The sequence below is a fragment of the Triturus cristatus genome, chromosome 3_2, assembly GCF_964204655.1.
Source record: "Triturus cristatus chromosome 3_2, aTriCri1.1, whole genome shotgun sequence".
Lineage (NCBI taxonomy): Eukaryota > Metazoa > Chordata > Amphibia > Caudata > Salamandridae > Triturus > Triturus cristatus.
In genome coordinates this window covers 1069062625-1069206803 of record NC_140584.1, presented here as the reverse complement: position 1 = coordinate 1069206803, position 144179 = coordinate 1069062625, and positions in this window count along the sequence as shown.

Below are 144179 nucleotides of genomic sequence, written 5' to 3'. Positions count from 1 at the left end.
GGAAAAAAAATTATAACATGTAATAATACATTTTTCACAACACAGCATACTTTCCACATGTAATTTTTTGGCCTTTTTTACTGTTCTCAGAATATATTAAACTTCACTAAAAATAGTGATTTCAATCGTACTCATCACTTAACAGCGGGCAAAAAAAACACAGTCTCAAAGATTGTTAAAAAAAAAACAACATGCTATTCTCCCCCAAATAAAACAAGATACAGATCACAGATAAATAAAATGCACACAGCTAACAACATTTTTTAACTTTGACTTACAAAAACTGTAAATGATGTCGCTTTAAAATATTCACCGAATTTAAAGATGAATTTTTGGAGGATGCACCACGCCCACAACGTTTTCCTTCAGTGATGTGGAAATGTTCTACTTTTCTCGAGGGGCAAACAAAGACCAATGCCTCCTTTGTCACACACAAGATTTTCAAAAGAGTTCTGTTACGAGGGGATCCTAACAAAAAATACTCGTGCGGCACAGCAAGTATGATGAAACACCTAAGAACCCTTCATCCAAACAATCTTGCACGAGAAGAGTGCAAACAGATGAGAAACACTCCTGTTCTGTATCTGTAAAAAAGAATCACAAATAAATGTGTATTAATAACTTTCAAATTTATACTATTCCATTACTGTACAAACACATTTTATATAAATACTGACTAAGAAACTATAGCCCTGAACCACAAGTGTGACGATGGTTAAAACACTACATGCATAGTGCATACTACTTTGAAGCAGTTCATGCCCTAAAGCCTACCTCACTAAAACACTACATGCTAACTGACTAAATGATTACAGTACTATAAGGAGACACACTGGGTGAGTGACAGGGTGTTTGCTAGAAGTGTATGAATACTAACTAGGGAATTGAAGGTGTGAAACACAACTGTGTAGGTGATTAGAGGACTGCATCCATACTGCATAGGCATTTAAAGCAGTCCATGTGCTAAGGCCTGGCTCACTGCATGACTACTTGGGTACTGACTGAATGATTAGAGTACAGCAAGGAGAGTGCCAAGGTGAATTTATAAGTGGTAGGCTTTTCGCACAGGGAATGGATTAGTACTTGGTACTGAATGGGTCACTAGAGGAGTGCAAAGGCAGTGACAGGATGTTTGCTGGACTGTATGGATACTGACTAGGGAATTGAAAGTGTCAAAGACAAGTGTCTAGGTGGTTAGAAGACTGCAAACATAGTGGATAGGGGTTTGAAGCAGTCCATGTGCTAAGGCCTGGCTCAGTGCGTGAATACTTAGGCACTGACTGAATGATTAGAGTACTGCAAAGATAGTATCTTGGTGAATTTATAAGTGTTTGAGTTTTCGCACAGTGAATGGATTAGTACATGATGCTGAATGGGTCACTAGAGGACTGCAAAGGGAGTTACAGGGTGTTTCCTGGAAGTGTATGGATACTGACTAGCGAATTGAAAATGTGAAAGACAAATGTATAGTATGTTAGAAGACTGCATGCATACTGCATAGACATTTGAAACAATCTATGTGATAATATATGGTTCACAACATGAGGACTTGGAAACTGACTAAATCATCAGACTACTACTAGGTTAGTGCCTGGGTAAAACTTTTAAATTTTCAGTTCTGGCTCAGTGAATAGAATAGTACATGGTACTGCACTTTAGTGTTAAACCATGACTCATTTTATCAATGCATAAGCAAAGAATAGCTTCTAAAGCTACTAAAACTTGACAACATGACCGATTTTAAAACAGTTATCTGTCATCAAATACACTATGTTACCAAATGCTTCTCTCACAATCCTTACCCAAATGTACACAGACTCACAATGTGATTTTGGACAAGCAACACTATCCCTAGCAGTTTACCAAAACTCATTCACTAGTCTAGAAGAGATAATGGTACTGCACACAATCTACATATTTAAGTACAGCAAATTAGTGTCAACGCATGACTCATTTAATCAACGCATAAGTAAAGACTGGCTTCTAATCCTACTAAAACTAAACACAACATGACAGGTTAAAACAGTTATCTGTCAGCAAATACACAATGTTACCAAATGCTTCTCTCACAGTGGTTCCCAAATACACACTAACTCACAGTGTGATTCTAGACAAGCACCACTATCCCTAGGAGTTTACCAAAACTCATTCACTACAGTGCAAGTGGTAAGGGAACTGCACACAATCTACATATTTCAGTACTGCACTTTAGTGTCAAAGCAAGAATCATTTTATCAATGCATAACCAAAGACTGGCTTCTAATGCTCCTAAAACTTGACAACATGACAGGTTTTAAAAGAGTTATCTGCTAAAAAAACACGATGTCACCAAATGCTTCTCTCACAGTGGTTCCCAATTGCACACAGACTCAGAGTGTGATTCTAGACAACAACCACTATACCTAGGACTTTACCAAAAATCAGTCACTACTGTGGAACTGATAAGGGAACTACACACAATCTACATATTTCAGGACTGCACTTTTCTGTCAAAGCCTGACTCATTTAATAAAAGCATAAGCAAAAACTGGCTTCTAATTCTACTAAAACTTGACAACATAACAGGTTTAAAAAAAGTTATCTGTCAGCAAATACACGATGTTACCAAATGCTTCTCTCACAGTGATCCCAAATACACACTAACTCACAGTGTGATTCTAGACAAGCACCACTATCCCTAGGAGTTTACCAAAACTCATTAACTACAGTGCAAGTGGTAAGAGAACTGCACACAATCTACATATTTCAGGACTGCACTTTTGTGTCAAAGCCTGACTCATTAAATCAAAGCATAAGCAAAAACTGCCTTCTAATGCTACTAAAACTTGACAACAAGACAGGTTTTAAAACATTTATCTGTCAGCATATACACAATGTTACCAAATGCTTCTCTCACAGTGGTTACCAAATGCACACATACTCACTGTGTGATTCTAGACAAACAACACTATCCCTTGCACTATACCAAAACACATTTCTTCATCTAGAAGAAGTACTACATTTTAGTATAGAAACATAACATAACGCATTTCACAAATTCATAAACAATGACTGGTTTCTAATTCAACCAAAATATAAAAACAGCACAGTTATCTGTCTGCAAACACATGAAAAATACAAATGCGTATCACAGAATGGTTTCTACATGCACACACTGTCAATAAGATTGTAGAGAAAATAAAGTACTTCCTACACTTTAGAAGGAGAAATACACAATTAAATAACTCATCTTTCAAGTAGATTAAGAAGTATATCAGTCACTCACCATATTTTCTTTTACAGAATCGCTGCACTGTGCACCTCTCAGCAAAAGCAAAGAATGGAAAAGTTTCCCTTTCATTTTCCACACATATACATGTAAACATCAAATCACAATCCTTCACACATAAACTCAAAAGGAAACACACATTTCTATTGGTTAAACATTTCAACCCTTCCTGAAATGCATTTCAACCCTTCCCCCAATCTGCCTTCTGCCTGTTACCATAGAAACAGGTCATGGAACACTGCACTGAGCACACAGGTCAGAAGTTCAGCACACAATGTTGCTAAACAAGAGAGGAAGTGTGCTTCACTTTTCAACATATCAGCTTATCATATATAATGTTCCTTACAATCTGTTTTTGTTAACCAATAATAATCATACCTTTAATATACACCCTACCTTTCAGTGTACAAAGTAGTCATACAACCAATGATTTCTTGTCTTTTTAAAACAAAAAAATTCCGTGGATCCGTGCACCCAACGTTGTGGGACCCCCCTTTTTTCTCGGCCCCCGCTTAACGAATCACCACAAAACTTTAAGGGTAGGAGCTGAGCGGACCTGGACAAAAGTTTGGAAAATTTCGCAAGGATTCGTCAAGCGGCGTCAGACTTATTGGGAATAGAATGTTGTGGATTTCCTATGGAAAATAGGTCCTAACTATAACTATCTACTGGCGACCGCCAGTAGATAATATATATATACACACACACACATATATATACGTATATATATATATATATATATATATATATATATATATATATATATATATATATACATCTCTCTTAATTAATGTTATTTTCTATAAGGGTGGGCGGAATTTGAGAAAGTGCCTTTCGCAAAATATCGCGAAACGGCAAAAAATCTCGCGAAACGGCAAAAAAATTCACGTGATCGCGGAGATTTTGTGCTGATTAATGGGTTACTGAATTTGACCTTCAACTCGGGCACCTGCTTTATTTATATCTGTAAGACTTACAGATATAAATAAAGCAGGTGCCCGAGCTGAAGGTCAAATACTATAAGTGCTTCCTGTTGGGGTTTAATTTTTGTGACAGGAGCATCGTGCCAGAATGACTCCTGCCCTGCATATTTATCCAAGAAGATGCCACCATTTTGTGCAATACCTCTACTCAACTGGAGTACTTTCTACTGGCTAATCAGTACGTGCTACCTCGTTGGATAAATGTATAGTGCTTTTCCTACACTACAGCTGCGTAAAGGGCCAGAAGAGTTGTCTCCAGCGACCATGTGTGTCTGTAACTTTGCCACTGCGCCGATGGACGCCGGGGTCCCTCGAGTGAGCTGTCCATCATAGTGGGGAAAGGGCGGGAAGATGCTGCACACCACCAGTGTGTGGGGCGGGGCTTCTATGCAGTTCACATGCCTCTTGTTTATAAAGGGTCAGAGACCGACCAGAGCAGCAGATGAGGAAACAGAACCTCCTGGTGTCAGGAACTACACAGGCATTGCGCTCGAGAAACCCATGGATGCACAGACCTCCATCAATGATTACAGCAAATTGCTGACGGAAGATATGGGGAGAAAGCACACCTGTCTAGCCTCCTCTGTGTGCTGAATAATGCGTTACTGAAAATGACCTTCAACTCGGGCACCTGCTTTATTTATATCTGTAAGACTTACAGATACATTATAAATAAAGTAGGTGCCCGAGTTGAAGGTCAAATACTATTATTGCTTCCTATTGGGGTTTAATTTTTGTGATAGGAGCATCGTGCCAGAATGAATCCTGCCCTGCATATTTATTCAAGAAGATGCCACCGTTTTGTGCAATACCTCTACTCAACTGTAAGTGTGTGTGACAATTTCCGGTCCCTCACGCATCGCGGAAGTTTCGACATTCTCGCGTTCCACGCGGAACGCGAAAATGTCGAATTTTCGCAATTTCCATGAGCGGAACGGAAATTGTCACCCACCCTTAATTTTGTATGGGGTGTTGTGCAGTACCTGTTAGTGGCAATGGGTGCTGCTGGGCGTACTCCAAGGCTGAGCTGGAGTACAAGTATTACTGTTTGGGTCTGTTTTAAGTTAAATACCTTTAGAAGGGCAGTTTTTTAATACCAATGGGCTTGCTATTTTGTAGGTGGGTGTCCGTGTCCCTCCCCAAACCCATATTTATACCACCCCAACCTCATTTTTACCTCTCCTCAAAATATTTTACCAAAAAAGTGACTTCCTTGTTCTAGTTGTGTCTGGAATGTTTCAAGGTGATCCGTCAAGTGGGATCCAAGGAAAAGGGTGAAACAAGCCCTGGCAAACAGCTGGGCTGTACACCCTCTCTCCCTGGGGGTGGCAGCCAAGCCCTTTGCCAGGGCCGATTTTGGTTCCCAGTGCGTCCCTGTCCACACGCCAACAGGAATGCAGTGATTGGCTGGCCGCCAATCTGAGTAGAAAGTTGTGGCTGACATTTTAGACATCGGGGAGCACTCCCCAGCAGCAAATTTAAAGATGAAATGAGGTAGGAGGGGGCATAGTAAAGGTACCTTGACCACCTTGTTGCAAATTAGGGGTCTGGGAGGGACCATTGATGGAGAAGAAAAGGCTCCGAAAGTTTTTTTTTCACCTGCAAGGATTCACAAATCCCTGGTTATGCTCGGCCCGCCCCCCATGTAACTTCTCGATGGATTTGTGAAATCACCAGAAAAATATTTAAAAATATATATACTCACACCCACCCAGATACTCATGGACCTACTCACAGACCCACTCAGACTCTCACACACCCACTCAGAGACTCATGTACCCACTCACAGACCCACTCAGGCACTTATACAGCCACCCACAGACCAACTCATTAATGCACCCACTCACAGACCCACTTAAACAGAAATGCACCCACTTTAACACCCACTTAGAGGCTTATGTACATACAGACCCACCCAGACACTCACACACCGACTCACAGATCCAGTCAGACACTTTCACAACCACTCACAGACAGTCAGACACTTGCATACCTAATCAAAAAACCGCACTCAGACACTATCATACCCACTGGCAGACCCACTCATTCATTCTCACACCCACTCAGCAGAACCATTGACATACTCTCACACCCACTCACAGAACCCTTCAGGCACATTTACACACAGTGTCATACCCACTAACAAACTCACTCAGATGTTTGCAGAGCTACTCACAGAGTCACTGATAGACTCTTCCGCACCACACAAAAACCCCCTCAGACATTCATGAGGCCACTCACAGAGCCACTAACAAACTGACACATCCAGTCAGATACACACAGTTAGTCACACAGTTGGAAACCCTTTATGTGTTTCTGTGCATTGAATGTGTGCATTTGCTTTGCAGAATTTGAGCAGTCAAAACATTTGAAAAAAAAGAGATTTAAAAAGAAAATGCTGTTTGAGAAATGGGTGGTTCTTAGAAGAGCCTTTGTGTTTATTGTGTGTAGATAATAACAACACATAATACAGGATGCAGTCTTTCAAGTTGTTAAGGAACATCCTGTTGCTTTCTCTTGTTGAATAAACTCAATCACTTCTATATATACCCTCCATGTCAAAGCGTAAATTGTTGTGATAGATGGAGCCCATATTGTGGTCTTTGAGGTAAGCATAAACAGTTTTATTGACATGCTTCCTGGCTTTGCCTATCTGTGAACAGAATTTGCTTGATCACTTCCCTTTCTGCCTTTGGCTAATATTAGAATGTGCCTGGGCAGTGTGAGGGAACAGTGCCATTAATTGACCAAAGATATTCTTCATTTGGATTTCCAGTCCTACCCCAGTAAGTCTGCCAGTGCACAAACATGAGGTCTGGATGTGGCCAATGCACAATGCTTTCAACCAAAGGCAGCAATTCATGTCACTTTAGCCCTCTCTGACCAAATGAAGTAATGTCTGCATTAGGCAGACCCATGTGCTTATCAATGCCACTCTTTCTAGCACACTCTCTGGCCCAAAATACAAAGCTATGACCCACAATCCACACTCTAAAAATGTTGAAGACAAGAAGGAGTAACACAAAGGAGAAAGCTGGAGCTGAATAAGACAGTTTTCAAAATGAAGTTAAAATGAAGAGGATCTGTTTTAAAAGAAGAACATATTTGATGGGATGGTATAAATATGTATGTTCCTTAAAATTAGTTCGTTATTTTGAAAGAAAAGTAAGTAGATCTGTGATTGGGTCCAGACATTTGTTTGAAAAAAATATACTAGTTTGCATATGCTTGCATTTCCAAACGGTCAAGCACTCCTGCTACACTTTAATTTGAAGCTAGGATGCTGCTTATAAAATGTGTTGTGAACTTTTTGCCTCCTGATACAAGAGAGTTTTTCAAAAGGGTTCACTATGGAAACTGAGCTAAAACAGATTGAGGGGAAGGGTTCTAATTAGACTGAACTTTCAAAGTTGAAAGCAGATTGGTTTAGACACTTTCCTTACAATAAATATCAGTACATCAGTATAGTGAAAAAGAAGTGTGAACGATTACCAACACTGTTTTTTTAGTACTGAAAGTGGTATACCCATATTGTACTTTAGATACGGCACTGGAAAGATTTTACATGATACTGATTTAAAATTTGAAGACCAGTAAAGAAATTTGATAGGTATGTCAATAACGGAGTACTTTTAAAAAGGATATATAATGACTGAGTTATGAGTGCATGTGAAGTGAAAGAACTTGTGAAGCTTAAATACATATCCAGTAACATAACCAAGGAGGCACTGATATACTCAGTTACATATGTAGTAAAGTATTGACGCAAATAGTTGTCCACTTCTACAGTAACTGTTATGTGCATGTATACAGTCAGTTATACATCCATTTGGGCAATAAAATATTTCTAAGAAATCTAGTTAGATACTGGGCCTGGGTAGAGTTCGTAGAGCCGTGCTACGCAGAGTGCTGCATAGTGCCAAAAGACTCTGCCTTGCTATGTGGAGATCCATGAGTGGCAGAGTCTGGTATGTTGCACTATTCACGCTGATTTTTAGCACCAGGACTTTCTCCCGTCCTGTAAAATCAGCATGAATGGCATCATGTGGAGCGCCAGAGGGTTCTGCATCTTTCGGCCACTTGAGTCGATTTTCTACACGAGCAGCAGCTTCCTCAACATGAGCGGCAGCTACCTCAACTCAAGTGGCAGCTTTCTCAATGCTTGCAGTAGTGATCTGCTGCGACCGCCCATGCTCAGAAATCTCACCAAGAGGTGGTCTACCATGCAATTTCTCTCACTTGCCAACTTAACATTGCAGAGCTTCATGAGAGAAAAAATTCCGCTCTGAGTCGCTTCACAGAGTTTTTCGTAATTCCGCACTTCACGTGGAGTGGGCAAAACTCTGTGTACTCCGCCGGCAGAGCAGGATTCTTCACCCACCTTTATTAAATACCAAAACAGTCAGTTGGAATTAGGAGAGTTAAAAGTTTATCAGTGGGACATATTCGTAAAGTGAATGTTCTTGATCCCTAAATATGATTTCATTCAGTTATCCCCAAATGGTATATCTAATTTATTGGTAAGTCTGTAGCTCAATGCACTACCTGTGGTTCAGGTTTGTAAATTAAATAATACTACTGCAATTGTAGTACTGATTGTGCTACCCAAAGAATGAGTCTTTCAAATATGTGGTAGGCCTTCTACTACAGAACCTATATGTGCATTTTACACTGCTATTTTAAATTGCCAATTATAACGACCTGCAAAAACTTAAAGTTTGCTTTCAATACATATAAATCACTCCTGAGGTAACCTCTAGGTACTCAATAGGGCAGGGTGGTAGGTGCTTAAAAGGTAAAACATGCAATTTGAATTTTTAGACAGTTAGAAATACATTTATATACCAATATCCCGGCACAGCAATTAAGATTATTGCAACCAGTGCAAAATCAGGCAGCCAGACTAATCTACCACCAGCCCAAATGGCACCACATAACCCTGTTTATAAAACAATTTACACTGACTACCGGTAGATGAACGCAGCACTTTTAAGCTGGGCTGCATCATTTTTTAAGCTCTTCTTGGCAACAGCCCAGAGTTTGTTTCTTCTCGGGTGCAGCATTAAGTCCCCACTCGGGAGCTTAGATCCTCCCACCAGAATCTTCTTGTCATTCCTTCCTTCTAACGCAAGAAAGTTGGGGTACTACGTTTTTCAGGCCTGGCCTCCCGATTCTGGAAGTTTCTCCTTCTGGACATTAGATCACATTCCTCTTACGCCCAGTTTAGGAAACTTTTGAAGACCTGGCTTTTTCGTCAGGCACATGATTGAGCCACTCAAGCAGTAGTACCCTTCAGACCCCAGCACCATGAAAACGTTTGGTGTCCGTGCGCTCTACAAGATCCTTTAACGTAACATAACATACCCAGTTACACTTCCAGTCAGCTGCCTGTGCAATGGCTGACATACCAATTTGCAAAACCATAGAGTAAGTCATGAAGTGACAGAGGCACTTACACATTCAGTCAGACTCCCACATAGCAGTTATTTATCCAGCAGTTACAGAACCAGTTACACATCGAGTTACACTAAAGAGCCAGTAAGCAATCAAGATACTCACATACAGAGTCATTGACTTACTTAGAAAGGTAATCATAGAGTGAATAAATAATTTAGACAGCCAGCGACACACCCCCATAGTGCGACTCACATACCTATTTACTAAAGGATAGATCCACTCACACACCCAGTCAGTCGGAGACAAAGACTCTTGCACATTTACTCTCACACGGTCACATCACTTATGCATCCAGCAGAGCCAGCAGCACACACTTTTACAGACCCTAATACACCCTAACACAACCGGTAAGCAGTCCATATAGCTGCTTAGATACAGATTTCCAGGCTTATAGAGTTACTGAGATAGGCAGTCATATACTGACATAGTTACGTATACATCCAGTGACAGACCTACAGAGAAACTCATACACTCGCTGAGATATGTACTCAAGTACTGACACTACTTGTCACCCATCTAGACAAGAAATCTATACATCTTGTATGCAACTGGCTCTCTCAGTAACTGTATAGGTCTGTAGATTGTTGTACTACATACAAGTGACCCGTATGGTAGGCTGTAGGTAGTCTATAGAACAGGCTGCTATGTGCTTAAAAGGTAATATATGTAATTTGAAGTTTTAGTGAGTTACCTGTGCATTTACAGACCTATATATCCAGTTAAACTTCCAGTCTCCCACTCATACTGCAACTCACAAACCTATTTACAAAAGGATAGAGTCACTCACACACCAAGTCAGACAGAGTCAGAGGGACTTACACATCCACTCACTCACCTATACAACAGTTATGTATCCATCACTAACAGAGCCACTTGCACACAGTTACACAGCCCAAGAGTCACTAACACAGTCAGGAAACAATCCTTACAGGCAGTTACATACACATTTACAGACCCACAGAGATATTAAGAGAGACAGTCACACAGTGACATCATTACTTAAACATCCATTGACATGCCACAGAGGGACTGTTACACTCACTCAGAAATGTACCCAGGTACTCTTATAACCAAGTCAGACATCCAGACAAGTCACCCTTTAAACATGTCACAGGCCTGGTACTGCAGAGCCTGTGTGTGCAGTTTTGCTACCAGTCTGTCTTGGCATTTAAAGCCCCTAGCCAAGCCTTAAAGTCCCCTTTTATTACATATCAGTGACCCTACAGGTAGGCTTTGGTAGGCCACAGGGCAGGGTGGTATGTGCTTAAAAGGTACGATATGTACTTTGAAGTTTCAGTGAGTTACATACGCACTTACAGACCCGTACGCCCAGTTGCACATCCAGTCGCCCACTCATACTGCGACACACATACCAATTTACAAAAGAATAGAGTCACTCACACACCCAGTCAGACAGTGACAGAGGTAATTACACATTCACTTGCACTCCCAATAAGCATTTATGTATCCAGCAGTAAGAGAGCGAATTGTACACACAGTTACATACCCCAACACTTACTAACACAGCCAGTAAATAATCCATACAGCCACTTACATACACCTTTAAAGACCCATACGCTTACTGAGATAGCCAGTCAAATGCTGACATAGTTAGTTACATATCCAATGCACATCTATACAGGAACATATACACTCATTAAGATATGTACTCAAGAACTGACACTCCTAGACACCCATCCAGACAAATAGCCCTTTGAACATGTCTTGGGCATGCTTAAGCAAAGCCTGTGTGTGCTGTTTACTGTCATGTGGATTTTGCATTTTTAAAACCCCTTGCCAAGCCCTAAACTCACCTTGTACTACCTATATGTCACCCCTAAGGTAGGCCAAAGGGCAGGGTGGTTTGTGCTTAAAAGGTAAGACGTACTTTGAAGTTTCAGTGAGTTGCATGCACACTTAAAGACACATAAATCCAGTTATAAATCGAGCCTCCCACTAATACTGTGACTCGCATACCTATTTAGAAAAGCATAGAACCACTTACACAACCAGTCAGATAGTTACAGAGGTACTTGTGCATTCAGTCACATACCCACACAAAAGTTATGTATGCAGCAGTAAGAGAGCAAGTTGCACACAGAGTTACATACCCTAACACTCACTAACACAGCCAGTAAGCAATCCATACAGCCACTCACATACACATTTGCAGACCCATTGACTTACTGAGAGAGTCAGTCACATGCTCACATAGTTACTTACATATCCACTGACACACCCACACAGTGACTAATGCACTCATTTAGATATGTACTGAAGAACTGATACTAACAAGTCACCCATCCAGAAAAGTAGCTCTTTAAACGTGGCTGGAGCCTGCTACTACAGACCCTGTGTGTGCAGTTTTAACTTGCAGTTCAGATTGGCATTTAAAACCCCCTGACAAGCGTTAAACTCCCCTTGTACTACATATGTCACCCTCAGGGTAGGCTGTAAGTAGACCATAGGTAGGCTATAAGGAGAGTGACATATGCTTAAAATATAAGTGGTGTACTTTAAGTTTAGTGAGTTACATGCTCACTTACAGACCCACACACCCAGTTATATATCCAGTTTTTCACCCATACTGCAACTCATATACCTATGTATAAAATCATAAAGTCACTAACACACTGAGTCAGATAGCGAAATAGGCATGTATACATTCACTCACACACACACACACACAAACACAGCACTTATGTATCCAGCGGTAACAGAGGCAGTTGCACACACAGTTGCATACCCCAATACTCAATAAGGAAGCCGGTTAGCAAGGGTGCGACTTGCAGAGCCAAGATGGCAGACGTGTCTTAATGGTACCCCTCCACCCATCCCCATTATGCGTTACTTTTACCTCCCCGGGAGCGGCATCCACATACTGCTGAGGCCTTGCTATCCTGTCTAAATTCCCCCACCTGCATACCTGCAAAAATGTCGACTGAGGCAACCCGCCCACCACCTCTGTGGCTTGGTGAGGTTCCGTGAGAATCGTAATGACATTTTGGGTTTGTTCGAATATGGACGAGTTTGGTATCTACGAACCGCAAATGACGAGTTTAGTGGGTGTACGCGTTTTCGCTACGCTATTATGTATGGTTCGTCTCATTCGTGGGTGTGTCCATCTGAAACCCTCGGGTTCCATTTTAGATACGGCATCCATTTTGTCTCTTGCCCTCAAGTAGCCAGCGAACGGACACTGTCCGCTTCGTGACCCTGGGATTCCCAAACCTTTGCGGAGGACACGTGTTCCTTTAAGGGTGTCTTTATGATGAGGGGGATGACACTGCAAGGGCAGATGGCTCCGCTCGAGGCTCATCTTGCCGTGCTAGTCTATTGTTTCAGTCGTGCATGCATTAGGCACGGATCCTTTGATCCTGCAATCATGCTTCCGATATTGCTCCCTACATTCTTTTCCAATCTGTTGTTCATCCTTGTTTTTCCTTTGCATCTGTTTCCGTCCCTTCTCCTAATTCGTTTACAGTCAGAATGGAATGTGCTTAATGAGGAGATAACGTGTTTTCACAGTTGGGAACCGGCATTGCTGCTGTAATTATGTTCCGGGTTTCTGAAAACATGAATGCGACCCTTTTTGAAGTTTACTGTGGGAACTGAGTTGTAACCTTTTGTTCGCCATGTTGTTCAATGACAAAAATGTGTATAAAAGGAGCGATCCACTTTTGCAATTTGAAGCAGTCTCTCAGAACCTACACGTTGTGTACTTCTTGCGATTTCTGTATCCCTGCAGTAAATAAATACTGATCTTTGACGCCGTAGGAAGTGTCCCGTGTCTCTGTGTTTTGTACGCCGGAACAGGTAACCCACGAAGGTTTCAGGTGTTGTCCCCTGGCACCGCTGGGCCCTAGAATAGCCCAGTCCTTCAGTTGGCGCCCAACGTGGGGCGACATCAGCGGTACCGGTCCAAAGCCTGACGATCGTGAGGAACTTCGTGTGAAATCTCCGAGGGAAGGTGCACCCCGCTTCATCGATCCAGTTGTCGAAATAAGTGGTCCGAAGACTTTTCCCGCGAAGATTCCCGCCTCCTGACGGCTGCGACGGACTGATGCCCTGACTGTCGACCTGTTTTGGCGCCTGGCGTAGTCCTTTGTACGGCGAGACGATAGACGGGCCTTCCTGGTGACGCCATTGCTCTTTCAGTTAAGTATTTGTGGGTCGCTCCCAGAGTCCATGGTTTTGTAGTTCCTTTTTGGGACGGTTACTTTGCATTTTTTGTAACTTGGTTAAACTTGGTTGTTTGCATGGTTCCATTGCATTTGTGGTTCTTAGTTGTTGGTTCTTAGTTGTTGGGTTTTATTTGACAATTGCAATTGCCAAAAACCGAGGGTCTTGCATTTTTTGCGAGGACATCGTAATTCGATAGCCCTTGAAGTTTGTAAACTCGGTTAGTGTGCACGATGCCTGGCCGTAGTATTTTGTTTGGTTTCCTTAAATGTTGCAGCACGGATTCCCGGCTGGAGGATTCATGTCCGATACCTCCAGTTGGAACTCCAATTTATGAGCTCTATAGTCGCCACGGAGTAGGTCCTATTGTATATAATGAATATTGGATTCGTTACACTAAAAATGATGGTGTTCTTAGTTGGCCACCACATGGTAGTTTCGAAACTGCAATATTAGATAATCTTGAAGCTAAATTGTTTAAAAAGAAGGCTAGGCCGGCCATGTTTGATTCCTTTCGGTTATGGCGTAAAGAGGCCAAGCAGAAAGAAATCAAACAGATTAAGAAAAATAAGAGAGAAGGTATTATTACGGTAATGCGAAATGCAGAACAGTATCAGCGAGACAAAGACGAGAAGGAACAGGAAGTTTTTGCTAGACTGCATCATATGGCGGTGGATAAATGTTATCCGGTTCTACCGTCTAGTTCTGATAGGAAGGGAGAAGAAGCGGTAGAGGATCCATTATTGTCTTATCTATTGAAATCACCACCTCCCTATGCACAGGATACTGTGGTTCCTGTGATTCCTCCTGTTCTTCAACCTGTTGTTCTGGCGGCTGCTGGTCAGCCTGTCGTTCCTCCTGTTCTTCCGAATCCCCTTGTGCCCCAAATTGTCCCTACTCCTTTACCCGCTCTTCTTCCTACTGCTCCTTTGCCTGTACCTCATCAGCCTATTGTTACTACTACTCCTGCTATCTCGACTACTGCTACTGTTTCTACGTTTACTCCTAATGTTGTTGCTCCTGTACTTCTTTCGTCTTCCCCTTCTGTTCGTAGTCGTATACCTAATGCTGTTGCTAATCTCTATTCTCCACTTTCTGGACCAATACTCGGGTCCGATCTTTCTGATGTCTCTCAGAGGCGCAGTCAAATTCCTGGTGGTAGAGAATGTGAGACGTTAGTGAAAATGACGCGTAAATGGATTAGGCATCCTGCTAAGTACACTTCGTGTATAGTTTTCAATACGTTTTCTCAGTTTAATGAGCCCACACAAAGATTCGTGTTCGAGGAAATGTGTAAATCCTTGAGAGAAGAGTGGGATAATGATGAGGTAGACAATGTACCGCCCGAGATGACTGAACTTCAGAATCAGTTTTCGAATGGTATGATTGTGGGTGGTAATGTCCGACGTGCTTTAGAGCGTCTGTTATCTTTTCGATCTACAGTACAACCTCGAGCATTGTTTAAGGACGAAACTGAGGAGTGGATGGCACAACCTGGTCAGTATCCTATGCGAGAAGTTCCCCCAGTGTGGATGCCAGGTGATCCTGCTGCTAATGCTGCTATTCTACCACACTTTCAGAGAGTTTGGATACACCTCCCATGGAAGCGATCGGAAGTTTTGCAGGTGAAGCAAACTTTGCCTGACCCCCGCAAAAATCCGGCAGGTTATTATAAGGAGTTATCCCAATTAGTGGATGCTACTGTTATGAACCTCGCCGATATCGACATGTTGTTCGGTAATGTAGTACCTCAACCGATTTGGGCAAAAATCCGTCAAGAGAATCACGCAGCTGAGTTAGGCGGTGATTGGGCTGCTCTTGCGGCGGCTGACGGACGACAAGTTGGTGGGTCTAAACCTGAACAGATCATTGAGAATCTGCCCCAGAGGATAATTACACTTATGAAGACGCTTATGCCAGCAATAAGAGTTAACTGGGATAAACTGTCTGCGTGCAGACAAAAGAAGGGCGAGAGTGTCTCCGATTTCTTTACGAGACTTGAGGAGGCATTCATCGATCACAGTGGTCAGGATATGAGCACTGAGGGAGGTCAGCGACTGTTTGTTGATAAATTCGTATCGAATTTGTTGCCTGAACTAAGCAACAAATTGAAGAATTCTGAAAGTTCGTGGGCCGTTTCTACCACTGCTCAAATATTAGCCACGGCCCAATACTACGAAAATAGAGAGAAAGAAGAAAGCGAACATGCAGATAAGAAAACGAAGGATCTTAAAACTAAGGTCTTATTGCAGCAAGCGTATCCTCCGCGCTTGAATCAAAATGACTCGCAACAGCAAAATCGATTACAATCACAGTTTTCTAGGTCGCAGTCGCGTACTGACTCCTCTACACCTCGATCTATGCTGGGGTATAATTAATGCGCATATTGTAGGGGTGAGGGCCATCTGAAGTTTAATTGTCCAGTGCTGCGTGACCGAAACAATGGTGTTTCGGCTCGAGGAGGTCGTAGTGGTCCTCAACAAGCATCACGTGGTAGAGGTCGCGGTGTTACTCAGAATCAGAATGAGCGTTTTGCCACTTCATCAGACTCGCAAAATTGCTTTGATCGGCGCGATTCATCGTCTGGTAGATCTGCACAGTATCATGTGGACGACTATTATGTCGAGCATGATGTTGATGTTGACGGTAATTACTAGGACAGCCATAGACAAAGAGAGGGAGTAGTATCAGTTCCGGTTGATCAGAGAGGGCCTTACGTCGCAGTTGCCACATTGGGCGTAGTTGAGCCTTTTCTGTTGGACACTGGTGCAGCGAAAAGTTCCATCATGCATTCGAAACTCCCTGGCGCGCCTTTGTCTGGCTTAACGAATGTTTCCGTTGGATTCTCTGGCGCCCCCGTTAGCAATCCAGTTTTGAGCCCTTTGCCCCTTACAATTGGGTCTCGTGAGTTAGAAGCTCCTTTGCTTTTGACTACTGGCTGTGGTGAGAATCTTTTGGGCCTGGATTTGTTGAAACGGTTATATGCGACTTTGTACTGTTCTCCTGCGGGAGTGGAGCTTACGTTGGGTCAGAGAGTGATCTCTCCTATGTATTTGTCAACTGATCAGCTCCCACCGGAATTGAGTTCTCTTCCTGAGTCTTTGTGGGCAACAGGTCCCAATGACGTGGGCCTGCTGGAGATACCACCTTATGTTGTTCAATTGAAATCAAATGTGCAATTACCACGCATTCCCCAGTATCGTATCTCTCTTGATGGAGAACGAGCACTATTAGCGATCATTTACGATCTGATCGATAAAGATGTTATCGAAGAAACTCGGGGTAACGTGTGTAATAGTCCTGTGTTACCTATTTTGAAACGAACTGATCCATCCAAGCCTCCTGTGTATCGTTTTGTTATTGATTTAAGAGAGGTAAATAAAATTGTAATTCCACAGTTTCCCGTGGTGCCTGACATTACAGCTTTGCTGACTCTGATTCCCGCTTCTGCATCATGGTTCTCGGTAATCGATCTGAAGAATGCTTTCTTTAGCATTCCGATTGCTGAGGAAAGCAGAGATCTATTCGGTTTCTCATTAGGTGGTCGCAGCTTCAGGTTTAACCGCGCACCTCAGGGCTACTGTGAGAGTCCATCGATCTACAGCCAAGCTCTTAAGAGTCAACTTGATGCGTTTGTGTTACCGGCTGGTGCGGCCTTGATTCAGTACGTTGATGATCTGTTGGTAGCTGCTGACACTGAACCGATTTGCAAAACTGCTACAGTATCACTATTACAGCATCTATGTGACTTACATCACAAAGTGTCACCTTCTTAACTACAATATTGTTGTCAAGAAGTAACGTATCTAGGTCACTTATTGTCAAAGGAGGGAAGAAGGTTGACCCCAGAAAGAATTGCAGCGATCGCTCGAATGACTGTGCCAACAACTCAGAGAGATGTGCGTGCCTTTCTAGGTATCACGTCATACTGCAGACAGTGGATTCCGAACTTTTCACTGTTAGCGAAGCCATTGATAGCTCTCACGTGCAAGGATGTTTCGACTCCTTTGCCATGGACGGAAGAATGTCAGAAAAGTTTTTCTGAACTGCGTGATGCGTTGTGTTCGGCTCCTGTGTTAGGTACTCCTGATTACAGTAAACCGTTTACACTATACGTTCACGAGAGAGAAGGTTGTGCGTTGAGTGTTTTGACGCAACAATTTGGTGGTAAGCAGCGTCCATGTGCATATTTTTCCTCGACCTTAGACCCGGTAGCTAGAGCGTTGCCGAGTTGCTTGAGAGCGACAGCGGAAGCTGCGGTGTCTATTCGACAATCCGCAGGTCTGGTCATGGATAATATGCTCACAGTGATGGTTCCGCATGCAGTTGACACTCTCCTGAATCGTACAAAAACTCAACATCTGGCGAGTGCAAGGTTGTCCGGTTATGAGTTGACACTTTTGGCAAGTCATATACAGATCAAGCGTTGTAATGTGCTGAATCCGGCGACATTGTTGCCGACTAATATGGAATCAAATGATGTACCACCACATGATTGCTATTTACGAACTGAGGAAGAAACGAAGGGTCGTGTTGACCTGAAAAACACTCCATTGATAGACCCCGATGGCACTTTGTATGTTGATGGTTCATGTTTTAAGTTGCCGAATGGTGATGTGACGACTACGTATGCTGTAGTGACGTTGAGTACGGTTGTGGAAACTGCGAGATTGAGTCAGAATTCAGCGCAAGCGGCAGAGTTGATTGCGTTGACGAGAGCGTGTGTTTTGTCTAAGGGAAGGCGAGTGAATGTGTTTACTGATAGTCAATATGCGTTTGGCGTTGCACATAGCTTTGGTCGATTATGGAGAGAAAGAGGATTTATGACATCACATGGTACGAAGATCCAACACGGACAGCTCGTGAACGATCTTTTGGATGCACTTACATTGCCTAAACAGGTGGCAATCATTAAATGTAGTGCGCATCGAAAGGTTACGGATGATGTTGGTCGTGGTAATGCATTTGCGGATGAGATTGCTAAGGAAACGGCTAAGAATCTTGCGACCCGAATGTATGTTACGAGTTCAGTGAGGTGGCCGACGGAGACTGGTATGTGTGAGGACACTGTTGAGAGCGTGAAAGCAATTCAGAATGAGGCCACTGAAACTGAAAAGACCAAGTGGAAAGAAAGCACGGGAAGGTTAGACACGCATGGATGTTGGGTTGACTTGTCGGAATGTCAGAGGTGGATGTTACCGGATGCATATGTGCTAGCCGTTGTGACTATGGCTCACGGCTTGTCACATATTAGCGTGAAAGGTATTTGTAAGTTGTTGTCCCCTGTATTGAAGAATGATGGTATTGCTAAATGTGTTGAGAGAGTGGTTAAGAATTGTATGGTGTGTTTGATGCATAATCCTGGCAAGGGCACCCCCACTCCACCCGGCCATTTTGCTCCTCCTACATGTCCCTTCGAGGTTATCCAACTGGACTTCATCCATATGGAGAGATGCAATAACCTGAAGTACGTTTTAGTCGTGGTTTGTGCGTTCTCCAGATGGATCGAGGCCTATCCTCTTAAGGATAATACTGCCCTGTCCGCAGCGAAAGTCCTACTGAAGGAATACTTTCCTCGGTATGGAATGCCACGGATTGTGTGGTCAGATAACGGAAGTGAGTTCGTGGGAAGCGTAATGCAGAGTGTGTGTAAGGGCCTTGGAATTCGACAAAAATTCCATAGCGCCAATCATCCCCAGGCAGCGGGTTTGGTTGAAGGGTACAATGGTACTCTGAAACTGAAACTTGCGAAGATACAAGCTACGACTGGTCTGTCATGGCCTGATGCCTTGCCTCTGGCTCTCTTATCGACCAGGGCGACTGTGCACTCTCGAGTAGGGCTTAGCCCATATGAGATTGTGTTCGGCCGCCCTGCAAGCATATGGGGAGTCCCGAGGCCTAAGGCCTTTGATAGTCTTGAGTATCCAATGTTAATTGATTATCTTCATGATCTGACTGCTAAACTGAGGTTAATTCATCAACAGGTTTTTGAAGCTTTGCCGGCACAGACAGAGGGTCCTGGACATCGGCTCCAACCGGGTGACTGGGTTTTCACCCGCAATTTTGGCAGAAAACGTAACTTGGAGCCGAGATTTGTGGGTCCCTTCCAAGTATTGCTGGCTACAAGGACTGCAGTTCGGTTGGAGGGCAGAAAGAACTGGGTGAATGCCACCCATACCAAAAAGGTTCCGATCCCTTCACCAGCAGATAATTGGGTGAGAACTGGTATTGCGGCAACGGAAACCGAGACCCCTCTATGTTTCGTGCCGTTTAGTGATGCTCAACCTGTAGGAAACAATACATTGCAGCCAGACACATCTGTTGAGTCGTCAGTTTTGGAGAACTCAAGGTCTGAATTGTCATCTGATCGATTGAACACTGTTTCACAATTTGAACAATTATTTGAAGAGCAGACTCGACCTGGAAGAAGTCGATATTTTCTTCGTTCACATGACAAAGACTAATAACATATTGTCCTTTACTGTTGCCACGAACATTAAGAACAATTGCATCCTTTACTGATTTTCGAGTTCCTTTTGATGTGTACTTTTTACAGCTAAGAGATTTGTTTAGGAAAACCTATCATCCGGGTTGACCGTAGGGCCGTACGGGTACTTCCTTCTGTTTAGCAGGTTCCTGATACTAGGTCGGTTACCTTTTTGTCGATTCCTGGGAACTCCTGGGAATTGATAATCGCTACTCAGAACGAAGTGCGTCAAGGACGTTACGGACGGTTTTTAGAGGATGGCGTTCTCTGAGCTGTTGGAAGTAGAAAGGATGTCGGCGCAAAGATCAAAATTGCATAAGATTGTACGAACAAAATGCTTTTTGTTTCAGGTATTCCTGCTGTTTCTGACTGTTTCTATGCTATTGGTGGGTGGAGTGTATTTTGGAATACAGTCGTTATTGCCTTCCATTTCACCTACTTTTTCTCCTAAACTAAGTTCTATTACCACCGTTTCTCCACATTCCTCTGCCCCAACATGAACAGGTTAGACGTGCGGAATTCATGAATAACTCCTTCGTTCAACTCCTACATCAGCATCAGTTGGTGATGAATACTACCAACTGTTGGGTGTGTGGGTTAATGCCACATACCATGGATAGGGGTATTCCGTATTTGGTTCTTCCTTATAGCTCCCAGGGGTCAGCTCGAGCATTCCAAACTATGTTCCGTAGTGCACTAGATTCCTACCCCAGTCGAGAGCCACGTTCTGCAAACTTCGGTCCTGGTCCGTACTAGGCCTGGGCGGTAAATTCCGTTCCGTTCGCGGAATTTGCGGAATTTGGGTAATTTCGCGTTCCGCGGAGAACGCGAAATTGCCCAAAAATCTGCGTTCTGCGATTTCGTGAAATTTTTTGCTTGTTCGCGTTCTCAATATGCGTGTTCGCGAGATATTTCACCCCGAGCACGCAAACAGCGATCGCGAACAGGAAAAAAGTATCGCGAACAAGCAATTCCGCGTGTTCGCGGAATTTCTGCGCGTTCGCGGAGATTTTTTACCGTTTCGCGGAGATTTGCGTAACGCGATTACGCGAATTCCGCCCACCCCTAGTCCGTACCACAAGCCTTTGGCGATAGCGATTGCTGATTTAGATAGAGATATTTTTGATGCATCGCTTATTCCAGATGAAGAGGTGCAAGCATATAAAGATCTGAGTGAGGTTGAGTATAGTATGTCAGTGGGTGATAGACAGCTTAAGAGCTCGTCTCCAATATGGATCGTACCCCACCTCGGTAATTTCTGCTTGAAAGGTCTTGGTCGAAATCCAAGAGCCCAGCTTGGGGAGAGTGCTTGTACTGATACGTATGTTCTACCGATGCTCTCTTCCCCTGTTTTCCTGACTGCTAAGGGTACCTATTTCGTATGTTATGAACGTGCATATACATGGTTGCCCCGTGACTTCTCGGGTACCTGTTACATTGCGAATCTTTTGCCTCCGACTTTTACGGTTGCCTCAGACTATCACAAGACTAGAGTTGTGAGAGGTGTTATTAGCGAAGAGGACACTGCCGGTCAAGAAGCAGGAGATTTCTTTAAGGGTTGCTTGCCGTTTTGGGGACCTATGGTTAATAGTAGGAACCTGAGACAGTTGACCCGTGTGGTAGAATCGACTGCTAACATAACCGCAAGTGCTCTTGGTAATCTAACTGCAGAACTTCAGGCGGATAGACTCATGACGTTGCAGAACCGTATGGTTCTAGACGTTGTTCTTGCAGATAGAGGTGGTGTGTGCAAGGTGATCCATTCGAGCTGTTGCATTTTCATCCCTGACAACGCTCCAACTGTTTATCAAGCCATCTCGAAGTTACATAAGATCTCCGAGTCCATATACGTGGACGAAGGTGGTTGGACGCTTCTAGGATGGTTTTGGGGCCTGATATCAACTTGGGGTTGGAAGATTCTGATAATCATAGGGGTTGTTGTAACGTTGTTGTAACGTTTCTGTTCATGTGTTGTCTTTGTGTACAGTGTGGTCCTGCCTTATGTGGCCTCTGTGCTACAACGTGTATAAGACGGCCATCTGTTACCAAAGAGACATTGATGGATAGAATGATGTTCCAGCAACAACTGAACGATTTGATGAATATCGAAATCGATTCTGATCTTGACTAGTGCTTGCCTACATGAGGGCAAAAGGAGCGTCTGAGGTTCCGTGAGAATCGTAATGACATTTTGGGTTTGTTCGAATATGGACGAGTTTGGTATCTACGAACCGCAAATGACGAGTTTAGTGGGTGTACGCGTTTTCGCTAAGCTATTATGTATGGTTCGTCTCATTCGTGGGTGTGTCCATCTGAAACCCTCGGGTTCCATTTTAGATACGGCATCCATTTTGTCTCTTGCCCTCAAGTAGCCAGCGAACGGACACTGTCCGCTTCGTGACCCTGGGATTCCCAAACTTTTGCGGAGAACACGTGTTCCTTTGAGGGTGTCTTTATGATGAGGGGGATGACACTGCAAGGGCAGATGGCTCCGCTCGAGGCTCATCTTGCCGTGCTAGTCTATTGTTTCAGTCGTGCATGCATTAGGCACGGATCCTTTGATCCTGCAATCATGCTTCCGATATTGCTCCCTACATTCTTTTCCAATCTGTTGTTCATCCGTGTTTTTCCTTTGCATCTGTTTCCGTCCCTTCTCCTAATTCGTTTACAGTCAGAATGGAATGTGCTTAATGTGGGGATAACGTGTTTTCACAGTTGGGAACCGGCAATGCTGCTGTAATTATGTTCCGGGTTTCTGAAAACATGAATGCGACCCTTTTTGAAGTTTACTGTGGGAATTGAGTTGTAACCTTTTGTTCGCCATGTTGTTCAATGACGAAAATGTGTATAAAAGGAGCGATCCACTTTTGCAATTTGAAGCAGTCTCTCAGAACCTACACGTTGTGTACTTCTTGCGATTTCTGTATCCCTGCAGTAAATAAATACTGATCTTTGACGCCGTAGGAAGTGTCCCGTGTCTCTGTGTTTTGTACGCCGGAACAGGTAACCCACGAAGGTTTCAGGTGTTGTCCCCTGGCACCGCTGGGCCCTAGAATAGCCCAGTCCTTCAGTGGCAGCCTGCTAACTGCGGCACAGAGCGGAGGAGAGGTTGTGTGTCGCGGCTAGAGGCGGCTGACCTGCATCTCCATTGAAGTCTGACACCGCTGATGGCCGAAAGGAAGTGAAAGTTGGAGCCATTGTGGGGCCTCTCGGGCACTGGCTATGAAGCGTGTCCCGGACGTGATGGAAGCAGAGCGGCTGGACTGCACCTAAGGAGGCCCGCGGCCTGCAACTGGAGTCCGGGTGATCCGAGGAGCTATGAGGTAAGACTGTGCCAGGGTGCTGGGCCTTCCTCAACCAGCTCCTAGAATTGTATATGCTGCCGGGCTCTGTCTGTGTCCTGCCTCCTTACCCAAAGCTCTTTTCCCTGCCGGAATTACAAATCACCGAGCCTGCTGGGTCAGCTATCGGTGCCATGTGAGTAGCAGCCTAGGGTGAGGCCTACCACATAAGCCCATAAAAGCAAGGAACTGGATCCCCCCCCACCTGGACATTGAGAAATCTCATTCCCTATGATCGATACTTCACCTTTCTGACAGCCTATATTGAATCTCCATTCACTTTTCCCAACCAGAAACAATATGGCCTTACTCTTCGTTCTGTCGGTTATGGATGTGACTGACTGTCAGCACTTGGTGCCTTAGGCTGATTTGACTGCCACTGGTTGCTTTATTGTGTTTTTTTCCAGGCTGGCACTGTCTACAGTCCTCTTTGCTGACAACATGACTGAAGTGTCATTCCTTGACTCACCCCTATTGTTGTCCCTGTATGCTGTGAACTTTACTGCTGTTGAGGTCTTTACTGTGTTGCACTACAACCCATTATAATGTGACCACAAACAGACCTGTGCTCAATTGAATACCGTCCCCATCCTACTAACTGGTCGTGCCCAGGAGCTGAATTCACGGCTAACTGTGAAAAGTAATAGAGGTGTTGCTGAGATGGGCAGCACATGCACTACCAACTCCAGGGCCTCCTCACATTTATCATCAACTACGAGAGCTGATCAATTGGACTCTCTGAGCCAGACTTTCCCCCCCCCCTGGGATAGGTTTGATGCGATACTAGCACTAAATTGCTGGAGCAGCAGCTACAAGACTTTGGCATCAGGATCCAGAGCCTGGAATCTAGAGTGGCAGATGCAGAGGGTTGATTAAGGTGCACCTTATTGGTCTCCTGCAGGGGGTGGAGGGCCAGGACGCAGTTACATTTATTGAACGATGGATCAAGGAGATATTGCTGAAGTTATCCCTGTCATCTTACTTCACCATTGAGAGAGCAGCGACCTGTTCCGGGCTCCAGTCCTCGGCCATTCATTTTCAAAGTATTGCATTTCCGTAACAGAGACTCCATACTGTGTGAAACCAGGAAACTACAGGATGTCAGTCTGGAAGACACATGTGTAATGTTCTTTCCGGACTATACCTTAGGGGTACAATGCCAGCGCTGTTCTTTTCTAGCAGTGAAACAGCAACTTTGAAAACTGGATATAAAATATTCCTGACTCTTCCCTGCGAGGTTGCATGCAGTGACTGATGACAAAACAAGATACTTTGATACACCACAAGATGCTTGGAATTGGCTCGAGACCTCTGGACCATGTTCTGGTTCCCCGATGAGCGGTGGAGGAAGAGAGGAGAGATTCATGAGGAGCACACTTGGATCGCGTCGGTGGTGTGGGAAACGCCATCCTTCTAGCCTGTTGGCTGTGCTGAATTTGGAACAGATTATCATGGAGCGTAGGCGAGCTGCCCAGGAAGCCGCACGGATTTCTGATCCCGTTAATGGTTCTGACAGGGATGCAGCTTCTGCCTGATCGTCTGAATGAATGAATATTAGCTTTGTAAAGCGCGAACTTTGCCCAGGGGTGTCAAGGCACTACGGAAAGGGGCCAGGAGACAGATGTGCAAATATGTACAAGGCTTACAGAGTTGAAAGGGTGAAAATCCAGGTCCTCAAGGCTTTACAGAAGAGAGAATGAGTTTGGATGCAAGCCTAGACCGCTCCTTTCCTCCTTTACAGCGTACAGTGGCCTCTACTAATACATTGCTGGTAAGGGATTGGATACAGCAGTGGGGATTGGTAGACATATGGAGGTCACATAACCCCTTGATGCGAGATTACGCTTTTTACTTTGACCCACATAAATTACATGTTCGCATAGATAGGGTAGTGTGCACACCCAACCTACTAATTTCCATCACCTTTGCCGATTATTTGAGCTGCACTCATTCTGATCACAACGCTTAATATATAAATGTCACCTGGTACACTGGACCTTCCACAGTCTCCACTTGGCGCCTACAACCAGCCATGCAGAAAGACCCACAATTCCGTGATTCCTTGAATAATGCTCTTATTTAGTACTTTGATCAAAGTACAGACACAGCCTCAACGGCTCTGGTAAAATGGGATGCACTAAAACTAACATTAAGAGGCTGCTGTCTGGGTCTGGCTTGTGGCATGCAGATACAAGTAGAGGGCTAACTGTCCAAGATAGAACAAACCCTCCTGGCACTCGAAACACGCTCTGTCACTAAACCTTCACGTGTCGAACCTCGCGGATGTGAAGAAAACATATACAGATTTGCTCCAGGGATTGCAATGCCTGATTATCCAGCACACTCAGCCAGGGTGCATGCGACTGCAAATTGTTTGAGGTGCCTTCTCACCTGGCTGATTAGCCAAGAGTGGCCAGCGCAGCCAATCACTGTGCTGAGGTCTCCCAGTGGCATGTTGAAAAATGCAACATGAAATTCATGAGGAAATGGATTTCCAGTACAATTCACTATACCAGTCATTGTTAGGGATGCCTGTATCGGATATCGACTCCTTCTTGTCGGAGCTATTCTTTCCCACACTGACTTCAGATCAGTGTTTGAACCTTGATGTCCCCATTATTCCTGCTGAGGTCTGGACTGTGATGAGGACCCTTGCTACTGGAAAGGTGCCGGGCCCAGATGGCTTTCCATCTGAATTCTATAAAGCCTATGTGGATCTTCTGGCTCTACATCTTCAGAAGGTCTATGACAAGGTGCTCCTATCCGCCCACCTTCTTGATTCTCTTTGCAAAATTACGCTTGTTTCCTTACCAAAACCTGACAGAGATCCCGTACATCTGGGCTCTTTTTACCCACTGGTGTTACTAAATATGTACTATAAAATATTGGCCAGTGTGTTAGCAGAGAGGCTGGCTCCACTTGTACTCTGTTTGATACATATAGACCAGAATAGGTTTGTCCTGGCGCGTACTACCTTTTTTAATTTGCACTGTCTCTTCCGATTAATGTGATACAGCCCTCATACCTGGCCGCATTAGAATTAGACAAGGTGTTTGACACTGTTGAATAGCCTTATCTTTTTGAGGTCCTTCCGCGATACATCATTGGGCCCAGATTTATCGTCTTGGTGAAACTTCTATAGGATGAAATGACCTTAAAGGGCCGTACAGGAGGCCTTGTCTCTGCACCAATAAGAGTTTGTAAAGGCACTATACAGGGTGTTGTGTAGTTCCTAGGAATCCACAGGACCTGCGCGTATTGGATGACCTAAACTTAGGGCTTGGTGTCCAAACTGCTTCTGCACACCCCTGTACGGTATGTCAGACATTAGACCAGCTAGCTCTACAGTACCACTACCACCGCCCTGTATCTTACAGTGGTGTAGGTAGTTTCTGGCAACCACTGAACATGACAGCCCTGATTCCTCAGGCATCGTGGAAAACAGTACAATACTTTTCGCTCAGTTAATCGTGCTTACTTGTTCTCAGAAAACACACAAGAGGGCGATTTGGATGTTTCAATGAGTATTTATTGTGTAAAACATGTTTGCTGCAACAATCAGGAGACAGAAGCATACAAAAGAGATTGCAAGTACCAATATAGTAAATAGTAGATACATTTCTTCAATAGTGCTAATAAGATGAACATAAGCAGTTCAGAGAAAATCAGTAGCACTTGCATATTCCTAAAATGCGCGCCCTAAAAGATTTGCCTAAATGTACCTATCCTAGATCTGTATGTGTAGCATGTATATGTGTATATTTATATGTGTGTAGCCAAGAAACCCCTAGGGAAGAACTTACCCCTCAACTGATGGTTGTGAATGAAGCAAACCCATCTCTGCTTCGAGGATGACACCCCGCAGGGGATGTAAGACCGCTGAGTATCAAAGATTCAGCATGCAAGACCCTGTGTCCGCTTGGAAGGAATTCTCCTCTAATTTACAGGGGGAAAATAAGGGTCTTATATACTAGAGTGGTCACTCCAGGGTTTCTTCTAGAATCGATATGTTTTGAAAACAATCATAAGTGATTTTCCAAACAAATGCGATCATGCACAGCGGGCTGTTGGCCAAGGATGAAAAAAACTGTGACCCTTAAACCCTGTAATTATGCCATGCCTAAGGACATGTTTATGTACGTCAGGTACAGAGATTATGATAGAATACTAAGAGCCTGGTGTCGAAGAGACTGGAGCAAGCTACTAGGTAAAAGGTTACCTGTTCAGAACCGTTATTGTCGTGTGGATGGGACAATGTATGTAAAATGGGGTATACATTACAGGACTATTCTAAAGGACATGACAAGGGATGCTCCCTTTCTCCCCTCCTTTTCACCTTTGCCATAGAGCCATGAGCTCTAGCTATGTGTGCTTTCGCAGGGTCATGGGGCATACCAATGGCCGAGGAAGTGCACGAAATATCATTATACGCAGATGATCTTCTGCTGTATGTCAGGGATGTCTGCTCAGTCCCGGATGTCATGCCTGACCCCCTCACTCGTTTCACACATGCATCTGGACTGCATGTCAATTGGGAAAAGTCCTTTTTGTTTCCCTTCCTTCCCAACCTGCCTGACCCTGCACTCATAATTAATGGAGCTCCTGTTACCTAGCCACCCACTATGTTCCGTTATCTGGGCATTCGGATTTACCATACTGATTGAGACATGCTTGACGGTAATCTTACAAGGGCACTTATTTACTTAACATCGCTGATGTCTTTTTGGAAGAAACTTGCTCTCTCGGTTGATGGAATAGTTGCTCTCACAAAAGCATTGGCATAGCCAATAGGTCTCGCCTTTGGGACCTTATAAGTGTTTAGCCATAGCTAATGGCTCTGCCAATGTGTTTAAGCTATATTGTAGAGCAGTGCGACTGCTGTGCAGCAAGTTGAAAAGTTATAATAAAAAAGATTTATAAGCAATTTTTTTTTACTATATATAAACAAGAAGACATTATGAATAACTGAATGACTCTATTAAAAAAAGAATTAACATAAAAATATCTTGTAGTTTTTTTGTCCTGGCAACGCTGGCAACTTCTTCGTGCCTGTTCTAATGCTGATTTGGTATAGTTTGTTTTTGATATGGGGGGAGGGACATAAACAACGGGAGAGTGGAGGTTGGGAAATAGTACCTGAATTACAACACTAGCAGCAGATGGACACTAGGAGAGAATCAACAGATGCCAGATTCTGAAGGCAGACTGAGGTGACGCTGAGTGATGCTGAGGTGGTCGTGTGGTGGTGCGAAGGTGATGCTCAGGTGGTGCTGAATGATGCTCAGGTGGTTCTATGTGATGCTGAGGTGGTGGTGGTGTGCTAGTTCAGAGGTGATGCTGAGTGATACTGAGGTGATGCAGAGGTGGTGCTCAGTTTTGCTGTGGTGCTGAGTCAAGCAAAGGTGGTGCAGAGCTGCTGCTCAGGAGGTCTGAGCAATGCTGAGATGGTGCTGCACTGCTGCTGAAGTGGTGCTGCATTGGTGCTGAACTGCTGCTGAGGTGGAGCTGTGCTGGTGATGGTGCACTAATACAGAGGTGGTGCTGTGCTGATGCCAAGATGGTACTTTGCTGATGCTGACATGGTGCTGTGCTCATATTGAGGTGGTGCTGCACTAGTCCTAAGGGAGTCCCGCAATACTGCTGAGGGGGTGCTGCACTCGTGGAGGTGCACTTATGAGGAGGTGGTGATGTGCTGAATCTAAGATGGTGCTGTGCTGAGGTGGTGCTGTGCTGGTGGTGAGGTGCGTTGAGTGATGCTGTGGTGGTGCTGAGTCAGGCTGACATTGTGGTGCTGTGCTGGTGCTCAGGTGGTACCAAGTGATGCTGAGGTGGTGAAGAGTGATGTTGTGGTGGTGCTGGGTGATGCAGAAGTGGTGTTGCATTGTGATGAGTTGCTGATGAGGTGGAGCGGCATTGGTGCTGAGGTGGGGCTTCGCTGGTGGTGGTACAGTGATGCGGAGGTGGTGCTGTGCTGATGCTGAGATGGTGGTGTGCTGATGTTGAGATGCTGCAGTGCTGGTGTTGAGGTGGTGCAGCATTGGTGCTGAGGTGGTGCTGCGCTGGTGCTCCACTAGTGCTGCGCTAGTGCTGCGCTGGTGCTGAGATGGTGCTGAGCTGATGCTAGGATGGCGCTGTGGTGGTGGTGTACTGATGCTGAGGTGCTGCTGAGTGATGCTGAGGTGGTGGTGCTGCACTGGTACTCAAGTGGTGCTGAGTGATGCCGAGTTGGTGCTGTGCTGAGGTGATGCGCTGATGCAGTGGTGGTGCTGCACTGATGCTGAAGTGGTGCTGCAATGGTGCTGAGGTGGTGCTGTGCTGGTGGTGGTGCACTGATGCAGAGGTGGTGCTGTGTTGATGCTGAGATGGTGCTGTGCTGAGGTGGTGCTGTGCAGCTGATGCTGAGTGATACTAAGGTGCTGCTGAGTCAATCAATCAGGGCATTATAAGAGCGCTACTCACCCGTAAGGGTCTCAAGGCGCTGGGGAGGGGGGTCAGCAGGTCAGTTTAGCCGAAGAGGGTCTTGAGAGTGTTCCTGAAGGTGTTCAGGGAGGGAGCGTGTCTGATATCTGCTGGTAGCTCGTTCCAATTCTTGGCTGCGATGTGGGAGAAGGATCTTCTGCCTGCTTTGGCTCTGAGGATGTGTAATGTTTCGGCCAGTGTGAGGTTGGAAGATCGGAGGTTGCTTTTGGGTACATCGAAGTTGATTCTGTCGTTGAGGTATTTGGGTCCGTTGTTGTGTAGACATTTGTAGGCGTGGGTGAGGAGTTTGAAGGTGACTCTTTTTTCCACAGGGAGCCAGTGGAGCTTTTGCAGGTGTTTGCTGATGTGTTTGTGCCAGGGGATGCCGAAGACGAGTCTGTTGGCGGTGTTCTGTATAGTCTGGAGTTTGCGGAGTAGGGATTTGTTGATGGCGGCATAGAGTGGGTTTCCATAGTCCAGTCTGCTGGTGATGAGTGTGTGGGTGACTGTCTTCCTTGACCCTGGGGGAATCCATTTGAACGTCTTGCAGAGTATGTGGACGGTGTTGAAGCAGCTGGATGTGATGGTGTTGACTGAGTGGAGTATGATGCCGAGGTTCTTGGCGTGGTCTGAGGGGGTAGGCGGGCTTCCGAGGGAGGTAGGCCACCAGGTGTTGTGCCATGCTGACGGAGTGGTTCCAAGGATGAGGACGTCTGTCTTCTCAGCATTGAGTTTAAGGCAGCTGTTGGTCATCCAGACACCTACGTCTTGCATTCCTTTCTGGAAGTTGAGTTTGGCGGTGGTGGAGTCTCGGTGAGAACAAGGATGAGCTGGGTGTCGTAGGCATAGGATACGATATTGAGTCCGTGCTCTCGGACGATGGCTGCGTGGGGGGCTATGTAGACGCTGAAGAGAGTCGGGCTCAGTGATGACCCCTGTGGGACTCCGCAGGTGATTTCCGTAGGGGCGGAGAGGAAGGGTGGTAGTCTGATTCTCTGGCTTCTTCCGGTGAGGAACGATCGGATCCAGTCCAGGGCTGTTCCTTGTATGCTGGCGTTGTGCAGTCTGGCAACTAGTGTGCGGTGAGAGACGGTGTAGAAGGCCGCTGACAGGTCAAGTAGGATGATACTGAGGTGGTGCTAAGTCATACTGAGGTGGTGCTGAGTGATAAGAAGGTAGTTCTGAGTGATGTTGATGTAGTGCTGAGTGATGCTGGTAGTCAGGTGTGCTGAGCTGGTGATGTGCTGAGATGGTGCTTCAATGATGCTGAAGTGGTGCTGCGTTAGTTCTAAATTGCTGCTGAGGTGGAGCTGCGCTGGTGGAGGTGGTGCACTGATGCAGAGATGGTGCTATGCTCAGGTGGTGCTGTGCTGCTTACGGAGATGGTGCAGTGGTGGTGCTGCGCTGGGGCTAAGTTGGTGCTACACTTATGCTGAGATGGTGCTGAGTAATACTGAGGTGGTGGTGTACTTGTGAAGAAGTGGTGCTCAGGTGGTGCTCAGTGATACTGAGGTGGTGCTGAGTGATGCTGAGGTGTTGTTGAGTAATGCTTTGGTGGTGTTGAGTGATGCTTTGGTGGTGCTCAGATGGTTTTGACTGGTGCTGAGGTGGTGCTGAGTGATGCAGAGTTGGTGCTGCACTGGTGCTGAGGTGATGCTGCACTGGTGCAACTGTCCAAGGTGAATCCTGAATAGGTAGAGAGTTGGATCAATAGGGGAGAGACAAGAAAGCAGGAGAGGACAGGGAGTGCAAACTGAGCGAGAAATTATAGAAAGAAAAATAGGATGACAGAAGGGCGAGGAAGTATTAAGAATTAGATGGAAGGTGATGAAAGAGAGAGAAGCAAGTTAGACAGAACAAGAAATGAGGGAAGAAGAGTGAGTGCAGAGACTGAAAGAGAAAGAATACAAATATAAAGGAAGCAGAATGAGGAGGGAAATGGAAATGATGAGAGAAAAAGCAATTCCCAATGTATTCATACAACTGGCCTCTGTGTGACAGGATGATACAAGGTGTATGAAATGCACACGGACTTCTTACCTTGGGAGGCATCTCTCTCTTCAGTGACGTGCTATATATGCTAGTATTTCCCGGATCTACGGGGATGCATACCCCAGACCAACTATAATATGCTCCTCCACATGTCTCATTTTTATTACTCAGTCAGTTATTAACACCCTTGTACTTTTATTGTGCCTGGTATTAACTGTTTTATAGAAAAATCTTAATAAACTGCTCAAACAAAAAACAAAAACAGCCAGTAAGCAATCCATAAGGACATATAGACAATTACATACACATATACAGACCCATTAAGATACTAAGACAGCCAGTCATGTAGTGAGATAGTTACTTATATTATAGTGGCACACCCATAGAAAAACTGATACACTTATTTAGATATGCACTCAAGTAGTGAGACTTACATTCACCCATCCAGACAAGTTTTAAACATACTTGAGACCTGTTACTGCACAGCCTGTAAGTTTAGTTTAACTACCAGAGCAGGTAGGCAATTACTTACTTACTAAGCCTTAAATTTCCTTTTTCCTACATATAATTGTCCATTAGGACATATGGTAGGTTGGTATGTGCTTAGAAGGTAAGACTTGTAGTTTGAGATGGAGAAGGGCTGTTACGTTCAATAGCTCTGGAATGGAATGAAACACTAATATAATGAATTGTGTAGGAATGTAGTTACTTGAAGTATGGAATGTAAAATGTATACTGTATTTTGTTTTCAGACATCTACTTGTGTTCAAAGAGAGGAATTTTAGCTGACTAAAAAGGAACATAGGAGAAAAGCACAAACGAAACAGTACTACCTGTAAAAAACAGGAAACAAAAAGGAGATGATGGACAGAATGTAGTTGGGGAAAAACATCTGCTGGTGAGGGAACTAAGGAGGTTATTAAAACAGAATTAAGAAAAATGTTGAACATTATGTGACTAAAAAGGAAGCTTTAGCAACGTTTAAGAAATGAAAACCTGTAGCTTCAGGCCAAAACAGTGTTCCAATGAGTGTTTGGGAGAAAACTTTTGCGGCTCGCTGTTTTCCATAACTACTTCCCACTGGAGAAGGTACCTGGTATGATAACCGCCTTGTACAAATACCAGCAGCTTAGTACAGGTAAACCAGATTTTATTCAAAGGATACATATCTATCGATTTTTTAGGAGTGACTTATCTGGACTATAGTATGCTGTAAACCACATACAGAAGACAGAAGTTAATCTACATATACTCACTGCAAAGGAATTTGTTGACAAAGTCCATGGAAAGGATGAAAAGTTGGAAGTCAATTTGATTAATTTGATGACACGTCAATGTGAGACCAATGAATATTAGGATCGTCGTCATGGAGAACTGAAATGTATGTTGAGAAACCTAGGTGCACCTACTTGGTTTCTGACACTCAGATATGCAGAGTACACGTGGGATGATGTACTTGAGTTTTTGAGAGAAGAAAACTCAAACATTACGGACATCAATGTGAAGACAGCAGAGGAACTTTGCATTTTGGATCCTGTTATTGTTTGTAGATATTTTAACCACAGGTTTCAAGACATGCTGGCTTTCATCTGCAACAAAACAAATCCTCCTCTAGGCAAAGTAACATTCTTTTGGCATTAAATAGTAGCAAGTTAGAGCTGTTCCTAATATTCACATGCTGATATGAATAAAAGAATCAGCAAAATTTTGAACAGATAGAGCTAACTCTGTACTCTCTTTCATTGAACAGTATGTGACATGTACCATCCCAAAAGACAATCGTGAAAAAGGCCTGAGCCAACAAGTTCTGCACTTTCAAACACATAGATGTGACAAGTACTGCTGTTGAAAATACAGTTGTAAAGAAATATTTTACATAAGGTTTCGATTTGGATTTTCAAGACTTGTCATTCCAAAGGAAGAGGGAACAGCTTTTTATCTGCAGTCAGGCATACACTGGCATGAAAATCACTGATCAACACATACAACTTTAGAAGAACAGAGGCCTTTAAGCATATTATTAACAATAATCCTGTAATTCTGAAAATGTTGAATGCTAATATAGATATGCAATTTCCTGCAGACAAATCCATTGCTGTTGCTCATCATGTCACTTCTACATTACAAAATCAGAGTAGACAGAGATGAAGGAGATATGGGAAGAGATTTCTGCAGAAACAGCTCTACCCAAGAGATTTACAGCTTCAGCTTGAAAATGTGTTCATATTGGGAGATAGGCTCCAATGAGTGTTGTGACCGGTTGATCCCAGCTAGTTTGTACTCAAAGTCAAGGGGAATTGTTTGGGTAAGTCTAGGCCTGGCAAGCACAAAACAAAGCCTTTCCCGGAAATTCTGTGCCTAGCAGAGTTTGAGCCGAAAAGTACAGATACTTAGGGGAAGATTTACAAGCCCCTTGCATCACTTTTGCGTCACTTTTCCCATGTTCCCATGTTAAAAGTGACGCAAAAGTGGCGCAAGGGGATTGTAAATCCGCCCCTTACTATTTAAGGAGTCCACACCTTGAAAACTTGTGTCTTTAAGAAATACTTCAACATTATGGCTATAGTAAAAGAAAACGTAGATGAAGGGAAATATGCAGTAGCTGGACGCGATGGTTGTTTGGTTATACATACAAAAGGAAGTTTAATAAAACACAGAAAACCTCGGGCCTGATTACAATCTTGGCAGATGGGATACTCCATCACAAACATGATAGATATACCGCCTGCCATATTACAAGGTCCACTGGATATAATGGAATTGTAATTCAGTGGGCGGAATATCCGTCACGTGTTTGATGGAGTAACCCTGTCCGCCAAGATTGAAAACAGGCCCTTAGGTGGCAAACTCCTGATAAAAGAGAGTTTTTCTTTTTGGCACTCATGCAACTGTTCAAGCCTTGGTGTTCTGAGTCGGAGTTACACAGACACTTTGACTGCTACAAAGAATCTTTCAACGCTTTGAAATACAGCATTCAGTGTTCAGTCTTTCCCACTTACATGAAAATGTGAAATGATGAGATTGAACTGGAGGAAATAATTGCTGTAGAGAAAGCTAAGGACAGCTCACAAAGCAGCCAAAGTTCAGGACCTCTAAGTGAAGATCCTCGGGGACAACCAATTATTGAAAATGAAGCTGCCATAGCCATGAATGAGATGGAAGCTGCAATGCAACAACCAAGACAAGAAAGTGTTGATTTGGAGTAGTTAGTTGGACAACTGAACTACGAGCAGAAAGAAATGTATATGGCGGTAAAAGAGAAAATAGAGCATGGATTCCTCTACAAGAAGAATGAATGTAAATGCTCATCATTTAAGCCAATACTATTATACGTCAGTGGTCAAGCTGGCACTGGGAAAAGCTTTTTGATTAAAGTTCTCACCGCTTACCTACAGAGAGCTACAGGCTCAAATTTGTTGTGCGTAGTAACAGCACCAACTGGATTAGCTGCACACAATATTAAAGAAATTACTTTACATCGATACTTATGCTACCTGTAGAAGATAACAACAAACTGGAGTGCCAAAAGTTATCCGGTGAAGCATGTCAAGAAATTTCAAGAGTACTGAAGAAACTGAAACTTTTAATCATCGGTGAGTTGAGCATGGTCTCAAACGTAATGCTTGCATTTGTACACTTCCGAATTGAACAGATTTAAAAAAGTGTGACATGCTCTTTGGAGGAAAGCACTTAATTGTATTTGGTGACCTACTTCAACTTACTTAACTCAAAGGACAGCCTGGGTTCAAGACACCTCTCCATGATGAAAGTCAGAATGCCTTGGGAAGTATTGGAAATGTAAACATTTGGCTAAACTTCCAATACAGGGAACTAATTAGGAAAATGCATCAAACATCTGAAGTGGAATACAAAAATATTCTCAAGGATATTAGAACAGAGGTTCTCACCAAAGAGGGAATACGTCAATTAGAAAGTCGACTTGTTAAGAAACAGTTTCCTGTAACCAAGACAGAAGCAACGCAAATGTTTAATTTCTTTCAGGAAGAAAAATCGATTGTCTGGCTAATGGCTACACTTCAAGAGTGATACTGTTTTAACAAAGAATTACTAAAATTGGAGAAAGTAAACATTTTGCAACTTACATCAATAGACAAAATGGCACAATAGGATGTGGCAGTATTCCGAATTGGAAAACTACAACCAAAACTGGATTCATTGGAACAGTCTGCATCCAGAACAGCGAGATTAGAGAAATATTTAAGTGTTTTCAAGATCTGCAGAGTAATTAAATGTGGAAGAAGCATTAGTAAATGGTGCTATGTGTAAAGTGATTGATTTAATTAACTTTCCAAATAGGAATGAGGTTGATTACTTAGAAATACAATTTGAAGAGATTGATGGCATAAAGCAGATTTGGTAGGTGCATTCTGCATTTTTTTATTGTAAAAGACTTGTATGTTCGGCGGCAGCAGTTTATAGTTTCTCTAGCATATGCTGTGACTATCCATAAAGCTCAAAGTTTAATTGTAGATGCAGCTTTTATTAATATTGGAAGTACTGTGTTTAAAGAAGGTATGTCATATGTAGTGGTATTTTGAGTTAGAACATTGTCCATTTATTGGGGGGGAATTTGATAGCAAAGTAAGTGCTGCTGCAAGTTGTGTCAAAAAGTGCAATCAGTTAAGTAGTGTATATGCGTCTCATTTAGGGCAGTATCCCATTTATGACAAACCTTTAATCTGTCCGAAGCAAAAGCTTACAAAGGATCATACAGATATTGCAAAGAACAAGTAAAAGAAGGAGAACAAGCAATCTGTTAAGAAGAACAAAATGGAGAATGAGTGAGATATTCTAGGTTATCAGTTGTCGAACCCTTCTAGTGTCCACTGCTATGCAAATGTTGTTCTGAATGTACTCTTTCAGTTACCCTATCTTGCAAATGCAGTTGAACACAAACCACAGAAGAGATTATGTTCTGCACAGTGTGGTTTGCTGCCACGTTTACATAGTGATAGGACTGTAATACATTGTGCTTCAGGCAATCAAGATCTATATGTAGTGGATCAGTACAATTTACTCAGAACACTCAACAAGATGCATATGAGTTTATAATGATCATCCTTGGAGTTTTAGATGAAGAAGAAATAAGTATTGATGACTTATGTGGATTTAGTTACTCATGCAATCATGAGTGTGAAGATTTCTCTTTCATGTAAAGTACTCAAATCAATTTAGAGCGATTTCTTTACTTAACACTATTGGATTCCAAAACTGTGTCTTTTGCCAGATTGATCAAAAAAGCTAACAAAAACAATATCTGCCCAAATTGTTTGTCAAATGTGTTGTCAACATTGCTTGTATGAAGAAGTGGAAAGTGTCTTTTATTAATGCTACAACGACATAGAGCAGATGGAAGTAATTTTGAACAGAGATTATGAACTTCAAAGATGGACAAATATACATTTCTGGAAGAACAAACAACTATGGCTATCATCTTTCCCGAACAACTTAGGGGCCTATTATGATCTTGATAGTAAAGCCTCCAACCTCACGCTAGAGACTTTACGACCGAGATCATCGGTTTCAAGTCTGACTGGCTGATTAAAATACAGCTGGTCAGAATTAAAACTGGCCGGGCATTCTGGTTGGCTTCCGATGGAATCAAGGAGTCCATCGGCCAGTAATCCCTATAGGATGGCGTTTTATGCCTTCTGGATTACGATGCAAGGTTTTCCGGCAGGCGCTCCATGCAGAGCTTTCTGACATATAAAGCCTGTCGGGAAACATGTTTGGGTGCCCCTAGCAAAGCCCCCTTCTGTTTTCAGCCTGTGGTTGGGGGCTGAGGGGGCACTTATATTGCTCCCTTGTTGATCCCTGCACCTTGTGGCAGGCACCTTGAAGTGCCTGCCACGGGGTGCAGGGATTAACACAACCTCCCATTCCCTATGGGAGCTTGCAATTCAGCCGGTTTACCGCCACACCACATGCTCCCATAGGGAAAGGTGGGACTGTGACCGCACCATGTGCGGTCTCATCATAATTAGGTGGTCAGGACTACCACCCAGAGGTCAGTCGGTCCCGTTTCCGCCACGGTGTCGGTCAGAGTTTCCTCCCAAAAACAACAAATATTATTCAACAAATCCTTCAAATTTCAAGCAACTGCACCAATAAACTCAGGGAACATGTAGTGGTGCAAAAACAAAAATATATAAAGCAACCTATGTTGGCATTTTTAAGGCCTTATAATGTGGACAACATGTGATAATGACATGAGAGGCCTGAATTAGAAAAATGTGGTATAATATTAGGTGTCCGATTTTTACATTATATTTTTTAAAACATGTTGCTCTGAATTTATCAATCATTTATTGTAAATGTAAATGTATGTATCCATCAACATTTAAAAAAAGAGGCAGGTGAGTTTCTATTCAGAATCAGTCAATCACGCAACTACTAACACACCCACTCAGACACCCACTTACACACCCATTCAGCCACTCTCAAGTCCACTCACACACCCATGTACAGACCCATACGGCTGGTTACACACCCACTCACTGACCTATGCAGCTGCTCATACACCCACTCTCAAAAGTGGCAGGTTATAGTTAGGAAATAAAATGTAAAACACCTTCAAAAGTCATAAAAAAAAGCCAAAGGCTAGAGGGATGTTATAGTTAGGAAATAACAGTAAAAACCTTAGAAATTCACTAGAAAAAAAGGTTACAGGGACATTATAGTTAGTCTCAGATTTCACTTGTACAAAACCATTGAAATTTAGCTGCTTTAGTTACCTGAGCTAACTATAATTTATGCCCTCGCGATGCACTGTTTATGACCTCATATATTACATTACTCATGACATGGTCATTGACATCACTGATGACTTCACTAATGACAGCTCAAATGACATCACTGATGACATCATCCACAGAACCACATACACATTCACTTATGCACCCATACAATCACTCACTAATCTACTCACATACCCATTCAGTTACTCAAAATTCCATTTACTGACTCATACAACCACTCATGCAGCCACTCATTCACCCTTACAGCTACACACACACCCACTCAATAACTCATACAGCCATACCACTCGCCCATACAGTCACTTCTACAGCCACTCACCATACAGCCACTCACACAAACATTGACTCACTCATACAGCCACTCATGGAGCCACTCACCCATACTGCCAGTGATACAGCCCCTCCCTCACCCATACAGTCACTCATATAGTCACACACACAACCACATACATACCCATTGACAGATCCACACAACCACTCACACACACACCCATACAGCCACTCACAGACACTCAGTCTCCAATACACCGACCTACACATCTATGTACTCAATTATAGCACACTCAAACAGCTACTTACTCACCCATACAACCACTTACTCACCAGACACTCTCCTATACCGCCTCTCAACTCACACACCCACTCACACAACCAAACAGACACTCACTCATCCATACAGCCACTCACACAGTTACTGACTTTCCTATACACCCACTCACACACCTACTCACTCACCCATTCAGTCACTGACACATCCACTCACTTACAAATAGAGTCCCTCACACAGCACTCGCTCACCCGACCGAGGCACCCTAACCAACTCTTCTGTGTAATAAGAAGTACTATGGGTTTGCTTAGTCACTTTTTTACTATTGGTTTATACTCACTAGTATTTTGTAGTACCATGTAAGACTGGTATTGAACCTTAGCCCACTTGCCCACTTAGCCCACTTGGGCATTATGTGATGATTTCAGAGATGGGCTCTTCAGCGTGGATATTTAAATGTTTTATGAGTTTTCATGTTCTGCATATTGCTTCTGTATTCATTGTTGTGGGTTCAGTCGCTTAGTTATAAATTAACTTATATTACTGGTGTGCATACTTGGTTTGGATTCTAGAATACTCTGATTAGTGATACTGTGCTTTTATTCCAGTAGTACAAGATATGGTTTGCTTTTATTTCTGTGATTTACCGGCATGTCATAAGGTCATTTGTCACCACTATTTAATTTTGTAAATACATGTATTACTGCCCTTTAAGTTGCAGAACAGTGAAATTAGTAAATAGTTACTTTGTAATCTACAAGATGGCCACCTGATAGACATTGCAGTAATCCTGCTGTGAGATGATTAAGGTCTGGATTACTGTTTTTCTCGCGGCTTCAGGAAGAAGCCCAATATTCTTTTTGAGAGATTTTAACATCCCAAATCACTTGCAGACTGAGGCAGTAATCTGGCTGTCATATCTCAGACTCCCATCAAACAGGATGCCCAAGGCCTTGATAATAGCCTTTGGCTCCGGAAGGGAGCCAAGCAATGGTGGCCACCAGTCTTGAGTCCAGATAGAAACCTGGCTCCCCAGGATGAGGACCTCAGTCTGCGAATATTTAATTTGAGGCAGTTGAAGTCCATCCAGAGAGCCACCTCAGACAGGCAAGTCCTCAGAGAGAGTATCATTGGCGTATGATATGATGTCAAAACTATGGCGCTTGATGATGTCTTCCAGGTGGCATATAGAAAGATTTAATAGAGTATGGCTCAAAGAAGAGCCCTGTGGCACCCCCTGCTGCGGTGGCAAGACCTCAGAATAAAAAGGTGTTTTCAGGACCTGAAAGGTGTGGCCCTGCAAAAGGGCGCAAGACACTGCAGGGCCTTATTACCGGTGCCGTAGCTCTACAACCACTCCAGCAGAAGGTTGTGGTACAGGGTGGCAAAGGCCGCGCTCATATCAAGCATCAGAAAGGCTGCAGTGTCACTTCTGTCCAGAATCTGGTGCATGGATTAGGAGGCCAGCAACAGAGCAGACTCTGTATTGTACCGAGGGCAGAAACCCTACTGTGTTTTGTGTAAAAGGTCCCTGATCTCCACAAACATTGACAGTTGGTGGTTAACATATGTTTCAGCAACTTTCACGATAAAAGGGAGCAATGTAATCAGCTTAAAGTTGTCATGATTAGAAGACTCCAATGAAGGCTTCTTCAAAAGCGGCACCACTGAGGCATGTTTCCAGTGAGTGTGAACATCCACAGAGACCAGGGAGATATTAATTAGATTTCCCAGCAGAAGAAGAAACTCCTCAGCTCCCAACTCCACAATAGCAGCAGCAGTCAGATTGAGAGGAGAGCCAGATTTGATAGAGTGCATCACAAAATGTAGCTCATCAAGTTCAACCAGTTCAAACTGGAGCAGACGGGAGTCATCCTGCGAATGTTCAGACCGGACCTGTAGGCTCGAGGCATTTCTAGACTTCTCCAGAAAGGACTGATACAAGGATGTTACTTTTCCCAGAAAAACGTAGCAGGAGGACTGCGGCATGAGACACGATCCAAACAAGACAGAGACTTAACAATAGAGAAAATTTCCTGTGATGAATTCTGGGCACCTTTAATTTTATTCGTGTGGAATTCACATCTCACTTGTTTCATGCATTTATAAAAGGTTTCTAAAGTCAGGTTATACTGGGTTTTGCTAGCATCATCACAATCTTTGTGTCACATATGCTCACAGCCTTTTCATTGCTTTACGTGAAAGTAGTACATTGTTAAACCAGTCCGCCGTAGGCTTAGTTATTTGAACTGCCCTATTGACCACAGGTGAAATCAGGTGCAACCTGTGCCATCGCTGTGTCAATACAATTATCAAGATTATCAAGATTGGGTCGACTAACAGCCAAGGCATGAGTGAAATTGGTAGAAGAGACCTTAGCCTATTTCCTTGACCTAACCCGGATTCCATAGGCAGTCTTTGGGACCTGGAACGGTACCGATAAATGGTCAGACTATATAGGAGGTAAAGGAGGATACACAACTACATCACTCAAATTACAGCAGATGGTATCAAGAGTATGACCACATCTATGCAGAGGACAGGAAACTAGTTGTGATAGCTGGAGACTGTCCAAGTCTGCAATATCTTCAAAATGAAGGTTTAGGTCACCTACCACAGTGGAGTTATCATAGTGCAAGATCAGAGGGGGTAGGACCTCAGCCAAAGATGAAACAAAGCTAAATGCTAATCCTGGCGGGCGATAAATAAGAATCCCTGATAAGGTAAAACTGCTAGATTAAGTCAACGAAAAAAGAGCTGCCTCACAATCCGCCATGGTCGTCTCTTCATTCATTCTGAGTGTGTCCTTTCTATTTTAGAAGTATTAAGTAAGGATGCAATGTGTGAACTTTAGAGGATGGTTTGGAGTTTACCTTTGCTAGTTGTTTTAGCCAGTACCTGGTCTCATGTGGTTAGCTAACAGAGCATCTTCTTCTGGTGGCTTCGCCTCTGTACCATTTATTAGAAATCTTGCAAAAATGCCCACCTTTCTTTCTCTTCCTTACCTAGGTGTCACCAATTGAGGCCCACTGGAGGCCCAACACTTAAATAGGCACCAGCCATTTACAGAAAATTCTGAAGAATCTTTCATACTTCTTTAAATTCCCTGTTGTATGAGTATTTAGAAAGATAATGTCTGTCAATTTACTACAAGGTCAAATGCTAATAAAAGGTTGCACACGCCCATGCATAGACTAAGCCTATTTTTTGCAGACATTTACATTATTTTCCTTATTCATCCATCCTCTTACGTTACTCCACTTAAATACAATGGATGCACCAGCAAAATACTGCGTGTAATTTGATGTGCATTATATTGTCGTCCTTTGCACTTTGCAGATCTCTTCCAGATTCGTTTTCCCTTCCCTCTCTACTCCAGATAATTCAAATAACTATCATCAAATTATTATATATTGGCTAATTTCAAATGTTTAATGTGTACTTTTCTGAAACGACTTGCAGTCTGTAGCATTGACCTATTTGGCTGGTGGTTTCTATCTTTTCTTCATTAAATGAGTTTGCTAACATAAAGATTAATGAGGTCTGTCACACAGGGGCTCTTATAAACTGCAAGGAGGAAATGCTTGTGGTTAATTTGATGCAGCTTTAACTACTCCAAACTGTGCACGATGACTGCATTTAGATGAATTTGCAATCAATTTCTTTTCAACAAGAAGCACCTGCATTTAATTACATGCACCCAAGCCACAATAATGTGCGACTTAAGTCCACTGTATTTGAGAACTAGGAAGTGAAACGGTGTAAAATTGTTACCCAAATGAAAGCTTTGTTGAGGAAACAAACTTTTAAAAAACACACATTTTTGCTGGTAACTTTTATTAGGGTTTGATTGAAATCAAATTATATTAAGATCATACCTAATAAGAGTAATGGTATGATAGGTGGTGTTTGGCTTTGCAGTTAGTTAAGTGCTCTCCTTATTTATTTATTATTTATTTATTTATTAAATTTATATGGCGCACAGGTTTCCTGGCTCCTACGGACACGCAAGACAAGAGGTAAGGGCCAGAAGCTATTGATTGAAAGGCTCTACTGATTAAAAAGCCAAGGGGCATATTAACAACGGGCAATGATAATTATCGCTGTCTTTGCGATAAATATATTATCGCAGGCTATCTCTGGAATTTATCGGCCTGGTAGTGCGTTATTATCAACGCATTACTCCAAGGCGATAAAAATTCCAGAGATAGCGAGGTTATCGCCCTTTTGCGGGGAACATCGCTGGTTTTCCAGCGATGTTCCCTGCAAAACGCAGATAACCTTGCTATAATCCACCCCAATGTTGTGAACATCAGCGATATTTACAAGGTTGTCCATCTGGGGTACGCCCAGTGACGCCCACTTTGCATCTCATTAGAGATGCAAAGGGAGGCGTTGGGTAAAAGGGTGCTAAGATGTGATTATGCATGTTAGCACTCTCTTGTAAATAGGGTGATAGTTTTATCTCCGCTTTTTTGGCTTTTTAAGCCAAAAAAGCAGAGATAAAGCCCTTGTAAATATGCCCCCAAGTTTTCAAATCTTTGCGAAATTTGAGGTAGTGCTTTTCACGGCATAAACGCAAATCCTTTACATGGGTAATAGCCAAGGGACGTTTATGTGGGCAATGGGACGTGCTGCAGTTGCTCCTCATCTCTGACCAGTGCCCAGCTGCCCCATGGAGATTGGTGTGGTGGTGTTGAAGTGTGGATGCAAGGCTTCGGCAGAGGCACCACAAACAGCACAGTGGTGATGCCAACTTAAAATCCTTCCCTGTGCAGTGTATCTAAAGAAGAGGATCAACACTTTTTTGGGGGGACTCCCATGCAACAGGACATACCTGTGTCCCACTCTGGGGGACCAGAACTGTGACTCCACATGCTCTTAGACTACTGTTTCCTTTCCTGCTAACTATTACACCCATATAGCTTTCCCCATTTGACACCCACAAAGAAGTTGCTCTCTGGGGCTGAGAACACACAGGAGTGGGAACCTGCTGGGCCACATTTACTAAGGTTTAGTACTAGTGCTCGCGCACCGAAAATCGATGCATACACTTACACATATCAACTTTCTAATGAAAAGTTTGATTGATGCTATATTTTAGGTTTTGAATCACGCAAATCATCATTTACATCGTCCTGCATTGGATTTCTTTTAACATAAGTAATTTGAGCTCGTTTGGGCTGATGCTGTGCAAAAAGATCAGAAAACCAGCACAAAGTCGGTCTTCAATAGCAACCAGCACAGAAAGTGAAAAAGTCACACGATGTTGCACAAAAACAAAATCTCTTGGAAAAATACCACCTGGTCAAAGTAGCCTAGCTATTTACATAATTGAAAAGGAGCACAGCATTATCTAACCTCACTAAGGGCCCGATTCACAGAACTAACAAGACAAAATCCTAAACTTACTACCATTTTGTTATTCACAGAAGGCACTTACTAATTTTGGTATTCTCAGAAGACACTTACTCACTTCGGTATTCACAGAAGTTAGGAGTCCTAACTTTAGGACTCCTAAATGGGTCTGCTATCCTATGGTCACCCCAAATTTTTGCTTTTTGCTTCACTGGTTTTTGACATATTGAGGCTGTGGGCCTGCTAATCAGACCCACAGCCTGCTGTTCTCTCTACTAAATTGACACTATGCACCTTAGGTGCATAACCAATTGGAATTGGATCACCCTGTGAGCCCCTGTACCAGTGTACACTAGGTACCCAGGGCATTGGTGTATCTAAGGCCTACCAGGGGCTGAAGCATGTATTGTGCCACCCCTGGCCTGGCCTAGCAATTTGACACAACTGGCTGATCACTCAGCTGGGGTAAGTTGGTGTAACCACCTCTTACTTAGGTGTAGTATACCTATACCTAACCTTAAATGGGACACATGTTAACCTATAAGTCACTCCTATGGCAGGCCTTAACAATCCTGAAGGCAGAGTGCTTGGTTCCATGTGAGATGGTGCTCTGGCATGAGCTGAACCCGTCTGCAGTGGTCGGAACAACTTCCTTCTACCGTTTCCAGATATCGCCATACCATATACTCTTAAGTGCGTTATGAACCTCGCGGTTAAATGATAACTTTGGTTTGGCTTTATCAAAACATGTCGAGTAAGGTGTCATACGAATTGGAATACTAACCCCTCGCCAGTTCTTGCGACGGGGTTAGCATTCCACCCTTCTAGAGGGACACGACATGTACAGAACCTGAAATCCAAGACATAGCCTCAGCTTCACAAAATGGACGCTGCCACCACAGACACAAGTCTGCCCTCCTGCTGCTGGGAGTCCTTCCAGCTTGGGAGACGTGGACAAAGGGTTTCCTGCCAGGGGAGGTGCGTGCACCACCCCAGACAGGATTTTGTGTATTGGTCAGGTAGGGCTTGAATAGAATCAGACATGCCCGAGGCATTTCCAGCGATGTTCCCTGCAAAACGCAGATAACCTTGCTATAATCCACCCCAATGTTGTGAACATCAGCGATATTTACAAGGTTGTCCATCTGGGGTACGCCCAGTGACGCCCACTTTGCATCTCATTAGAGATGCAAAGGGAGGCGTTGGGTAAAAGGGTGCTAAGATGTGATTATGCATGTTAGCACTCTCTTGTAAATAGGGTGATAGTTTTATCTCCGCTTTTTTGGCTTTTTAAGCCAAAAAAGCAGAGATAAAGCCCTTGTAAATATGCCCCCAAGTTTTCAAATCTTTGCGAAATTTGAGGTAGTGCTTTTCACGGCATAAACGCAAATCCGTTACATGGGTAATAGCCAAGGGACGTTTATGTGGGCAATGGGACGTGCTGCAGTTGCTCCTCATCTCTGACCAGTGCCCAGCTGCCCCATGGAGATTGGTGTGGTGGTGTTGAAGTGTGGATGCAAGGCTTCGGCAGAGGCACCACAAACAGCACAGTGGTGATGCCAACTTAAAATCCTTCCCTGTGCAGTGTATCTAAAGAAGAGGATCAACACTTTTTTGGGGGGACTCCCATGCAACAGGACATACCTGTGGCCCACTCTGGGGGACCAGAACTGTGACTCCACATGCTCTTAGACTACTGTTTCCTTTCCTGCTAACTATTACACCCATATAGCTTTCCCCATTTGACACCCACAAAGAAGTTGCTCTCTGGGGCTGAGAACACACAGGAGTGGGAACCTGCTGGGCCACATTTACTAAGGTTTAGTACTAGTGCTCGTGCACCGAAAATCGATGCATACACTTACACATATCAACTTTCTAATGAAAAGTTTGATTGATGCTATATTTTAGGTTTTGAATCACGCAAATCATCATTTACATCGTCCTGCATTGGATTTCTTTTAACATAAGTAATTTGAGCTCATTTGGGCTGATGCTGTGCAAAAAGATCAGAAAACCAGCACAAAGTCGGTCTTCAATAGCAACCAGCACAGAAAGTGAAAAAGTCACACGATGTTGCACAAAAACAAAATCTCTTGGAAAAATACCACCTGGTCAAAGTAGCCTAGCTATTTACATAATTGAAAAGGAGCACAGCATTATCTAACCTCACTAAGGGCCCGATTCACAGAACTAACAAGACAAAATCCTAAACTTACTACCATTTTGTTATTCACAGAAGGCACTTACTAATTTTGGTATTCTCAGAAGACACTTACTCACTTCGGTATTCACAGAAGTTAGGAGTCCTAACTTTAGGACTCCTAAATGGGTCTGCTATCCTATGGTCACCCCAAATGTTTGCTTTTTGCTTCACTGGTTTTTGACATATTGAGGCTGTGGGCCTGCTAATCAGACCCCCAGCCTGCTGTTCTCTCTACTAAATTGACACTATGCACCTTAGGTGCATAACCAATTGGAATTGGATCACCCTGTGAGCCCCTGTACCAGTGTACACTAGGTACCCAGGGCATTGGTGTATCTAAGGCCTACCAGGGGCTGAAGCATGTATTGTGCCACCCCTGGCCTGGCCTAGCAATTTGACACAACTGGCTGATCACTCAGCTGGGGTAAGTTGGTGTAACCACCTCTTACTTAGGTGTAGTATACCTATACCTAACCTTAAATGGGACACATGTTAACCTATAAGTCACTCCTATGGCAGGCCTTAACAATCCTGAAGGCAGAGTGCTTGGTTCCATGTGAGATGGTGCTCTGGCATGAGCTGAACCCGTCTGCAGTGGTCGGAACAACTTCCTTCTACCGTTTCCAGATATCGCCATACCATATACTCTTAAGTGCGTTATGAACCTCGCGGTTAAATGCTAACTTTGGTTTGGCTTTATCAAAACATGTCGAGTAAGGTGTCATACGAATTGGAATACTAACCCCTCGCCAGTTCTTGCGACGGGGTTAGCATTCCACCCTTCTAGAGGGACACGACATGTACAGAACCTGAAATCCGAGACATAGCCTCAGCTTCACAAAATGGACGCTGCCACCACAGACACAAGTCTGCCCTCCTGCTGCTGGGAGTCCTTCCAGCTTGGGAGACGTGGACAAAGGGTTTCCTGCCAGGGGAGGTGCGTGCACCACCCCAGACAGGATTTTGTGTATTGGTCAGGTAGGGCTTGAATAGAATCAGACATGCCCGAGGCTCACAAGGAGCCTCGGTGCATATGCCAGTTCAAACCGGTCTTGGGGCACACCAGCCCCAGACCTGGGGCGAGCTGGACAAAGGATTGGGGGTGTAACCACCCCTCTTCCTGGTCCCACCCTTAGGGAGGGACCTAGCAGGTAGTCCGGCCCCTAGAATCCGCTTAAAGGTAGGAGCTGTGTCCTAAGACTTCAGACATCCTGGAATCAACTTAACACTAAGAAGAAGACGGGAACTTTGACGTTCTGCTGCACAGAAGACTGAAGGAATTCTCCCCTATGGTCAGGTAGTGACCATCTTGCTAACGCAAGCACCAACCAGCGAATCGACGTCTGCTTTGCCGCCGCCTCCCGCCGGAGCCCGAGCCCAGAGACCAACAAGAACTGGACCTCCAGACCTCTCACAACCCAATCCACAGTCCCTGCAAAGAAGGAACCCGTGGAGGCACCGAGACACGTGGAGCCAGCCATCTTGGAAGACACTCAAGCTGCAAGCGCGACAACAGAGGCTCCCTCCAAGTTGTGCTTTGGGTCCTGAGAAGACCAACATCCGAGCAGCATCTGCACCAAAGGTGAGCCCTCCAGCATCTCCACGATCTGCGTGGGGCCCCTCTGCACTTTGCGACTTGACGCGCCTAACTGGTCCCTGGCCCGTTGGCTAGTGGCCATCTTGGTGACCAGCTTGAAAAACTACGATGCTGGTCTGGTTGCTCCAGACTGGCCCCTGCTTCCCTCCAAAGGAGCAGCCCCTCTGACCTTGCTGGTCAGAGTAATCAGCTTTCTTTGATTCCTGCAACTCCTGCTTTTGCCAAGGCCTGTTTGCTTCTTTTGAGTCTCCGAAACCGCCGACAGCGAGAGCCTGCGTGGGACAGCTCGTGAACTGACTACTGGACGTCGTCAACCTTCAGGGACCACGTGGCTGCAAAGACAAGCTACACCTCTTCACCTGTTTGCACCCGAAATCGCCTGGTACCTACCTGGTGCCACGCCGGTCACTGGCTAGTGACTGTGAACACTGTCCCCTCTGCTTTCAGGTCTTCTACAACTCCGATCCATCCTTGGATCCACCGCATCTCTTCTGGACCGACCGCCTGCAGCATCTTTGTCGTCAGGCTCCATTGAACAGATAGACGAAACCCGACGCACTTCGAGCCCTATGCACCCGCTTCCTGTGGATGAGGTAAAGCTGGCACTCCGGTGCAAAAGTGTAGAGTAACATCTCTAATGTCTAGGTTTGAAGTCTTGATTTCGTAGTTCAACCAGAAGACCCTTCTAGCAGTAACTTTTGAACTTTTACCCACCCGTTGAAAACCTATGGGAGCACGCGTGTAACTTTCCTCACTGCACACGCGACCCGTGGACCTCCTGGTCACTAACTGAAGTTAGCTCCTTGTAGGCCCAGCGATTCTAGAGGCCCTAGGCCTTTTCCCTTTCCTAGTCGGGGTACTTATACCACTATTTTAGTATATGGTTTGAGCGGCCACCAGGGCCTACCCACATAAAGTGCAACTTCTGTATATTGAGATACTTTCTTGTTTAACGATTTGTGCTCCTGTGCTCATAAAGAGTCTAGGGGATACTTTGAGTGATAAATACATATATATTTTGAATATATATCTGTGTGGTGTCCTTTCATTGGTATAAAAGGGGGTTACATATGGTAAAACAGCTTGCTTTACATGCCTAAACGAGTTTAGCCTCAAAGACTGCTTAGCCTACACTACCACTAGGGCAGCTGGTCCGAAAAGGTTGACTTACAACCACACCATAAGGGTTGCTTGGCATGGTACTAGGTGGTCACTTTAACTAGTGAACATCATATACCAGGCCAACCTCTCACATTGGTGAGCAGCGGTTGGGATTTGAGCTTGCTGTTGTTTTACCTCTGTAATCTCTTTGTTACCAATTGAAAGATCATACAGGTACCTGTAGGTACATATAAAACAAGTTAGTTATATACTTAAGTTCTACTGAACTTAGTTGTTGTAGAGCAAAGGGAGTAGCACACCCTGACTACAACTACTAGATAGGTTTAGTAGGAAAACCCAAGTGTAGGTAGTTGCAACACATCCACCCACACTTGAGAGCAATTGCTGGGGCAGAGGGGTCCAACGTACCCATCTCTGTCGAGACTGACCCCCCAGAGGGCACCATCCATCTTTGCTACCCTAAACCAGAATGAGCTCAGGCAGTTGGCTAATATCAGGGGCCTTAAACAGCCCAGGAACCCTACCTCTGCTGAACTCAGAGAACTCTTGCAAACTGATGAAGATCAGAGAGCTCTCAAGAAAGCCTCCCAGTTAGGCCCCTTAGGGACTGGAACAGGAGGCCCTCCCTCTGAAGATGCTACTGAAGCACCCCTTCCTAACAGTCGCCCCTTAGTTGAGAATCAGACTATAGATGATGAGGATCAGCATAGGGACAAGGATGACAAGGGGGATGAGTCTGATAGTAGTAGTAATTCAGATGGGGGAAATAGCCCAGTGCCAGGTGCTATACCTGGCTCAGCTAACTTAAGACTATTTGGGAATGACAATGGGTTCCCCCCATTGAATCTCCCTAGTGGACTTAACCAGGGGTTTGGGAGACAGAGGAATCACTCAGGTGACTCTAATGCCTCTCATGCCTCTAGAGGCTCTCAGGGTCATTCCAGAAGAAGGATGACCAGCCCTCAGAGGAGGGAGCATGAGGCCAGAATGCAGGAAGCCCAGCTGAGGATCAGGAAACAGGAGCTAGAAGTAGCCCTGATGGAAGAGAAACTGAGCAAAGCTAGGCAACCTAGAGAGAGTGGGTCTACACCCACTGGTGGCAGCATTGTCCCGAGGGACAAAGATAGGGTCTTTGATAATAGGAACCTGTCCAAGGTTGTGCCCCCCTACAAAAGTGGGGATGATATCCACAAATGGATGACTGCTCTTGAGAGAGCCTGCAAAGTGCAGCAGGTTCCTGAGGACCAGTGAGCAGCAATCTTATGGCTCTCCTTTGAAGGTAGAGGCAGAGATAGACTCCTCACTGTTAGAGAGGAGGATGTCAGAAACTACAGAGCCCTGAAGAGTGTCCTGGGTGATGGGTTAGGCTTAACCACTGAACAGTACAGGTTAATGTTCAGAGATACCCAGAAGGCACAGACTCAGGACTGGTCTGAATACATTGAATGTGCCACTAAGGCTTTGGAGTGTTGGTTGCTGGGAAGTAAGGTGTCTGATTATACAGGATTGTACAATTTGATGATGAGAGAACAAATTTTAAATAATTGTCAAAACCAGCAACTGCATCAACACTTGGTTGACTCGGATCTGACCTTTCCCCAAGAATTGGGATAGAAGGCCGACAAATGGGTCAGAACCAGGGTTAAGCAAAAGAACCAGAACCAGGGCCAAGGGGGTGATCAGAAGAAAACAGACCAAAAGGGTGATCAGAAATCCAAAGACCAGAAGTCTTCAACAGGGCCCCAAACTAGTACTAATGAGGGTGGGTCCCAACAATCTAAAGGAAAGAAGAAAGAAGGTCCAAAGAAACCCTGGTGCAAATCTTGCAAGAATACAACTCACTGGACTAGTGATTGTAAGAAGGGTGGAGCCCCCAACACTGTTGCCCCTAAGGCACCTGCTCCCAGTAGTACTGTTAGCAGTGTTGGTCCCCAGACAAAGGGTGTAGTGGGAATCACTATGGGAACTGAAGGAGATTCTGACTTAGACAGAACCCTTACACAGGCAGTCTTGATCTGTGATGGGGACATGGATTTGTCCCTGACTGTGAGCCCCAGTAACCTGGGCAAGTACAGACAGACTCCATTGATAAATACAAAAGTGGCTCAAGCCTACAGGGACACATGTGCCAGTGTCACTATGGTGACACCAGGCTTTGTGGATCCTGGACAGTACATACCAGGTGAGAATTACCTGGTGACCAATGCCAGCAATACCACTACTTCTCATAGTGTGGCTATTGTTAACTTCTCATGGGGGGGGGGGGTAACTGGCCTCAAAAGGGTTGTGGTTAGTGCAGACCTCCCAGTAGAATGTTTGTTGGGCAATGACCTAGAGAGTTCTCTATGGTCAGAAGTGGAGTACAGGACACATGCAGAGATGTTAGGTATATCACCACATGTCCTTGCTGTGACCAGGTCACATGCCAAAAAGTGCCTTACTGAACCTCAGGTCTTGGATCCTGGAACAATGGACCAAGCAACTACCAAGAAGAAGAACAGGAGGGTTAAGGCTGTGCCTTACCCCCTGCCTCCAAGTGATGATCAGTCTTCCCAGGAGGATGATCTAGAGAACCCTGAAGGAACTGTCCCTGAAGAGCTTGAACCTGACCAGGTTGAGTTTCTGGGGACAGGGGGACATTCCAGGGCTGACTTGGGGCAGGCTCAGTTATCCTGTCCATCTCTTGAACCCCTCAGACAGCTGGCTGCTGCTGAGGCTGCTGGGAATGCTCAAGGTACCCATAAAGTGTATTGGGATGATGGGCTCCTTTATTCAGAGGCTAGAGACCCAAAACCTGGTGCAACCAGGAGGTTGGTTATACCTCTGCAATTTAGGGGCTTCCTTCTTACCTTGGCCCATGATATTCCTCTAGCAGGACACTTAGGCCAGAACAAGACTTGGGACAGGCTTGTCCCTCACTTTCACTGGCCTCACATGAATGAAGATACCAAGGAGTTTTGTCACTCCTGTGTGACCTGCCAAGCCAGTGGCAAATCAGGTGGCACAACAAAGTCCCCCCTAATACCACTACCTGTGGTGGGGGTTCCCTTTGAAAGAGTGGGAATAGATATAGTGGGTCCCATGGATCCCCCCACTGCATCTGGGCACAGATTTATACTGGTGGTAGTGGATCATGCCACCAGGTATCCAGAGGCAATTCCCCTTAGGACCACAACAGCTCCTGTTGTGGCCAGGGCCCTACTGGGAGTATTCTCCAGAGTGGGGTTTCCTAAGGAGGTGGTTTCTGACAGAGATACCAACTTCATGTCAGGATACTTGACAGCTATGTGGAAGGAATGTGGTGTCAACTACAAGTTCACCACTCCTTATCACCCACAATGCAATGGGCTTGTTGAGAGATTCAACAAGACCCTAAAGGGTATGATCAAAGGATTACCTGAAAAGCTCAGGCGAAGATGCGACATCCTTCTACCCTGCCTTCTGTTTGCTTACAGAGAGGTCCCACAAAAAGGAGTTGGCTACAGCCCCTTTGAATTGTTGTTTGGGCACCCTGTAAGAGGCCCCCTATGTCTGGTGAGGGAAGGATGGGAGTTACCTCTCAAAAAGCCTAAGCAAGACATAGTGGACTATGTACTTGGTCTCCGCTCCAGGATGGCTGAGTACATGGAGAAGGCATCCAAAAACCTTGAGGCAAGCCAGGCCTTACAGAAAGCTTGGCATGACCAAAAGGCTGTCTTGGTTGAGTTTCAGCCAGGACAGAAGGTATGAGTGTTGGAGCCAGTGGCCCCAGCAGCACTCCAAGACAAATGGTCTGGACCCCATACAATCCTGGAAAAGAAGGGAGAGGTTACCTACTTGGTGGACCTAGGCACTCCCAAGAGTCCCCACAGGGTACTCCATGTTAACAGGTTAAAAGCATATGTTGACAGGGCAGACATGGGCTTGCTCATGGCTACAGATGAGGGACAGGAGGAAGAGAGTGACCCTCTCCCAGACCTGTTGTCTCAGAACCCTGAAGATGGTTCAGTTGAAGGAGTGACCCTTGGAGGCAACCTCACTGAGCATCAGCAGATTGAATGTAGACAGGTTCTACAATCATTTCAGCATATGTTCTGACTGATACCTAGTCAAACTGATTGGTGTACCCATGTGGTGGACACTGGTGACAGTCTTCCTGTGAAGAACAAACTTTACAGGCAACTTGACCATGTCAGGGACTGTATAAAGGCTGAGGTACACAAAATGCTGGAACTGGGTGTCATTGAGCCCTCAGAGTACCCCTGGGCTAGCCCAGTGGTTCTGGTCCCCAAACCTCACACCAAAGATGGCAAGAGAGAGATGAGGTTCTGTGTGGATTACAGAGGACTCAATGCTGTCACTAGGACAGACGCACATCCTATTCCAAGGGCAGATGAGCTCATAGATAAACTGGCTTCTGCTAAGTTTTTGAGCACATTTGATTTGACAGCTGGCTATTGGCAAATCAGGTTAGCTGAGGAGTCTAAGGCCAAAACAGCATTTTCAACCCCAGGAGGACACTACCAATTTTTGGTGATGCCCTTTGGTCTGAAGAATGCACCTGCAACCTTCCGAAGGTTGGTGAATCAAGTCCTTACTGGGTTGGATGACTTTTGTGCAGCATATCTTGATGACATTGCTGTCTTTAGCTCCACCTGGGAGGATCACCTAATCCACCTGAAGAAGGTACTTGAGGCTCTGCAAAAGGCAGGCCTCACTATCAAGGCTACTAAGTGCCAGATAGGGCAGAGTAAGGTTGTGTACTTGGGCCACCTTGTAGGTGGAGGCCAAGTTCAACCCCTGGAGAGCAAGATACAATCCATCAAGGACTGGTCTCCTCCAACCACCCAGACTCAAGTTCGAGCTTTCTTGGGCTTGACTGGGTACTACAGGAAGTTTGTTAAGATCTATGGGTCCATTGTGACTCCTCTTAATGATCTGACATCCAAGAAGATGCCCAAAAAGGTTCAGTGGACAGTAAGCTGTCAAAAGGCATTTGATGACCTGAAGAAGGCCATGTGCTCTGCACCTATCCTGAAAAGTCCTGACTACTCCAAAGAGTTTATTGTCCAAACAGATGCTTCTGAGTTGGGTGTGGGAGCTGTGGTGTCACAACTTAATGTAGATGGTCAAGACCAACCCATTGCTTTTATTAGCAGAAGGTTGACCCCCAGAGAGAAGAATTGGTCAGCTATTGAGAGGGAGGCATTTGCTGTGGTGTGGGCCCTGAAGAAGCTGCGGCCATACTTGTTTGGCAACCACTTCAAGATTCAGACCGACCATAAGCCCCTCTTGTGGCTAAATCAGATGAAGGGTGAAAACCCCAAACTGCTTAGGTGGTCCATTTCCCTACAGGGGATGGACTTTACAGTGGAGCACCGGCCAGGTACAGACCATGGGAATGCAGATGGTCTCTCCAGGTACTTTCACTTAGGACATGAAGGTGAGACTGGTCAAGGCTAGTTTAATGTCCTTGCATTTGGGGGGGGGGGTGTAGGAGAGTAGGGTCTGCTATCCTATGGTCACCCCAAATTTTTGCTTTTTGCTTCACTGGTTTTTGACATATTGAGGCTGTGGGCCTGCTAATCAGACCCCCAGCCTGCTGTTCTCTCTACTAAATTGACACTATGCACCTTAGGTGCATAACCAATTGGAATTGGATCACCCTGTGAGCCCCTGTACCAGTGTACACTAGGTACCCAGGGCATTGGTGTATCTAAGGCCTACCAGGGGCTGAAGCATGTATTGTGCCACCCCTGGCCTGGCCTAGCAATTTGACACAACTGGCTGATCACTCAGCTGGGGTAAGTTGGTGTAACCACCTCTTACTTAGGTGTAGTATACCTATACCAAACCTTAAATGGGACACATGTTAACCTATAAGTCACTCCTATGGCAGGCCTTAACAATCCTGAAGGCAGAGTGCTTGGTTCCATGTGAGATGGTGCTCTGGCATGAGCTGAACCCGTCTGCAGTGGTCGGAACAACTTCCTTCTACCGTTTCCAGATATCGACATACCATATACTCTTAAGTGCATTATGAACCTCGCGGTTAAATGCTAACTTTGGTTTGGCTTTATCAAAACATGTCGAGTAAGGTGTCATACGAATTGGAATACTAACCCCTCGCCAGTTCTGGCAACGGGGTTAGCATTCCACCCTTCTAGAGGGACACGACATGTACAGAACCTCAGCTCCACAAAATGGACGCTGCCACCACAGACACAAGTCTGCCCTCCTGCTGCTGGGAGTCCTTCCAGCTTGGGAGACGTGGACAAAGGGTTTCCTGCCAGGGGAGGTGCGTGCACCACCCCAGACAGGATTTTGTGTATTGGTCAGGTAGGGCTTGAATAGAATCAGACATGCCCGAGGCTCACAAGGAGCCTCGGTGCATATGCCAGTTCAAACCGGTCTTGGGGCACACCAGCCCCAGACCTGGGGCGAGCTGGACAAAGGATTGGGGGTGTAACCACCCCCCTTCCTGGTCCCACCCTTAGGGAGGGACCTAGCAGGTAGTCCGGCCCCTAGAATCCGCTTAAAGGTAGGAGCTGTCTCCTAAGACTTCAGACATCCTGGAATCAACTTAACACTAAGAAGAAGACGGGAACTTCGACGTTCTGCTGCACAGAAGACTGAAGGAATTCTCCCCTATGGTCAGGGAGTGACCATCTTGCTAACGCAAGCACCAACCAGCGAATCGACGTCTGCTTTGCCGCTGCCTCCCGCCGGAGCCCGAGCCCAGAGACCAACAAGAACTGGACCTCCAGACCTCTCACAGCCCGATCCACAGTCCCTGCAAAGAAGGAACCCGTGGAGGCACCGAGACACGTGGAGCCAGCCATCTTGGAAGACACTCGACAAGCTGCAAGCGCGACAACAGAGGCTCCCTCCAAGTTGTGCTTTGGGTCCTGGGAAGCCCAATATCCGAGCAGCATCTGCATCAAAGGTGAGCCCTCCAGCATCTCCACGATCTGCGTGGGGCCCCTCTGCACTTTGCGACTCGACGCGCCTAACCGGTCCCTGGCCCGTTCGCTAGTGGCCATCTTGGCGACCATCTTGAAAAACTACGATGCTGGTCTGGTTGCTCCAGACTGGCCCCTGCTTCCCTCCAAAGGAGCAGCCCCTCTGACCTTGCTGGTCAGAGTAATCAGCTTTCTTTGATTCCTGCGACTCCTGCTTTTGCCAAGGCCTGTTTGCTTCTTTTGAGTCACCGACACCGCCGACAGCGAGAGCCTGCGTGGGACAGCTCGTGAACTGACTCCTGGACGTCGTCGACCTTCAGGGACCACGTGGCTGCAGAGACAAGCTACACCTCTTCACCTGTTTGCACCCGACATCGCCTGGTACCTACCTGGTGCCACGCCGGTCACTGGCTAGTGACTGTGAACACTGTCCCCTCTGCTTTCAGGTCTTCTACAACTCCGATCCATCCTTGGATCCACCGCATCTCTTCTGGACCGACCGCCTACAGCATCTTTGTCGTCAGGCTCCATTGAACAGATAGACGAAACCCGACGCACTTCGAGCCCTATGCACCCGCTTCCTGTGGGTGAGGTAAAGCTGGCACTCCGGTGCACAAGTGTAGAGTAACATCTCTAATGTCTAGGTTTGAAGTCTTGATTTCGTAGTTCAACCAGAAGACCCTTCTAGCAGTAACTTTTGAACTTTTACGCACCCATTGAAAACCTATGGGAGCCCGCGTGTAACTTTCCTCACTGCACACGCGACCCGTGGACCTCCTGGTCACTAACTGAAGTTAGCTCCTTGTAGGCCCAGCGATTCTAGAGGCCCTAGGCCTTTTCCCTTTCCTAGTCGGGGTACTTATACCACTATTTTAGTATATGGTTTGAGCGGCCACCAGGGCCTACCCACATAAAGTGCAACTTCTGTATATTGTGATACTTTCTTGTTTAACGATTTGTGCTCCTGTGCTCATAAAGAGTCTAGGGGATACTTTGAGTAATAAATACATATATATTTTGAATATATATCTGTGTGGTGTCCTTTCATTGGTATAAAAGGGGGTTACATATGGTAAAACAGCTTGCTTTACATGCCTAAACGAGTTTAGCCTCAAAGACTGCTTAGCCTACGCTACCACTAGAGCACCTGGTCCGAAAAGGTTGACTTACAACCACACCATAAGGGTTGCTTGGCATGGTACAAGGTGGTCACTTTAACTAGTGAACATCATATACCAGGCCAACTTCTCACACCTACATACACTCAACTGTGTGGACACAGCCTGTTTGGATGGATCACATTGATTCACATGGCAAGAAGTTGAATACCATACTCACATTGCTGAAGACACGTAAGTGCACAGGTCTACCAGCAACTTTCCCAACCACAATGTCTTGCTCACAGAGGTGGAGCTGCCAATGGGGACTCACTCCTAAGTGAAATGCGTCAGTCAGTCCCTCCCTGTGTACGGACAATGCTCATTGAGACACACGATTTGGCATTCTAATCAACACTCATCACAGTTGAACACTAGTGAACTTGCGTACACATTATTAGCATGTGCATGGCAGTATGGGCAAGACAAGGGCCACAACATGCAGACCAATGCATCATATACTAACAGGCAGCATAGGAACCTGTAGAGGTGCAAGACATGGGGATGCAAACATGGACAGAAATCATTACGGATGGCAACGGTCTCGGCCCACCTTGCCTTGCTGGACAAGTCATGTGATGTTTGACGTACGCTCATTGCACCATGTCAGGGGTCACCACTCACAGCCCATGGGATCTGCATAGTCCTGTACCACCGGACTGCGCTGACTGTCTGCTCTGCTGACAGTGAGCAGGTGACAGAGTCCAAAAGTGTCACATGTAGAACTACATTGCAATGTGTGTACACTCCCTCCAGCATAACGATGCAACCCCGGCACTGGCAATAGCATTCCCAGTGGACTAGTAGGTTGTGCGCCTAGACAGATCTGGAAAGAGGGGTGGACGGCTGGTGATTGCCACATGTCCCCCTTATCACATTAAGACCCTTGATTCTGTCTCTAACCCCAACTTAAAACTGCTGATTTTCAAATTACAGTGAGGACTTAAGACTGAATGGACGGGAGCCCTAGTGTATCACCCTCCAGGAGGAAATAAGAGAGATTTTTGTATAGCATTATTAGAGCATCTGGCCCCTTTCACGCTGCAAACTGATATGTTCTTACTTGTAGGGGACTTTAATCATCATTTGGAGGCACTTGCTAATGCAGACCCTGCCTGCCTGCTTGCAGCCATGGAATCTCTTGATCTCTCCTCCAGAGTAGACAGTCCAACTCACTTGGCTGGCCATGTATTGGACACCATTTTCTCGATCATCCCAGAATGAACAGTTGAACCTCCACAGAGGCTTGACTGGATAGACCTCGCAGTTTTGAGCTTTTTTTGCGGAATTTCTCAACCGCGTAAAGAGTTTCGCAGAGGCTGTAAAAAGGTGACAGCCCCGGCCTTTAGCAGGGTCTATACCCATCCTATCTTCAGGAACTGCAAAGACTGTGACCTGGCCTTAGAAATATTTGAGGCCTCTATTACAGAGACTCTTGACTCTGTTGCACTGCTGAAGATGGTAAAGATACAGACCAGGGCAGCCCCGGCACCATGGTATTCTGATATACTTAGAAGGAAGAAGGCCCTGTGTAGGGCAAAATAATGGAAATGGAGAAAGTCCAAATCTGAGCAAGATGAAAGGTGCTACCGAGAGGCCCATAGAATTTACTTAAACAGTTGTAATGTGGCTAGGAGAACCTATTTAGGCTCTCGCATTATAGGAGCCAAGGACTCCTCGCGCAAGCTTTTTGCCATCTTGAAGGAATTTACTAATCCAAGGGCAAATAACCCACTCCCGCCATCAACGCAGGAATTATGCAACAACCTAGCGATACATTTCACTAATAAAATTGACACAATTTATCACTCCTTCAGGACTGAATAGAATGTTCATGAGGGAGCCCCCCTCCAGGAATATCCCTGTGCCCCGATTTTAGAATGCTTCCCTATCATCACTAGCCCTTCTAGCTCAGGCGAAATTGGGGTCTGTTTTAGACCCGGTACCACCTGTGGTCAAGTCTGAACTATCCTCGGTCATAGCGGACTCCCTTGCACAGATATGTAACATTTCATTCGCAACTGCGACTTTCCCACGTAAATGGAAGAACGCACGTATTAATCCTCTGCTTAAAAAGGCCTCAGCAGATCCTATGGACCTACTGAATTATAGGCCAATCTCTCTTCTTCCGTGCTGTTCCAAAATCATGGAGACAATAATTAACCGTCATCTTTCCAGTTATTTAGAACACAATAAAATACTAGATCCATCCCAGTCTGGCTTCCTTGCCTCTTATAGCACCGAGGCCGCTCTACTAGAGGTCACGGATACGCTCAGGATGTCACTGGACAAGGACTTTCCAGTCATGTTAGTGCGTCTTGACTTGTCGGCGGCCTCTGAGACCATCTCTCATCATATCCTGTTGAACAGGCTTGGAGAGATTGGCGTCAGAGGCCCGGCCTTTGACTGGATTCAGAGTTACTTGTCCGACAGAACACGATGTGTTCAGCTGAACTCATTTGTGTCACCTACAACTGCAGTGGACAAAGGGGTCCCACAGGGCTCTATATTGAGCCCCACGCTGTTCAATCTTTATTTTTCTCCCTTGGCCTCTATCGTCAGAAATCACGGGTTTGAAACCATCTCCTACGCTGATGATACGCAATTGATAGTACACATTGAGAACAAACCCGCAGAAACCAAGGCTAAGTTTATTACCTGTATGATGAGTATTGCCATCTGGATGAGGAAGAACGTTTTGCAACTTAACTCCTCTAAAACGGAGATGTTGTTGTTTGGCAAGGCTGAAGAACTGTGGAGTGCTGACTGGTGGCTGACAGAATTAGGAGAAGCACCTGCCCCCAGGGGCTGGGCTAAGAATTTAGCGGTCAGAATAGACAATAAGCTTTCAATGGAAGATCAGGTAAAAACTCTTGCAGGTACCTGTTATGGGACCATGCGGTTACTCAGAAAGATCTTTCCCTGGATCCCACTGAACGCTAGTTAGACCCTTATCCAGTCGCTCCTTATCAGTCGCCTTGATTATGGCAATTCCTTGTTGGTAGGAATTAGGGAAGACCTGCTCTCTAAGCTGCAGGTGGTGCAGAATACCTCAGCCCGTCTGGCCCTTAACAAACCAGCACGAACGTCCTCCCTCCCTCTCCTGCGCCTCTTGCACTGGCTTCCTGTAAAGAAACGTGCCATCTTCAAGTTACTTTGCCTGCTCTTTAAGTCTGGGCCCGGCCTATCTGACTAACAAAATTGAACGCTACCAACCTGGGCGACAACTTAGATCCAGTAATTGCAGCCTGCTCTGTGGCAGGAGAATGAGGAAAGTCAAAATGGGGGGTCGTGCGTTCTCCTATCTGGCCCCCAAACATTGGAATGAGCTCCCTGAACCTCTTCATGCCTGCCCAAAATTTCCACAATTTAAAAAGTTGCTCAAGACCTGGCTATTCTAACGAGTGAACATCATACTCCTCTTACATTTGCCTCCTTCTCGAGCGCCAAGAGATCCCCCTGGGGATGATTTGTGCGCCTTATAAATGAGTTAAATAAAATAAAATAAATAAAAGGGTATCAGATTGAGGAATGGTGCTATGCGCCGCTGTCCACTCACCTTGCACAGGTTTGTGTCAACCCGCAGTGTTGCACACACATGCATTCTGAGTCCAGGCAAATGCAGCCATGTCCACTGTAATGGTGGGATATGTGACCATTTCTCCAAGATGCAAAAGGGACCTGTGCTATGGGTTACAATCAGTTGTGGCTGCAGGAACGTAGTTACTTGTCCATGAGAACGAGCACAGCTTCATAGGCAATCTGTTCCAAGAGTACATCGTTGTCGGCTTCAACGAGCACGAGGTTGAGCCAATCCATTAGCTGGTCTGGATAGATGTGCTCCGTCCACACAGTTTCACCAATCCGCAACACAGTCCAATAGGGGAGCATCTCGATATGGTCTCTGCACACGAGGAATTGTGCAATCTCCCATGCCCAACTGCCAGCACATACGCCAAAGATCAAGACATCCCATGAACGGGTAGCACAGTTACACTCCTGGTCGTGGGCCAACAGGGGGCGCACACACTTGTCAGAATCCAGTTCAGATACCGTTGTGTTGGATAGGCAGACTTCCATGGGCCACTCGAATATGCTTTATCGACAGTGGAACCAGGGCTAGACGCAGGTGACGTATCCAAGTTGGAAGATCAAACGATAATTGATCCGCAGTACTGCCAATGGCAGTGCCCTCAACAGATACAGCATTTGGTCATGGTACAGTTCCACGTGACACGGGTTGTGCATGTGACCAGGATGTCCTGCCATTGTGTTGTTGGGTCTCTGGGAACCAGCACTCTTCTGGCCTGCGGCTGTTGTGTGGATGATATGCCTCAGCTCGGAGCAATGAGTCGTATGGGTGTGCAAAGTTTGGACGTATGGGTTTTGCTGTGCTTAAGTGTCAAGGGCATTCCATGCTATAGTATCTCGGACAAGGTCTTCTGTGTGCGAGGTGTGGATATGTCGTTCTTTCATTAGCACTGTGTGGAGTGTGGGAGTCGTCATTTGCTATGGTGTATCTTTCAGGGGGTGCCCGCAGCATGCACTGGCAAGGTCGTATGTGCAGGTGTCCTTCCGCCTTCTGTATATGGATAAAGGAGCTTTCATCCACAATGCCAGTCTGACTACTGCTTGCATTATTGAAATGTGATGTGGCTTTCGCTTTGCAAATGAGGCTCGGCCTTAGGCTTATGGTGCACCAAGAGCGATACACACACAACAGTTGGCATGTATCAGCCAAGACCCCGAGCGGCCTTGCGCTCCTTGTACAATCCCTTCCTGCGTGGCCTCCCTCCGTGTGCGTGCAACAGGGCGACATTGTCGGTGGAGGGTGTGGTGACAACACTGCAACAGAGACACACGCATCAGTTGGTTTCCTGTCCAGCCCAAAAACAAAACCACGCACAGGGCCCAGGAATGATTCTCTCTCTTTCTCTCTCTCCCTCTCTTCCTTTCACTGTCTCTCTTTTACTCTGTTTCTCTCTCTCTCCTTCTCCCTCTCTCCCCCTTTCTCTCTCTTTCTCCCTCTTTATCTCTCTCCCTGTCCTTTGATGAGCGCATGACACACCTTCTTGTCTTGAATTTTGTCTTGCAGGCTGTGACTTACAGAATGTCCATGGGAGACCCGCCATGACTCTTCCAAATAGTAATATTGAGTTACATTTGAATGAATTATTCTTATTGGGAAATTCAAAGGTGAATGGATGATTTACCTTTGTCTGTCCACACATGAATGTTAATTGTTGTTATTGTGCGGCTTCAGGCGAATTGTTTGGTGCACGAATTTGAAAACGTTGATGTGAACTATCTTCGTCCGGGGGGGGGGTGTTCCTGGTGGTGGTGGCGGTGGGTTTTGTAGCCCTCTTGGGTGTCTGAGCAGCCTGATCAGTGGCTCCATGGCATCTGTTGTTCTTCAGGTGTGGCTGTGTGCTGGGCTCCCTTTGATGGTGCAGGTTGTCGTCTGACTTAACACCAGGTAAGAGCAGGTGTTAAATTCCTGCTGCTAATGTGCCTATTCTCATGTTTTAGGATCTTAGCGCAGATCTGGCTGGTCGTTGAGAATGTTGCGAAGTGGTGTTGTCGCGGCTTTTTGCACGGGAACGCCTACTCTGAATCTCATTAGCGTTAGTTGCCGGTGTCATCCGTGGCGTTGTGTTTTGAGGCTACTATCGCAGGGAAATTGGTGATATCAGCTGTTAGCACCAGCTTGTGAATGGTGCGATTAATTTATCACCACTTTGGCTGTGATAAAGTGCCGCTAACTCGGCGATAGGTCCTTGAGAATATGCCCATAGTGTTTTCTTCACCCACAGGATTCCCAATGTCGATGAGTTCTCGCCGCCCTGGGTATAATAGTAAATGTTTTCAACTACTATCCACGACTTTCTATGTTATGTTATGTTATGTTATGTTAAAATTTGGTAAAGCGCAAAACAGCTGCCCCAGCAAAGGGGCGTCCCGGCGCTAAAGAACCACAGAATCTCCACAGGAGACAGAGAAGGAAAGACCAGGAGTCAAAAACCTAAAAGGGGGGGAATAGAAGAGTTTTAAGAGCTCTCCGGAAAGCGGAAAGATTCTCCATTGAGCGGATGTTCACCGGCAAATTGTTCCAAAGTTTGGCTCCTAGTACTCTAAAGGAGCGCCCACCTGTGCGAGCTAACTTTGTGAGGGGAACTGTCAATAAATGTTGGCCGAAGGAGCGCAACTTACGCTGTGGCACATAAGGTATAAGGAGAGGGCGGAGAAGTTGTGGGCGTCCAGTTTTGAGAATTTTAAAGATCGTAACGAGAGCTTTAAACTGGATACGGGACTCAATTGGTAGCCAGTGCAGCTTTCGTATAGTGGCTCTAGCCGAGCACCTGCGGGGAAGTCCGACCAAGGTTCTAGCCGCGGTGTTTTGTACACGCTGTAGACGCGCAATTTCGGCTTTGTTAGCGCCCAAGAGAAGGACGTTAGCATAGTCTAGGCGGGACAGAATTGTGGCTTGTATAATCGTTTGGCGAACCTTGGGGTCGAAGAAGCCGAGTATGGGGTTAAGGCTTCTCATCAGGCCCATACAGGTGGCCGCTACTCTTTTTGTGTGGGTCTGGAAGTTAAGTGCTGAGTCCATCCAAACTCCCAAGTTTTTAACCAGGGATTTAGGGGTAGGGATGGTACCTAGTGACCGAGGCCACCAGTGTTGGTTCCAGTAGCTGGTGTTCTTTCCAAGAAGCAGCACCTCCGTCTTGCCTGTGTTGAGTTGCAGGCAATTATCCGTCATCCATTGGGCTACGGCATCCAGCCCATCCCTGAACCTCGCTGCAGAAATAGAGGGACCCTCGGTAAGAGTGATTGCTAGCTGCGTGTCATCGGCGTATGACACCAGCGAGAGGTCCCATTCTCTGGCTTCAGCCGCGAGCGGCTGTACATATAGGTTGAAAAGGGATGGGCTGAGAGCGGAGCCCTGAGGTACTCCCTGTCCGATGGGGTGGGACTGGGAGAGGAATGGAGGGGCTGACACCCGAAAAGACCTATCCTCCAGAAAGGAGCGGAACCAGTCCAATGCACGGCTCGAGATACCTGCCATGTTCAGACGATCCAGTAGAATGTTATGAGATACCGTGTCAAAGGCCGCGCTGAGATCTAATAAGATCAGCGCAGCACTTTGGCCGGCATCAAGTATCGTCCGGAGATGTTCAGACGTGGCTAGGAGGGCAGATTCAGTGCTATGGTGTGGCCTAAACCCATTTTGGGATGGATCTAAGATGTTATGTAGATCCATGTGTTTGGTCAAGATGTTGTTAACGTGAGCTTCTGCGAGTTTGGAAATCCAAGGAAGCAACGAAATAGGTCTATAGTTCTCTGGCTTTAAGGGATCAAGGGTTGATTTTTTAATGATGGGAGAGACCCAAGCTTGCTTCCAGACAGTTGGAACGGTGGCCGAGGAAAAGGACAGGTTTAATATGGATGTTAGAGAGGGTAAAAAGAAATCCAGGGATTCTACGAAGTGAGTCGGTCTCATGGGATCTGCTGGAGAACCAGATTTGACCTTCCTGCAAAGTACAGCTAGGTCTTCACGAGAGATTTCCGGTATGAGCTCCATCTTGGTGCATTTATAAAAGGGAGGGGGGGAGCTAAGAGCTGTAGCAGAATGGCGAGGAAAGGATTTGTAGATGTTTTGTACTTTGTTCACAAAAAAAGACGCAAGATCCTCACATTGCTGTGCAGACATAGCATTGGAGGGAGGAGATCTGTTTTTCTGTAGCTCATCTACTAGTTTAAATATAGCTTTGGAGGGGTTGGTACTGGAAGTAATTTGTTCCGCATAGAAAATGGCCCTTGCAGAACAAATAGCCTTATGATAGAACTTTTGTTTTAGACGATAGGCGGCTTTATCTTTAATACAATATTCTCGTCTCCATAGTCTTACGGCTGTTTTGCAATCCTTGCGCAAGGCTTTCAGGGTGTTGTTATACCAAGGGTTAGAGGGAGAGCTACGTCCTTTAGTCCATTTAAGAGGTACAAGGGTATCTAATCCTTGATTAATCCAAGCAGAGAAGGCAGCGTATGTGGCGTTTATGTTTAAATGAGCTTCTTGATGGAATTCTCCTAAGGTGGTATGTAGATTGTTAGCTGAAAGTTTGTGCCATGCTCTTTTAAGATGATGGATAGACTCAGCTTTCTTAAACACTTCCTTGATCAGAATGGTAAATTTGTCTAGGTAGTGATCCGACCAATCTATGGGTTTGGGCGTCTCTGTTATAGTCTCCTGGAGGTTGGTAAAAACAGGGTCTAGAATATGACCAGCCGAGTGGGTGGCGTCCTGGATCAGGGGGCAGAGTTGTAGGGCTGATAGGTCGGCTAGGAGATTATTAATAGTGGGATCTTGATTTCTATCAAAATGGAGATTCAAGTCTCCCAGTATCGTAAAATTGGCCGAACTCACCACCAGAGAGTTCGCCGTTTCAAGGAGGGTTTCTATAAATTTAGAAGAAGGACCGGGAGGCCGATAAATATAGAGGCCAGATAAAGAAAAATGGGGGCCCACTGTGACCTTAAAGCGAGCGCTTTCAGAGTTTGAAATCGATTCTTTAGTGAAGGAGCACAGAAAGTGCTTTCTATAGATGATAGCAATGCCACCTCCTCTGGTATTTCTATTTATCGACTTCATGTGGTAGCTCTCTGGCAGCGCAAGATTTATAATACTGGTCATGTCCTCATAAAGCCAGGTTTCACAGATAAAAAGGATGTCAGGATTTTCGTCAAGTAGGAGGGTGTTAATCTCTTGATGGTGCTTACATAGTGATCTCACGTTAAGTTGTAAAATGGTGAGAGGGGTGAGTTTCAGTTCAAGTATGTTGTCACTGTGCATATCTACAGTTTTTACTCAGACATAGACTAGTGAGGTGGAGTGTACCAATTTATACATTTTTTGCCGAATTCTAACACGCGATTTCCATTGCCAGAGAGAGGAACTGTTAAATTCCAATTTGAGAAACGCTATTCTATGCGTTAGGAGAAGCACCCATTTTCTTATATGTGCCCATTATCAGTAGGTATATTATGTTCCACATACTCTGTGGGTTTGGTTAGGTGATATTGTTTTGCTACCTACTTAATGAGTATTTACCTTTAGGTATCTCTTGATAAACTGCCAATAACTGTTCCGCGATGGTTTTTGTGAATGGTGTTTTTAAACTGTTCTTATGTTTGACAAAATTAAGATCAGGTTGCAGTGATATGTATTCTTGTATTAACATAATATATCCTTTAGATATTAAAATTATTATTTTTCTCTTCAGAGGGGCCGATTCTGATCCGGGTCGGAAGGGCACCGAATGCGATCCGGCTTGAAAAACTACAGACCGTACGCGTGTTTTTTGGCCGACTCGTACAGCTGTACGAGCGAGCAAGTACGATGCGAGCTACATGAAATTCACCAACCGAGTCGTTTCCGGGTACGAACCGCTCTGTACGTCTCAGTCGTAAGCTAACCATGGCGTGCAATGGATGCGATTCATGACCAAGCCAGTACGATGCACGCGTTGGACAGCCTGTGCGAGCCGGACATGTTGCTAAGCGACATTTCTCCCATTATCAAGCTTCACGCTAATCCTGTTAGAGACAACAAAAGCAGCGCTAGCCACGGTTAACGCTGCTTTTTTACGTCTGCTAATTTTCAGATTTAGCCATGTAATCCAATGGTAGGTGGAGTACATGGCTAAGTCCACCATGGGCTATCAACAAGGATATCCCTATCTTTGTAGTTTTATCGCTGCATTACCAGCGATAACCTCCCAAAATGTCGCTATCGCTGGATTTTTTATCGCCTAGGTGGTTAGCGTTGTTAATAACGCGATAACCAGGCGATATTATCCAGCGATAGCGGGCGTTAAAAAAATTAACGCTAATCGCCCTTAGTGTTAATTTTCCCTGTTCCTTGTTAATATGGACCTTAGATTGTAAACCTTCCTGACTGGAGTTGGAACAATACCCAACTCTTGCGTCCACCAGGACTGCCGGATAGTATGACCTTGGTCTTCACAGAATTTAATTTCAGGCAATTATTATTTATCCAGTCACTCTCTGCCCACATGCAATCGTGGGATCTGGGTCCATTATCACTGTTGGAAACGGAGAAGACAATTAGCATGTCCTCGGCGTAGGATGCTTGCTAACAAGCGATACGAGGCTTGGAGGGCGGAGTTCGCCACAAGCCGCTTAAGTTTAGAAGTTTTAGTGCAGTGGAATCTTTCCAGGAAAGGTAAAGGGGACAGTGAAGAGAATGGGAATTTATTATTAATTATTGGGGAGGGGGTAAATACTCATTGAGGCAGTTTTTGAAGTACTCTAAGAAAGAGTCAAGCCTGAGATGTATTAAGACGCCATTGATGAAAACAGCTATTTTCGAGGGCATTCCTTTTGTATTTCCTGCATTTCATTGTGCTATGATTACAGTTTTGTAAGCTATGCAGATCACTTAGAAAAAGAATGGTTAGAATATGTGATGGAGTTTCGAGGGGGCTTTTTGCAAAGGATCGTGTGGGCGCTTGTATGGTGCTATGCAATTTTATACTGTGCAGGAGCTTTTATGATGTTGAGTTAAATCATTGCAGTGCTGGTCAAAACTATATTATTTAATCCACCTCCCGTCCCAGGGCAATACCAAAACAGAATTGCTGACAATATTAGCGTCAATGTAACACATGATGGCCCAGATTTACAAACCTGTTATACAACGCAGCGCAGCACCCAAACTTGCTGCGCTGCGTTGGGTGGCAGATAGAAAGCAGGAAAGTGACATATCCACAGAGATATTGCATTTTATTGCTCTCTCTCTAGTGCTAGTGCACAATAAGGCTGCCAAACACCATGCAAACAACTTTGCATCATAGTGCAAAGAAGTCTCTTTGAGTCTCACAAAAGTTATTTTACTGGAAGTTAACCTTACAGTACAAAATACTATGCTTAGACTAACTTTAAAACTTTTCCCTCTTTGGATGTGTGCTGTACAGTGCAGCACACATTGACGGTCCACCGGTGCAAGCATCTCAATCATATCTATGAGACCCAGCAAAGCCACTTTGCATGGCCTCAAAGATATGGAGTAACAAAAAGCAACGCTGGTCGCTGCGTTGCCTCACTCTGCGCCAGGGAGTAGTTCCACAGGCATTGCAGTGGGTTATCCCACTCAACACCCATGGATCTTAAAGTTGCCCCAGATTGACACGATCATTGGTCAGCACCAAAATCTTACACCTCCCCAGAGCGGGCATAATGAGGAGAAATATTTTTCTATTTTTCTTCTTTCCATGCGTGCTGCATTCTGCAGCACACATTGATAGTGGAAAACGCCTCTCTGGATTATTTTTGTGCAGGAAGGTGCTTCTTCCTGCACAAAAACAATCCTGCTTCAACAAATCAATCAGGGGATTATAAGGCGCGCTACTCACCCGTGAGGGTCTCAAGGCGCTGGGGGTGTAGCAGCTCCGGATCAGTCGAAGAACCAGGTCTTGAGGTCCTTCCTGAACATGTGCAGGGATGGGGAGCGTCTGATGTTCCCAGGGAGCTCGTTCCAGGTCTTGCCCACGGTGTAGGAGAAGGCTCTCTCGCCAGCTCTGTTTCTGCGGATGCATGGGACCTCTGCTAGCCGAGTAGAGGTTCCTCTTTGGGATACGTGGAAGGATACTCTCTTGTTGAGGTTTTTGGGTCCGATGTTGTTGAGGGATTTGTAGGCGTGGGTGAGGAGTTTAAAGGTGATCCTCTTCTCGACGGGGAGCCAGTGGAGCTCTCGTCAGTGTTGCGTCATGTGTTCGTGACTTGGTGTCCCGAGGACGAGTCTGGCTGCGGCGCTCTGGATGGTTTGGCGTTTGTGAAGAAGAGTTTTGTTGATTCCTGCATTTAGGGCGTTGCTGTAGTCCAGTCTGCTGTTTATGAGCGCGTGGGTGACAGTCCTTCTGCAGTCGGGGGGGGGGGATCCATTTGAAGGTCTTGCGGAGGATGTGTGCAGGCAGTTGACACTAGTAGAAGCGACTGCGTTGATCTGGTGGTTCATGGGGAGGGAGGAGTCAAGGATGATGCCGAGGTTTTGTGCGTGGTCTGTAGGGGTGGGTGGATTCCCGAGGGAGAAAGGCCACCAGGTGTTGTCCCAGGCGGAGGTGCAGGATCCGAGGATGAGTACCTCGGTCTTCTCTGAGTTGAGCTTCAGGCAGCTGTCTTTCATCCAGGCTGCCACGTTCTTCATACCTTCCTGGAAACAGAGTCTGGTGTCTTTGGGATTCTTCGTGAGTGAGAGGATAAGTTGGGTGTCATCGGCGTAGGATACGATGCTGAGCCCATGCTGTCTGATGATGGCGGCGCGGGGGGCCATGTAAATGTTGAAGAGCGTGGGGCTGAGCGATGAGCCTTGAGGTTCTCTGCAGTTGACATCGGTGGGTTCGGAGAGGAAGGGAGGGAGTTTGATCCTCTGGGTTATGCTTGCAACACAGACACCTTGCACCATGGTGCAAGGGTATCTACATTGTTGCTAGGAAGTAAATTGTGCTGCAGCGCAGGGACAAGGGACAGAAATGCACCGTATTGCATAAATACGGTGCAATCCTGCCCTTTCAGATAGGTGTATTGCAGTGCAGCAAGAAGACTTGTGGCGCTACCCTATGCCATTTCCTCATCAATGAGTGCCCAATTCTACTGTTGTTAGTAGACAGGGTTTTGCACCAAAAAACATGTGTGGTTGCACTGGAACGCCCATGTGCCACTCATGGAGCGCCCCCTTGATGCAGAGAAACACAAAACAGTGTTTTGTATTACTTTCAGGCAACATTTCTGAGCAAAAACACGTTTTATGCTTCAAAGTAAATCAAACAAAAAACATTTTGTGCTGATTTGTGCCACTTTTGTGACGCAAACCTAAAGCAAAAGGTTTGCAAATCTGGCCAGCTGTCTCTCAGACCTTCGTAATACCAAGCCGTCCTCCCACCTCCAGCACTGTAGGTGCCAAGCACCAGCAGTCACAGTGACATAAATCTAGCACAAACTCCTAACCAGGTCGTGAAGCAGTGGCTAATGACGAGCACCTCTTGATAAAGGTGTCTCTAATCTTCTGTCACCTGCTCGAAGATGGCACAGGCTCAGCAGTCTTGCAGAGAGCCATCTGTCGCCGGTTTCTGAAGCTAATTCATTAAAACCACATATTCAGCACTCCCTTGAAAACCCTGCAGTCCTGGCCGCCGCCGGAGACCAGGACCCCAGCAGTCGCTGCTGCTGAAGTTGCTGGCAGGATCAATTATTTAGTTTTTGTCAATTCCCATTAGACATATTTAACTGGAGAATTTACGCTGCGTTATTGAATTACAAACAGCCGGGCTCTTTAGGGACTCTGAAATAATTAGCAGGCATTTGTAAATCCCTTTGTTCGCGGTAATTTGTTTACAAGACTAACTCAACCTTTTAATTACGAGGGAACTAGCAGGCCACATTCCACTGCAGTCATTTTTGCCTGGTAGAGGAAGGCGGGCGAGTGAGCTGCGGAAAGAGGGCACCGCTGGTTTTTATTTTAATGAGCTGCTGTGACCCAGCCTGCTGCTGAGTGACCTATAATATGGGCCTCTGGCTAATTGTAACCGAGATGAGTGAAACACCTGCTGAGGAAAGTTATAACATAAGCAATGTCCAGCCCACGTCAGTATGACGGGTTCGGAGGTCAATTGGCCTCCTTGAGCGACCCATTAAAAGGCTGAACAGACCGTGTACTGGAAGATCCTGCATGTCTAGTGATAATGCGCAAGGAAATTGCAGCTCTGCAGGGTAAATGATTATGCGGAAAAGGCAAACTTGATTAGGAAGGCAGATTTTTGGAGTAGGCTGCAGATACTGGAAATATTATGGGGCAGATTTACAAGCCCCTTGAGCCACTTTTGCGTCACTTTCAACATGGGAAAAGTGACGGAAGGTGCTTGTAAATCTGCCCCTATATATTTACCCAGAAAAGTTCTCTCTGAGTCTATGGAATGTCTCTCCCTGCCTGCATCACCAGACAGATGAGAGATTCTCCGCAGGTCATTTCAGGAGTAGTACATTGATTGCCTGGTTGCAGTATGTGCAGAATAGAAAGGCTTATTTACATCACTCGTTAAATACCATTACTCTGTGCTTAGGTATTTAACATGTGTGGAAATACCGACTATTGGGGCATATCAGCAACAACCGGCGATAATTATCGCTAAGCGCACTTAGCGCTAGGATAATTATCGCCGGCTAGCGTGGATTTTTATCGCTGAGATAGCGTGCTATTAGCAACGCTTATCTCAAAAGCGATAAAAATCCTAGCGCTAACTGCCAAACGTGAGATTATCTCTGGAAACCCAGCGATAATCTCACGAAGATTGGCGTTAGCTTGATGATAGGACCTCACATACTTAGCCATGATATCCACCTTCCATAGGATATCATGGTTAAGTCAGTCCTGAAGCAGGCATAAGGAAAGTAGCGATAACAGGGGTTATCGCTACTTTTCTTGCTGCTATGCTTCATAGCGTGGGGCTTGATGATAGGAGAAATGTCGCTCTCCAGTCATGTTAAGGTCAGGAACGCCCACTTTGCATCTCATTAGAGATGCAAAGCTGGGCGTTAAGAATCCTGGCGCTAATGCAAGGTTTCACGCGATAGCGGGACCTTGCTGATTAGGCGATAAAATTATCGCCGCTTTTCGCCCGAAAACGGACGCAAAAGCGGCGATAATTTTATATCGCCTCATTGCTGATATGCCCCATAGTGAGTTTTCAACTTGTAAATGAGGCTTAGCAGGCAGAATTGTTACGAACACATCAAATTTCACATATTTTGCCATTTTTCCTGGCCTTGTCTCTGATAAATTTCAGCAGGTTTGATCTACCAAACTCTATCATGGAAAACTGCAAAATTGTACAGATTTTAACATGAGCCCCTTTAAACGTTCCCCTAGAACCAATCTGGTCCCTGTATCCAACCAGTCGGTCGGCCTGAACATTTAGCTTGACCCACTCTAGTACAACTAGATAAGCCCGATTGGTGCTTTGTCAGTTATTTGTCAGATTTGATTCATTTCATTTATTAAAACATTTTCTATTTTCTAAATTGGTTTAAACAATTTCTTATGCTGTGTTTTCACTTTATTGCTGTTAGAGTGCTGCATAAAAACTTTACACATTGCCTCTAAATTAAGCCTAATTGTTTTTTTCTGACAAGCTACCAGAAGTTTAAGCACCGTTTTTTTCAGTGACTTTTGTGGTTCGCCCTGACAATGAGTGTGTTTATTATTTGAGTGGGGCTCTTGTTCCTCACAAATAATAACCCAATTTCATACAGCCATCTTCTTCTACATAAGCTGCATTCAGGGGTGACAATTACTGTAGCTTTTGTACAAAGCTCTGCCATTGCCTCAGATTCAGTTTCATGCCACATAAGTCCATTAAATGTTCTTGCCTAGCTGAAGTGTCTCTTATATTAGTACCAAAACGTTAGAAATGACTTGAGAATCTTAAACTAAGGATGACAATAGGCCTGGGCTTTTGAGGAGAACCTTATCTATAGTTTGATTCTGGCACCTGAATATTTTTAAGCAGCTTCATGAAGGCATCCGTTTGTGATCAGTTTTGATCCTTCTGGTGTGGCATGCCTAGGCATGGCCGTGGAGTTGATTTTAGATTGAAGATTGCCAGACAGCACAGCTGTTTGATTGCAAAAAACGTATTGGGGGCGTGTTGATAGCTGACCTGAAAAGCAACTTTGCCCAATGCTTTCCATTGGTGTTTTTGTTTTTACTCTCATTTTCTTCCTATTCAGTGCATTTTTGTTTGTTTCAGCCTGTCCATCTATTCTTTGTCCCAACAGACAGTTTACAATTACTTTAATTGACCCCTTTAATCCTTCCACAAGTTACTGCTTTTCTGTAACCTTTTTACATGTTTTACTTTTTCAAAAAGCCCTTCTAGAGAGTGCGCGTTTCTCCCGTTCACTATGTTTCCCTCTTCTCCAAGCACATTTCTTTTGATAGGGTTATAAAAATGTGATTTTTCACAACTTTGTTCTTCGAGCTGCTCTTAAGCATCCTTTCACTTTCATATTGCGCCGTTCTTCAAGCCGCTCTACTATGCGCTTTAAATCAGTGTTGCATGTTCTCTTATTCGTTTCCTTCCACCCCACTCCACACTGTTCCTTCTCCGTTTGCTTCCCTCACAGTGCCCTCCATGTTGCTTCCCCCTGCCAGTACCTGTGTTGCTTTCACCTACACTCAGTATTGCTTCCCCTGCCCTCCTATTGCCTCCTCACCCTCTGTGATTCTGCCGTCCATTATGCATCCCCCACCTGCGTTATTTCCCCACCACATTCTTCACCCTACCCACTCGTGTTAAATTTTTTGTTGTTTACCAATTCAGCTCATATCGATAAAAAAATGCTTCTTTCATTTTGTAGTCATGAACATGCTTGATGAGCTTGCCTACAAAATGATGGAGCTCGCTAGGTGGGCTTTTATTTCCTGTTTATTAGCCAGGCTGCACAGTATTAGGCCCAATTTGCTTTGCCAATGCCTGTTGTTAATTGTAATAATTCTATTAGTGTCTGTAGCTTCCTTCTGGGCAGTGGTGTATTTTTCCCCACTCCCCTTTGTCACTTTTTGCCTCTGCATTACATTATTTCTATAGCATAAAATACAGTAGAAATAGAGCCGCACAAAGAGTGCAAGAAGCAGGCAGTCAGGACAGTTAGGAAAATAAATGTTGTTCAATCCATCAATAATTTAATTTAATTGCATTTATACAGCACAAAGTGCTAATCAGTAGAGACACTGACCTGAAATTAGGAGAGCAGTAGGAGAGCAGAACAATCTCAGCATCATCAAAGACAAAGGTTTTTAAACACTTCTTGAAGATTGCTTCTGAGGGAGTCATACGATGGCTAATGGCAGTACTTAATTTGCACCAGTCATTTCAGGCGCTCTGCACCAGCACATCATTGCCAGCTCAAACCAAACAAATGGAGGAAGGGAGAAGCAGAGGTTCATTCAGCTTCCAAGCAATAATCAGCAGCAATTAAAAAGAGGCAGAGAATGAACCAGAAAGGTCTCAATACCAGAGTTTCAGGAATATTGTATCGGAAATCCTCAACCACACGTTCACAGTCTGCGGTGTATATAATCTCAGCTTAGTGTGGTTTGCTACATAGCGTCATCATAGGGTCTGTCACTTGAGTGTCCAGTTCTTCAAGTAACAGCATAACCTCCACCAGGAGAGAGACTGTCTGGAAGTTGACAGTGGTAAGTGGATTAATATAATTCCTATCATGTAGTTGAATCTTTATTTAAGGGAAAGAAATAGGATAGTGATAAGACTAAAAACAAAGTTGTGTAGAGTGGATGAGTCACTGAGCCACAACACCTAGTGGTCGGGTTGACATGTTTCAGCCTGGAACAGTCCTTGCAGGTCTATGGCCTTCAGCAGGACCAGAAGTGTGCAGGACTTACACTTTAGGGCTTCTGGGGTTGTGTAGATGGGTGGATTTACTCAATATTCTGACTTTTCTCATAGAAAAATTGAGATAGGTTACTACAAATTTCTAAATAAGGAGAAAATCTATTTTTGTTGCCACTGGAGATAAAAAAGAGTGGGCAATTTTAGACATTTCACATGGAATATTAAAGGGCATGTAATTTAGGGATGAAAAATATTATTTCTTAGATTAGGAAATCGATGTGCAAAATGTTTTCAATACAAATTTATTCTTAGCTTTTGCCTCAGGATTACAAGAATTTCTCCATTGATGCTCAACAATTTTACATTGGCTATTTTCATCCTTGAAGGCGGATGAGAACCAAGGGGACATAGGTTGGGATCTTCGGGCAACATGCATCTTGAGTGAAGCTATAGAGTTAAGAGCATTAGCCATTTATCAAAATTTCATACATCCACATCTAGGATGCCTGTTACAGGAGGGGTAGAGGATTGCACATTTTGGGAAAGGGGTGCGATGCTCTGTAGAGAATCAGAGGTTTACCTATTTTCTTCTGGCATGTCCTACAATACCTAAACTAAAGCAACTAAACGAGTAGAGCACCCAAAAGTGATCCCACCAAGTGAGAATGTCAAAGGGGAATACCTGGAGATCGATATTAGAAAATTTCAGAGCCAGGATTTGGCCTCCGAATCAACTCAAAGTGATTCATGTTTGCTAAGGCGAGGCTGAACTTAGGGTCTCATCAAGATGGCGGAAAAATAGCCACCGCCGGGCCGGCGGTGATGATCGTTCCGCCATTGTCATGAGATTCCCCCCGCCACATTATGATGGCAGTGGGTATCGCGGCGGACGGAAAGTCCGCCTGCTGCTTTTCCGCCTTTAGCAATCGTCACAATTTCCTGGCGAAGCGGTCAGCATGCTCACAATGGCAGTGGAGCCTAGCATGCTCTGCCGGCACAATTATGGTGCTGGCGGAAGCCAGCCTTTCCGTGGCAGTTGAACCGCCATTGAAAGGCTGGTGGAGAATGTCTTCAGGGGCCCGTTGCGGGCCCCCTTTATGTTGGGGGGAGATGTGGGTGCACTGGGGGGCTACCCATGCTACCCCCCTACATTTCACTGCACCAAGTGGCATGCACAGTGTAGTGCCTGCCACGTAGTGCAGTGAAAATCACAACATGCTCTTTTTAACATTGCGGCGGTGCTGCTGTCAGCAGCCACCACCGCAATGTTAAAGGTGCGGAATCCGACCCCATTGGTGGCAATCCCATCATAATTATATGTGTAGGACCACTGCTCGCATGGCGTTCGGATCCAATCACCGCTACGGTGGCGGGCGGACCAAGTCTGCCCGCCATCATAATGAGCCCCTTAGCTCCACAGAGGCATTTTGAATCATCCATGTGCAGATTAATGATTAAAGGTACCTGAAGCCATGGGATTTTGTACAAACATTTGTATTTTTAGCTTGGCCACCCAATCTTCAAACTTTGTGCAAGGAATATGGTACGAGAGTATTGTAAAAATGAAAGTGTCCTTGAATAAATATATTATGTTCTGAGTATAGTTAACAAAGACATTTCCCCATTAGTTTTAAAAATAGAAAATCTATACTCAGTGGGATGATATTTCTGTGAATGTCATTTAGGATACAGTAATTCTGTCATGTTAACAAGGAAACACAGACAAACATATTTACCTAAATAAAAGCACAACAAATATCTTTAAAAAACTGTCAAAAAGCTTGACAAAAGCAACATTTTACCCTGTATCAGTCAACTAATTGGGCAACGGGTGGTATCCTCTTCTCATATGGCATTGACAGGGGCACCAAAAGCCATGATGGTCAAGGGGGTCCATCTGTAACCTCGAAATTCCAAGGTGAACCTGCAATAATCAAATGCAGCATCATAGGGCCAGATTAAAGGTGTGGCAGTCATCTGGCGGATTACGACTCTCTCCGCCATACCACCGGCAGACCACCAGCTGCGCCAGTGAACATTTGTTCCCTGGCGGTGGTGGAGCCATGCCACAATGTAAAATGCTCAGTGGGACTGCGCCAGACCGGGTGATCATATTACAAGTTCCTGCACCACTAGCCATTTCATGGCAGGAGACCCACCATAAAAAGGCTGGTGGTGCAGAAACAAAGGCCCTCCTCCATGGGGATACATTCATGCCGTGCCGGAACTTTTTTTGCCGGTCCCTTTGTGGTGCCTGTTTCCCAGGCAACGCCATGGGAAAGGGAAAGGACCGCCCGCCGCCTTAGACGTGTTCAATTCGTAATAAGGCGGGTGGTCCTTGTGCGGCTTTGCTGTGTTGGCAGAGAGCCGGTGCAGCATTGCCCAAGTCGTAATCAGCATTAAAGTATTTCTGGGAACTTGGCTGCTGACCTCACAAACACTGGTTTACAAAAAAGAGACAATAATCACTACTCTGGACATGCAAACCACACATATGGCACAAATGCAGAGCATAGTGTGTCTTCATCAAGAAAATACCTGTATATATTTGACTCTTGCTCACTCCTTTACTCACTCATTCACTCATCCAGTTTCAAAATGTAATTTAGAGACATTCATTGTGTGTGGCTTTTAATCGAAGAAACACATCATGTGCACAAATCACTATGCGCAGCCTGTCCTTACCTTTTTGCAGACATAAAGATTGTCTGTCAGGCTGAGCAAAGGTCTGTCTGACAGACACTCTTTAGGCTGAGATCAGGCAGTCAAGCATTATACATGCGCTAAATGAGCAAGCACCTGACTGGTTCACTGATAGAATATCGATGTAACAAACATCGATGTTCTAAATACTGAAAAAGAATATCGACTCCAATAACTTAACAGGTAAGTACAAAAATATTGAAAATAGATGTAAAAAATATCAATGAAAAAATATATCTAAAATAAAATATAGTAAATATAAATTTTCTTTTTTAACAAAGCAAATTTTATTTCATATACATTTTAACTAAGTCTAACAAATAAAATTAATGTAAAAAAATATAAACACGCAAACATAAAAATTTATAAATATATTGACTTAAAAATTATTTCTTAACTATAATCTTTATTTAATTTGTAAACTTTAAAATTATTTATATATATATATATATATATATATATTTGAAATTCACTGAAAAAAACATAGGTTTCAAGCCTGATATAGTTAGGAATTAGCATTTAAAAAACCTTAGAAATTCACTGAAAAAACAATAGGTTTTAGGGGTGTTATAGTTAGCTGGACATTTCACTCGAACAAAACCATTGAAATTCCTCCGATATAGTTAGTTGTACTAACTACATCTCGCGCGCCCGCAATCCACTGCTGATGATGTCATATATTACATCATTCATGACATGGTCAGTGACATCACTGATGACATCTCAAATGACATCATGATGTCATTTGAGATGTCATCAGTGATGTCATGAGTGATGTCACTGACCATGTCATGAGTGATGTAATATGTGACGTCATCAGCAGTGCATTGAAGGCGTGCGAGTTAGCGGTCGGGGGACCGTCGGGCATTGCAGCGCCGGCCCGACGAGGAGCAACAACAAGCCCAATGATGAAGCAAGACATCCCTCGGGGTGTGTGAGGGCTAACTAGAGGCTGCATAGAGTCCTCCCCTTCGGGATTGGATCCTTGAGACTGGGGAAATTTCTCTCTGCCTCTTTTCATCTCCCTTCTACCTCCCTCCCTCCCTCTACACTCTCTCTTCTCTTTCTACTTGTGTTGAGCAGGTGATCGCTATTTTTGTTTCACCGCCAACAGGGAACAATGTCCTCATTGATTTAAATATATTACATCATTCATGACATGGTCAGTGACATCACTGATGACATCTCAAATGACATCATGATGTCATTTGAGATGTCATCAGTGATGTCATGAGTGATGTCACTGACCATGTCATGAGTGATGTAATATGTGACGTCATCAGCAGTGCATTGAAGGCGTGCGAGTTAGCTGAACTAACTATAATGGGGGAATTTCTATGGTTTTGTATGAGTGAAATGTCCAACTAACTATAACGCACCTGAAACCTATGGATTTTTCAGTGAATTTCTAAGGTTTTTTAAATGCTAATTCCTAACTATAACGTGCCTGAAATCTATGGTTTATATATATATATATATATATATATATATATATATATATATATATTCACTGAAAAAACTATAGGTTTCAGGGGCGTTATAGTTAGCTGGACTTTTCACTCGTACAAAACCATTGAAATTCCCCCGTTATAGTTAGTTCAGCTAACTATAACTCGCGCGCCCGCAATGCACTGCTGATGACGTCACATATTACATCACTCATGACATGGTCAGTGACATCACTCATGACATCACTGATGACATCTCAAATGACATCACTGATGACATCATCCTTGTGATAGAGTGACAGACCTCCTCTCCCCCTAATATACCCTTCCATAATGGGCTCTGCCACAGAGCTCACTATGGAACCTCTAAAGTGTTTGGAAAACAAGATGGCCACCTCACCCTTCTTACTCTTCCCTGAAGACCGGAACTGCAAGGGGAACCCCCTGTGTCACATACGGTGCGTGTCTTGTGAAGCAGGTGAGTTTCCTGAAGAAGACATATATCTCTGTCTATAAAAGCTCACCGGAGAGAGGAGCCCCCCCACCCAATAACGATGTAAACAAACCCCAAAACAATAAACCAGCAACAAAGGCCAGCACACAGAGTCCATCTCGACAGAGGGCCAGAAAGAATTGCAGACTGTCAAAAGAGTGAGGGACCGCCCAATAAAGCAAAGTGAAAAGTCCTCCCGCTCCCGCTGGGCCCAGAAGGGAGAAAACGAACCCACACATACGTTACCCTCAGTCATTAGAGTCCAGGATGTCCCCCTCTATACCAGCGAGGGTCTGGATCATGGCCGGACTGGCCGTAGCGGGCACCGGGCAATCCCCCGGTGCCCAGCACGGGTGGGGGCCGGTTTTGGGCCCCTGGGGGCCGTTTTCGTTACAGGGTCGTTTTTGCAGCATAGTTGCAAAATCGGCTCTGTAACAAAATCGGCCGAAAACCGGCCGTCGCAAAAAGCTCGGCGGCACCCCCACCCCGGGTGGGGCGGCTGAGCACTTTGCCAGGGCCGGTTTTGGTTCCCAGTCCGGCCCTGGTCTGGATAACTGCCAAATGCTCTTTGATCATTGCAGCTGGGGCAGGGCGAAGGAGATCAAGGCCCCGGCAGTTCCGGGGACCACGTCATGAGGGACCTGGGGTTCCCAGCCCGAAGCATCAGGCTGGGCAGTCAGATTGTCAAGGTTTTTGTTAAGCATCTTGCAGGCCTCGGTCATGGAGTGAACTTGGTGTAGCTTCCAGTCGAGACGGAAAATGAGACGAAACGGGTGCCCCCAGGAATAGGATATACTTAGGCTGTCCGGTCTTAGGTTTAAACCTATATTAACTGATAAAACCCCACTGGAAGATAAATAGCCCTCACCGGTGTAAACATATAAACACTGGAAATACCCCTGCATAACCACAAACTGAATGCCATTCAAAGACAGGAAAAGGAGAGTGAAAGAGTCATTTTTATTTCTTCCTGAAGGGGCCAATACAATGTAACTTTGTTATATAAGGTAGCTGTAAGAAAGACTGGGCTAACAATATTCTGCTTGAGTTTTGTTGCTTAGGGATGTCACTAAAATATTGTTTCTTCTTCTCTTCTTCTCTTCTTCCTTTTTTCAGTGTTGCTGTCTGTAAAGATACAGGGGTTAGAAGCAGGTTTTAGGTGTTGTTTTCTTCTTTTAAAAACTGTAGAGAATCAGGAAATATCAAAATATTATTTGATTTTTTTGATTACGTTTGAGCCTTTCACTGATAGGAAAAATATAGGTTTCATAAGAATCTTTCCCAATATGTACCATCACATTTACCCACAGAGAATGGTTAAAAATCCTTGATACCTCAGCCCCCTTTTCTAGTGAGTCAGTATTGATACTAGGTGAATTGCCAAACACCCCAGACTTTAAACATTCAATGCAAGGCATAGACAGGTATATGTGAAATGAGTGCAGTTACAAAGCATTTGGGATACTGGTGAAAACATGACACCAGACGTTTGGAAAACATGGAACGCAGTGTCACTTGGAATGATGCTGCAAAAAGTTCTTACCAAGTTCAACAAAGATTGGAGTGATTTTGTTTGTAATTGCAGTGATTCAGCTATGTATATGAAAAGGTTGTATGATGACCTGTCAAAATCGAGACCTGAGCTGAAGTGCTTCACTGGAAGAGATTCTTGCCACTTGTTAGATGATATGCTGACAGCATCTTTACAATCTTCACAGCATGAAGAATGCTATTGACTTTTTAGTCCATTCTGGTGCAGTGTTTTATTATACACGGAATCTAAAACGCAAATATTTCTCATTTTGTACTTTGTTTGGCATCAAAGAAAGAGTCATCCCAACTGTGTCACTTAGCTGGCGGTTCTCAGTCCTAGAGGCCATGAATGCTATATTATCTATTGTTGCAGGGATTCTGCTCATGCCCAGAACTATGCGCAGGAAACCAGGACCTCAGTGAATTGCGGTGTACCAAAAACTCACCTCATGACCCAGAACCCCTATCCGACTAGCATCAGTGTCTCATTCGCTCTCCGTATCATCTCGAAGCTACCAATGATTAGACAACCCAGAACATGCGACTTAGAGTACTCTCAGGAATGGTGGGAATCAGAAATACCTGTTCGTTATTATTCTCATATCAGTCCACAACAAGAGTAACCAGAGACACCGTAAAGTTTAAAATGTTTATTTTTATAAACTACGTGTCCTAAGATGCAGTACTTTGGCTAACATAAGCAGACAATTGATTAAAATTAAAACCATCAGCATTGTTACAATACCATAGAAAATGAAGGGAGAAATCATATTACAAATGATAGTGGAATACAACCACCCTCCCTTCGCTAGTCAGCTAGTATCATTAGACTAATAGAAGGTCTCTAGGTTTGAATGGGGAACCCCATACCGTAAAAATAAGCTTCGGTGAATCACATCACAGGATCAGCTTTGCTCTGTGCCTGGAAAAGTTCTTCTCCAATGTGTGTCTAATGCATGCAAACTGCAATATTAAAGGCGCTCGAGTTTCAGATATTTGCAGCTGTGTACGTGTTATGGCTAGAGTGTGGGCCGATCAACCTGAATTCAAAAGCATACATTGTTTGTTGGCCCTGACTGTTTCTGCAAACAATGTTCAGACCAAGGTCGAGGTGCACGTCTAGGGATGTGAACAACAGACAGTTCTCATGTGAAGAAAAAGCAGGCAAGCAGTTTTCATATAATAACATCTATCTGCAGTGTGGTGTGCAAAAGCAGCAATAGTGGCAAGATGGCATTTCTAACTTCTAAGACGCTTATGCTAACATAGCAATGTGTGCATCTAAAACTCCGTCTCCACTACACCACGTGGCAACCGTTTACAGAACTTTTGCTGAGTGATGATGCCAAAGGCAAGAAATGTGAGGATCTTTGGTCACAAATTGATAGTTATTTGAAAAAAAGTACACTCTACCGCAATCTTAGATTTTTCCCAGAAAGCATGACTGCTGTAGTAGATATAATAAAAAAACTAGTGTCTGAAAACACCTTTGTCTAACAAGTGTTCAGCATAATTGGTGTAGATGTGAAACATCTCCTTGAGAGTAGGCTGGGAGAGACTTTTAGTGACTTTGGCACTGCAACATATTCCATGTTAGAATGCTTGCCACTTGGTCAGCAAAGAAATGTTGAGGAGCAATTCAGGAACTTTAATTTTACAATGTATGAGAAATAGCCCTTCACCAACCATGGCATTTAAAGTCAATGAATCCTCATTTTGGTACTCTGCACAAGTTATAGATCCCTTCCGTAGAGTTTTCAAAAGTGCTGCCTCACTTCAATAACTCTGAGGGCATATGAGTCCAGTTCAACGCATGTGTTGCAGAACCTGTTGCAGAGAATCACAGTCTTCAGGTGCACCAGTATTGGCATGGAAAGCTATGTCAGTAGCCAGAGTTAGCAAATTGTATACTGGCTATTTTTACGTTGCCTGTCTCAAGTGCCATTGTTGAGAGAGCCTTTTCACAGATAAAAGTTTACATAGGAAGAAAAGAGTGAGTGTGCATGACCAAAGACTCACTGAAGAAGTATTTTATGGTGTATTGCGATAAGTTTGATTTGTAAAAATGTATTTGTACCTCATTTACACTGTATGTACACTGTCTATACACCATGCACTATCAGTGCAGAAAGCAAGCCACATTAAAAGCAAAAAGTTCCATAAACACCGGAAAAACACTGTTTCCGTTTTTAATTAACCACTGATAACCACTGTTTTTCAAGGTATTGAAATCCCTTGAAAACAATGAAAAAACCCCACCAGAATTTACCAAAAATAGAAACTGAAAACAGGAAAGCCTAGATATACTCTTTGATATAAGGTGGCTGCTCACGGGGCGAAGGGTACTGGCTGCCAGGTCCTGGAAGAGCTGTGGTGTGTGCTCACGGAAAAGTAGAGGTTGACAGGAGCGGGCCACCTTGAAGATCTCCTTCTTTACCTTAAAATCGCGCACGTACACCAGGATATCAGCAGGTGGGTGATTTGGCTGATGGGGGAGGCCTACTTGATGACATTGATCAATCTTGACAAAGGATTCCGCCATTGCGTTCCGAACTGCCCGGAAGAGGTCTTGAACATATCCTTCCAGATCTTCCCCTTCTGCACAGGTTGGGACAGCACGAATAGGGGCGTTGTTCTGCCTCAACCTATTCTCCAGGTCTTCGGAGTTCGACTGGAGGTCCGGCTGTTGATCCCGCAGACATAGTATTTCTTGTTGAAGTGCAGGAATCTCTTCATCCCAGGTCATGGACGAGTCCTCCAGTGCGACCACCCGTTCACCGAATGCGTCCACATCTCTCCGTACTTCCTGGAGATCCGCCTGAAGGTCGGTCTCGATGGCCAAGATATCCTCCCTCTGAGAAGCGAACAGGGCTTCCAGAAATTCCCTCGTGACTGCCCCTTCTGAGCCATCCCCAGTTGCGACTGGACGAGCTCCTTGAGAGTCCCCATCCTATTTAATGAGAAGATCCTGGACAGACAGGTCTTTTTTTATTTTTAGCCGTTGTCATAGTGGGGTCCCACAGCTGTCCCGCCCGTGGTGAGAAGTTGCGCCAGGGGGAAGGAATGCACAGTCTACAGATGGCCTCCAGATGAGCAAGTAAGCGTACCCGCACCCTCAAGCGCTATCCAATGAATTTAGACTTTCTGCAGGCAGCACAGTCAGCGTTCTACAGCAGGGCCAAGCCCCGGTGGCCTTACTCGCCATGCATCAAATGCACACAATGGCCATTACGCTACCCCTGGGGACTGCCCACGTTCCAGCATGGCTGAGGTCAGAACTCTGCAGAACGACTGTGCATCCAGTAGATCCGCCCGGCTGCAGTCACCCAAGAGCGATGCTAAGTGTCAATGACTCCAGGTACTGTTTAGAGTTACAGGCCTCTCCAGCGCATGCACCACTATAAAAGGCCCGACCAGGGGAGAGAGATCCCAGTGCCTCCACTGCACTACAGGCCGCACTGCTGCCCAGCCCAGGTCCTTCAGCGAGGGCCCCAAGGTGTCAGGAGGTCGTGCTCTTCCCAGCCACAAAGACAGGTGCACAGCAGGTGGCCACAAACAAACCACCGCAAGTCCCTCGCCTCCTGAGCCTGAATCCCACTTTTAGTCTCACCGGTAGGAAGGTGCGTGGCTCTGCTCCGTGGCCGCCCAGCTACTCCTCTGCAAAGGCCTCTCAATGCTCTTCCGAATGCAGGGAGGCAGTGTCCCAACTGAGTGTGTTGTACGGGCAGCCGGGTCCGAGCCAAACAAGTCAAATGATGCCCACCCACCCTCAGAGCCCTGTCAGGGCAAGGCGCCGCAAGTGACCCGGCCCTCCAGACAGCAGGGAGCTAGGCGAGTCTTCCACCACAGCCTTGCGTCACGCCACAAGCTGCTTCACAGGCCCGGGAGCCGGTCTCGGTGTGGCCGCTGTCCAGCGACCATGCAAGGAGTCACGTTTCTTCCTGGGGACCCGTCCAAGCTTGGCAATGAGATCCGTGTGCCACCATGGCCTCCATGAGTGAGCAACCGGCCCCCTTCACTGCCTCAGCTCGTCAAAGTCACGTGGTGTGGTAAATAAAATTCCTTTACCGGGACTTAATTTGATACGGAAACATAATAAAACAGCTCAGTAAAATGAGAGGCAGAATCCGTGGTATTAGAGGTTCGGAATGGGCTTTATTCCAATGAACGATTATAATCGGTTGCTCCAAGTTCCATCACCACGAAGGTTCAGGAAGTGAAGTACATACATTATTGACAAGAAATGACTTTTATAGTACATACATTACAATGAAGCGAATACAGTAGGCGTAACAATTGATAAGGAAAATGACGAATTATATGCGTAACCGAAAATGGGTGTAATAAGGAGTAAAAAGGAACATAATTGGTTATGATGTCATATATAGGTGGATCTATAAGATAATACTTGGCATAGATGCGCGCGCAGCAGTATGACGTGTGATTGACGTGTAACTAGGGGGTGAAGGGGGCTTGACATTTAGCTCTACATGTGGAGACAGAAGTCTGGAGGGTCAAGTCAACCTAATCCCAAATCATATCTAACATCCTATGTTTAAAGAACTATGTTATCCACAAAAGAAGGACTCTCGGACAGAATCTATTCTATACTGACTGTGCATGCGTGTACAAGCGTCTAAGTGTCTATACTAAATGCGAGGGCGGAATCTTCCATAGTAACAGGACTAGGAATTACTTGCATAAAGACAGAGAAGTCGGGCCTTTTGCTTGGTAACTGGAAGAATGTTTACTTAAACTACTAGGCAGGAATGCATCGGCTGAGGGGGGAGCAGATAATTCGAAGGTGAAATACAGTTCTTGGCAGAGAATAGGCTGATGTCAGGCTTCGTGAGCCGCGCAGAGAGTGAGACAAAGTTCATGGTCATAGATGCAGGCTCAGACTGGAGTTTTCAGAGGCAGAAGGCAAGAAGAGTTCGATGACAGAATCAGGGCCTACTTGCCTGGACTGTAAAATGGCATAGGTGAACCATATAAAGGCGGTGGCCTTTCGTACTTAGGAAGGGAATATCCGGCCCATTCATGGCGGATCTGACAGAGGACATGTTGACGGTGGACGCACATGTGTTTGCGTCTTCATAACTGGAACTGGAGGGAGCATACATGTACTTGTAACATGCCCATAGAACCGTTGGGGTCCAAGATAGGGGACATAACTGACCAGAAAAATCCATATTTCCACATTCCCTCCTTGTCCCCTACTTGCCCATCAAGAGATATCAATCTTCATTAATCCATTGATCTGTTCATATAGCATCATTTGTTCTTCTTTCTTCTTCCGGGGTCTTGAATGAAAATCTTGATGTGGAATGCACGATGTGGTACACAGACCACAAATCGCTGGTCCACATTGCAGACATAGACAGCAACTGAATAATATGAGAAGGCCAATACCTAGGAAGGATAGGACTCTCCATCCCCAGGCTGATATCACGCTCCAAAACCAACCGGACCAAGTCCAGGTGCCTGGATTCTGGTGTATCTGGTTTACAATCTTATGAAGGCGGGTTATGGCTTTATATACTGATGGCGAATTTTCTGGTATGAATACGCAACAGCTTGATCCGATGACCCTACAAGCTCCGCCCCTATCAGCCAGGATGACGTCAAGGACAAGACGATTTTGAAGCACAACAATCCGCATAGCAGACTGCTCTTCTGTTAAATTGCCTAAGGCGGAAATAGTTTCATTCACTACTGCTTCAAGAGTTCTAGTTAATCTACGTATCAGCTTACTATTAGTAACAGTACCTATATAGGGAAAGATACCTTTATTGAAATCTGTGTATTTTTCCCATGCTGTTTCAGTGTAATCGACAATCGGGAGATCTCTCCGTTCTCTATTGTGTACTAAATGAATATTTCTATAATAATCAGGAGGAGCTAGGAAAACAGGTGGCAAAAGGAATGCAATGTAGCAAGTACCATCCCAATCTAGAGGTAGACGCATATATGCAGTCTGACCACATATAAAGTAGGAGTGGCGATAAGCTCTAAATGAAGATTTACCTTGATCACTGAATTCTACTGTAGTAGTGCATTTACTATGGCCCATATGTATGGAACCAACTTTTCTTACACACAATTCACCTTTCGCTGGGAATACTGACATGGTGGGTAAGACTAGTTCAACTTCGGATTCGACATTTAGAACCATGAGATTAGGAGTAAAATTACCTAATCCATATACTTCATTTTCTAGATCAGTTCCTGTTCTTTTGGGGCGACCCTCCTTGTCAGGATAACAGACTTTGAATAAAACTAGGTTCAGATTTCCCCATACCCAATGGTCTTGATAAACTGCTGTGTCTGAGTCTATGGAATTGATTAAGCTGAACCATGCTCCACAGGAGCCATTATGTGTAAACGGATGTGGAAAGAAAGGCAAGACTCCTTCATAATTCTGATAGGGAGGGAGCCGGCCACATACCCAACAATTAGTTGCATTACTAGTCTGGTGGGAGTGATGTAACATACTAATGAAAGTGTTATTGCGCAGCGCAAGCCTATAAGACAATTCATGCGGGGGTAAGTCACTAAAAGAATGTTCAGCAGTAACATTGTAAACATTTCTGGCAATAGGGTAATATATGTGCAACAATATACTTGCAGTAATTATTAAAAGACTTAAGAAAAACAAGATTATTAATGTCACTATGCAATGGCTACGCAGTGATTTACAATACGCCTGTCGTTTCAACATTTTCCGCGACTGTCCATGATTCAGGTCTAGAGGATACATGTCAGAGACAAATTCAACCGCTTCACCTTGGAGAGGACTTAAACAATCAAATTGTCTGACGTTCTAGGCCTCAATTTTACTTTGTAGAGTTCGGTTTTAGTCTTGTCAACCAAAGGAAGTTTTGAATCAGTCTGTGAGGGAGTGCAGGGCACAATGTCTATATCCGAGGATAGTCCATGAAATTTCTTGATATGACTTGAATGAATCCAGCCCTTGCGGCCCTCGATCTTCACGGCTGTCCTTGTAGTGAGCAGAACCAACTTGGGTGTCTTCCACCTGGGCTCCAGCTGAGTCTTTCGGTCGAAATTTCTCACAAACACGAGATCACCCGGAACTACGTCATGGGGTTTCACCTCAGTGTTGTCGGGAAAGGCTGCAGCTACCTGTGAACGACAAGATTGTAGTGCAGACATCAAGGAAGCCAAGTAATCTGTCAGCATATTACAGTCAACATCAGTTATTTTGCGTGGTATAGGCGTCCCCCACATATTTGGTGGTCTGCCGAAGATCACCTCATACGGGGATAGCCCTGTTCGAGAGTGTGCTACCATTCTTGTGAAAAAGAGTGCAACTGGTAGTGCTACTACCCAGTCGACACCTTTCTCTCTGCATATTTTGGACAATCTAATTTTCAGGGTCTGATTATGTCTGTCTACGAGACCTGCTGCTTCGGGGTGTCGGACACAGTGGAATTTCCACTGATATCCTAACAGAAGTGAAACATGTTTCATTAATTCGGATGAGAACGGCTGGCCGTTATCTGAGTAAACAACACGTGGTAAACCGTATCGTGGGAAGAATTCTCGAACCAACTGTTTGGCAGTAGTCGGGGCAGTGTAATCTGAAACCGGGTACGCCTCCGTCCAGCGGGACAGAGCGCAGACAACTACGAGAACATATTTGAATCCTCTGCATCGTTCCATCTGGATATAATCCATCTGGAGGACTTCAAAAGGATGATCAGGAGGATGAAATCCACCTTGTTCTACGGGAACACTTTTTCCTGGGTTGAATTGGCAACAGATCATGCAGGTACGGACCTTTTGTTTGGCTGCAGCTCGTAAATGTTTATTGAACCAAATATGTTGAATGCTGTCTAGCATAGCTTTTTCTCCTAGATGGGCTGGACTATGGATAGTGTTAATAATGACTTGGACCATTGAATCAGGAAGGAACCACACAGATTTTTCCTTCATCATCCATCCTTGGTCCGTTTGGATCCCTCCTAATTCAGTCCATTTCTTCATTTCTTCTGATGTAGCATGTGTCTGGATGTCAATTACGTCAAAAGTAGGATCTTTAACTGTCATACAATGTGTCAGCGTCGGAACTATTGTCTTTGTCATGTCGGATTTTTGAGTTTGAGTTGTCTGTTTAGCTGTTCTGTCAGCTAAATCATTGCCTTGAGAAATGATATCAGTAACTTTCGTATGTGCTTTGCATTTCATAATCGATATTGCAATCGGTAGATGTATCGCATCTAATAAGGCATGAATGAGGGGTCCGTGCTGAATGTGGGCACCGTGGGAAGTTAAATAACCTCTCTCTGGCCACAGCACGCCGAAGTCATGTACAACTCCGAATGCATAACGTGAATCAGTGTATATATTGACTTTTTTATTTGTGGCTTGAATACAGGCTTGTGTCAGAGCGACGAGCTCTGCTGCTTGAGCGGACAAAGTATTTATATGATTTGTTTCAATGACTTCAGTATCTGTTGTGACTGCGTAAGCAGCCACTAACTCCCCTGTACTTGTTCTCATACATGAACCATCTACATACAACGTCAGGTCTGGATCTGACAATGGAACATCTGTCAAGTCTTGTCTGGGTTTCGTCGTTATTGTAATAACTTCAATACAATCGTGGGCTAATGGGTCTGTTCCATTTACAGGTAAAAGTGTGGCAGGATTCAATGTGTTACAACGTCTGATTTCTATGTGTGGCTGAAACAATGTAAGCTCGTATCCTGTAAGTCGCGCAATAGTCAAGTGTTGTGTTTGCGTTCTATTTACAAGAACCTCTACGGCGTGTGGTACTTGTACTGTCAATGGATGTCCTAACACTATGGCATCGCTTTGTCTGATTGCTAAAGCTGTCGCTGCCACTGATTTCAGGCACGCAGGCAGAGCCTGAGCTACTGGATCTAATGTACTAGAAAAATAAGCACATGGTTTGTGTGCTCCTGCTTGTTCCTGTATGAGTACTGACAAGGCAGTACCTTCGCGTTCTGTAACAAAGAGTGTAAAATGTTTTCTGTAACATGGCGTTGCTAAAACAGGTGCTTGACATAAAACTTTCTTTAGGCTTTCAAAAGCTTGTGTATGTTCCTGAGTCCAAGGGAGAACAGTCGATGTGGCTGCCTCCTGTGTTGTCAACTGAATGAGCGATTTTGCTAGAAATGCATACTGGGGAATCCACTGTCTACAATATGAAGTGAGGCCTATAAAAGCCCGCACCTCCTTTTGTGTCTTGGGTATTGGCATGTTAGCTATTAACTGAATGCGGTCTGGTGTAAGCTGCCTTCCCTCCTTGGACAGCGAGTGTCCAAGATAAATAACTCGCTGGACACAGAATTGCAGCTTAGAAGGGGACACCTTGTGCCCCTTTTCGGCTAGAAATTGTAAAACTGTCAGTGATGCTTTTTCACATTCGGGTTCGCTTCGGGCGGTGATCAGCAGATCATCGACATATTGAAGCAAGGCAGTGTTAACTGGCATGTGGATACTGTCAAGTTCTCGTTTCAGTGCTTGGCTATAGATGCTGGGGCTTTCTGTAAATCCTTGAGGTGCGCGTGAGAATTTAAAGCTACGCCCATTTAAACTAAATCCGAATAAATATTGACTTTCCGGATCTATTGGGACGCTGAAAAAGGCGTTTTTAAGATCAATTACAGTAAAGAATGTTGCTTCGGAATCAATGGCTGTCAATAATGACGAGATATCGGGGACCACAGGGAATTGTGGCACAATACATTTGTTTAATTCGCGCAGATCAATAACCAATCGATATACTGGTGGGGCCTTTGGATCTGTTCGTTTAAGAATCGGAATTATCGGTGAATTACATACATTGGAGTCTGTTTCCACAACTACTCCTTGGGCAATGAGCTCGTCAATGATTTGTAGTAAAGCCACTACAGCATCTGGTGGTAACTTGTATTGTCGCATTCGTGGTAGCACCACTCCTGCCTTTAATGTGACTCGATATGGTGTAATATTCATGCAACCAACATCAGTAGGGCCTTGTGCCCATAGACGTGTAGGTAAAGTCTGCAGTCGGGGATCCATGTCTCTAGACACATAGTGACCTTTAAAATCACGTAAAAACAACCTTACTCCTTCCGGAGAACAACATATTATAGCTCCTAGAGCTTTCAGTGTTTTTATTCCTAGCAAGTTTTCTGGACATGATTTAGTAAGCAATAAATCTGTAGTTCGGGTCAAAGGTCCTATTGTAAGTGGAAGAGGTTGTGACACTTCATTAACAATAGGTTTTCCTGAAAAACCAAGGGAAATATTCTGAGAGCCTGAGAGGGGTGCCCCTGGAACTTCACTACGTTTTATGGTCGTTCGACTTGCCCCTGTATCGAGTAAAAATTTTCTGTCTTGGCCTAACAATTCACTATGTACATAAGGTCCTTCTTGATCTACAGGGATCTCGATAAGGGGTAAGTCAACTTCCCTCTCTAGGCTAGTTCATGCGTAACGCTGATACTCAGGATATTCATACTGTGCGGTCTGATACATTTGTCGTGTTGTTGTCTGTGTGGCAGCAACAGGCAGCGCTGGTGCAGCCGGCACAAACTGTATAGACTGTTGTGAAGCTGGCATGGACTGTGCATGCTGCGGAGCTCCTTGTTCATTCTGGTCCTGTCTGAGTGGCCGTGATCTTTCTTGTGTTTTACCTATGGCGATATTATGTTTCAAAACTGGACAATCGTGTACGTAATGACCTGGCTTTTTACAATAATTGCATGTCCCTTTTACAGGTCCTGCTGAATCACCGGAGTGTGTCATACCCTTTTTATGTCCTTCAGCTGGAACTGTCTGAGAAACTAGCATTTTCATTTTTGTGTCTTTCATGCCTCTGTGTTCATGTTCTTGTTCCTCTCTAATTCTATTGTGATGATACTGTAACATTTGTAACATTTGTGATGGAGTGTTACCTTGCCAGGTACTTTTGAATTTTAATACTCTATTCTTTACTTGGGGCAGGGCATTCTCCACTAATTTTGTTACAAACAGATGTGGGTATGATTCGCTACTTGCTTTTATGCCACTATTTATACCAAAACATTTTTCAAATCGGGCATAGTAATCACTAGTGTCTTCATCTTGCTTCTGTTTACAGGCTGAAATTGTACCCCAATCTTCCTTTTTTGTAGTTAATAAACGTGGCAGTACCTGTACTAGTAAACCTGGTAGTGCTTTAGTTTTATCCCCGAGTCCTGCTCCTGCAGTTCGGGCCTTTTCTTCTGCTTCTAATACTGACCATTCTATCTTTTGGTCTCCTACCTCCCACTCTTTTTCCTTGAGTTTCTCATAAATACCAGCAGGCATCAATACCTTTAATATTGTCATAATGTCGGGATAGGTATACTCTCCCATGAGTAACATGTCTTTAATTTCTCGGTGAAAACCCGCTGGGTCTTTGTCATGACTGGGTACCACTTTCTTCATTTGTAACAATTCTATTTTCGATATGGGCGTATATACAAATACGCGCTTGAACTCGTTGTCCTCGCCCTTTATTGGGTGCACTTCTCGTAAGGGATTCTGTCTATCTATGTAATACGTGGTTCTTTCCTTGACGGGCAATGAGACATGCTCTGCGCATACAAAAAGAATATACTGCTTTCTTGATTCTAGAATTTCTTTAATTAATTTAGTACCTGAACCTCTCCATTTATTCGTGAGTAATTCGGTCAATATATCAGGTAAAGGACCAGGATCTGAATGTTGACTCTGATATAGTATAATGAGTTGTTGAATCATATAAATCCCAGCTAAACGCTGTTCATCTGGGGTGAGATTCAAAAATGTGCGTGCTACTGTATTATCACTGTATTTTCCGGGACTGTCAACCCAATGGACAGCTGACCTGGCTAATTCTTGTTCATCCATAGAATCGAGAAAATGATAACCCCTTCGTTCTCGGAGTAGTTTGTCGGCGGTTTGGAACGAATGCTCGTTAGACCTTATATGGACTATGGGTGTTGGGAAACCCCTGTTATTGTCTGGACATATCGGACGTATCGGGTCAATAAGACATCTAGTACTATTACAAGGTCTTCCTCTACCCACATAGGCTATAGTTTCTGACTGTCCTGTGGGCAGTCCTGATCCTTCTTCCTCGCTTTGATCGAACTGGTCTACCGCTAATCTTTCTTCGTGTAGGCGTTCTATTTCTTTTCGGATCTTTCGGCACATGGCTATTATACAATTCTGCTTATCATGTCTTCCTTCTGATATATTCTGACTCCATCTGGTAAGAATTTGCATTGCTTCCGGGTCTACCCCTGGTCGGTCTTGATTTCTGATCACACAATTTATGAGGAAACGTAACAGTTCCCCCTGTATCTCCACTTTCTGGTATTCCATAGCTCTGTTAATACATTCAGAATCTCGCCCTGTTTGAACAAAATGATATATATTATCTAGATGCGCAGTCATTCCTGGTAACTTCCCTAGATACACCGCGGCTCGTCTGATACGCAATGATGCTAGGGTCATTTCGTCCTCTTTTCCGGGCACAGGGTCATATCTACAATCTATAAGAAGTTCCTTAAGCGTACGGGCATTTATGAGTTTGGGGGTACGTGAATGTGCTGACTCTTGAAAAGTAAGTTTATTTATTCTAGGCGGCGTAGAAAAAATGTTACTAGCACCTCCCGTAGCCCCATCTGGGGTGTCGGGTGTGAAAGGATTCGTTGAACGTGACACAGCAACTATAGGTGTGGACACAGCTATAGAAGTAGCTGTAGGAACAGATGCAGAAACAGATGCGCTTGCCGGAACTTGTGTCGGAACTTGTTGCTGTAACGATACGGGTACTGGATCTTGGCGTTGAACCTCCCTGCCAGGCGGTCTATGTGGGGCGGGATTAGCATACTCGGGAGCTGCGTCATCTAAATATGAGGAAAGAAAAACATCTTCTGCGGTTCTAGGATGCCCCTTAGGATGTACCTTTATTGGAAATAATGGGGTTGGCAAGTCTTTCGGTATCTCTGGAGTAGCCTTAGGTAATCCTTCGGCCAGAAGGGGATACATACCATTCACAAGGGCATTTCTTTGTCTGTCTACTTGTTCTGATTTCACTCGTGCACCTTCTTCAATTAATAGGTTTTCTCGGACTTCATTTGATTTTTCTTTACTCTTCTCTTCCTGTCTACGTGCTTTTTCTGTTCGTCTATGTGATTCTTTACGCCATAATTCAATGGCGTCTTTCTGTGACTGTCTGACTTTCCTTTTCCATAACTCTTCTTCTACTTTTATGATGCACTCTGCATCCCAGGTTCCCGCTGTGGGCCACCTCTGACTTTCTGGTAATTCCTTGGTGTAGTCTACCCATAAATCAAGAAATAATATAGCATCTAAGCCATGTTTATGATACATGAAGTGCCCTGGAGTGTCCCTAGGAGGAATAGGAACGGCTTCTTCGAGTACCCCTTTTCTTGTAGTGATCTGTCTTAGTTTCGAAAAGAACGGCATATTGAGAACTGGCCTTATATTTGATTTTGACCAACTAACCTGATACTTGATTTTGAACAGACTTAATACAATAGCACAATAATGAACAATCATTCATACCACAATATACAGAACGTACTTAAAACATTTAACATTTAACATTAAACCTTTAACTGAAACAACAATGATGATCGTCTGCATAACTAATCACCAAGCATAATTCTTGACAATAACTAGATACTTCGGAATACTTGATATACTGCTAAACAGTACAGATACACTGCTGAAACAGTGCAGACCGGATTTGTGTACCCAAACCCGTCTTGACCGGCACAACCTATGTGCACGTCAGAAATGCCTCCCCAGCAATGGTACTCACCGGGTAGCTTCGGAAACGGAAGGCCTCAGAAACTTGACTGAACTTGAACCGGACTGGACTCGACTCGAACGCTTCGGACACTGGACTCGACTTGGGACTTCGGAAACTGATGGGCCTCTGTATACCTCGGATCTTGCTCTCTCAGCTAGGCTCTGGTCGGGATACTTCGCACTTCTCACCGCCTCGTCTGGGTGTTGATCGCAGCCTCAGTCGCCCCCGCTTGACCGGAGGGAGATACAGGAAATCCTGCTGGTACGCGTTGTTGTCCGTCCAGCTGTGGCAGGAGACCGGGCCTGCAACTCACCGCCGGCGCGTGAGATGAGAAAGTGTCCCTGTTCGGGCGCCATTCATGTGGTAAATAAAATTCCTTTACCGGGACTTAATTTGATACGGAAACATAATAAAACAGCTCAGTAAAATGAGAGGCAGAATCCGTGGTATTAGAGGTTCGGAATGGGCTTTATTCCAATGAACGATTATAATCGGTTGCTCCAAGTTCCATCACCACGAAGGTTCAGGAAGTGAAGTACATACATTAATGACAAGAAATGACTTTTATAGTACATACATTACAATGAAGCGAATACAGTAGGCGTAACAATTGATAAGGAAAATGACGAATTATATGCGTAACCGAAAATGGGTGTAATAAGGAGTAAAAAGGAACATAATTGGTTATGATGTCATATATAGGTGGATCTATAAGATAATACTTGGCATAGATGCGCGCGCAGCAGTATGACGTGTGATTGACGTGTAACTAGGGGGTGAAGGGGGCTTGACATTTAGCTCTACATGTGGAGACAGAAGTCTGGAGGGTCAAGTCAACCTAATCCCAAATCATATCTAACATCCTATGTTTAAAGAACTATGTTATCCACAAAAGAAGGACTCTCGGACAGAATCTATTCTATACTGACTGTGCGTGCGTGTACAAGCGTCTAAGTGTCTATACTAAATGCGAGGGCGGAATCTTCCATAGTAACAGGACTAGGAATTACTTGCATAAAGACAGAGAAGTCGGGCCTTTTGCTTGGTAACTGGAAGAATGTTTACTTAAACTACTAGGCAGGAATGCATCGGCTGAGGGGGAGCAGATAATTCGAAGGTGAAATACAGTTCTTGGCAGAGAATAGGCTGATGTCAGGCTTCGTGAGCCGCGCAGAGAGTGAGACAAAGTTCATGGTCATAGATGCAGGCTCAGACTGGAGTTTTCAGAGGCAGAAGGCAAGAAGAGTTCGATGACAGAATCAGGGCCTACTTGCCTGGACTGTAAAATGGCATAGGTGAACCATATAAAGGCGGTGGCCTTTCGTACTTAGGAAGGGAATATCCGGCCCATTCATGGCGGATCTGACAGAGGACATGTTGACGGTGGACGCACATGTGTTTGCGTCTTCATAACTGGAACTGGAGGGAGCATACATGTACTTGTAACATGCCCATAGAACCGTTGGGGTCCAAGATAGGGGACATAACTGACCAGAAAAATCCATATTTCCACAGTGGCACGGGGGCCCCAGGAATACAAGAGGTCGCCCAGCCTCTCACCTGCAAGCTCGCAAGTTATATTTCGCTCCCAGCCTGGAGCGCATCATGGTCCCTCGCCTACAGGTAGGAGATGCGGGTGCCATGGGTGCTCTAGGGTATGCTAAAGGCCTGGCGGAGCTCGAGCAGGACATGTCCGCTCACTCCGCCATCTTGGCCACGCTCCCTAAATATTATTTTTAAAAGAAAGACTTTTACTATTAACAACTAATAATTAAGTATAAAAAAATGTATTTAATACTCACCTTTTACCCCTTTAAAATTAAAAACAACACACACAAAAATAAACAATTAGACAAAATAAATATAAAATAATTAACATTAATTAGCAACTATATAATAATGAATTAAACACACAATACTTACCACCCTTTGCTCCTATAAACACAACATACACCTAAAATGTATTACACAATTACCATAATGAATAAGTAATGAATTAATTAAAATTAATTAACAACTAATTATTAATTCATCAATTAAAAATAAATTACTTCCCACCTTTTACACCTATAAACAACACAACACACACCTAAAATTAATTACACAATCACCATAATCAATTACTAATTAACTAATTAAAATTAATTAACAACCAATTATTAATTAATTCATAATAAATTAATTTACCTATTTAACACTATAACATCTCAATTAAACAAATAAGAATAAATAAAAAATATTCAATATATTTAATATAATTAAATTACTTACCACCCTTTTCCCCTATCAACCCCCAATCCGTTACGGATCTAAAAATGCAAAATTCAAATAAAAAACATTAATAACTACTAAAAATAATCAATTAATTGTAAATAATTAAATTACTTCCCCTCCTATTCCCCTAAAAACCCAGAAACAACTACGGAATTAATAAACATTTAACACATATATTAAAAATACAAACAAATCTTATACAAAACAAATACATCACATGCATATAAAATATATACTAAAATACATAACATTAATTAAAAAATCAATATTTTTAACAGCGATATTTTTGCAAACAATATTTTACACTTCGATATTTTAAACATCGATATTACTTACCTAAATTCGATATTCTTTTTAAAAAAAAAAAAGTTTATTGTTTTTTAATAAATGAAACATCCAGGTGAAAACAGAAATTGTTAATGCACGATATAGGTACAACAGTGGGCAGCAACGTATAATTATGAGCAGAATGTTTTGCAGCAGAATCTCCAATGAGGAACACATGATTAAACTAGTGTTACATATATATAGATACAAGGGTCTTTTTCCAATACGAGTACATTTGTCAAGAGTGGGCAATTCGTCACAGTTGTTAATGTCCAATCTCTGTCCTGCCCTGCGTGACGCCCGTTCCTCCTTCTTCCGTGTGGAAATCTAGGCCATAGTACTCTATCCAGGGCGTCCACATTTTTCGGAATTTATGAGGGCACCCTCTCGCTTTCTAGACCACCTTTTCTGCGACCATATACAGATCAATATTGGACCTCCACTCTATGAATGTAGGAAGAAGTTGAGCTCCCCCCAACCTTTAGCTATGTCTCTCTTGGCCACTACTAACCCTAGGTTAGCCAACAGGAGCTTCTGCCTTGGCAGATCAATATCCGTAGAGATACCTAGTAAGAGAAACTTTACATCCAACCCAAGCTGAGCTCCAAGGATATTGTTCAGTTCTTTCGCTATCCTATGCCAGTAAGTTTGAATGTGTCTGCACTCCCAGAGGGTGTGGATATACGTGCCTCGCTCTGTGTGGCATCTAAGGCTAAATTCGATATTCCTGACCACTAAAATTTGTCTGTCGATAATTCTGACCCACAATATTTTTAACTCGATTTTTGTGTAAATCGATATTTTTGATTCAATATTCTGTCTCTGCACCCACCTGACTGTCTGACTTGAACTTGGCTTGGCTGAGGATTTAACACTCTTGTGGGGGTGCCCTCCTCAGCCCTGGAAAGGGATTCAAGGTCCTTCCCTTCATGATGAAGGGGCACATCACAGACTCATACCTGGGTTTCTAAGCCCCAAAGTACCCAGAACCGACTGTCAATCAGTGACACCTTGTCACAGATTGGGATGGGATCAGCAACTCTCACTGACCCCATCTCACTCTGTGATGAACAAGGGACTGCTGCCTCCTCTTATTAGTTGAGAGGAGGCAGCAGTCCTATTCCTCCAGAAACGTTGGAGGCTTCCCTCCAGCCACCCTAGATCATAGCTGGAGCCCAGTAAGGTTTATTTTTCTTTTTTAGTGCATGCATTCATGTGTGAATGTATTAGTGTGTGCCTTTTGTGAATAGGTGCGTGCGTATGAACATGCTTGTTAATGGTGGGGATATGTGTGCATGCTTGTCAATGTATAGATGTGAGAGAGTGTACATGTAGATGGTGAGTGTGAGTTTGTAAGTGTGTGTGTGGCCCCCCAATTCCCCACCTGCTTCAATTACCTGCCACCACTGCATTCCACTAACTCCGCCTTGAGGCTGACTGAAAAGAGATGGGTTACACCTGGAGTCAGATTGAAAGAAAAGTCCAGTACAGAGATGGCTGGAGAGTCCTGGTTGAAGACATATACCCCAGGAAGAGTAGCCGGCATAAGTACTGCAAACTACCACTGAACCGCATACTATAAAAGGGTAGGTGTGACATATGCAGTCATAGATATGGCATTTATTGCACCAGTTCTGTTGCCAGCCTGAAGATGGTCTTTTAGCGGGCATGTGCTGTACTGCAGATCATTGATACTGATTCTGAGAAATGCCAGGGATAGCTGTGGGGAGATTATTTGCCCATGACCTCCTATGAGGCAGCTGTTGATAATGGCACCTGGCCATTTCCAGTGAGATCCTGCCTGCCATGAGAACAGATTCTATTAGGGAGACAGTTAGTTTTGCAAACAGTCCAAACAGACCCTGCAAATAAAGACAAAGCAAATGCCAAGCCTGCAGGTAGCACCTATGTTTGTTCTATTCAAAGCAAAGCAGCCAGGTCCACCAGAAGCCACACTGAATCACACGCCTCCAGAGCCTGACCACCAGTCACCAAGTTTTAAAACTAAAATAAAAGGAGAGTATCTCACAAAATGAAGTGCAGTGCGGATAGGAGTAGACAGGGTGCACCGGCAGTAAATAAAAATCATGGGGAAAATGTGGAATGGCAGGGGAGGCGCAAGGCCAAACTGACTGCTGACTGGAGTGAAAGAGTGGGAATCTCTTAAACCAGGCATTCTTCACAAGTGGTCCGAGAACCCATGGGGATCCACGAAGCCTACTCAGAGGGCCTGGGACTGCTTAGAAAATAAAATAATATTAACAGATTTATAAAGTGTATATAAATAAAGAAGCAAAAGGTAAAATTTGAAGTAATTTAAAATTGGAGGTCAAACATAAGTTAACTATCCTGAGAATGATTCGCGTGAGCGGTGCAAGTGCATCTAACAGAACAACACAGAATTTAGTATGGTGTGCAAAGAGTCAAGTTGAGGCCTTGCTCATTAGCACCAGGTGTAACATATACCTACTTTTAAATCATGTATTCAAAGGGTGAATTTAGCTTCCTATCCAGCTCTTAGAGATATATTTAGGCAAATAGTTTAGAGCTGCACACTCAAGCATATTGGCTGATCAGCAAAGACTTACTGCTCGCTACAATATCTGCATACATGCTATCTAAGAAAACCATTTTCACCCAGCTATTTATACTAAGAGCACTAGAAAACTGCTGTATAATTGTAAACCTCAATACAGTGTGGAGCAGGAGTGTTTGAATAATGACACTAAAAACAGCAAGAGGTAGAGGACAGGATTAGGGATAAAGACATTTTTTTTAAAAGTCCAGCCTGAGAATAAAGGGGTACAAAAGGGTGTGGTGATGGACAGAGCATCAGAACCAATCAAACACTCACACCCAGTCAACAGATCTGGGTTTGATCCATCACCGTTCTTTAACCCACTCTGCCACCCCAGTTCAGACATGGTCATATGCAAATCAGTCTGACCCTGTGCCTCATGGGAACAGTCCAGCCCGAACTGCCAAGCCATGCCTTCCCTGGACCGGAAACAAGCTTCCTAGGACCGGTTTCTGGCATTTCAGCCGTCTTCAGCCAGGCTTGCTTGAATCCAGTGGCAAAGTGAGCAAGGGACTCACGTCTGAGCATACCCTGCCAACTTATGGCGAACAAAGCGGTACAAAAGGGGATGGTGATGGACAGAGCATCAGAACCAATCAAACACTCACACCCAGTCAACAGATCTGGGTTTGATCCATCACCGTTCTTTAACCCACTCTGCCACCCCAGTTCAGACATGGCCATATGCAAATCAGTCTGACCCTGTGCCTCATGGGAACAGTCCAGCCCGAACTGCCAAGCCATGCCTTCCCTGGACCGGAAACAAGCTTCCTAGGACCGGTTTCTGGCATTTCAGCCGTCTTCAGCCAGGCTTGCTTGAATCCAGTGGCAAAGTGAGTAAGGGACTCACGTCTGAGCATACCCTGCCAACTTATGGCGAACAAAGCGGTACAAAAGGGGGTGGTGATGGACAGAGCATCAGAACCAATCAAACACTCACACCCAGTCAACAGATCTGGGTTTGATCCATCACCGTTCTTTAACCCACTCTGCCACCCCAGTTCAGACATGGCCATATGCAAATCAGTCTGACCCTGTGCCTCATGGGAACAGTCCAGCCCGAACTGCCAAGCCATGCCTTCCCTGGACCGGAAACAAGCTTCCTAGTACCGGTTTCTGGCATTTCAGCCGTCTTCAGCCAGGCTTCCTTGAATCCAGTGGCAAAGTGAGCAAGGGACTCACGTCTGAGCATACCCTGCCAACTTATGGCGAACAAAGCGGTACAAAAGGGGGTGGTGATGGACAGAGCATCAGAACCAATCAAACACTCACACCCAGTCAACAGATCTGGGTTTGATCCATCACCGTTCTTTAACCCACTCTGCCACCCCAATTCAGACATAGCCATATGCAAATCAGTCTGACCCTGTGCCTCATGGGAACAGTCCAGCCCGAACTGCCAAGCCATGCCTTCCCTGGACCGGAAACAAGCTTCCTAGGACCGGTTTCTGGCATTTCAGCCGTCTTCAGCCAGGCTTGCTTGAATCCAGTGGCAAAGTGAGCAAGGGACTCACGTCTGAGCATACCCTTCCAACTTATGGTGAACAAAGCGGTACAAAAGGGGGTGGTGATGGACAGAGCATCTGAACCAATCAAACACTCACACCCAGTCAACAGATCTGGGTTTGATCCATCACCGTTCTTTAACCCACTCTGCCACCCCAGTTCAGACATGGCCATATGCAAATCAGTCTGACCCTGCCCTCATGGGAACAGTCCAGCCCGAACTGCCAAGCCATGCCTTCCCTGGACCGGAAACAAGCTTCCTAGGACCGGTTTCTGGCATTTCAGCTGTCTTCAGCCAGGCTTGCTTGAATCCAGTGGCAAAGTGAGCAAGGGACTCACGTCTGAGCATACCCTGCCAACTTATGGCGAACAAAGCGGTACAAAAGGGGGTGGTGATGGACAGAGCATCAGAACCAATCAAACACTCACACCCAGTCAACAGATCTGGGTTTGCTCCATCACCGTTCTTTAACCCACTCTGCCACCCCAGTTCAGACATGGCCATATGCAAATCAGTCTGACCCTGTGCCTCATGGGAACAGTCCAGCTCGAACTGCCAAGCCATGCCTTCCCTGGACCGGAAACAAGCTTCCTAGGACCGGTTTCTGGCATTTCAGCCGTCTTCAGCCAGGCTTGCTTGAATCCAGTGGCAAAGTGAGCAAGGGACTCACGTCTGAGCATACCCTGCCAACTTATGGCGAACAAAGTGGTACAAAAGGGGGTGGTGATGGACAGAACATCAGAACCAATCAAACACTCACACCCAGTCAACAGATCTGGGTTTGATCCATCACCGTTCTTTAACCCACTCTGCCACCCCAGTTCAGACATGGCCATATGCAAATCAGTCTGACCCTGTGCCTCATGGGAACAGTCCAGCCCGAACTGCCAAGCCATGCCTTCCCTGGACCGGAAACAAGCTTCCTAGGACCGGTTTCTGGCATTTCAGCCGTCTTCATTCAGGCTTGCTTGAATCCAGTGGCAAAGTGAGCAAGGGACTCACGTCTGAGCATACCCTGCCAATTTATGGCGAACAAAGCGGTACAAAAGGGGGTGGTGATGGACAGAGTGTCAGAACCAATCAAACACTCACACCCAGTCAACAGATCTGGGTTTGATCCATCACCGTTCTTTAACCCACTCTGCCACCCCAGTTCAGACATGGCCACATGCAAATCAGTCTGACTATATGCCTCATGGGAACAGTCCAGCCTGAACTGCCAAGCCATGCCTTCCCTGGACCGGAAACAAGCTTCCTAGGACTGGTTTCTGGCATTTCAGCCATCTTCAGCCAGGCTTGCTTGAATCCAGTGGCAAAGTGAGCAAGGGACTCACGTCTGAGCATACCCTGCCAACTTATGGCGAACAAAGCGGTACAAAAGGGGGTGGTGATGGACAGAGCATCAGAACCAATCAAACACTCACACCCAGTCAACAGATCTGGGTTTGATCCATCACCGTTCTTTAACCCACTCTGCCACCCCAGTTCAGACATGGCCATATGCAAATCAGTCTGACCCTGTGCCTCATGGGAACAGTCCAGCCCGAACTGCCAAGCCATGCCTTCCCTGGACCGGAAACAAGCTTCCTAGGACCGGTTTCTGGCATTTCAGCCGTCTTCAGCCAGGCTTGCTTGAATCCAGTGGCAAAGTGAGCAAGGGACTCACGTCTGAGCATACCCTGCCAACTTATGGCGAACAAAGTGGTACAAAAGGGGGTGGTGATGGACAGAGCATCAGAACCAATCAAACACTCACACCCAGTCAACAGATCTGGGTGTGAGTGACTGGGGGTGAGTGCTTGCAATGTTCAACACTCTGTCCATCATTTCCTTTGGTTTTGCTTTGTTTGCCATATGTTGTCAGGGTATGCTCAGACGTGAGTCCCTTGCTCACTTTGCCACTGGATTCAAGCAAGCCTGGCTGAAGACGGCTGAAATGCCAGAAACCAGTCCTAGGAAGCTTGTTTCCGGTCCAGGGAAGACATGGCTTGGCAGTTCAGACTGGACTGTTCCCATGAGTCACAGGGTCAGACTGATTTGCATATGGCCATGTCTGAACTGGGGTGGCAGAGTCGGCTAAAGAACGGTGATGGATTAAACCCAGATCAGTTGACTGGGGGTGAGTGCTTGCAATGTTCAACACTCTGTCCATCATTTCCTTTGGTTTTGCTTTGTTTGCAATATGTTGGCAGGGTATGCTCAGACGTGAGTCCCTTGCTCACTTTGCCACTGGATTCAAGCAAGCCTGGCTGAAGACGGCTGAAATGCCAGAAACCAGTCCTAGGAAGCTTGTTTCCGGTCCAGGGAAGACATGGCTTGGCAGTTCGGGCTGGACTGTTCCCATGAGGCACAGGGTCAGACTGATTTGCATATGGCCATGTCTGAACTGGGGTGGCAGAGTGGGCTAAAGAACGGTGATGGATTAAACCCAGATCAGTTGACTGGGGGTGAGTGCTTGCAATGTTCAACACTCCTTCCATCATTTCCTTTGGTTTTGCTTTGAGAATAAAGGGGCATATTATCAAGCACGGCGTTAACAAAACTGCCGCTAAAGCGGCGATAATGAGCTTGATAATATGCCACAGAGAATTCCGATAGAAGCCCATGTTGACACCAGAACATGGGCTTATATGGGAATTCTCTGCGGCATATTATCAAGTCCATTATCGCCGCTTTAGCGGCATTTTTCTGCCGCTAAAGCGGCGATAATTTTAACGCAGTTTCTTGATAATATGCCCCAAAGCCACCACAAATCCCCCTCTTAAGCGACTAAAATGCCATAGATGTAGAGTGATCCCCCCCCCGCAAGGGTTAGTTAGCTCTAAAAAGCACTGAAGAGTGGGTCCAAATTCACAGAACGGAAGGAACAGTCAAGCATCATTCCCTTGGAAATGCACATGCTCCGGGAGCGCCGCTCCTCTCGCAGGCAGCCCTAATGAGTCTGTAGGATGGGATAGTTCGCACCTCCTCCATTAACTGCACACAACAGCCAAGCAAACTGTTAGTCACAGGCAAACTGCATCAAAGAACGGCCAGATGCTCTAAAGAATCCAAGGACTAATGAGCTAAAAAAAAGTCTGCTTCTCTCACTCACAGGACAATTAGGAACAGTTTTAACATCCACAAAGCAGGTTGTTTGTGATCACCCATTAGAGCAGTGACAGAGGGTGAAGATGCATTCAGAGATGAATGGAATAGTGTTGAGTGACTGCCTCTCTGCTGGAGTCCAATGACTGTTCTCTGCAAATCCCAGCAGAGAGCATTCACTGAGCCTCGAGTTCTCAAGAAGACGAGAAAGGGTCGCTCAAGGGATTAGCAGGCAGCCACATTATTGTGAAAAGTGAAGGATCCGAAAAGGACACATTAATGGGATCTCAGCGGGGGATGGGGCTTTATGCAATGCTATTAGACAACCTGTACAACAATTCCTACTGAAATCACTCGGGCTAGGTAAACATGATGTTTCCACTCTGCCTTTCTATCAGCCTAATCAAAGCTGATGTAGTTTGCTAGCTGTTTGACTCATTCAAACAAGCACTGGCGAAGCCAATAGGTATTGCTTTCATAATGTGAGTGCTAAGCTATTGGTGTTGTTAATGCTTACAGGTAAAGCATTGTTTCATAGAAAAAACACATTGAATTCAATGTATTCAGTCCTTATAAATAGCATGGTTTATTCCTCAAATACTTTTAAAATGTCATTGGAAATTAAAATGATTAAGGGAGTGTCTGCATTTAAAGCAACATGTGTGTCATGGCCTAATTTATTTTCTGCAGGACTCAGAACTAAAACAAATACTCAGCCATTTGGTCCCATGCAGTAGCCCAGTGGGGTCATTTTAAAATGGACATGTGGCCACTTGTTGGAAGGGGGGATTGGCAGGGGGCCCAACCTGGTACATCTCCTAATCCCCGAGAATAATGATATGTAGCACACCCTCTTCGGAGAAAAGGAAAACGGGCAGGTGTCTCCCACTACTCACCACAAAAAATGATGCTCATATAGATAACAACAACCTTGTTGAGTAACTCTCATCTACAGGGAAAAATGGACGTAGGGATGGATCTCCACCCTGGCCCCTTGATTAGTGAACACACACAGCTGTTGATGTTTTACAATAAAAGGTCTTGCATTATGCACTATTCATTCATTAATCCTAAGTATTAGAATAATACTAATTGTGAATGAGTGAATGATTTCCATTGGTATAGAGCAAACAGCTGCTTCTGAAGCTAACTGCAAGTAATTACAACCTAACCAGCCACTACTTGAAGAGTCCTTTTTTAGGTCTCGCCTGACCCAGCGCATGCGTTGGACTGGCGAGACTTTTTGTGAGGGCTCAAAAAAATGCAACCATGGCCAGCCTAGAGCTACAGTGCATGTGCGCGGGTTCGCGCTTAGGAGCAGAGGCTGGCAAACCTCGTCATGCTCATTGAGCGCCCGCAATCACTTTCACTTTCGCGGCGCCCCTTTGATGTTCTTGTTCAAAGAACATCAAACATCAATGAACATGTTGTGTTAATGCCTTGCTGCGCCCGTTTAACTTACAATGGGCTTTCTCTTTCCACAAACTCGATGTTTGTGTTCCATTATTTTGAGATGCTTTTAGTATTATTGTTTTGTGACTTAAAGAACATTAAGGAAATGTTACTGTGAAACTGGACCACGATCACAGTGTTTATTTCTGATCGCAGCGGCTGCTTCATGTCCGTTGCACCATTCAGGGAGTCGTTTCGTTGGCGCTTTCATGAGGACATGATGAGGAAGCTGGAAACTTCACACACACACAACCACACAGAAACACAACCACACACAAGCACAACCACAACCGCACCCACAACCACACCCACACGCACAACCACCCACACACAACCACCCACACACAACCACACACACAACCACCCACACACACAACCACACACACTCACAACCACACACACACAACCACAGACACACACAACCACAGACACACACAACCACACACACAACCACCCACACAACCACCCACACACAACCACACCCACACCCACAACCACACCCACAACCACACCCACAACCACACACACAACCACACACACACACAACCACACACACACACAACCACACACACACAACCAAACACAACCACACACACAACCCCAACCACACACACAACCACAACCACACATACAAACACACACACAGCCACACAAACAACCACACACACACACACGCACACAACCACACACACACAGCCACACACACAACCAAACACAACCACACACAACCACACACACAAACACACACAACCACACACACACACACAACCACACACACAACCACAACCACACACACACAACCACACAAACAACCACACACACACAACCACACCCACAACCATACACACACAACCACACACAACCACACACACACACAACCACACACACACAACCACACACACACAACCACACACAATCACACACACAACCACACCAAGCATTGGCATAGCCAATAGGTCTCACCTTTGGGACCTTATAAGTGTTTAGCCACGCAGCAGTTGATGTGGTTGCACCAAGGATATTGTGCTGCATAACTAAATACTTAGAAGGTCCCAAAAGCGAGACCTATTGGCTATGCCAATGCTTGTTTAAATGGTCTTCTGACTAGAACTTTCTCAAGCACTCATTCCATAGCTTTGCTGCTAGAAAAGCAAAGGACTTTCTAGTTTTGCGAATTCTGCGGATAAGTAACATGAAAGAACAGCTTGATTCTTTTACCACTTCTTGTCTCAGTCCTGTAGAAGGGAAGGAGTTTCTTCTATTCCTTCTGTCACAATGCTTTGAGCGTTTTTTGCTGTGTGTCCTCGCTCATGATCCTGTATTTTATGATGCCTTCCAGACCACCTCATGTGTCTCCTGCTTCTTTTGTCTAGATTTCAATTTTTCCTCTACAGCTTCTTGGTATTGTCTCCTGTTGCTGTGCCTGGATGACAGCCTACACCTCTACACTTTCAAAGAAGCCTCTTGAAGCTGTAGTGTGCCATTCTCAGGAGCCTTGTCATCTTCATGGTGGTTTTTTGTCTTGTTTTTTGTCACTGCCGTGACAGGAGGGCCTTCTTTGTGTCATTCAGATGTGAAGAATGCCACCTTTTGAGTGACTAAATACAGCAGAATTACAAAGAGAAAATAAACACATTGTTGTGACATCCATCTTGAAGAAGATGGCATCGTGGTATGACTGAGGCCTAGTTAGCATACCCCAGAAAAACACACTTTAGAATGTTATAGCAAATTTGTTTCAACTGCATACATTCCATGTCAGTATACGCATGTTAATTCATGTATGGATTCATTGCTTTTCAAAATATTATCAATAGACATTGTAATTAAAAAATCTTTGTGCATTGTCATCTTTCCCCCTTTGATGATTCTATGATCACTTAAAAAAAGCGATTTCCTATAGAGTCTGCATCACTTTCTTACTCTGCTTCCAATATCTTAAGTTGATCATAGACTCAGACAATTTGAACAAGAGAAAGAAAACGATTGCCCAAAATAAAACAATTATTATAGATGTTAGTATAACCTTCAGGATGCCCATCTTAAATTGTCAAACCACTCACCACCCTTTAAAAGATCTTTCCAATCTCACCAAACGAGGACCTACTGATTCCCACAAGCCATGCCCATCAAAAGCTTTGACGTCACAAGTAGTATCAGTAATATTAGCAACATAGACATTAAAACCCTACTGTTATCTGAGATGAAGGTACAGCACTCTCACAGTCAAAAACCTACAGACTCTACCTCCCCTCACAAGAGGGATATCTAATGCAAGCTGGTTCTGCATAAACAGCATGCGCATGGCAATTAACTTATTATTTATTTGTGTTGAAGCATCAGCAGTGTTAGTAACAAAGCAATTCACAAATCTAGATGATTTTTTTATTTCTTTCATTCACAATGAGAGAGCGAGTGAAGAGGAATTCCGGTTGTGTTCTCCCAAATTTAATCACAAACACATAAGGACAGCTAGGGTAAACTTGAAAGAAAAGACAGTCTTGGGGAAATCCAAAGATTTCTGAGTAGACGACTCACCCACTTATTAGTGGCATGCTTCATCATTGGTGCTTATCCTCACCCTGCTATGCTGATACAACCAGGGTGGACTCAACTAAAATAGTGTGGGAATTCTTATTTAAATCATAGCTGGATATGTGGCAGGAATCCAGTCAGTAAGAGATAAAAAATGACTGATACCCCAGGATTTTTCCTTTAATAGATGGGTACCCAATAACTAAAAACGGAGTATGGATTTTATTATTGAACATCACTGTCTCAAAAAAACATGTTTTAGCCCAACTTTATAGCCTGCATGGGTCCAGGGCCTTTGTCAGGGCTGTAAGTGTCCCTGCCTATCTAAGCACTAATGTCATGCAAAAAAATGAAAAGGAGGCCTATGACTCTCACCTGGACTAAAGGAAACTTTCCTTCATAAACCATATATTTGGGTGATACAAAATTACAGCAGTATGTGGTATCAATGGACCGCATGAGACTACGGGGGACGGCGGCTCGCTGGCTCACCTCCTTTTTGGAGAACCGCTCACAAGCTGTTCGTCTGGGTCAGTTTTCTTCACATCCTCATACAACCACCTGTGGTGTACCCCAGGGCTCAGCCCTTTCTCCTCACCTTTTTAATATCTACATGGCCCCCCTGATCAAGTCACTTAAAGATAGAAACGTGACAGTCTTTAACTATGCTGACGATCTTCAGCTCCTTCTCAGGGTTTATAGTTCCAACAGCGCTGTTACGGGTTTCCAGGATACTATGCTTTTCATCCAAACTTGGATGGACCTTAATCATCTGAAGCTGAATCCTGGGAAAACGGAAATAGTTCTTACTGGGGACAGCCATAAACACTGGGGCCCCCACTATTGGCCCCTAGAACTCGGCCCTCCACCTGCCCCTTCCATCTCAGCTAAAACGCTAGGAGTAACGCTGGACAGTGATCTGTCACTAAAAACCCAGGTTGGAGCCGTGGTGTCTAAATGCTTCTTTCAAATGCGGAAAATCAGGAAAATCCATCGTTTCCTTACCCATGACGCTTTGATCCAAGCTATGATTTCCACGGTTCTTTCTCATCTTGACTACTCCAACTCTGTCTACCTGGGAATGCCTCACTATCTGTTTAAACGTCTCCAGCTGGTTCAGAATCAGGCAGCGCGACTGATTTTCCATCAACCGAAATGGCACTCTGCCTCCCCACTGCTAAGGAAACTACATTGGCTTCCAATTGCTCAGCTGTGCGTTTTTAAGACGGGCTGCCTTATTTTTAAATCCTTGCATGGCATTAGCCCTGAGTTCATCAATAATCTGATACTCAGATACTCTCCTACACGTGCCCTAAGGTCCGCTCACCAATGTCTTCTTACCATCCCGGACTTTAAAAGGGTACGCCTAGGAGGACGCAGATTTACCATTCTTGCTCCTAAAGTGTGGAATACTCTTCCACTTGAAATTCGATCTTGTACTAACCTTCTTCAATTTAGGAAACTCCTGAAAACTTGGTTGTTTAATCAGGTGTAGCTTCTGCCTCAAATGTTAACTTTGAACCCTAGCGCCATGAAGCCAATCGGCGTACGAGCGCTTTACAAATTCCCATTAACATTAACATTAACATTACAATTTGATTGGTTTTCCTAAGATCCTGCACTATCTTTCAATTACCACTTGTTTTTGTATTCCAAACGGCTCCCATAGAATTCCCTGCTCTAAAAATGTTTTCCATGACAGGCTACATTCCTTCCTCTGCTTCCCATGAGAGATTGTATTGTCAAATCGTGGAATAATCTGCATTGAGCTTTACCTGTATCCTAACTGGCTATGCACTTTTTATGAGTCCTATCCCTTTCCCTGTAAAATTGCATACCTCTTCTTTCATTGTGTGTCTCTAAGTCAAGTAGCAGGTCATCTTTTGTAAGAACTAGAAGCAACCAAACTCTCAATTCTCGTGATTTTATTTTAAAAATTCTGCAGCTTCATTTTGGGTTTTCAATTGCAATACTATCCGGTGTACAATAATTCACACAATTCAACTAACAAGGCAAGTCCACACTAAGTACATTAATAGGATTCAAATCACACAATATGAATTGGTAACTGTTCTCTATTAAACCTAGTTTAACAGGGACGTATGAGATATAGTGCTGCACTGCTTGCTTTTAAATTACTTGCATGCTTACAAGCTTTGAATTTGATGATTTTAATTGTTGTATGCCCTGAGTATGCTTTTTTAACTTTATTAAAAACTGCCAGCTAGTTTAAAAATAGTCTGCCATTTTAAAAAGGACTGAAATGTTAACTCAGGTGCAGGGCAGGTACCAGGAACAACCATAGAGTTCCGGTGGGCTGTAGGACCATAGAGACGCTAAGCAGAGTAGTGCTCTCATGGTTGCTGGGTCCTATAAATGGATGCTGGGAAGCAGGCGCGCAGCGGACGTGTGCGCCGAAGGTGTGCCAAAAGCAAGGCCGTCTGCGACCATCCATGCCCGAACAGGCCCAGAGGCCAGGACCCTTGGCCTAACCACCACAAAAAAGTTTAACAAGTCTGCTGATATGCTACTTGTCCCTAGGCCAAAGTCCGCAGTTTTAGGAAGCCCGGTCCTAGGCCTTGAAAAAGGAGTTCAAAAGTGCTCCCACTGTAACTTTAGTTTGACGTGAGAAAAGGAGTTTTGGACCATAGACTCAAAGGCTATAAAATGGCACATAGGGCTTATAAACTGCCATAAATTCGAGCATCTTACCCTAATAGAAGAAGAACAATTAGATGCACTGTTCCTTACGGAGACCTGGCTATAAGAATGGTCCGCACTCTATATTAATCAGGAACTGCCCACCGGCTTCTAAATCTGTAAACAAGATCGGCTATACAAAAGGGTGGAGGTATTGCCATTATTTTAAAAGATGCCTACAAATGTGTGTACACACCTTTTAATATACCTGACTGTGAGAATTTGTGGTTTACTATTAACCTCTTTCCCTTTTCCCCTTTTGGGAATTTTAATTTACAGACATTCTGGGCTTTGCACAGCGTTTGTGACATCTCTACCAGAAATAACAGATGGATTTATCGAAAATAATTTCACTCAATCAGTTCACATTTGGAAGAAACCAAAAATCCATGGGTTTCAAACCTCCATCAGGATCTAGGTTGTATGCTTTTGACGCAAATGGTGGATGGACCTACTCATGTGGGAGGCCACCTCCTAGATCCAGTCTTCATCAGTGAGTCCAGCCTTATTATTAAGAGTCCTCGCCCAATGTCCTGGACTGAGCATGCTCTAATTTCCTTTACTCTGTAAGGGCCCCTCAATCTGGTAGGTGTTAAACTGCCCATGAGTCAGGGCTGGAAATGGTCAAAACTGAAGAAAGGCTCCTGGCTAGAAATATTTGCCGATTCCAGACCCGCACTAGGAATTGATCCTCAGGAGGCCAATAGCACAGTGACTGGGTGGATCAAGAACTCCCTTGATTCAACTGATCCTCAAAGGTATTCCAAAAGAACGGAAGTAAAGGGAAATTGGCACCTTGATTTGATGAGTCTCTAATCTCTTTGAAAAAGGGATGAAAAAACTAGAAAAAAAATGGAGACTTAAATACGACCACAATACAAAACGTCCTTACCGAGCAGCCACCTGGCACTATCACTTAGAGATACAAAAGGTGCAAGCAGCGTTTTATGAAGAACTACTAGATAAGGGGGCTAACACTCCTAAGGAGCTATTTCGTATTGTAAAATCTTTAAACGTGTCGAAAAGCAGAACTCACTGCCTAACCCCTCAGAAGGATGCTGTACTGAACTAGCATCATTTTTCTGAAACAAGGTGGCTGACATACAATGTGGTTGACAAAAAGCAAGGGGAGCTCCATATACAGGACCAGAATTTCCATCACGGTCAGAAGGGACAGAATGTCTTCATAACTTCCCCTATCCACAGATTTAGCATTCTTGATCTATTTGGGAAAGAGAAATCAGGCTCCCCACTAGGCCCGGCCCCTCCCTATAATCTGTCAATGGGTAACCTAGAAATTGTCCATACTACTAAATCTGTCAATCTCCAATGGAATAGTCCCACAAGAATGGGAGCACATGGTGGTCAAGCCTTTGCTACAAAAAACAAATGTTGACCCTGCATGTTCAGGGAACTTCAGACTGATATCGATGCTCCCGGTGTTCGGGAACATTTTAGGGAAACATATCAATCCACATCTGTCTAAACATTTAGTAGACAATTGTCTTTTAGCCGAGTCCCAAAACAGATTCCGTCCAAAGCACAGCACAAAGTCGGCGCTACTTGTGGTAGGTGAGGAGGTCAAATTAATTCTAGACAAAGTAAGAGCAGCTGCCATTATCCTCCTCAACCTGAGTACAGCATTTGACACAGTCGACCACGAGACTTTAGCACTCAGGTCATGGGAAATTGGCATAAGGAGCTCCGCTTTAGATGGGCTGCTGTCTTTTCTAAAAGAAAGAGCACTCCAGATGTTTAAACTTCCCTGCTGCTCTAAGATTGTCCCTTTGAAATGTGGTGTTTCTAAGGGCTCAGCGTTCAGCCCCACTCTTTTTAATATCTATGTGAGACCGCTGGCCTCTATTTTAAAAAAATCTGGGTTTTTTTATTGTGTCCTATGCTGACGACACACAGCTTGTCATTTCCCTCACTTCAAGTGAGGGATCTCAGCCTCAGTTAGGCCCTTGCACTGAGAAAAGTGGCATACTGGATGGCAAGGTGCTCTTTAAATCTAAACAGGGGCAAAACTAAACTAATGCTTCTGGGGAATAATCCTCCCACAGTATCATGATTTGGTTGATCCGATAGTCTAGGGGTTCGGCCAGTTCGGTTCTCCCCTATAAAATGTTTGGGGACAGCTCTTTTTCAATGGAACCCAAGCCAAAAAACTGACCAGTTCATGTCTTGTCATGCTGAGGATGTTGAGGAAAATTCTGGTGCTACTGACAATGTCATTCAGAAGAGTGGTAGTCCAGGCCTTGATTTCTTCACGCCTGGACTATGGAAACTCCCTTTATTTGGGTTTCCCTTAATTAGTCCAAAAAAGATTTCAGGTGGTGCAAAACGTTGCGGCCAGAATCATTTATTAAATACCTAAAAATTCCTTTGTTAAGAATGCCTTGACTGCTTTACATTGGCTTCCTGTGGAGCAGACAATCAAATCCAATGCCTTGGGATATAAATGTCAAGTGCCCAAATATGTTTAGAGCTTTATTGACCTGCTATGTTCCGAACAGGATGTTAAGATCCGCTTAAACTGGCCTTTTGACAGTTCCACGGCTATATAAGACCAAATGGGGGAGAGATTGTTCGCTACCTTTCCCCCAAACTTTGGAACTCAGTACCAATCAGTCTGAGGATGGAGTTGGATGAGGTCAGATTCAGAAAGTGTTTTAAAACCTGGTTATTCCCCCAGTAATCTCAGGTCATTTTTTAGTCTCATAGGTGCACACTTTGACCCTCACAGTGCTGGGAAGCCTTAGGGTAGCTATGGGCTTTATAAGTCAAGATAAGATAAGATAAGACATCAGCTGTGGTCTAATTAGTAATCTTCTTCTTTCTGATTATTGGAGCTTCGACTACTTTTTCTGAGAAGGGTAGGTTTGGAAACTCAATGGAACGAACTGTGGAGTGGGTAGCACCAGTATAGGAGTCTGTTGGGCTGAGGTAGCATACTTTATCTGCATCTGATTTGTAGTTCTTTGCATCTGGGATTCAAAATATTTTTGACTTTGATCTGGGTTTTGTCTACACTCGCGCTTCAAGTGACCCATTTTGCCAAAGATGTGACGAACAGTGCTCTTCTTCAGAAAATTAACTTTTATCATTGATTATACCATAGTCACAAAACCTCTACTTCGACCCTGAGCCTGCACTTGCCCCGCATCACTACATGTTACCACACTTTGCATCTCATTAACATTAGAATTTTCAGGCTGCAGAAAATCTGAATCAAAATTCAACATCTGGTTTCTATTATTCCTCTGAATCTGCTTTGTCTGTGCAATCATCAACTTCTCTTTGACTTTTTTTTTCTTCATGCCAAAACAGTCCTTACAGTATTTGGCATGCTTCTGTATCTCGTCCATATTCTTAGTATGCAAGCACATTATACTCTGTAGAACATAAAAACTAAACTCTGGACATAAACCTAAAATGACATTCAATAGTAATCCACTAACACCTTCCCTCTCAGGCTCTTCAAATCCACTGTACTTTCTATTGATCTGCCCAAGATTATCACAATGAGCCTGTTTTGACTCTTTAGGCTCCTGTGTGGAGCTTTCATTACCTCTGCACAGTGCACTTCCTTCTACCATACTTTTTTTCTCAAATGCTTTATTACTGCTCTGCATTCCCCAAAACCAAATCATCTGGAGCATTATTAGGCTGAAACCTTGCCGGTTCTTGTATCGGACAAATTACATCTGCTTTGCATGATGCCCACAAATCACTAGAAATAACAATCAAAAATCAGTCCAAAGAAATTTCAAACTGTCACCAATCTGTGAACCTCTGTATACCACTTATCAGGTTCCTTGCCAGTTTTGGAAACTTTGTTGACAAGCATAGAGATCACCCCTAGACTTAACTCATGCATATTATTCCCTCCATGTATTTCCTGTAAAGGAAATTCTGATACCAACTTTGGTTCAGGATCACTCAAGACCACACTCGCTTTCTTTCCTGTGTCAATGTTCTTCATACTAGAATTAGCTTTCGTTTTCCACTTATCTCTGCATTTTCTCAAATTTTATGTGCTCAACTAAGTCTCTGAAATGAGCTTGCAAAGTAACTAGACCCATCTTCGCTATACCTGCGTCACCTAATTCCATTTTGTAATTCTTATGCAAAACCTTTGTCCTGCTAAATTTTTTAACTTACCAAGTCCTTCATTTGGACACTGTGCTACTTTTTAAATCAGGTTTCTCAATTCATCTGAAATATAGGTAATTATTCTGCCTAAATTAATGGTTTCATGTGGATTTTCTCCAAATTCAATCTGCAGGTAAGCAATCTTAACTTCTCTCTTTTCATGTGGTGCAGTACCAACTGCTTCTACAACATAATCAGTAGTTCCTGGATCTACAGCAGGTATAATTCCTCTAGGATCAGGTAAAACTGGCAGTGCCCTTTCAGGTAGAGCAGTTGCAATATTAGTACTCACACTTGATACTGTAAATGTTGCCATTTCCTGCATACTCTATAATTGGCTCGTTATTCACACAAATATCAGGTGTCAGAGGTCCCTTTGCCTGTGTTCGATCTGTGTAAAGAAGAGAAGACGTCTAAAAACCAATAGATCATTCTATCCTTTATAACTGAATCTATGTCATTGTTTTTTATTTCATCTGCCACTTTCAGAATCCTCATCTTTCTATTTGTCTGATCCATTAACTATTATGGGGAAACTTCCCACTCGTTCCAGTATGTCTCTTCTCTGTGTCTTTTTCTGATTTGCTGACTTTGATTCCCTCCACGGATGCATATCACGTTTAAACTGGCTCCTAATTTTCTATCTAGCCTTTGCTATGGCTGTTCGATCAGATTCATTCAATGCTTCAAATAATGTAAGTCTAGGTTGTGGCTTTCTCTCCTACATTGTTTGTTTTAAGAAATCAATATTTCTTGTATTAAAGGTACCTACCAAAGGAAATTGCATGTCCTTGTCAAAAAAATGTATACATGTGCCAATATTTCAACCAGACACACGTATAAAACTCAAGTCCATCACCATTTCGAATGCAGGCAAACCTTTAAGGAACCTTCTGTCTCTCGATAGCAGATACACTACGAGTTTTAGACTTTTTCAATGCAATACCCATTATTCTCACTCAGAATTATCTAAAAACATCATAAAATAAACAAACAAACAACAACCAATTTCAGCACAGCTATGGCAAAGGTCAATCAATCACAGCACAGCAACACCAGTAACCAACCAATTACAGGCTGCCTCTGTGGTGACATCTCACCAATCCTAGTTCCTGGTTCTCATTGTCAGTCTGTAAATTGCAGGATGACTTTTCTGTGAATATAAAATACAATTCAAACCCTTTCGCCACCAAACGTACACCATATAAATAAATAAAATTGTGTCTGCTCAACCTTCACAGGAGAAATTTAAAAGAATCTTGCAATCAATAAGAGAAAAGTAATACCTTCACAGCACTTATCAATCACAAATTCACACTAGAGCAGATTCCTGTCCAGCAGCAATCTACCTCTGATTAATGTACTTACTCCTGTGCACAGTACAACTAGTAACAGCAATCCAGATTAAGCATGCAAAACCTGAAGGAAAACTTGTAAATTCAGAACAATCCCTAAACTGTACGAGTGCAGTGACTCACAAATCACGCTACCAGTTTGCAGATAAGTTCAACTACTTCAACAGTATTTTGCATTCTTGTATTACGAGGAATCCATTTAACCAACTAATAACAAAACTGAAGTCTTTTTGACACAATTCACAAAAATGAAAAATACATCAAAATCACAGTGATCAAAGCACCAACTGAACCAAGAACCAAGAGCACAAAACCAAAGTACTCAAACACAGTATAACAATTCATGACTCAAACAAAGCCACGCTCTCAACTATAACTCGCACAATACTTCACTAGCACACTGGACACACTCAATCTCGAGACTCATTCTACTCTACTAATACTTCTAGCCCTGTTGCTCAGGAACAACACTCGAATAGCAGGATTCACAAAATAATCCAAAAGTGGACCCTAGAATATAGATAGAAAATCAGTCTAAGGACAGGGCCAAAAATAGTCTCTGAAACCACTGCTCACATTTGTAAACATCCTCTGCTACCAAAAACTGTTGACTCTCTCCATCTCTACAATTACAGCTCAGTGGTGCACCCAGGAGTTGGGTGGATCGGGGATGATATTAACCTCAATTTAATGAGAATATGTGTTGGAGACAAGCTACAAAAAAAAGATTTACATACAAAATATAAACACAATGCTGTGACATCCATTTGGGCACCATGGCGTTGAGACCTAATTGAAGCATAGCTCACATTAGGAAGGAAAACACAATTTAGCATGTCATAGTGAATGTGCTTCAACGACATTAGTTCTATGCCAGTATGCATATGGGAATTAAAGTATAGATTAATTGCTCAGCACACTATTAATGATACACATTTTGAATAAAACACATTTGCACATCATCACACGGAAGAGTATACTTTAAATATGATTCATCTGATGCTTACACCTTTCCCATACAATTTCCCCTTTTTACTTTCATTTCCCTATTTAGAACAGGAAATTTCATTTATGGAACCTGCTTGGATAATATTTTGCTCACTATATGGCATTCTGTTTTGCATATTTTTTATATATAAATTTAGACTGCATGAACATTTATATATGTACATTCCTGCTATATTTATCTATCAATTTTGCAGATTGATTTAAAGTACTACTTGAACTAAATTTGTTATTAAAACCCTTTACGTTGTACACCGTCTTCTCTGTAATTTCTTTTGGCGCCCAATTAGTTTCACTTTAATTACATTGTATTGCTGATGTTAGCTCCTTTCTTATACTTCAAGTCAAAGTCCATATAAAAGTGGGGGATTTTGTTTGATGATTTTACCAAAACATTGAGATACAGGAAACCCTGCTCTATCAAGTGGTTGGGGAGGATGGTTTGTCACTGAATTGTTGGGAGCTAAAATTTGTCCAAGTAAAGTTTATGAACCTAATCTTCATGGGGCAATTTGGAAGACTGGTGGTGTTTTGGTGGTTCTAAAGTCAATCGCAGTGGCTGAGGGGTTGTTTTGATATTGTGTGTCTTGTGTTACAGTGATGTAATTGGGAAGATTGTGTGAATGCATATGTGCTTAATGCTGAGACATTGTTTTTGGGAATGTTGCAGTCCAAGATCCTGGGATAGTTAAGAATTATACTGTTTTTTAATGTGTCTGCTAATGTTTGTGGTGTCGGTTGTGAGGTACCATTAACTACACAATTAAGATAGGGACCTGCAATTGATTGTTGTGAGTGTGATAATAGTGAATTGTGTTGACCGATCCTGTTGCACAGAGGAGACACCACATTGGTTAGGGTTATTTTCCCCAGGTCACGGTTTTACTTGTGTGTATGCTAACGTTTGAAAGCGTTATTCCCAGTATAGATCTCTTCTGTGATTGATAACTTTGAATTTCTTTGGTAAAGCAGACAAGAATTATTTTGTTAAATGTGCTTCCTTTGGCTTTTGAGAGATTTTGTGTGTGTACAGAGAAATTGTAAAGGAGGTTGAGCTTCTACGAGGAGCTGTAGGTGATGTCAGAAGGTGTCACGTTGTTTTTAGCCTGTTAATGTAGGTGCTGTGCTCGTATTGGTTGTTGCTACATCAAGGTCTATGCTGAGATTGAGTACTACTGTTGATACGTATTAAAATGTGATTTAGGGAAAGATACTGCTCGTTTAAAACCAATAATGTACTTCTTTTTGCTGAAATCATTGTAGAAATGAAATGTTTTAGAATTCAAAGAGATTTGTTGAGGGGAGATGTGAGTTCTTGTCCGAGAGGACTAGGAAGCTCCACCAGAGCGTACGCCTGGTCTTTATATGGCCATAAATCATCGACTTCACGCTTGTATTTGACTTAAACAATGGAACAAGATCACTGAAAAGGAAGGGTCCTTGCAGATATGGTACCTTTAACAAAAATATAATTGAAAATTTGAGACAGCATTTATTTGAATCAAAACCCCAACCTATATCAGCACAGTATGAATTTTTGAATCCATGAGAGCAAAGAAAAATAACAGAATAGCGAAAAAAAGGCAGTTCGTAGTTGGGCGGATGGTAAATGTAATGTAGAACAAAAAATGTGGTGAAGGGACATGATTGACGGAGCTAAGTTGTAGCCAGTATTAACAAGCGAAAAATCAACAGATCAGTGGGAGTAATATGTGGGACTCAGGATAAGATTGACACTGACAGTGATTTCAGAGAAGATTTTCTGGATGACTTACTGTCCTCTCAATCGCCACTTTATAACATTGTCCAACCAGCTGGAGGTGGCGGTGGTGCTGGCAGTGATAATGGTGCTACTGCTCCAATTGACCAAAATGTAACTTACGACCTGCCTCCACAGCCCCAGTTGTTACTATTCCAACACATACAGCTATTGTTATGACTGTTGCGGTTACGACTGGTCCATTTGTACCCGTTCCAGGAGTGACAGCTCCTCTTACAATGACCCAGGCATTGACTGCACTTATAAGTGTGGCTACAAGACCTATAGTTTCTGGAACTACTGGTGGAATGCCCACCACTGTTATTACGCTCACAAAACAGGATTCACAAGTGGCAATTTGGAGTTTCTACCAATTTGCAGGGCCTCTTGGACAAACTGGGTCTATAATGTTTCCAACCCCAGCCGACCACAACGCTATGGGATTGCTGGACTTTGGAGTGATACCTTGGTTCTTTTGAGAATCCCCAGACAGTGGAGAGACTGGGGTATTCAAAGATGAACCAGTGGTCTGGTCGGGTTTGAGACCTCTAGACATTTCCAGGCTTAGGCTAGAGTTGGAGGAGCTTATCAGGAGAAGTCTTGACCTTAGTCATGTGCACTAGTATCAGGAGAATGAACTCATATTTTTGAGAAAAGATATTACTCGTTGTGAGGGACCAGCACATGATCACTTAACAAAATTGGCAAATGAGCATAACATAGACCTTTCTTAGCCCCTTCTGTGCCACGCCCTTTCCCCCTCCTGTGCCGGGCGTTTTATTAGTGGGTGGGGTTCATGACGAGATAGTCTCGTCATGGGCACAGCGCGACCGTGCTCCATGACGAGACTATCTCGTCATGGGCACTGAAGAGGTTAAAGTAAGCCTTTACAGATAAGCTTCAGTGACCAATTCGATGATTAAGCAATTGTGATAATGAAAACTTCTGGGATTAAATTATATGTTAATGAACTAGTTTGTTGCATACGGACTTGCATACGGAGGTACATGTGCATGTGAACTTGAGTGAAGATGATCCTGCCACATTTACAAATCAGTTACCGAAATTGAGGGAAAATCCTGACGTGTATACTCAGATTCACCTATTTGTGAAAACTTCGAAAGTGTTATAGAAGGACTTGAACAATTTTTCCAACCTTGTGGTTCCCAGTGATTTATGGGCTGAATGTACAGTATTGAAACAATGGGCAAATGTTGAACCTCAGAGAGTGACTAGGACAAATACACCTTCTCCTAAAGTGATGCAGAAGCAGAAGCAGGTGACTAACTTTTATAGAAGGGAAACTTTCACAAAAGAAGATTGGTTGATTGAAAATTAATCAAACTACTAAAGAGGCCAAGGAGTCAGTGCATGCTTATTATGAGTTTGTCATAGGTTTCCAACAACATAGCAGTGTTGATAACCCAGAAAGGTGTGCTATGAGTACTTTGGGTCACAGTTGGTTCTCAGGATGCATCCAGAGATTAGCCTGCATTTCCAATAGAATGTGATTTGTTGGCAATGTAAGCCTTTGGATAAGATACTTTGATATGCAAAGTACTACAGTGATGGGCAAGAGATGAAGCAGAAAAGGCATAAGGAGAAATACAAGTTGGCTCAGACTAATCTGGTTCAGAAGGGATTTCAGAATGGTCTGTATATGAGAAATATTGGGGGAATGCAGGGTGTTGGATACCAAGATGAAAGACAGATGATACAGGGTGGAAATGGTGTTCCATAAGGCAGATGTTGTGATGTACTAATCAATCCTAGCATAGAAATAAATGTGGCAACTTTGAAGTATGTGTCATCATTGCAATAAGTTAGTTAATTGGAAGCGGAATCCCAATAGAGTGATTGGTAATGGTCAAATTCAGAATGTGAATCCTATGCAGATGCAGAATATGCCAATGCAGAGATACCAGAGCCCTAACATGCCCGAAATTCAATGTAAACCATGTTCAAACGATAAATCAGAACTCTTTTGAAAAACAAGCTGCTTTTCAACAGTTCACAATTTTTGATGCCTCTGATGGTTACGGTTCGGACCTATCAAAATGACAGCGCCTGAGGGGGAGAAAGATTTTGTGCTTGGCGTAGTCTTGAAGGTTGACCAAAAGGTTGCATATGGCTGGGTTCAAACTGGAATGGCATGGGGAGCAAAAAACGATGGATTTAGGCCCAGATCTCTTTACTGGGATGAATGTATGACATTATTCTGCATTCTGTCCATCAATTGTCCACCTTGTGGAAGAGTTGTGGCGCTGCAGCCAGGGTGCCTGACTCCGGACTACGGGGTTCACGGTTCGATCCCCGGTGCCAGCGGCAGGATAGCCCAGCACCATGTGACTCTGAGCAATAGCTTGCTTAATCTTCCCAACGGCCCCCAGCGCCGGTACACCACTTCAGCAGTAGCTGTGCACTTTACAAATATTAGTATTTCAATTGTTCTTTTTTCATTTGTCACCCAGAGTGGGATGGGCATGCCTAGATGTGGGTCACATGCTCCCCATTCCACTGGAGTCAAGCCAGCCTGGCTGATGAGGGGTGAAACCCCGAAACCGGTCCAAGGATGCTTGTTTCCAGTCCAGGGAGGACCTGGCCTGGCAGTTCGGGCTGGATTTTTCCCAAAGGGAGCAGGGTCAAGACTGATTTGCATATGGCAGGGTTCAAACTGGAATGGCATGGGGAGCAAAAAAACAATGGATTTAGGCCCAGATATCTGTACTGAGGTGAATTTATTACATTGTTCTGCATTCTGTACATCAATTGTTCTTTTTGAATTTGTCACCCCAAGTGTGATGGGTGTGCCCAGAAGTGTGTCCCGTGCTCTCCTTGGCACTGGGGCCAAGCTAGCCTGGCTAATGAGGGGTGAAACTCCGAAACAGGTCCTAGGATGCTTATTTCCAGTCCAGGGGAGGACCTGGCCTGGCAGTTCGCGCTAGACTGTTCCCATAGGGAGCAGGGTCGAGATTGATTTGCATATGGCTGGGTTCAAACTGCAATGGCATGAGGAGCAAGAAAATGATGGATTTAGGCCCAGATCTCTGTGCTGGGTTGAATGTATGACATTGTTCTGCATTCTGTCCATCTATTGTTCTTTTTGCATTTTCTGCGTACCAGCATAAATATTGTTTAAGGGTTTGATTCAGATGTTCTGTCTGCCCATCGGTCTGTAGAGGATGACTTGGAGATTATTCTGGGAATTAGTTGAAAGCTAAACATCACATGTTCAAAAAATGGGCAGGAAATTGTAAGCCCCATCAGAAAGGATGACATTTTGTATTTAAAGCAAGAAGACTATATTTTGTAACAGAATGGCAGCCATGTGGCTCACTGTTGGAAGCCCCTTGCAGGTGATGAAATGAGCAAATTTAGTAAGACTATCAATTTGTGGTATTCTGGAAGGCCAATGATAAAATTCATGTGTACATGCTCCCAAGGAGTGGTCAGGGTTGGAAGAGGGTGCAATAAACCCTTTGGTTTGGAAGGATCTGATTTTGACAAGGCACAGGTCTCTCATTCTTAGATCATAAGGTGTATGTTGTTTTTTAGGTCGAGGGACCGTCCGGTCTGCCGAAGGCAGAACCGGAAGTCCGGAGATCTTATGTTTCTTAGAGTGGCTATTTAGCCCGCCTCTCTTTTTGCCTCTGCTCCATTGGCTGGCTTCCTAAACGGAGGCCAGCCATTGGAGGAGAGAGCCGTCCCTCCAAATAGGCTCCGTCTTTTTCAGATTCGGGGGCGTGTTCCGTGCTCTTCTTTCCACTTTTTAGCCACGCCCTTTTTTAGGCGTGTTTTTCTCTCCTCCAGCCAATGGCAAGAGGAGAGAAAAAGAAACACCCCCCCGAATCCGAAAACGCCACTGCGTTTCTCCGAGGCATTTCTGCTTTGCCTCGGAGAAAGGCGGTGGTGTGCTTGTTTGTCTAAGTTCTTTGTTTGTCATTAAGGTGTTGTCACGATTCCCTGGCCGGGTGTTACGCTAGCTGTGATCGCGTATATCCGGCCAGGAACTACATTCCCCAGACTGCCTCGAGGGACGCGACGTGCGCACGTAGGGGCGGAGCCGAGACCCGGAAACGGGATACAAGGCGGCTGAGTCCCGGGCGGCGTTGCTGATTATTCCTCTCCGTGATTGTTCCAGTGCCAGGAAGGAGGTCTTCGTCTCCGTGGTAGCGGTAAGAGGGTTCTGGAGAGTGTTTCTCTTGGAACCGCCGTTTCCTAACTCTTTGGTTCTGTATCGGACATTTCTAGTGCCAAGTTCTCCTCTGTTGGCTGTAACAGGCTATCCAGCCGTTACGTGCAGAGGGGATTCGTCGCCCGTAGAGGCGCGTGGGTTACCTTCTCCCTGTTGGAAAAAGGCCAATTCGAGGTCCTTTATTGCAGCGAGGGTGTGGTGCCCTCGAGTTATCTTTGGTCCGGTATCGGACATTCCTAGTTCCAAGTTCTCCTCTGTTGGCTGTAACGGGCTATCCAGCCATTACGTGCAGAGGGGATTCGTCGCCCGTAGAGGCGCGTGGGTTACCTTCTCCCTGTTGGACAAAGGCCAACTCGAGGTCCTGTATTGCAGGGAGGGTGTGGTGCCCGCGAGTTATCTTCATGTGGGACAAAACGCCTTGAGTGGTGAGCGTGCAGTGAGTAGTGCCTTTTGCTTACTGGGAAAATACATGCAATTTCGTATAAACTAGTCGTTGGTGAGCGTGCAGTGTGCTTTGCCTTTCGAACTTTGGGAAGTGCAGTACATACCAGAGCGACCGCTCAACGCAGTTAGTGTGGGTGTGTGATAAAGACTTACGAGTGGAGGAAGAAACACACCACCTTGATAAAGTATACTTTCCGTCAACATCATCCTTAAGTTTAGTTTATAGAGAGAGTGAGAGTGTGGTTGTTAATCACACAACTGTTGAGGTCAGTGACGACGACCTCTGAGTTCCCTCATTTCACAAAGCTCCAGGTGGGGCCATATACCTGCATTTAAGCGTGCTCCACTATTGTGCTTAAGTGTTGTTTTGGTTGTTTTTTGTATTCATTTTCCTCAGGAACGAACAAGAATAATCTTGTAGAGAACCCTGGTGAATCTCAGACATTGCAATATTGGAGATTTCTGTGACTGTGTTCCAGGCTGTCTTTTCTTTTCTTTACAGGTCTCCCTCCCTGCAGTCCCCATCCTTTCCTTCCCCCGCTCAATTGCCCCAAGAGTCTGTGTATTCTACCTGTGCCAGACTTGGGTCGATTCAGAGGTGGGCCCCCATAGAGCATCGACACAGCCCTGAGGACTCGGATTTGGAAGGCACGACAGAATAATCGGCCCACGAATTAGTTTCCTCCCGGTTGTGTTGAAAGTAGGGATGGCCACGTTAGAAGACGTAGTGGCCGCTTTGGCACAGGTTCAAGCAGAATTAGTCACCTCACGTCACGAAACTGCAGCACTCCACACCAGAATAGACAAAATGCAAAAGAACCCCTTTGATGTGAGTGGTACCTCGCACCCACAGTCGGTAGTAGTAGAAATGCCGGCACAAATTCCTTTAGCACCCCCTGAGAGGTTTTATGGGGATATAAAGAAAGTTCAAGTTTTCCTCACTCAGGTGCTTCTACATTTCTCTTGCAAACCGAAGATGTTTCTTACCAACCAAGCTCGGGTGGCATTTCCAATTTCGTACCTAGGGGGAGAAGCAGCCCAGTGGGCGGTCCCCATAGTAAGAAGAGATGACCCGACGTTGTATGATTGGGATGAGTTCCGCGAGAATTTCGAAAAGACGTTTGATAGAAGAGCCGAGACGGATAGAGATCTGTTGGGACTACGACAGGGGTCTTCCGACCTGATCAGTTATTTGAATAGCTTTCGACGGTTAGTCGCCGAAACAGACTGGCCAGAAGCAAAACAGTTGGCGATATTTTATCAAGGCCTCTCGGACGACCTAAAAGATATGTTGGCTCAAATAGATCCTCAACCCCGAACCTGTTCCGCACTCATAGACCTCACCCTGAGGTTGGATCATAGATTGCGAGAACGCAGAGGAGATCATAAGAAAAAAGATCGCCATCCAACCAATGGGGAGCGAGTACACCCTATGGGAAGACCGACCTCATCGTCAGAACCGATGGAAATAGGGACAGTAAGAGCTTCACTAACCGTCAGCGAGAGAGACTATCGAAGGAAACAAGGATTATGTCTGTACTGCGGGAAGAAGGGCCATTTTTTGAGGGAATGTCCGGTTAAACCCAAGCTCAGTAGACTCAGACAAGGACAAGTGGTAGCCTTATCCACTGAAAAAGAGGAGGGAAACTCCAAAGCTTGAGCGCACAAGAAGGGAGGGTCTCAAGCGGTCAGTCTATCCCTTCTATGGATACCTTCGTTTTTACCAAGACAGACCACTTCTTTATCGCAATGACTCTGGAAATAAATCAAACCATCACTCTGGTAATGGTCATGATCGACTCAGGAGCCACAGGTTGTTTTATGGATAAAGGAGAGGCCAATAGACTAGGAATTCATTTGGTACCCTAGCCAAGACCAGAAAGAGTGTATGCGGTGGATGGGAAAGAACTAGACTCAGGCCCCATTACCCATAACACCCCGGATTGTGGATTAGTATCCGAAGGTCAACACCGAGAAACGGTGTCGTTTGGAATAATACAAGCACCACACTATGGGATCATATTAGGTCTCCCATGGCTTCAGCGACATGATCCAAATATCCGATGGACCACCAAGTCTCTGACCTTTAACTCCGAGTACTGTCAAACCCATTGTCTTCCCCATGGTCCGCAGCCAGCTCAAATTCTCTCCACTATTCAACACGTCGCAACAGCAGCCGAAAAGGAGGTGGAACTGCCGACCTGCTACGAGGACTGTATTGACGTATTCAGCGATACCAAGGCAGAACAGCTACCAACCCACAGGGAATATGATTGTCGGATAGACCTGATACCAGGTTCGGTCGTCCCTTGCGGGAGAGTTTACGCCCTTACGATGCCAGAAACAACTTATCTCCGTACATACCTGGACAAATATCTAGCACTGGGATTCATCCGACCGTCTCGTTCGCCTGCTGCGCCCCCACTGTTTTTCATTCCGAAGGCTAACGGAGATTTACGCTGTTGCATCGATTACCGGGCACTGAATGACATCACGGTGAAAAACCAGTATCCGCTCCCCCTGATACCCGTGCTTCTGGAGCAAGTACGAACGGCAAAGATATACGCCAAACTGGATCTTCGGGGAGCATACCACCTGGTTCGAATAAAGAAAGGGGACGAATGGAAGACAGCGTTTAAAACGCGCTATGGGCTTTACGAATACCTGGTAATGCCCTTCGGGCTATGTAACGCCCCCGCTGCATTCCAGTTCTTTTTAAACAAAGTCTTGCGGGAGTATCTGGATCGATTTGTCGTAGTTTATATTGACGACATTTTGATTTATTCCAACAACAAAGAAGAACACGTTGCTCATGTGCGCTTGGTAGTGCAGTCCCTTCGAGAGCATTCCCTGTACTGCAAAATCACGAAATGTGAGTTCCATGTCACCACTGTAGAGTTCTTAGGGGTTATGCTCACCCCCTCGGGACAAATCATGGCGGAAAGAAAGGTGAAGGCCATCTTGGACTGGCCTCGTCCCAGCTCATTAAAAGAAATCCAGAGTCTCTTAGGATTCGCCAATTTCTACCGTCGATTTATTCATCGGTTTTCGGATTTGGTAACCCCCTTGACTCGGTTGACCAGAAAACAAGTACCATTCGTGTGGACTGCAGACACCCAGGAGGCATTTGATGGCCTCAAGACCGCATTCACTACGGCTCCAGTCCTTCGACATGCCAACCCGTCTTTGCCATTTGTAGTGGAGGCCGACACTTTGGACGTGGCATTGGGAGCGGTCTTGTCCCAAAGACACGAAGAGACAGGCTGTCTCCATCCTGTCGCGTTCATGTCACGAAAGTTCAATTCCGCAGAGCGGAATTATACCATCGCAGAGAAAGAACTCTTGGTGATCAAAGATGCGTTTCTTGAATGGAGACATTGGCTGATGGGGGCGAGTCATCAAGTAACGGTATACACCGACCACCGAAATCTGCAATTTATGCGAGCAGCTAGGCATCTAACCCCTCGACAACTCCGGTGGATGCTCTTTTTCGCAGAATATCATTTCGTGGTCACCTTTCGACCAGGGATCCAGAACAAGAAAGCAGATGTACTGACGAGACAAGAGCTCGCGATTCCAAGTATGAGACCCAATGAACACTCCATAATTGAACCCAGTAGGGTGTTGTGTGGAGTCCGCACTGACGAGTTCCTGCAGGAAGTACGTTGAGGCATTTGTTCCTTCAAATGGAAAACCGGGATCAAGAGTCATCCCGAATGGCGAATGAGGCAAGGGCTCCCGGTAAAAAACCGACAAGTACTGCTTCCTACTCCAAGATTACGCAAGATCGCATTTTCATGGTGTCACGATCTCCCCTGGGCAGGGCATCTGGGAGGTATGAAAACCCTAGAGAGAATACTAAGACAGTTCTGGTGGCCAACGGTGCGCCCCGACGTTCTAACTTGGGTGCAGGAATGCTCAAAATGTGCACAGATGAAGGTAGATCATCAGAAAGTGCAAGGACAGCTACAAATTATGCCCACTCCAAAGATCCCATGAGAAAGAATTTCGGTGGATTTCGTGGTAGGTTTGCCAGCTGATCAAGGCAACACAACCATAATTGTAGTGATTGATTTTTTAACAAAGATGGGTCACTTCATTGCCTGCAGACAAGCACCCACTGCAAGTCAATTGGCCAAGCTGTTGTTAATCAACATAGTACGTCTTCACGGCCTGCCCACAGATATTGTATCAGACAGAGGGGCTCAATTTACCGCGGGGTTCTGGAAAACGTGGTGTCATGAGCTCAAAATCTCCTCGTCCCTGTCCACCAGCTTCCATCCTCAGACGGACGGCCAAACCGAACGTCTGAATCAGACACTCAAACAATACCTCAGATGTTATGTCACAGAAAACACAGATGAGTGGGTCGATTGGCTATGGATTGCAGAGATAGCCTACAAGATAGCCTGTGAGGGCTTTAAGAAGAGATTCATGCTAGCGCGCAGCGCAACAGCTGATTGCTATACGTGATTTATGATTTGTGTTTCCTAGGCTGAATGCTGTAGCTGTATGCTGTATGCTGTAGCTGCCTGTGGAATAACTTTTAACGATTTTCTGGCTCCCTTCCCTCTCCTAATACGAGGGAAGGTGCTTGCCGGTTTACTTGCTCGTGCCTGAGCACTTTTTAGGAAGTCTATTCATGTTTTAAAATCGTTCTCAATCCTCTTCTATCCCTTCACTTACCCGCACATTAAAAACGATCTTCATTTCTCGCTATTTTGCGAGCTTCCGGGGTCTCTAGAGGGACTGTGCCATCTCAGGGCGCCATTTTGGTCAGCGCTCTAGTGTTTGGACTGTGAGGGCTTTAAGAAGAGATTCATGCTAGCGCGCAGCGCAACAGCTGATTGCTATACGTGATTTATGATTTGTGTTTCCTAGGCTGAATGCTGTAGCTGTATGCTGTATGCTGTAGCTGCCTGTGGAATAACTTTTAACGATTTTCTGGCTCCCTTCCCTCTCCTAATACGAGGGAAGGTGCTTGCCGGTTTACTTGCTCGTGCCTGAGCACTTTTTAGGAAGTCTATTCATGTTTTAAAATCGTTCTCAATCCTCTTCTATCCCTTCACTTACCCGCACATTAAAAACGATCTTCATTTCTCGCTATTTTGCGAGCTTCCGGGGTCTCTAGAGGGACTGTGCCATCTTAGGGCGCCATTTTGGTCAGCGCTCTAGTGTTTGGACTGTGAGGGCTTTAAGAAGAGATTCATGCTAGCGCGCAGCGCGCGCGCGCAGCGGGCGCGCCGATGGCGCGCCGGAGGCGCGCCAGAGGAAAGCCCGTCTGCGCCCGTCCGGCGCCAGGACGCCACCAGCCGCCAGGCTCCCTGACAGTCCGCAGCCAGCAATAAGAGCTCTGAATAACTCGGTGCGAACTTATTCACGTGAGCATTTGATGTCTCTTAATATGGGGCGTTGTACAGTTCCGCGCCATTTCAACAGAATCCTCGAGGGTCCATATTCATGCCTGACTTGTAACTTTCAAAGCATGAATTGCTATTGTTCTGCTTTACTCACTGCATCGCCATCTGTTTGCACATGCTTGCCACATTCTCTTCGGTCAAAGACCCCTACTGTGCAGCACCAAGTATGGAATTGCATCTTAGCTAATGTTAGATCATTGGTTAAGCATGCTACTAATATTTGGGATGTTCTAACCGACCAGAAGCCGGACATTGGCTTCATAACTGAGACCTGGCTCAAACCTAGCTCCACTCCGGCTATCACCCTAGCGATACCGGAGGGCTATCGGATTCTTAGGCGGGATAGAATAGGTAAAATGGGTGGGGGAATAGCCTTCTTTTATAAAGAGGAATTGACTGCTACCATTCTTGACCAGATAGGGACTGAAGCATTTGAATGTATTGTTTTTAGATTGGACCTCTCCGCTTGTTGCAGTTGGAAAGGCGCATTAATTTATAGACCGCCTGGGGTAACATCTAATTTTACAAGTCAATTGCTCGAGTTCATCTCTCCCTATCTAATCGCTTCGCGCAAATTTCTCCTGCTTGGAGACTTTAACATTCATAGCGAAGATGCTTCCAATCAAGATGCAAGGCTATGCTTGCAAGATCTAGCAGCAGGAGGCTTAGTTATTATTAACACTGCCCCCACTCATATTGCAGGTCATACTTTGGACCTTATTCTCGCTAATTCCCCAGATATTAAATGTGGTGAGACTTATCCGCTTACTTGGTCTGACCACTTTATGGTAAACTTTCAATTGTTGGGCCCTACTGACCATGCCCTGGCGGCAAATAATAACTTTACTACCCGACAGTACAGACCCTGGCACAAATTAACATCTCAGCATCTCTCCCCGCTTTTTGTCGGGTGGGATTGGGATAGTATGCTAGGGGATGTAAATCAGCAACTTGATTTTTTTGATTTGAGAGTTAATAATTTACTTAACAAAGTAGTTCCGTTCAAACCTCTTAGATTTTCACCCAAAAGCTCTGCCACTGGCTGGTACACATCTGCTTTACGAGAGGAGAAGAGTGCTTGTAAAAAATTGGAGCGTGTTTGGCGACGCTCACATAGTGAGCAAGCCAAAACTACTTATAAAGCAGCTATGATAATTTATCATAATAATGTGAAATTGGCCCGCAAAACGCATATTGCAGAGACTTTGGAACATGCAGGTAACAATTCTAGATTGCTGTTTCAAATTGTGCGCGATTTCACGAACCCCAAATCTTGTCAAACTAGTGACAGTTATTCTCAGACATTATGCGATAATATCTCTTCTTTCTTTGTACAAAAAGTTGAAAAGATTTATCAAAATATCACCCTTCTCAATACCTCTGTTCCTGTCTCTGCTGTTACTATACTCCACCCCACTAGTGTAGGACCTCATTTGACTACATTCCCTGTTATTACCATCACTGAAGTACAAACACTTCTGGAATGTACCAGATCTGGGTCCCCCCTGGATATCATTCCAGCTAAAATTTCTTCTAAATTTGCGGCTCAGTTGGCGCCACCATTATGTTCCATTATTAATAATTCTTTACAATCTGCCAGACTTCCGCAAAGATGGAAACACGCCCAAATTATCCCCATTCGTAAAAACCCTAACATCTCTCCTGAGGAACTGTCGAATTACCGTCCTATATCGTTGCTCCCATTACAGAGTAAGATCGCTGAGAAACATATTAATAAGCACTTATCTGCCTATCTTGAGTCTTCTAGTGCTCTTGATGTTTCTCAGTCAGGCTTTCGTGCCAAACATAGTACGGAGACTGCCTTGGTGGAGGTAACAGACAATATTAGAATGGCTGTGGATCAAGGTCAGGCGGCACTCTTGGTGCTGCTTGACCTTTCAGCAGCATTCGATACCATCTCCCACCAAGTTCTTCTGTACAGATTGCAAGAGCTGGGCATTAATGGATCTGCATTAAGCTGGCTGTCAGACTTCTTGTCGAATCGTACTCAGGCAGTATCATTGGGCTCTTTTACCTCTGCTCCCTCACAGGTTACCAGGGGTGTCCCTCAGGGCTCATGTCTGAGCCCTACTCTGTTTAACATCTATGTGACACCTCTGGCTAAACTGATGAGGGACTTGGGGTTTAATCCCATTTCTTACGCAGATGACACCCAACTCCTCCTCACCTTCGACAAAGCTAGACCAGACATTCAAACCATCTTTTCTCAGGGCATGATGGCTATTGCCTCCTGGATGAAAACTAACTATCTCCAGTTAAACTCTGAGAAATCTGAGATCTTGTTGTTCGGGGGTGCTGACATCTGTTGGTCGCCTAGCTGGTGGCCGGAGGAGTTGGGTAAAGCTCCTGCTCCTAAAGAGGTAGTTAAAAACTTGGGCATCAAGCTCGATAAGAAACTCACTCTTCAGACCCATGTTAACACCATTGTTGGTTCCTGTTACCACATTTTAAGTCTACTCAGAAGAGTGTTTCCGTTGCTCCCTCTTTTCACCAGAAAGACTTTAATTCAGGCGCTGCTTATGAGCAAGATTGACTATTGCAATGCTCTTCTCCTTTCTGCTCATGTAGCTTCATTGGATAAATTGCAGGCTATTCAAAATGCGGCTGCCCGTTTGGTAACAGACTCACCTGCCAGGACCCCCTCTCTGCCTTTGCTGCATGAACTGCATTGGCTGCCTATCAAAAAAAGAGTGCAGTTTAAAACAGGCTGCATGATTTTTAAGGCTCTAAATGAGCTTAGCCCTCTCTATCTTGCCAAGAAATTGAAAGCATATATTCCCTCTTGCTCACTTAGATCAGGATCAAAAAAGTTTCTTCTTGTTCCTAGAATAAATAAAGCCCGTGCTGGTGGGAGGGCCTTTTCCTATCTGGCTCCTATGTTCTGGAACAGTCTTCCCCAACATCTTCGTATGGAAATGTCCCTCCTCCAATTTAGGAAGCTGTTGAAGACACATCTTTTCTAATGTCTAGCTAGACTTCTGTTGCAAGCGCAGAGATACCCCTCGGGGTGATTCAGCGCTATATAAAATTATAAAATCAAATTAAAATCAAATAGTGCACTACATTCATCCACAAAACACTCTCCATTCTACAGCACCTATGGGTTTCACCCCGGCTTTTCTCCTTTGATCCTTCCTAGTACACAAGTCCACTTTCCCACTGTTCAAGAGAAGTTGATCCATATGCGGAAAACGCTCATCCAGACACGAAACAATTTAATCCAAGCTAAAGAGCGGTATAAAAAACAAGCAGATAAACACAGAAGAGCCAATCGACAGTATAAGAAAGGGGAGTGGGTATGGCTGGCCACAAAACATATCCGATTCAAGAGACATAGCATATTCCATCCTAAATACATAGGTCCGTATCAAGTTGTGAAACACAGAAACCCTGTGGCAATCAAACTCAGACTTCTCTCGCATATGCGCATCCATCCTGTGTTCCACGTTTCCCTCCTGAAGCCTGTGCAGGGAAAGATACAGAAAAGGCCAGGTCCAGTGTTGGTGCAGGGGGAGCCAGAATATGTGGTGCAGGGGATACGAGACGCTAAGAGGGTACGTGGCAAATTGTGGTACCTTATCGCATGGAAGGGGTATGGCCCAGAAGAGAACTCCTGGGAACCCAAGGATGCGGTGCATGCGCCTAAGTTGATGGCCCAGTTTTATAAACTTCATCCGAATGCCCCTCGTGACAGCTAGCGTTTTCAGGGAAGGGGGATGTCCTGTCACGATTCCCTGGCCGGGTGTTACGCTAGCTGTGATCGCGTATATCCGGCCAGGAACTACATTCCCCAGACTGCCTCGAGGGACGCGACGTGCGCATGTAGGGGCGGAGCCGAGACCCGGAAACGGGATACAAGGCGGCTGACTCCCGGGCGGCGTTGCCGATTATTCCTCTCCGTGATTGTTCCAGTGCCAGGAAGGAGGTCTTCGTCTCCGTGGTAGCGGTAAGAGGGTTCTGGAGAGTGTTTCTCTCGGAACCGCCGTTTCCTAACTCTTTGGTTCTGTATCGGACATTTCTAGTGCCAAGTTCTCCTCTGTTGGCTGTAACGGGCTATCCAGCCGTTACGTGCAGAGGGGATTCGTCGCCCGTAGAGGCGCGTGGGTTACCTTCTCCCTGTTGGAAAAATGCCAATTCGAGGTCCTTTATTGCAGGGAGGGTGTGGTGCCCGCGAGTTATCTTTGGTCCGGTATCGGACATTCCTAGTTCCAAGTTCTCCTCTGTTGGCTGTAACGGGCTATCCAGCCGTTACGTGCAGAGGGGATTCGTCGCCCATAGAGGCGCGTGGGTTACCTTCTCCCTGTTGGACAAAGGCCAACTCGAGGTCCTGTATTGCAGGGAGGGTGTGGTGCCCGCGAGTTATCTTCATGTGGGACAAAACGCCTTGAGTGGTGAGCGTGCAGTGAGTAGTGCCTTTTGCTTACTGGGAAAATACATGCAATTTCGTATAAACTAGTCGTTGGTGAGCGTGCAGTGTGCTTTGCCTTTCGAACTTTGGGAAACACACCACCTTGATAAAGTATACTTTCCGTCAACATCATCCTTAAGTTTAGTTTATAGAGAGAGTGAGAGTGTGGTTGTTAATCACACAACTGTTGAGGTCAGTGACGACGACCTCTGAGTTCCCTCATTTCACAAAGCTCCAGGTGGGGCCATATACCTGCATTTAAGCGTGCGCCACTATTGTGCTTAAGTGTTGTTTTGGTTGTTTTTTGTATTCATTTTCCTCAGGAACGAACAAGAATAATCTTGTAGAGAACCCTGGTGAATCTCAGACATTGCAATATTGGAGATTTCTGTGACTGTGTTCCAGGCTGTCTTTTCTTTTCTTTACAGGTCTCCCTCCCTGCAGTCCCCATCCTTTCCTTCCCCCGCTCCATTGCCCCAAGAGTCTGTGTATTCTACCTGTGCCAGACTTGGGTCGATTCAGAGGTGGGCCCCCATAGAGCATCGACACAGCCCTGAGGACTCGGATTTGGAAGGCACGACAGGTGTTTAGTATAGACTTTATCTGTCTAAATTACTGCCATTTTTAAAGAAATTGTTGTTCTGACTTGGCGCTTATCACTGCACGCATGTTTAAATCCTTAGATTGTTTGCCTGAAGTATTTAATGATCATTTTCACTTAGAAGCTCAATTGTTTAGTGGGGGCAATTTTATTTTATTACGGGTCCCCTTGCGAGCGAGGCTCGAGCTGGCATGTTCATTGGTGACAAGCGCGTGTGCACGGCGCCACCACTGGCTTGAGGAGCGCGAGACCATCGCGCTCAATGGTATGTCGAGTGCAAGGTTTTTTTCTCTTCACGCTCGAGGCTGTACCATGTTGATGCTTGAATTTTGGGCCACACGAGTGTTTTACTCGAGTCCTGGGACACCGTTCATTGCGAGTGGAGCGTGTTCATTGCGAGTGGAGCGTTAGCGAGTGCGCGAACGTTTTTCCTCAAGCCTCTCTCGAACAAGGCTTTATTGTAGTTTTCAAACTTAAAGCAGGCAGTGCGATCATCGCACACAATATTAGTTAGTTTGACATGTTAGATAGTGTGTAGAAGTTTATCTTGCTTACCTGACTGTGCCAGAACCTCTTTGGCCACCGTAGGGAGGTCACGTGACCCGGCGGCCATCTTCGATTAGGCAATTTACATTAACTTCTAATGTGATTTAAGGGGCCATCTTTTGGGATACGAGTGAGCAAAATTTACAGTTTTTTTGCTCGGAGTACATTCAAGTCAGGGTCAAGAGTCAGTTGAAGGTGTACCTACCTGTGTCTACTTCTTTTGTTCAAAGCTGGTTTTGTTAAGGTCTGTGGTGTTTTGTTCGGTGTTTTGTTTATCTGTGATATTCGAGCAGTTACCAAAGTGTTGCAGTGACAGCAGGATGCATAGGTAGTTTATAAGGCGCTATATGGAGCCAAATAACAATGCCGTTTCTTTAAATGTTTTAAAAACATAAACAAAAATAATGTCATGAGCAATGCCAATAGCTCTAACTTTAACAATGCCGAGACCATTGCATTGTAAATGCTTGTCTAATTAGGTCACCTAAAACGTCTTAGTTCTAACTCTACTGTATTTGCAAAGCCAGGGTGACTAGCAAAAGGACTGCTGTGAAGCCTTTGAAACACTGTCTCAATTCAGGAGTAGGTGTAAACTGCAGAGAGTCAAGAAAGAGTACTTGCAAGATGGTTGTTTTTCTAGCCCCTTCGAGGCAATTCTTGCCACTTGGTTACTTTGAAGTGTTCCTTGAGAGTTTTGGAAAAATCTTTGGCAGAAATTATGCAAATTACCTTAGAGAGGTCAATTATGAATTGAGGAAGCCCAACCAATGGTGCAACTGTAGATTCTTGTTGAGTCAAAGCACCAGCTTTTCGATTTTCTGCCCCAGGTCTGTAGATTACAATGAAATCAAAATCTGTAAAGAATAACGTCTAGCGTAATTGACGAGGGGTCAGAAGGCATGCTGAACTCATGAACTGTAGGTTTCTGTGATCCATAAAAATGCTGACAGTGTATTTTGCTCAAATAAGATAATGTCATAAATGTCTTCACTCTTTGAAAGCATCTAAGATAGCTAAGAGCTATTTTTCTGTGATGGCATATTTGTGCTCAGCTTCACTGAGTTTCCTAGACATATATGCCACTTGGGGGAGTTGGGTAGTTTCAGAAAGTCATTGAGATATGAGAGTACCTATGGGGATTTCTGCTTCAATGAGAAAAGGTGTCTCATTTTTTAGATGAACCAAGATGGGTGCTGTTGTGAACACTATTTCTAGATCTTAGAAAGCTTTTTCTGCATCTGTGGTCCATATAAAGGATCTGTTGTTTTTACAGCAGTTTTGTGATGGATGCCGCAGTTTGGGAGAAGTGGTCAATAAACCAAAAATAATGATTTGCAAAGCCCAGAAAGCACTGTACATCACAGATTGCTTTTGGTGTTGGCCAGTCAATGACCACTTGAATCTTACTTTCAACCATTTGCATTATAGAATTAGAAAGGATGACCCCCAAAACCACTTCTTCAGTGATGCTGAAATTGCGTTTACTCAATTTTCAGTAGAGATGATGTCTACGTAATATCAACAGAATTGTTTTTACATGCTGTTCATGGCTAGCCTTGTCCTCTGAATAGATTAAAATGTTGTCGATATATACAATGACAAAGCAATCTATGTAGTCTTACAAGACATCATTAAGAAAAGATTTAAAAGCTGCTGGAGCATTGCAAAGACCAAGCGGCATGGCAGTGTACTCAAATAGCTCATATCGAGTCTTGAGAACTGTTTTCCACTCAACTCATGTTCTCATCCAAACCTGATGGTATGCTCCTTTTAGATTTAATTTTGCATAGATGACCGCTATCCGAATGAGAGAGAGTGGATATCAGTTTTTGATTATTTTGTTTAAGGCCTGATAATCTATACAAATTCTTAGATCTCCATTGGCTCTGGGACCAAAAAACAGGGGGGAAGCTGCTAAGGATTTGAAAGGTCGAATAAACCTATTAGCTAGATATAGATCCAGATATACAAGTATTCAATTTGTCCGAAAGGGCGTAAATCTGACAAGATGGTACGGTAGATCTGGGCACCAGGTCTAATTGGCAATCATAGGGCCAATGGGGTGGCAGGAGATCAGCTTGTTGTTCCTTGAACACAAATTTAAACTGGATATACTGAGAGGGGAGCACTTCCTCCTTTTCCGCTGCAGTAGCCATGTATAAGCCAGTGAGCAGTTCTTTCGGATGATTGATCTTATGTTGCATACAGGCTTTTTGGCAATAGGGGGAGGAAAACTGGAGAGTTATTTTTTCCCAATCAATATGTAGGTTGTGTAGAACCAACCAGGGCATGCCTAGAATAAAGTCATACTGAGGGGCATGAGTGACGTTGAATCTGATATACTTAACATGGGCACCCTTAGACTCTTGACATGTCAGTACAATCTAAGAAGTCTGAAGCGTAACTTGTCCACTCGACAGAGTGTTACCATTTACAAACTATACCTTTTCTAGAGCTTCCTTTTTGACACACATTTTCCCTGTTTGGGGAATGTACCAGAATCTCCAAAGTTCTCCGTGCCTACTGGGTCCAGGGGGACTTGGATAGTATGTTTTTGTCCTGATGTGCAGATATCCATGGCAAGCAGAAAACGAACCTTGGGTTTTTCAGATCTAGAGCTGATTAAATGGAGTCTGATGCCACCTAAGAGTTTTTCTTCCTTACGCCTTGGGCATGTCAGCTTTCCCGCTACTGGTTCTATGAGTGCCACAGTTTGCTTAGGTGGAATGGCTGAAGGAGAAAATTTACCCATGGGTTTTACTGGGAATTCTTTTTAAAAAAAATCCTTTTTGACCACAATAAAGACATTGTCTATTCTGTTGATTACTTACTTTTTCTCTTTTTGTTAGAAGAGAGTGTATGGTTCTGATTTCTATTGGCTCTGTGCTGTACTTTTATCAGCAGTATAATCCCCCCCAGATTTGTCAATATACAGCCTGTTTTCTCAGCTCTTTTTTATCACATCTATTCTCTGATAATCTGTAGTCTAATCACAGAGTAAGCGTGATTAAATCTGAACAAGACTTTGGTTGAGGATCTATCTGTGCCAAGATGTCTTTTAGATCCTCTTTTAACCCTTGATAGAAAAGTGTTGATCTTTTTTCTTTAGGCTGGGTTGTTTCAGCAATAACCCTATTAAACAGAGCAAAGCATGGCATTAAGTCCTTGTTACCCTGCTTGAGCTCCAGTAGTTCATTCATAGCTGACAACATAACAGCTCGTCTGTCGTACACCTTTTAAAATTCTTTCATAAACCTTTTCCTGTGATATGAGAGTGGGCTGGCATGATATACCAGATGGATGGCCCAAATATGCAGCAAGCCATTATAGGTAGGAATCAAGAAAGCTATACTAGACTAATAGTTTTCTGAACAATGGGTTTTGAACAGTGGTGGGCCTACAAATGAAGTGTAATTCTACGTACATGAGAAACACCTTGTACCTTTGCCAGGGTTCACTGAGAATCACTCTGGTGCTGTTAGCGGCATGTGTTTTGGCACATTAACAAAAATGTTTGTGGGAGAGCGATTGGAGGTAATGGTTCCCATGTGGCTCACTCCTGTAGTTTTTCCCTAAGGTTTATCAAAATAGGTTGGATCACCTGTCCCCCCACGTTTCCCTCCCTTTGTCTGCAATTGAGCCACCTTATCTGTAAGCATACCTGTGGCATTTTTAAACTCTACTAGGTGTCTCTGAATTTGTATAGTTACCTTCAATAGGTCCTCCATGGTGGCCATGACAAGGATCTCTGTGCCAACCAGGAGGAATAAATTATGTGGGCTTTCTATTCTGTCAACGTTGGTCCTTTCTCAGGATCAGCACACAGATCTTTGTGTCTGCCTCCCGATAACTCCAACTCTGAATGCTATTAGAACACAGATTGGTCAGGAGGGGTAACGGTGTTGGGATGGGAAAATCTGGATGGAGAGTTGAAAAGGAAAATATATTCACACACTCAGACATACAACAAACAGATGGAAATTGTTCAGAACAGGAGTTATACTTATTATCACTCCATAATCAAATCAAATGCAAACTTTATGAGCAGTACTTGCATTGTGAGAGTTCTTTATGCAAGATTATTGTGTAGCAAATGAACATTCATGGAAGTACTTTGTTGGTACTCTACTAGTTCCTATTGATCCCTTAATTCCCTGGGTTTCTTCCCTTAGGGTCATAAATAATTGTGACAATGATATTGATGGGCAAAACTACCGCTGTCATATTCAGAAAAATCATACATCATAAGCGCAAACAGAATGTCCACATACCAGCATGCACTGTCATAAAATAATATCATAACAATATGATTACCAAAACTAATGGTATCATAGCCAGAACACCCCAATTACATCATAGGAACCCGACTAAATACCAGATACCAGAATATACACAAAGCTATGATCCAATATAGGAAGCCTAGGAAGGAATGCTAAAAAGAATTCCTTTTTAACAATAGATGGTAGGCGGGGGGAAATCGTAATCCTCTATCGACCAGAAAGAGGAAACCAAGTACTTTGGCTGACAAGGCCCTTTCCCGAAGACCTGTCCGGTCTTTCAAGCCATCGGGACTCTGGAACGTCTGGAGTGGAATCTCAGCTTTGCTCTCTAAGCGGCAGAGCTCGAGCCCGCCGTACAAGTCCTTCAGGATGCGAGGGCCCAGACGATCTCTATTTCTGCACAGCGGGATTTCAGAAAACACTTTCCCTGGAAGACCGCGATGGATCCAATCTCGATGCGGACCCTCGAGAATAAAAAGCATGCATCAGGGAGAGTGGCCGGTTTTATACTCATACATCTCCCAAGATGGCACCCTACCAGAGCATTTGGGAAATGTAGTTCAGCTATGCTCTGCTTGGAAGACAGAGGCAGGTTAGTGCATATTACAGTCTGCAGTGTAATCACCAGTGTGTGGACCCTCTGGGAAGCAAGTGGTCCTTCCCAGAAGGAACACACCCAGTCTTGGGCTGAAAACATTGAAGCTGTGAATGAGGAGATTGGGGTGTTCCCTAAAGCGTGCACCGCCTCAGCATTGATACCAAGTATTAGCAGATTATTCTTGCTGCTGAGAGTAAAACATTGAGTTTCTGTTTTAGCCTAAATCCTGCTACATCGTAACCCCTACCTGAGTATGAAGTTGAGGATGTGGAAGTTGAGCATAACTGTCTCAATGTCACAAAATTGTGAACCAAGCCAAGACATGATATTAAAGATGAGCCCCCTTGCAAAACCAGATGATGTGTTTGTTGTGGATGGCTCCTGCTTAAGAAATGACAAGGGAATTTCAAGAACTGTTTATGACAAATGGCAAAATCCTTTAGAGTTTTAGTCCCAAAATTAAGACAACAACAAAAGCTTAAAACGATGACACCCCTCTTTGCATCAATACATAAACAGTGAGCAATAATCTTAAAACAACAATCATTTCAATGTCAAAAAATACTTTTTAAAATTGCAAAGTACATAGCAAAATATTTCTAACTAGTGATCATTTATACCTGTGCATGCATCTTACCCCTACGCTTTCCAACACAAACAAAGATTCTGTACAATGTCGAGTAACTTAAAGCTCAATAATGCTGGTAATTACATTTCATAAACCCCAGAATTCAAAACAACCTTAATATTGTTTTAAAAAAGCTTTAAAAATAAATAAATAATTGAAGCAGATCATTTCATTTTCTGGATTGTATAAAAGTGTGCATGCATTACCTACAGTATGAATACTATTGTGGGTAAACAACCACTTAAAGTACTTTGCATGCAGTGTGTGGACAGCGAGGCAAACAATGATCACATGGTCAAAATACTGGATTCCCCGAGCACAAAAATGGCATGCTTGCTACTGTCTACTAATTCTTTCCAAAGCTCTTGTAATATTCCTTAATGGTAGCATATGAAACAAGGAGAAGCAAGTGTTGATCTTTATGCTCTATGTTTCATTTCAGATACGGTTGCATTCTGTTCATATTACAAGAAGCACATACTATATCTTATCTACCAATTTTGCAACATGAATCTATATCTAGTTCCAAGAGTTTTTTTCTTGCTGTACTGTTCCAATGTAAAAAGAACAATTGATGGACAGAATGCTGAACAATGTCAAACATTCACCCCAATACAGAGATCTTGGCCTAAATCCATCATTTTTCTTGCTCCCCATGCCATCCTAGTTTGAACACAGCTATTTGCAAATCAGTCTTGACACTGCTCCCCACGGGAACAGTCCAGAATGAATTGCTAGGCCAGGTCCTCCTTAGACAGGAAACAAGCTACTGGATTCAAGCTAGGCTGGCTGATGAGGGGGAAACCCCAAAACCGGTCCCAGAATGCTTGTGTATGGTTCAAAGAGGACCTGAATTGGCATTTAGGGCTAGACTGTTCCCATGAGGAGCAGGGTCAATACTGATTTGCATAAGGTTGGGTCTAAACTGGGATGGCATTGTAGGCAAAACAAAGATGGATTTAACCCTGATCTTTCAACTGGGGGTGAATGTTTTGATTTGTTCAGTATTTCGTCCATCATTCGTGTGTCTTTAGTCTGTACTGTTCAAGCCTCCTGATTCTGTGGTGTGAAGTCTGGCCAAGTGGCTGTATCGGTCACTTTGACCTACAGTTTGCTATGTCTTGGACTCATTGCAAGTTACAATTTTTCCTATTAGTCTTTGGTAAGTCAGTAAGGCTTTGGTGTAGCCCATGACTTCCGACAGTTGTGGTTACAAAGGGGATTCATGACATCATCTGGATCTCCCATATGAAATGTGGAACATCTTATGAGATTACTTGAGGCATTGCAGATGCCCTGAGAAATTGCTGTGCTTAAATACACAACATACAAGAGTGGGAATGACTATATAACAGCTGGCAACCATTGTGCTGATGATGTTTAATGGTACTATGCTTATGGGTCCTGTGCATTTGACATGGAATAATCAAATGAATCTGAAAATATGACTGACTTCAATCTTTTGTTCACTGTAGATGACACTTGGGAGGAGGTAAACACATTGCAAGAGAAAGTACCAAAAATTGATCAGCAAGACTGGGTTAGAGCAAGATATGTGAAGAATGAGGATTGCAGTTGGGTTTCAGCAGATTGAAAAACTGTGTTTTCTAATAGTTTGTTATCACTGATGGCTAGACATTTCCATGGTCCCACACACATAAGGAGAGATGCAATGGTAAGTTGCTGTGGCAAAATTGGTTTTACTCCTGATTCTGGATTATGGCTCCAAACTTGTGCCATACGAATTTCATCTGCCAGCAGATAAATGTAGGGAGAAGAACCCCCGTTACCATGATTCACATTAGGAGATTAGTAGTTCCCTTCAACCGGATGCAATGGACCTTTTTGAGATGCCTCTGTGCAATGGGCTAAGATATGTCCTGGCTATGGTGTGTATTTCTCCTGTTGGGTTGAAGTGTACCCGACTAGGAGAAATGACAGCCTCACTGTAGCAAAATTGTTGTTGCGTGAACTGATACCCAGGTTCAGGTTCCCAATTTCCATTTAGCCAGAACAAGAGCCTCAGTTTATTAAAGTTCTGAGAATGCTGTGCGAGGCTTTATAGGTGGCACAGCAACTGCAATGCAGTTACTGATTGGCTAAAGTGTGTGCTTCTACTTCACTGAGGTGGCCGGATGCTTTGTCCTTGGTGTCTCTGAAGTCCTCTTGATCGCCAGACAGGATTGTCTCCTCATGAGACTCACCCATGATCAGGATGAGCAGGGATTTGTGTCAATTGAGACTCCTTGATATCTGCCTACACATCAACAGCAATTGATTTATCTGGATTTACCCAATTGTAATCAACTGTGTTTATAAACTTCAAATCCATTGAACTCTGTGGAACTGAACTTTGTTGAACTTTGCATTTATTGAATTAAGAAGATTACCTAGGGCCAAGGTTCCATAAGAAAAGAAGTGTGTCATTTTTAGATGAAGACGAAGTAGGGTTAGGGATAGCTCATGAAGATCGCTGTATATAAAGCTAATTTCATCTAATTATTCTGGAAAATGAGTTTTGCCACTTGCACAAGTAGAAACATCACAGAATGCATAAGTGTGCTTGCTGCTATTTCTACTCAAAAGTCTGGCTGTACAGAAATTATGGGTATCCTTACTAAAGATCAGTGTAGGTTAGTTGTAGCTGGAGTGTTAATAGCTATTATTATACTTATAACTGCTTTATTAATAGCGTTGAGTTTCCCTGCTGCGGATGGTCCTGTTAGGTTCACACTTTAGCCTTATAGGAATACACATCTCACTGAAAATAAATGTAGCTTTGGCAATAGGGCTTTACACAAAGACGCTTCAGAGGGATTTTTCTACTAATATCTTTTGTAGATTGCTATTATGCCGAGGTGGAATTTTGATGAATTTGGTGACTCCATGTTACACTTTTAACATGGAGTTCTGGACAAAAATTTCTGCGTGGTGATATTTTTGTCCTCCTTTAGTAACATGATGACAACAGGAACAACACAATACTCCTACAAGCAAGCG